This window comes from Fringilla coelebs, assembly GCF_963513975.1.
Source record: "Fringilla coelebs genome assembly, chromosome: 3".
Lineage (NCBI taxonomy): Eukaryota > Metazoa > Chordata > Aves > Passeriformes > Fringillidae > Fringilla > Fringilla coelebs.
The window spans coordinates 102,435,521-102,556,180 of NC_140030.1; the positions used below are offsets into that span (position 1 = coordinate 102,435,521).

Sequence of the window (120,660 nt, forward strand, 5' to 3'; positions counted from 1 at the left end):
GCCAGCTGTGGGCACTTTGATAGTGAAGTGGATTAAACCCTTGATAATCTGTGAGTGATGGGTATTGTGAAGGTGTCTAAAAGGACTGGCTCACAGAGAAAAGGCTTCCTACACTCAGCCAGGACCATTAGTGGCATACGGTTTGCTGGCTGTAGTAAGTACATGAATATGTCAACCAAACAAAATGCTGCATGATCATTATGCTGCCCTTAATCAACTGGAAGGCACCTTCCTGAATGCCACAGAGAAATGCACCAGCTGCTCTTGAATAGGCTTTCTTCCCTCCAAATATGACCATAACCAACAGGACATCTGAGACCAGATTGTTTTCCAACACCTCATCCATCTCCTGCTCTGACTCATGAGGTTGCACCCAGCATCAGTGCACTGAAAAGGACAAATCTTATTCCATAGCCAGTAGTTCCAACACAGTTGATCCTTCTGCCCAGCACATCCTGCCCAGACAATGAGAGAAGAAATACTATTTTTTGTCTCCAGAATAAAGACGCTGTTTCAATCACCCTTCTCTCCCATGCCTTTTATACTCTGAGTGATGGCAATGTCACAGGTCAATATCCTTATCTACTTTGTATGCCTTCATTCCATTTCTCCAAGTCAGCCCCTCAGAAACAGCCAGCAGGAGCCATACCAGCCCCCAGCATGTGGGGATAAGGGATTCAGTGTTCATCCCCTGAAAAAGAATGTTTAACAAAAGTGTAGCTTTGACTGTCAGAGACCGTGCAGCAACCAGGCTCAAGGTCCTTGACCATTATCTTTCTAACATTTCCAGACAGGGAGCCTGACTGAAATCACTGACTGGAACAGGCTGTGACTTTTCACTTCATGATGGAATATCATCCATGTGAGAGTGAATTTCTTAGCTTGCTTGAAAAATTCATTGGGAATTCGTTTGTACCAAACCAGCCATTGCTATTTGCCTCACACAAGGACCGCACTTCCCGAGTTTCTCTTTTATGGAGAAATTATCAAGCAGCTTCAGGAATGGAGGGAGATTCAGACAAAGGGTAAATTCCCTGCTGGACCAGGCTAAAACCCCACAATTTTCAATGCACCTGGAGTCTGAAACCATGTTGGCCATAGACAGGAAGGACCAGAACTCCACACTACTCTTCTTAGGAGCTCATATCACATCCTGAAGTCACTGGAACGGGTAGCTTGTACTGCCTGAGTCAACACTTTGATACCAGTCATGGCATAACTCTATAGCAATCTCTTGATATAAAAGCTTTGGTTGTGGATTAAGCCCAGCTGGACATTAAGCCACTCTCACACAGCTGCTCTCTCAACCCCCTTCTCTTCCCCCCTCCCCACCTCACTGGAATGGGAAGGAGAATCAAAGTAAACCTCATAGGTTAGAGAGCTAGAGGACAGTTTAATAGGTCGGAACAGTTTAATAATGGAAAATAAAGTACAATTCAGTAATTATGGCAAATAATAATGATAATTAAAAGGAAAAAAGCAAGTGATGTGCAACACAATTGCTCCCCACCTGCTGACAGATGCCAGACCCTCCCCTTCCTGAATCCAGATCGTCCCCTCTTCCAAGTAACTCCCCCCACTTTATATACTGGGAATAATGTTCCATGGTGTGGAATATCCCTTTGGTCAGTTCAGGTCACCTGTCCCAGCTATGTTCCCTCTCAGGTTTTTCGGGTACCTCCTCACTGACAGGATGTGAGAAAAGGAAAAAAATCCTTGCCTTAGGATGAAGACGACTTAGCAAAACCCAAAACATCAGTGTGCTATCAACACCACTCTTATTCCAAATCCAAAACACAGCACTGCAACAGCTACTGAGAAAAAATTAACTCTGTCCTAGCTGAAACCATTGCACAAAGTACCCAGAAAGACACAAGGAGTTGGCAGGCTGATCATTGCCTTGCTTTGTCCCGTGTCAGGTGCTCCTTGGTTTGTAAGTGCCATGTGCAAAGGGGACATTCAGAGAGCATATCCCAGACCTGTCCTCCCAGCCCTGGAAACTTGTGCATTCCTCTTGCTGAACATGAGGATGGCATCACCTGTAACACGAGCCCAAAAACATCCAACAGCACAGCACTGTCCTAATTCAGCCGAAACACATCCTGATGGCAGGATGAAAGCAAATCTCTCTGGGGATTATTTCAGAGATGCTGAACCCCAGCCCACCACTGTAGAATGATGAGATGCTGTTCCCCTCCCAGGCCCCCCCTGTATGAACTCATCTGTATTAGAGGAGATTACAATAACCAGCTGCCTCCGCTGGTGTTTTGAAGCTAAGCGCTTGTAAATGCTTGAAGATATTTGTATTAAAGATAGGCTAAGCAAAAGCTGGTATGAGAAGTAAAGCTTATAATGTGCAGAAAGACTCGGGGGTAGCTTTCAAGTTTTTCATTGGGCATTAAATCATACGTTTTCTTTTGAATAATAATGTAAAACCATAAAACTTTGTTACTGAGAGGCACCATAAAGAGTATTTTGCACTGAAATCAAAATAGTTTCTTTTAAAAGTACTCAAGCTCTCTTCAAGCTACCAAGTCCTTAGTCAGATATTTAACCTCAAATCTGAATTTGAACTACTGCCATTTGTCTTAAAATTTAAAGCATCAGCATAATAATGAACCACAAGTATATTCATTTCAAGTACTGCCGAATACAAGTTGAAAGCCAATTGTTAAACAAGCAGCTACTCTCCCAATCACAACAAAAAGAGAGTGCCATAACACAAGGTGAAAATAAGCAGAAAGCAAACAGAACACACCATTGATTGAGTCCTTCATTATCTAGGATAGCTTTTAATGGAGGAACCTGCCTGTGTGTCACTGCTCTTATCTCTCCAAAGGCAGTATGCACACACTGTAAAAATCAGTCTCTTCATTTTCTGCTTGAAAAGATCATTGTGAAAAAAAGGTGTCAGGGACTGTAGGTCATGCTGATTTATTGGCAATTAAACCTGCAGGATTTCTGCACTCTTTTCAAAACAAAGTATCTCTGGGTAATTCAGCCTGGCACATTACACAGTGGGCTAGATACTAAAAGGCATGAATCTTTTTGTTTGTGCACAACAAAAACAATTGACTTGGTCTTATTTAGGAAATTGCTACTATTTTCTGTCAGGTATTTGTATTACCCATAAAGAGAGGGAGGTAAGTTACCTCTCAACAATGCATGATTCTTTCCAATAATGAAGATGCTGATTTTATTCCTCATCTTTTGTTGAGGACAGCAAGTCTACAGACAAACTTCTCCTGCTTAAGAGTAAATAGATGACAGTGCTAAATATAGGATGTCTTGCTAAGGTAGACCACATTTACTTTGCTCCATGATTGATTTGTCCATTCTTCAATAAGTTCTTCTGCACAAGCTTCAAATGAGACTGCATCTTGTCTGGTCTCCTTGTGTGCATTTTTCAGCTGTATTATTTAGAAGATTAAAACAAACAAAAAAATAAGTCAAGTTATACAGCTAAACTGGAAAAAAATTTCACTACTCTGTTTTTGCAAAACCATCTCATGCAGGTTTAGGCTTACATCATTTGCTGAGCTAGCACAAACTATACCACAAAAACAAGTACAATTAGGATTGATACTCCCAAAGTGTTTCCCAGAGTAGAAATATTCTCAGATTCTTTCTGATAAAGGTAACTACTTAGCTCTGCAAACATTTTTGAAGATTTGATATTGAAAACTTCTAATATTTTGGTGGGAATTCAATACATTTAATTCAGTTCTTGGACATACAACATACTGCAACCAACACTGCAAATTTTTCCAATCAGTGATTGAATGGTTAAGAAATCATCTAAATATTAGTATTTACAGGTAACATTCCCCCTACAGCTTCCTTTATAGTTTACCTGTGTTATATATATAGAGTTAATTCATGCTATTTATATATATATGTGTATATAAAATATTGTAAACATCCAACTCATGTCTTTGACCACCCTGGCTGGGAGCAGAGTCCTATTTCTATTCAATAAGTTGCCGGACAAGGTTAAAAATAACATTAAGTCCATTAGCTTAAGAATGAAGGCTTCCTGGACCATGAGCATGACTTCCCAGGAATGCCTGAGCCTTTCACGGACCTGCACCCGGAGCAGATTGCATCTACCATCTTGAATACTGGCATGAGTTACACGTAAAAGAAGGCTACCCAGAGGAAATTCAGACAGCCATCCAGACACCTGGACTGGCTTTTGTATCCATATGGTCCCAGTTATACATGTGAAAGAAGGCCATTCTGGAGAAGCTCAGACAGCCTTTTGGACACCTGGACTGGCTTTTTGTATCTATATGGTCCCAGTTCTACATGTGAAGGGACACAAAAGGACATTCTGTCATTTCTGCCTCAGGCAGAATACACGGGATATAAACTGGCCGTATGAGACAGTCGGGGTGAACCACCGGGGAGACGCTGGCACTCTGTCAGTCGGATCCAGGTTCCCCCAGCGCCAAATTCCAGAATTGACGCTGTCTTGGCTGTGGTAGGTTTTTCGAAATTATATTTTCTTATTGATCTAATAAATCTTTGTTAATTTTTTTATAATTTGGCTGCAGATTTGATCATTTATAACACCTGCTTGTCTGAGGTCTGGATTTACACTGGTGAGGTGTTCATAGAAAGGTGGGTCTTGGCAGATGTTAACAGACCCTCAGTCCTAGGAAGAGCTACTAAGGGGAAAAGGAAAAGGAAAAAGCTGAGGGCATATTCAGTCCCTAAAACGAGTGACTGTGGACCTGCCTGTATATAGCTACAACAAGAACATGAACCTCAGCACTGACTCCCATTCAGGACATAGAGTTGAAAGAGAGCAAACGTGGCAGGCAGCAGGAAGAAGAAGAAATGCTGTGAACCACAAACTGCACAATGTCCCTTATGGCTTTGCCTAGGGCCAGGGAGAGAGATCAAATGCTAAACTAGGCTGGTGGTAGGAGACAGCAAAGCAGGAGCCAGATAGAAACTGCAAGCAGAAAGTTACGGTGTGGGAGCTGAATCGGCAGACACACCAACCTGGAGTCACAGGAAGTCCCTTTGAAGTTATTTCTTCAAACAGGACTGTCAATGCAAATCAGAGGTGCCACTTGCAACAAGAATTCCTAGAAGAAGCAGGTGTCCAACCAGTGCTGGGCCAGCACTTCTCTCACAGAAGAAAGAAAAGCTAACCAGAGCTGCGAACAGCAGCCTGGTTTGTTCCCATGGAAGAGACAATGCTGCTCCCGCATGGATTAACCTGTTAACTCGTCTGCCAGCTTTTTACAGGGTGATACACCAGGTGTAGGTCACCAGGATCAAAGGGCTTGTGATTCCATGAGGAGAAGTGCTGAGACACTGTGAAGCCTGGTTGACTGTTCACACGTGTGGCAGAAATCCTAGCACAGTAGCAGGGGCTCGCTGGCTCTTGGAGCACACACCCATGGCATTGCACCTCCAGCACTGCCCTCTGCTTTGCAGCAGTTCCCTTCTTGCCCTTCCCTGCTCTCCACACTCCTGGGTGCAGCCTGGGAGCACTGAACATGCACTGAGCTCTAGATGACAGCTTGGGTGAGGAGGTGCTTTCATGGTGCTGGGTGGCACAGGTCAGCTAATGCATCCCTGCTGTGCCCTCTCCGCTCAGGAGAAAGAAATTGCAACTGCCAGGTTGGTGTTATCTTCCCAGTGGGCTGGTCCTCCACATGACAGGTTTGGATGGCTGTGCTCCGTGAAGGCTCAGAGAGCCTTCTCCCAGGATGCCCTTCTCCATCCATCTTGCATTGAAATAAGAGTGGAAATCTGAGGATATTGACCCTGACATAGGAGAGGTGTAAGGCCCGACTTTCTGCCCACAGCAGAAAACAACCCAAACAACAAACACGCTTCATGTTTTTTTAAGTTTTTGGGTTTTTTTTAAGTTTTTCCTGCATTCAACCACCTGTGGTGATGGCAAATCACCCAGAACCATGGCTGTGCCCTGAAGGTGAGAGGACAGCCAGCCTCTGGTAGAAACCAGGCAGGAGGCAGGAAGGAGGGCTGCAGTGATGACAGCTGCCTTGGCAAAGCAGGCACGGCTGTCCTTCAGTGGGCAGGACATTCAAGGACAGCCTGGAGCTGGGCCAGGAGGCACCAGCAGCCTCTGTGAGTCTGTCTTGGCTCAAAGCAGGAGGTGACAAGGGCAGGGTGGAGGACACCTCCTGCCACCTCCTCAGCACCTGCCTTGGCCTCTGCAGCCCATCTTCCCCACACCTCCTCCTTCGGGGGGGCTGCAGGAGGTGCTACAGACATCCTGGGGAACTGTGCAGAGACCCACATGGAGCACCATGACTAATGTCTGTCCCACCTATTTCCAAGGTCTGTGCTGGAAAATAGCACCATGTCCTTGTCATAATTATTGGATGAGTTTTGCTTTGTGTGGTTGCTGCTCCCCTGTAGGTTTCCCTCCGTAGCTCTGAGTGGAAAACTAAGAGGGTGCAAGAGGGAGACCAAGGTGGCGTGTGGGCTCAGACTGCCAGCAGCCACCTCCATCCTGGGACAGGGGACACTGCAGGAAAAAATGAGTTAATGCCTTCAGGCTGAAATATGGGAGCAAGCAGCTTTCAGTTTCTTGGAGGTGATCTAATGCACAGCAGGACGACACTGTGGCCTTGGCTCTGTCCAATGCCCTTCATCCCCTGCTCCCTCCTGCTCTCACTAATCACATGCAGAATTCAGCAGGGAAAATGATTCCTGGTGAGGACGCAGGGATCAAATGTGGTGCAGACACTGAGCAGAGTCAAACACACCTCCCTTGATCATCTGCCTGCTGCCTGGGCACTAACTGAGGCATCCAGACGCTTACTGAGGTTGCCAGTCAGAAAATCAGTACAGGCAGGGACAAACATCAGGAGAGGTGTGAGTGTAGCCCTGATGACCCAGAAATTCTCTGCACCCCACTAGGCCAGGCCAGCTACAGTTCCTCTAACCCTGCACAGACAGGCTGTTGCAGCACTGCAACTGTCCATGCATGGCTGGGAGGCTTAGCTCTGCCTGCTGAGCCTTACAGGGATGAGTAGGACATGAGGCAGAGAGTTTCAGCTTCTCTAAGAGACTGGACTTTCTTTTGTCCCCTGTCTCAGACACACTGCTGCAGCCACCAGGCTGCCAAAGAGTGATGGTGACTGTGGTTGGACCTGGAGATGAGGGGGAGATACAGAAGGTGCTCCAGAAAATCTCAAATCTTGGTTACTGTCTTTACTGAGGAAAAACTGGTAGATTTGGAAAAACGTAGTGTGGTTTAAAGCCAAAAAGACCTAGCATGGGTATGCTGAGGAATGGAGAGGATTGAGAAAGATAAAGGTGTCAGTGTTTTTCAGGAGGTGTAGAAAGACTTTATTTTATTTGAAGTGTTGTGCTCCAAGTTGGTTCCAATGAAATGCCAGTTCAAAAGCCAAGTTTCATTTCTGTTTCTTTGAGGGGGTGTCGACTTCAGGGCACTTACAGCTTTTAACTTTTTAATTCTTGTTTGGTTTTGTGGTGTTTTTTCCCACTAAATTCTAAAGGGGGAGAGAGTGTGCGCTCCTACCGAACTCAGATTGCCTTTTTAAGGGGTAAGTGGAAAGAACCTGCGAGCAGACCCACTTTAACGGCCAGGGTGTAAATGCAATCAAAGGTTGAGAACAGACACCACCTTTGGTGGCCCAAACTCGACCTTCCACATAATAAACTGAAGCTAGGAGGGATCCTGCAGTCAAACGTCTCTCTTTCAGGTTGCCGCCTAGCAGGGCAAAAGTCAGAGCAGCACACCCTGATCCCAACGGGCCAACAGTGCTGTGCTAGGCTCTGCTCCTGCCTCTGCCAAGGCAGCTGAGGGGTGCAAGGCACACAGGGCACGCTGATGTGCACCTTCAGAGGGACAGGAATTCAGGCAAAAGAGCCTCTTACGGGCAAAGCGTTGCTGGTACCAGCAGTGCTAGCTCTATTTTTTATGATTTGGGAATGGAGGATGCTTTCAGCAATACATAATTAATACAAGTGCACTTCTGTTGTCTGCCGAGAGGGTAGGAAGGCCCTGGCTACCTTTGAAGCTGTGAAAGGAAAAAGAAAAGGACAAAAGAATCATAATGCAATCAATCAGTGGAAATTAGGTAGGAGCTAAATGAAAGTTGCTGAGAATAATTTATTCTGATCAGAACTCTGCGGCTGGGCTCTGTTTCTGAAGCTGGCCACCCTTCATGGTGCAGTAGAAAGAGCCTCCCTGTCACTGGATTCGATCCTCTGCCCTTGGGAGAATATTCCGCCTGCTATAACCCTGAGCCTGATATACCCTTACACTTAAAAAACCCAAGAGGTTGCTGTCTGAAACTGTTTCAAATAAAAAAAAGAAACAACCCACCCAGTGGTTCCTCCTAAGGTGGAGTGGAGGAATTTCCTTGAAACGCATTCCCATGCTTCCTCAGAAATAAAATTACCACGAGGCAAGTTTCAGCTGTATCCTTCAGAAGGTGAGGAAACCTTGGGAAAGTGATTAAACCTTTTTTTTTTTTTTTTTTTTTGTAGTGGAATATCAGCTCTGAAACAAGTCAAGGAACTTCCCAGGGTCCTTCCTCTTTATGATGTAAAACTGCAAGTGCGTGCAGCCCGGGCAGCAAACAGCAGAGCTCCTGCCCCGGAAAGCTGAAAGCACCAGCGGACGGCAACGCGCTGCAGGGCAGGGCAAGCACAGCGGCGGCTGCTTCATTTTTGGCAAAATGATAATAGAAAAAAAAAAAAAAGATAAAAAAAAAGGTAGATATATGTATAAATAAAGAAGGTGAGGAAAGGGAAGTGAAACTAAAAGGAGGGTTTCTGCACTTCTATTTTGAAATGTTCAAAATTTAGAAAGTGTGGCATTTCTGAGGGGAAAGGGGAACTTTTCAGAGGCGGGACGCGGAGCCCCGGGACGCGGAGCCCCTCAGCCCTCACGGCCCCGGCGGCGGCGGCGGCGGTACCAGAGGCGGTGCCGGCGGCGGGGGAGGGCGGGAGCGAGGGAAGGCGGCCGGGAAGGAGGCGGTGGCGGCGGCGGCGGCGGGGCCGTGCTTGCTCGCGGTTGCCATGGGGAGCGGGAGGGCGGTGCCGCCGCCGCTGCGCAGGGAGCAGCTGCTCCCTGACACATCCCCCCGCTGCCATATTGTGTCCGCCGCCGGCCGCGCGGCTTCATGACCGCGGTGAGTGCGCCCGCGCCCGCCGCCCCCGCGGCCCCACGCCTGCCCGGGCTGCCCCCGCGCCTCCCTCGGGTTTAGCTCTCGGCTTTTCCCTGGGTTTGGGGGGTGAGTTTTTTTTGTTTCCGACGCTCCGCGAGGGTTTCGTGGGGGAAGGGGGAAAGCGCGGGGAGTGTGGCGGCGGGTCCCGCTGGTGCCGGGGGAGGAGGGGGGGTGGCGGTGTGGCCGGTGTCCCCTCATTCCCCGCGTGGGGACAAGGCGCGGAGGCGGCGCTTCCCCTCCGGCCGCTCCTGGTGGCGGTGCGTGGGAATAGGGGGGTCCCCGCGCACCCCCGCCCCGCGGGGCCGTGCACCCGCAGCTCCTCCTCCCGGCGCGGCCCCGCGGAGCTTCCGCCCGCCCGCCCGCCCGCGGGGTTTACGCGGGTGACCCCCCCTCCTGCACCGATCCCCCGGCGGGGCGAGCCCGCGCTCCTTGCGCGCTTCCAGCTGCGGCGATGGGAAACACGGCCGGCACCTGGGAGCGCGGCCCCGACGTGCCCCTCGCCGCCGGGTCACCCCCGTCAGACTCAGGCGCTTCCTTCGGTGAAATAAAGACGCTTTCGGCCTCGTTCCGCCGCGCCCCGTTGTCCCCGGAGCGGCGGGAAGCCCCCAGGGATGTGCAGAGCGTCCGTGGCTTGCAGAGCCGGGGGCGGTGTGGGAGGCGCGCTCCGGGGTTCCCGCGTTTTGGGGTAAAATCCAGGAAACTGCTGGCGGAGTGGTCGAGGTCAGGCTGGCATCTGCACGTGGCCCTTCGTAGTGTTACATCTTTTTCGGGATTTTTTGGTGAAGTTGGGCGATGAGTTGGTGGCGGCAGCGGAGCAGCGTCCCACTGCCTTCCTGCCTTACTCCTGCTTGGACGCACCGGCGTGCTCATGCTCAGGTTCTGTGGGAGCGGAAACTGGCTTTTGTTGGTGAGGGTTTGGACTATGACAAGGCCCAGACAAAGAGTAAAAGAAACAAAGAAACAAAATAAACCTTGAAGAGGACCCGATAAACTCTTGTTCCCGCCGAGGTGCCTGTCTGTGGATGGATGCTGTGTTCTGAATGTGGAGTTAAACGTGCTGAATTATGGTAGACTTAAATGCTGAGAAAGCAATTTGATTAGCTTTGTGCCTAATCTATGAAATCAAGGTAACTTTATATATAATTTACCATGTGTATATATGCACACAGACACTCTCCAGATCTTGTTATTGGTGGGCTTACATTTAGGCAAATTTAGTAATAGGTGGGTTGTGATATATTGACATATGAATCATTTAACTTCAGTTGTGTTTCTTGGATTGGGCTCTTTTTTCCCCTCCTTAAAGTCTGGTGTGATGCTTCATCTGTGCAAGAAAAATTCAGCTGGCATAATCTTATGTCAGGAAACTTGAAGTAGTTTGAAGGTTGCTGGTTTTTTTTTTCCTTGGCAGGTGTCTACTCACATTTCCCAAGCTCTGCAGAAGGTAGTTGGACACGAGTCTGAACTGAAAGCTCTGTAGTAGCAATTAGTGCAGCCCAGGGCCGGAGCTGATGAACTTAGCCGGGTGCCAGGGTGTGTTATCTCTGAGCTCAGCCGTGCTGCTGCAGCAGATCAGCTGCTGCTGGGGGCCCACTTGTGTCCAGCTGTGCCACTTAACTTTTGTAGAAATAGAGAGGCCGTGGTGATTCTCACTTCAGGTGTTTGAGTTGCCTGAAATACGTGTAGGACTTTTCTGTGCTTTTAGTATTTTTTGTTTGTTATCAGATGTGCCCATGAGCTGAGCAGTGCTGCTGTGCACGGTGTCTACACTTGCAGACTGTGGTGGAGATGCTGTGTTGGCTGCCCTGCAGGCCCTGAAGAGAGCTGGAGGCACTGGCCCTTTATCGATCCAGGCATGTGGCCCTGAATGCTCTCAGGGACCTTGCTGGAATAAAACTTGTTTGATGTCTTTGTTGGGAGTGTCTAGACTGGAGGATGAAGTTGTGACCTGCTTTGGGTACTGCTGCTGGGGCTGTGCTGAAGGACCTCAGGGATTTTTCATCCCAGAAGTAAGATATATTTTTATCTAAAAGGGGCATCAGTTTAGGAGTGTGCTGCCTCAACAGCTTCAGCTCCTACAGAATTTCTGCCTTTCAGTGTCCTCTAGAGAGCTTGGTATTGAAGGCACCAGCATTGCCAGCAGCTCTCTGTGTCAGGATGTGCCAGTCCAGTAAGTAATGGAGCAGATAGAGGTGTGTGTAATGGTCCTACTGAAGGAGAAGTACTGCCTGGCAAGTGAGTGGAGTGCCTTGAAAACAAGACAGAAGCTTAGGGACATGTCAGGTGGATTTTTTGCCATCTTTATTAACCACAGGCTCTGTTCCACTCAGTGCAATAGACTTGAAAACCTGACACGTTGAGCAAAAGCAAACTCTCCTGGTGAATGAGATAGTTGGGCATCTGAAGATGCTCTACATGGGTATGGTTCAAAGTGGTGAGAAAGCCATGCAGTTCGTGTGCAGAGCTGTTGGTTCCCATAACAGCAGCAGAAGTTTTCATGTTGGTTTCACTGGGGTTCTAATTCCACCTTCCTGCTCTGTCATCTCTCCCTGCCTGCTCATTGTTGGGGTTAAAAGGAGCTGGTATTTACGAGAGGAAGTACCCCAGGCTCTCCGAAGACTTTTTCCATGTGCAGGTTTGTGATACCTTATCAGGAAGAGCTGCACAGAGGGATTGTGGCCAGCGAGGTGGCAGAAAGGACGGGCGTTGGGAGGAGTGATAGTGTGCTCACAGCCACTGCTGCCATGCATCTCTTGATGCTGTTCCCTGCTCTGGGATAGTCTTACTGCACTGCTGTGGTGCAAAACAATCTGTGTGAAACACAGCTTTCCTTGCCTGGATGGATGGAAATGGATGGAAAGCAGCCTCTACTCCCCATAAGTAAATGGCTGTCAGCAGTCTCGATGAATGCTTACAACCTTTTAGCAAGAGGTGCAGCTTCTGGATTATTCCCTTTGGCTCCTTGAGCATTTGCCATTCCTCCCCTCCTGGTAAACGAGTGCATTTTGTGTAAGCTCATCTGCAGGATGAGCTACAGACATCCTACATGTGTAGGGTGTCACTGCACTGATGGTAACTTTTCCTGAGGGAAGCGGATGGAGGCAGCCAGTGCCTCATCCCGGTGTGCGTGTGCTGCTGTTCCACCAGCAGCACATGCTGGTGTGCTGGGTGAAACGGTGTTGGGCAACTTCCTGCAGCTCGGGGTGACTCACGTGGAGCCCAGCTCTGCTCTTGACAAGTGCTTGCTTGCAAACCCTGTCCACATGGGGAGGCTCCCTGTGACTGCATCTGGGGTGTCTCTTCCCTGATCCAGTGGCTGCCTTGTCTTGCAGAGAGGACACAGGAGACCCCTGGGATGCTGCTTCACTTTTTTCCTGGCTCGATCTTTATGTGTGATAGGTGTGTGTTTGTTCCCTGTCACATTGCACCTGCTGATTTGGTGATGGTGAGCTCTCTGTCTCATCCTCACCACGCTGCGTAAAGGCACGCAGCGATGTTCCATGGTGCTTCCAAAATACAATTTAGGTCAGCAAGAAGAGACAGCTCTCAGTGCTTGGGTAGTAAATTACATGGAATGGAAGAAGTACTGCCTGATGCCAGCCAGCATCTTTATGAGCCCCGGTACTCTGCCTGCTCCCAGTAAAACATAATGGCTGTGGGAGCATGAGGGTTGGGTCACTCCAGGCTGGGAGGGTGCTGTTGAGTGCTCAGTGCTGGCCTGTATGGTCAGCAGCTGGGAAACATGGCAGCTGTGTTCGGGGCAGGAATACCCATTTTATTGAGTGGTCACTCAGGGGCACCAGGACCATTTTAAGAGAAGCCTGTAATTTGTTCCGATAGGAATACTTATACTGAAAGTCAATGATGTGGATTTTGACTTTTTTTTTTGCTGAGTGCATTGAAAATTATGTTCAGGCTGGACTTAGTGCTCCCTACTGTTTCCTCAAGGGTTGGAGAATGTTAGGGACTCCATTAAATTGACCACTCCAGGCATCATCACCCACCCCTACTCTTCTGCACACTCAGTCTTTGTGTCTTCTCTCAGGTTATTTTCAGTGCATTCCTATCTTGCAGTTTGTCACTACTTTTAGTTTCCAAGTTTAAGTGTAGTCCTACGCTTGCTTTCTTTTCAGCAGTGTCACTGGGTTTTGTTGTGCTTAGATTTGGGGCAAGTACATGGTTGCCTAAAAGCTGAGTACTGGATATGAAGAGAGCTCAGCACCTGGAGAAGTTTCATGAAGTAGAGCTGAAGGAGTGGGAACTGGGAAGCTTCCTGCTAAGCAGCATCACTCCATTATCCCTTGTCCTCTGGTGTGCAAAGATTGTCCCCAGACCAGTTATCAGCCAGTTAGGTTTGGTTTAAGGATGTAGAGTAGTCAGAAGTAGGAGGGGTTTTTTGTTTGCTTTCTTCTTTGTTTAAACAGAAAGCCAAATTCCACACTGGTGGGATAAAATTAAAAGCAAGTTGGCCAGGGAGGTCAGCACAGTGAACTGGGCTCTGGAGGAAATCTTGCATTTTAGGAGCAGGAGCTGGGAAGCAGCAAGTGGAGACAGCTTTGCAGTCACCAAGCTGTGCTGGTAATGTGGTTTTGTGATACTGCTCCACTGGTGCTTTCCAGTTAAATCTTGCAGAAGGGTCAATTGGGGTGAAGCTTCAGGTTGTTGGTTTTCCACTGGAAATCGGGAGTTTTAGTACTTTAAAGGCAGAAAAGCTGTGTGGAAAAGATAGCTTCATGTTTTCTAGCGTTGGTAAATTGGTACTGACACCAGCTAAAATGTAGCTATGTTCACTTCTGTTTCAAGAGGATGGTAGAGAAATACACAGAAAGGTTACCCTGGAAAGGGAATTAGGATCAGAATTATTTTGCAAGTCATTTGCTCAAATGGCTCACTTGTGAACATATCAGTGGTTTACTTTTTTTTTTTTTTGCATTTTAGTCCACTTAGCAAGCACAATATTGAATTTGAGGAGAACGACCCATGAGCATCTCTTGAAAAGCTATTGGCTGTAAAGCATTTTTCTTGAAAGCACTTATTTCCTTCCCCTTTTTGTGTCTCACCAAAGGTTTTTCTTAAAAGTTAAATTTCACTGATTGTTTGGGTTTCTTTTTTTTAATATTATTTTCATGCCCCAGTTTGTTAGACTGTCATTATGTGCATGTTTTAAATCTGAGGCATTGGGAGCCAGGTCCAACAGTGACTGCAGCCTTTGGAAGAGCTTTACATTTGCAAAGTCTCTGAAGGCAGCAGTGGAATAAATGTCCTAGAGGCTCTGGGTCATGTACAGGGTCTGGATTGAGGTCAGGGCAAGTCTGAGCTCACATATCATTTTCCTTTCAGATATTTGTTTCAAACACAAAGCACTCATGTGTGTGCATATGTATGTATTTAATAAAAAAAAAATGCAAACTTTTATGAAAAATGTTAGATGAAATCTTCCTCTTGCTCCCTGCCCTTTCCTGGGCTGTGATAAGGGTTTGTTTAATCCCTTGCCTATTGCAGGATTTCTTAACTTTTCTTAATATTGGACCTTTGAATTGGTTTCTGTTACTTTTTTTCCCCACCCTGCCTTTAATTATATTACAGGGTGTGGGAGAACATTGATACTAGAGACTTGGAAATATTTCTGCAAATCCCTGGAAAACCTCTCTTCCCCTTTGAGCCCACCAATGCCAAGGTTCAAAGGACACCCCTGAGCTTATGGCTTGTCCAGTTCTTTGGTTGATTTGTTTTATTTTCAGGCTGGATTTGAGAAGGTGATAAGTGCCTTTTTAATGTTTTTTAAACCCATTCTTTTTCATTTTCCTCAGCTTTGCAAGCCAGGAGGAGCGGGAAGGGCCCTGCCTGCTGCAGGTGCTGCCCCTGAGAGCATCTCTGCCTGTCTTTTGTCACCCAGGGGTTCATCTCTTCCACAGACACTGGGTCCCAGCTTGCAGAAATCTGTGGCTGAGAGGTGGTTTTATCCTCAGAAGACTGTAATGCCTTTAGTTGTCTTGGATACGTGACATCATATAGTGTTATAATCAAATACAGGCCTTTCTCAGGGCTGGGGGAAGGTCTCAGCTGACCTCCAGCAGGGCTGGGAGGTGTGCAGGGCATGGGCAGCCCCAGACAAGCGAGATGAGTGGAGAGAAAGGTTGAATTAGTAGGGGGCAAAGTGGTTTGGTGTCATCCTTTTAATGCTCCTGGTCAGGCAGATGGGTGCTTTTTATTGATGGGTTTGCATTAGTCATGCCAGGGGGTTTTTGTTTGTTTGTTGGGGTTAGTTTGTTTGTTTGTGTTATTGGGTTTTTTGTTGTTCTTTCCTCCAACATGCAAAGAGATGTAGCTGTGCTATGTGCCTGATGACTTGGAAGTTTATCCTCAGTTTGGGTAGGTGAGCAGTGCCAGTCATTTATTTGTCTAAATCTTGGGCTGTTTTGACAACACATATTGATGTATTTGAGTCAGGACAAGCCCTTACGCTTCTTGTAGATGCAAGGGAATATGAAAAATCAATAGAGGAGTTTGCTATTGGTGTAGTTGTTTGCATGCAAAAGCAGGTACCAATTGTCTTAAATACTCTCACAGAGCCTGTTTGTGTCAGGACAGAAGTTGTGTGTAAAGCACAACTGCCTGGCTCTGTAACTAAAGGTGCACACACTGGGCTTGCTTTGCAAAGAGTGGGTGCAGAGCTGCTGTCATTAAGTGTGATGTGGCTGAAAATCTTTTTTTCTGGACTAAAATTATGTTCCCCTCCTCAGACTTGGGCAATCCATGGTAAGATTTTATTTTGTTTTTATTTTTAAACCTGGAGGGAAATCACTGTGCTGTTGGCAGGCTCCAGGCTTTCCCACTATTAGCAGAGGTGACCTAGTTGCTTGGCTGGTCCTGCAGAAACAAAAAGGTGCATTTAGTTGTGGAGAAGGTTGTCCTAACCTGGGGCACTGATGCTGTGCAGGTGCCAAAAGGACACCTTTCATCTGATGCCACTGTAAAGAAGGATCAAGCAGCAGGAGCAGCTCTGTTTTCATGCTAACTTGCTGTGGACAGGGCTGTGGCACCTTCTGACAAAAAGGCTGAATTCTTTCTTGCCAGTTCAGTGAGTCCAAGCGTGGTGGCCACAGAAATGATACCTGTAGTACACTTACACCTGCAGTGCTGCTGAGTTTGGAGGAGGTCACCTTTGGTGGGATGGTGGCATCTGGCACAGCTTTGTCCTTTTGGCCTCGATTCTGCTGGAGCTGAGACTTCTTCCAAGAAGGGCTGCTGCAAAGTAAATGTGCTTCCCTGCTTTCCTGAGGATCTGCTCAAGTGGACTTCCAGTTTCATTAAATGGTTGGCCTTTATTAAAGCAGCTTTGTCTTCATTAAATGCTCACACATCAAAGCATTTGCTCCTGTGGCAGAACATAGCAGTGCTGAAGGTCTTCCATCAAAATTCACTCATAGCTGGGGGTCTTTGTGGGAGCATGCAAACCTGGTTTAAGCCAGGTGTGCTCTGCTAGGCTGAGGACCTTTCAGTGCTCATAACCTTCCCCAAACTTAGCTCTCCAATGACTTTAAGAGAAAGCTGCAAAAAATATTACCTTGTCTTGAGGTGTGGGGTCTCCTCTGATCTGTTTGTGCTTCTCTGGACTGCTGCCTTGATCAGCCCCTTCACACCTGGGCTCTGCTGCTTGGGTTGTGAATGCTCTGGAAGAACAGGTCTTCACTGGGCTGTGGGTGCTGGACTGGCATGGATTAGCAAGGAGGTCTGCTCCTGGCTTTTATGAGATGCCAAAAGTCAGACTGCTGGAGGAAGGTTGCGTCTCTCACCTCTTTTCTGATGCATCCTAACTTTTATTTAAGCAGCCTCAGTTGACTTGGCAGCCTTTTAATCTTCTTACTCTGAAATCATAGTCCTCTGTCTGTAATTACCAATGCAAGATGATGTGCACCTCCATTGTGAGGAGCATTTGAGGGGGTAAATGACCTTTCTTTTGAAGGTACCAAGTAGGATTTGGATGCATGAGGCTCTGCTTCCAGCTGGAAGTGTCAATACCAGTGGAGAGCAGCATGCTGTTCCACTCTGTACTCATTGGTAGGGTAAAGCACATGGGCAGAGCACAAACTCTTCCATGTTTTTCAGAGGTGTGCTTAAATCATATTAATTTTGCATTTGCCTGGCTGGAGGTTGCCTTCTTGGCTCTGCTTACAGGGCTGGGGCTGTCCCCATGGGAATTATCAAAACATCTGCACTGGAGAGCTGCTGCTGTGCTCTTTCCTTCTCACACTTTGCTCTCCTTGTTCTTACTGTGGTTTTTCTGCTGGGTCATTCCTGAGCACAAAACCCTACCAGCTTAAAGCAGAGATGGCTTTGGTGAATTCCACGACCCTTATGTAAAACAGTAAACCCCAAATATTGGAAGTGGTAATCTTGAAAATGGCATCTTGGAAGCTGTGTTCTCACAGTTGTGTCTGCTTATAGGCAATCAGAACACACATTGAGGAAAAAATTGTGGATTTTGGATGTCCTTAAGGGTCTGTGTGAAGGAAGAGGGTTTATGGAGAGCACACAAGCTGTGTGCCTTCAGATATGCTCCAGTGGAACTGGTGTTGCTCCTGTGATTTTATTTTTTCTTATTTATTAGTTGATAATAGTCTAATGTGGCCTTTATACCTTTCTAGAAAAAATAAATTAATTTCTGATATGTTCCTGTAGAAGGTGTGTGAGGTGGTGAACTAGGAAAAGGTAATTAATGAGATGTGGATTTTTGTAATGCATCTAAGAAATGTGACACTAACCTATATTATTTACTTTTAATAATATTTATAACTTTATAATATTTAATAATATTATTTATTTATGTTACCTGCAAATAATTTTTATTTTCATGTAGGGCATTAGATATGCTAATGATTCTCTTCTGTAATATGGTAGCATGCAAACAAATAGTGTATTGACACCACAAAGTCTTCCTGATTATAAGTGCCAGCTTAATAATTTGTTCTATTTTTTCCCTTATATGACTGAGTGTGCTCAGGCCATTTTTGTGTTGAAAACAGACTTCACTGCCCCCTTTCCCCTAAGAAAAGAATACAGTGACCTCAGACTTGCATGTGTGTATCAGCCTGTGCATGTTCTTGATCTGCCATGCTGACAGAAGAGTTGTAAAGGGAGATTTCGTGCAACATGAACCGGGAGCTAAAATTACCAAAACACGGCTGAGAGGTGTAAGCTCCTGTGTAGCTGCCTAAAGAGGTGCTCAACCAGGGGGCAAAGTTAATCATTAGAAAGAGAACAGAGCAGCTCACGTTGCAGCAGAGTTGGGGTTTGTCACACTGTATGAATTTTATCACTAGCTCTTTGTTTGGTTTTGGTTTTTTTTCCTAATTTAAGAAAGGATTGAAGAAGTGACATGAGCATATGTATATATGGCTGTATTTAAAGGCAGCCATCGCTGACTGCCAATATGAATCTGCTCTGGTGCCTTGGGGGAGAAGTAAATCATAGCAAGAGCAAAGCTATTTTTGACCAGCTATTTGAGCAGCTCACTTTGCTTTAATTTTTTTTCTTTTTTTAATACTAACTGAGCTGGTAGCTAATCATACCCATCCCTGCACTTAATAGAAATAAGAAACAGAAGGTAAAAAATTTTTGGATGTTTCCAGCACTGCTAGTGGTAAGCATAAGTTCAGGTGCTGTTGTCACCACAGCTTTGCAATAGCTGGTGCAAGAGCGTATGAGCAGATGAAGAGAGGAACAAAAATTGCTGATGGGAAACATGGTGTGTTTCCTGGGGGAGGCACAAATTCACCTTGTGACTGCCTGGCACCAGGCAGGGGCTGGCAGGGCTGGGGAGCATAACATGGATTATCCTGTTGCCTTTCTGTGTCACTCCTCCATTACATCTATCGCTCCCCTTCTCCAAAGTAAGGAGGCTGGGCAGTGTTCTGCTGGGGACACGGTGAGGCTGCCAGGCTAGAGCTGGCTGGGTCAGGGGGTGGCACAACCAGGCAGTGGACCCTTGGTAGGAGGAGATGCAAGTGCAAGGAGGCAAGTGTTTACTGCAAACTGGTGTAAGAAAACCTGCAGTAACTGTGTAGAGCTGTCTGGTGTGATATGGAAACTGTCCTCATCTTGAGCTCTGGCACTGGGAGCTGGAGCATGAAACCAGAATGATAGTGCTTACACTGACAGGGAACTGGAATGGGATTTGGGTTCTTTGGTTGTTTTGATGGATCTTTTTACAGTTAATACGAACCTCAGCTTTGCTCTGTGCTATTTACAACTATGAGCTGCATCCATAGTTGGAGTGTCTTATGTCTGTAGGGTACATGTGTGTGTACAGGTACACCCCCTACATCTGTACAGTGCTCACATCAGGAGGAAAAAAGCAGCTGTTCCCATAACACAGTTTGCTAGAAGGCCCCTTTTGAAACTTGACAAGCAAGGTGGTGTCTGTTGGTGTAATGCCTTTAAAGCATGGGTAGCCTCTTAGACCTTGCATTGAGTGGCAGTGTTTTATAGATAATAATGTTATGATTAGGGTTTTAGTGTTTTGGTCTTTTGGGATTTTTTTATCTAAGCGGTGAGCCATTGTTCCTGCAGGTCTGAGCTGCCACCCCAGTGTTTGGTCCCTTCCTGTTGAGAACTGGTCCCAGCACTCTCTGCACTGCAGGGTAGCCCAGATTAGGGCAGTAAGCCCTTGCAGGAGGGCAAAAAGATCTTGTGGACCCAGGCAGCTCTGTGCGACACAGGTGATGAACAGATAGGCTAGCCAGATCTTCCCCTGGTAGAAACAGGCAGCAGCACTTGGGAATGACTGTGACTTGTAGGGGTTATAAAAATTTCATTTGTATTGAGACCACAAATAGACTTTATGCTGATTTAAGTTTTGCAATTCCTTTTTCACTCTTTGGACACCAAAGGCAAACACTTCTAAACAGGGTCAATTTACAATATAATGAGTAACTTAAGAGCTAGTGTGAGATCTGAATGGATTAGATCCTACCTGTTAAGGTTTTCTCCAGGTTTCGGGTGTTGGCATGAGAATAGCTATTATTTCTGTGTCTGAATTGGTGTTTATAGATAGATACAGCAGTTTCCAAGTGCTACCCATAAGCTCTGCTTATAAACCAAGGGGAGTTTATGCTCATGAGTTTACTGGGAGGTGCCTGTTAGACCCTGGCTCTCACCAGTGGCTTCAGTGTTCGTGCACAGCATGGGGACGGTGCAGCCCCGTGCTTGGGTTTGGTGGGCTCCTGCTGAACGTGACTGTGGTAGTTTGCAATGATTTCTGACCATCTCCTTTGTTGCAGACCAGTCAAGCTAAATGGGTCCAGTCACTGGGATGACGCCAGATAAGAAAGCTGAAACGCCGGGAGCAGAAAAAGCCGCGGGACTACGGCAGTGCCATGGGATGGGCAGCCTGCCCGACACGGGCCACGCTGGCAAGCCCAAGGCCACTGTGGTGGACAGAGATTCAGCAGATGATGAGCTCACAAATTTGAACTGGCTGCATGAAAGTACTAACCTGCTAACAAACTTCAGCCTGGGCAGCGAGGGCCTTCCCATCGTTAGCCCCTTGTATGACATCGAGGGTGACAGCGTGCCATCCTTCTCACCATCCTGCTACCAGAACCCTGAGAAAAAATCCTCTACTTCCAAACCCCCTTACTCTTTCAGCCTTCTCATTTACATGGCGATTGAGCAGTCCCCCAACAAGAGCTTGCCAGTCAAAGAAATCTACAGCTGGATCCTGGAGCGCTTCCCCTACTTCGCCACAGCCCCCACTGGCTGGAAGAACTCTGTCCGACACAACCTCTCCTTGAACAAGTGTTTCCGAAAGGTGGAGAAAAGCCATGGCAAGGTGAGACCTGGCAGGAGGGAGGCGGAGCAGGTTGGAAATTCAGGGAGAAATGGAGAAGGTTCTGTTGTTCTTAAGCATGTTTTGTTTGGGTCGTTTTCACCCCACCATGTCGTCTTAAGACTTTATTTGCAGATGGAAGTGGTTTGGAAATGCTGCTTCTGTGAAATCACAGGATGACAAAAGTCACTGGGTTTTATTATTTATTGTTCACCTAGGTACATCCAGCTGTGGTGCAACCTTCTGAAATCTGGCACACATGCAATTGCAAAGGACTTTTGTTTCCATTTACTTACAATTTTGTTAACCTGCAATAACCAGCCTGAAATTTCAGATAACTCTCTGAGGATTTCTTCTTGATGAAGCCTCTTGAAAGTAGTGCTTTCTCTATTTTCCAGTGTTGAAATTCTGGGGTATGTTCCTCCTTCCTTGCTTTTCCAGCATGGCAATAGCTACAGTTGCACTGGCAAGCAGAGGAGATTATGGGATGTCAGCCAGCTTCCCTGCTTGGATAGCAGGGATGTTGCCCCTCTGGGTGCAGATGCGGTCCCCTGCAAGGTGCCCTTGCTCATGGGCACACTGGATATTCGTGGTGGAGTGTTCCTCAGAGCAACAGCTTTCTCAAATATTAAATTGACTCTTCCACTTGTGATCTCCTGTTACACTTAGCACAGCTTTAGCTTTCCAATAACCATATTAATTCCTGCATTTAATGGACTGTAATGCTTTAACATCTGTCATAAGAGAAGATGTGCATCTCTCTGTGGTGCACACACACTTCTTAAAGTGAAGGATGCTCTTTTCTGTACAAGTTCTTTCTTCTGATTTATATGATTTTACTAGTGACTTTTTTCCTCCCTCTCTCATTCCCCATCTTGTTCCTCAAAGTGCTGGCTGTGACTTAAATAAACTAACAAACCACATACTGAAAGTCAACAAACAAGTCCTGTGCTTGGAGGTCAGACTCAGTGGTAGAAGGCTTGTTATCAGAAATGCCTACAATGCTTGGAGTGCTTCTCACTGTAGAGAGGGGTCCTGCAGCTGAGTGGCCATTGGGGAGGACTGCCTTGTATTGATAGTGCTGAACACCACTGCTTCTCAATATTCCTGCTTCTGCACTAAATTGTTAGGGTGTTGTCACAGGCAGCAGCTTTGCTCTGAAAAAAAAAAAAAGGCTGTTTATTGCAGTGTGGCAAGTCCATTAGCTACTTCATTGCTGAATCCTGCTGAGTGTTAGGATGGGCTCTTAACGTGGCTCTAGGTGCTGTGATGTGGTAACTGAGATGCTCAAGTGACCCTGTGTAGAGGACCTGAGCAGGAGCCACTCACTGCTTTAGGTGCCAGAAGTGTTGTTAAAGGCCTGGGTGGCTCTGTCCAAGGATGGTGGCTGGAGTTTCAGAAAAATTAGGGCAGGAAAGGGAAATCTAAACTGGTATGAGTTCCTTCTGTCTGTGGACTGCCCTTAAATGCTCTGATGTTTTCCAGCCTCATGGATTAGGAGTTACCAGTCAGACTTGTTGTCTTGGCATCTGGGTGGCAGGAGCTTGACACTGCCTGGTCTCCTGCTTACCCTGGCATCTCCATGGGTACTGCTGGGCTCAGAGGATGGCTTGCTGCTCGATGTGACATCTCTAGTAGGAAGAGCAAAATGCAGAATATCTCCCACTGCTGGCAGCAAGGTGATGCTGATGTGCTCTGTCAGTGGTTTCCCAGGGCTCCAGAAACTGCACAGCTCTGTAATTCTAAAGAACAGAAACTGTGCTTACCAAAAAGTACCACCCCAAAAAAGCCCCTCCTGAAACTTTGCTGAAGCTTCCTCATTTCCAACAAAAATCAGTTCAGTCTTTATCCTCTGCCCCCCTAGAAAAGGACCAGATGAGGGTACTGCTCCAAATTCTTCTTGCAAAATAAGTCTGTGGCACACAGCAGCATGCCTGGACCCTGTCGGAGTTGATCTGGCAGGTGATGGAAATGCTTCAGACCCCTTTGGATGAGCTCCTCAGGTGTCACTTCTTGGAGCAAGCAGCAGCTGCTCACAAGCTCATTTTGCTGATCCTGTTGCATGTAACCATGTGCTAGCCATGCCTCTGGGTACTTCCCTGAAAGGGCAAGATAATTTTGTAATTTTTTTCTTTTTTTTTTTCTTTGTTGATGGCATTTTGTACGCCAAAGGGAGCATGCAATCAGCTTTCTTCTATGCCAAATGCCTGTAGAAGCAGAAAAGTCCATGGCATGTTGTATCAGAGGAGCCTGGTTTATTTGCTAACATCAGGGTATGAAGGGTTTTACAGCATTTCAAATGAGTCTGAGCTCTTGTGTTGGAAGAGTCTAAGATGTCTGACAGTAGGGGATGGATGGTCTGTGCCCCTGCATGCCAGGACAGGCTCTGCTCTCTGAAACCTCCCTGGCTATTGCTGCTGGCTGTCAGCTGTGCAATAATCTCTCTGAGGTCAGGCAGCAAAAGAAGGAAGAGTCCATCCTCATCTTTGCCATAATACTGATATTTTTTTTGGATTGGAAGTGCATGTTGAAGGAAAGCTGATTTTTCCCTACTTTCCCCCCTGAGCTGGCACTGCAGGGCAGTTTCAGGGCTCTTGCACTGGCCTCATTTTGGCTGGTGCAGACCTGGAAGAGTTGCTGCAGGAGCATGCTTACTGTGTCCTGATAGTTCTGGGCATTGTCCACAAGACCCTGCTGGAGCAGATCTGAGCAGAACGTCCAAGGGACAAAGAGGTGACCCTTCAGCACCAACTCCCTTTTTCTGCAGAGCTCCTTCCAGACTGTGCCCCATCATGTTGCAGCTGTAGCTCTGGATGGTTGTAGCTGTGGCTGATTTTTCTGTGTGTATATTTGCATCAGCCAGTGAAGTACCTGCAGGCTGCTCTGGATGGTTGTAGCTGTGGCTGATTTTTCTGTGTGTATATTTGCATCAGCCAGTGAAGTACCTGCAGGCTGCAGGGGTTCGGGGGTCTAGGACAGCATCCAACAGAGACTGGGGGAAGACTGTCCTTGCTTGGACCACTGGAAAAATTTATATGTTGTGGTTTTCTTTTAATGAGTGGTGCTGAAGGGAAAGTAAGTGCCTAGAGATGCCTCATGAGCCAGCATTGCAGTCAAGAGGAGGAACTTCTTGTGCCATGGGATCAGGATGTATGGGCATCATCACCCTGCTAAAACCATTGCCTGTTCTGTGTGCACATAGCACACTGCTGCTGTACCTAAGTGGTGTGTCAAGGTGACAGACCCACAAGCTGAAACACCTTTTCTTTTAGAGCTGCAGTAGAGAACATGCATGCAGTCAGCCAGGCAGATGAAATTCCCAGTGGTAATGGTGGTGGTTAACATCAAGGGGGTGATGCTGGAGCAGTCCCAGGGACACCTGCTTGCCTTCCAGTGTTCCTGCTGTGGCCCTGGTGCCCCTGAAGATGTGGAGGTGTGCTTGTGAGTCAGTGATCCTCAGAAGATACAGCTAAAGCTCCTTGCATCTTAAGCACTGTCGTGCTGCCTTGGGCTTGGGGAGAGAGGCGCCTACGCTGTGACGTTGCTTTTTTTGAGGGAGCAGCATCTGATCTACAGCACAGGAGGACCTCAAGTGAGAAGGGATTTGGGGCTGAAGCCGTGCTCTTTGTTTAGACTTGTTTTTATGGTTATGGCATTGGGAGTTATTAATTGATGCTGAGGAGAAAAGGTGTGAGGAGGCAGGATCAGCATCCACATCAAACATTAATTTGGCAGGCCCCTGCTTGCATGGATGTGGCCCTGCCACTGTTTTCTCTAGAGGCTGGGGGTTACAAGGCTTGAATATCTTCAACAAATGTCCTTTTATTGGTAAATATCTGGTTTGGGTGTTTGTGGTAAGTTATTTTTTTTGTCAAGAGATGGTGATAAACAATGTGTAGCTTTTCAAGTATTTGGGCAAAGAGCGGGGCAGGTGCCATCCATAAGCCTGTGAAGATAGAAGAAAGATGCCTTTTCTGTGGTAAACCTTTTGGTGGATGTATTTTATAGCTCCTTGCACACAGACAGTATTTTCCAGTGGTTCACCTTGCTCAGGTGGATGCAGCTGGGGAAGACTGTCTGTCCCTGATGGAGCCAGGACTGCTCCCAGGTGTGGAGCTGATGGACAGCTCTCTGCAGACCAGGGACATGTGCCTGCAGAGAGCCTGAGCCACCAGCACCAGCTGAGCTGCTCTGCTTTGGTTGCTCCTCAGACTGGTGGGGGACTGTGGTGGGGTGGTGGTAAAGGATAAGGCTGGATCATGGGAAGCATTTTGTTTCCAGCCCACATTTCTATAATCCAGCCCTGAAATGCTAGGGGCTGGAAACTTAATGTCTTTACAGAACATCTCCTATACTTCAAAATGCAGGAATTCTTTTCTTTCCTTTATTTTTGCCTGGATAAAATCCTGCAAGTCAAATTAGAAACATTAGAAAGATGCAGAAAAGGTGGTAGACCAAAAACTAATCTCAGAATTATATGATTACCCCTGTTTTGAGTTGCAGAATAAGAAGAGCCTGGTGGCCTCTTTTCACTGACTCTGGAGGGATTTTTCTCTAGGTCTTAAGTACAAGTTACACCTACATTTCATTCCAACACTTGCCTCGCTGTTGAAGCGAAATACTAACCTCCAAAGGCAGTTTAGCATTTTAGAGTGTCCTGAATTAGACCTTGCTAGGAGAAGTGGCACAGTCTGTTCTGGCTTGTTTTAAAGATGGATATTGGTTCTGTGGCATTTCCAGCTCCAGCTGTGGCAGGCTGTCCCCTGACACGTGACACTTGATTTCAGACCTGAGCTGGACTTCTGCCCCTGTCTTTGCTAAGCAGAGGGTGCAAGCAAAGCACAGTTGCAGCTCCATCATCTCTTCAGCTCAATGTCTACTTTTAGCATCTCCAAAGGTGGGTGGGAGTGTGGTTTCACATTACACATGACCCAAAGAAGAAGTCACCCTGTTTACTGCCTGTTGCATTGGATCTGTCAGTATCTGGATGGCTTCAGGGTGTGCCCAGGTTCAGCTTGCTGTTGCAATACCCACCCAAAATCCTTCTGTTATGTTGTCAGGGCAGCAAACTGGAGGAGTACCTTGCTGGGAAGATCAAAGAGGGAAACTAACCCCAGCAGCTGAACTGAACGAGGCATGAAGCAAAAGTGCTCACCTAAAGTAGCAGATAAGGTAGCAGATAAACAATGTAGAGAAGTGGCTTGCTGCTCAGGGGACTTCCTGCTGCTCCCTGGGGACAGCAGCCTCCAAACTGTGAAAGGGAGGGGGGGAAAAAAAGCCAGCTGGGCATGGTTGGGGTACTGGGGAAAGGGGTCTGGGAGAAGTAAAGGATCAGGCTGTAAGTCTGTCAGTGAGATGATGGATAGAGCCAGCTGGGAGGGTGCCTCCTTTTAGTACCTAGGTGGTTAAATCATCCTGCCAGCCACCATGGCTGTTTATTAATTTAAAATAAGCTTATTGATAAGTATCTTACAGGCTGTGCTCAGCTTTAGCATGAAAAGGTAAGTATAAGGAAGATTCAGGTTAAAAAAAAACCAACTTGGAGAGATGCAGCAGCACAGAGATCTTTGTTAAAGGCAGTGGCTTTAGCTGCAATTGCATCTGCATCCTTTCTCAGCTGGGGCTCTCCCTGGCTTGATTTTTCTCTCATAGCAAGGTATTTCCTCTTCTCAGAAAACTCCTGTGACTTACATAGAACCACAGACTTACATGCTTTGTAAGTCCTCTTTAGTCTGGGGTAAATCATGGGGCGTCCATCCATAAATTGGAATTATTGCCCCCCGATATTCTGGCAGGAGGGGGCCGGCTGGCCACTGTGGGCTCACAGGAGCTTCTCCATGAAGTTCGGGTTCCTGCTCTGATACTTAAGCCCCCAAAAATCCTTTAGAAGGATCCTATGTTCAGGTGTACAGCTGCCCCATCCTTCAGCCGTGCGCATTTCCATTTCTGTAGCATCTGTTTTCCCAAAAAATCTGGTGCTGCTACGTGCAGAGCTTTTAGCTGATCTGTCAGGTGATTATAGAATTTCTGCTATAGAATTAGAGAGTTTCTGGTATAGAATAGAACTATTTAATTAAGCTGCAAGAACTAGCAGGCTCAAAAAAAAAAGATCCTTTATTTAGTAAATTTGTGAAGAAAGCTTTGAGACAAGCAAGAGGTGCTTTATCTTCCTTAAGTTTCAATATAGCAAATTTAATATCGAGAATGACTAGCATAGGGGTGCTTACATTGTGTATCAAAAATACATTCATGAGGCTTTCAGATTCTGAGAAAGTGGGAATAATCCATTTTGTAGCTGGACATTGAGCAAAATCCTTTTCCAGGGTGGTGTAAAGTTTATGTGTCTGTATCTAAACCAAGGGGAAGTTGCTTTGGTTTCTTACCTAGAAACCTGTTAAAGAAAAGATTTCTGATCAGTTTACTGGTGCCTGGACAGGTCCCTAAACTCACAGCTGTGTTTATTGAGTCTTAAAACAAGGCTTGCAGCATTTGGGGGACAAATGGGAATGGGGCTTCAGAGAAGGGGTTTTTGGAGATGCTATCATGACCTGCAAGATGGGTGCTTCCATAGTGTATAATGAGAATCTCAGGGCCATTTTCTCAATTTTGGGACCATCCAGGATGGAACTGCCTGTGGGTGTTGTGTGTCAGCTGTGCAGTGGTGTGTGCCTGCATGCAGTCATTGCACCGTGCTGCAGCTTGGGCATATTAAATCAGAAAGGACTGTACCAGCCTGGTCCTGGATTTTCTAATTTGCTGTGTTTCTTCATTGCAGGTGAATGGAAAAGGGTCCTTGTGGTGTGTTGACCCAAAATACAAACCTAATCTTGTCCAAGCACTGAAAAAGCAGCCTTTTTCCTCAGCACTTGCATTTTATACTCCGCCGGCATCGCCACCCAGGTAGGTGGAGTTCTCATCTGAGCAGGACACGCTGCCCCAGGTGGCACAGGGTGTTGAAGTGCTGTTCTCTGCTGCCAGCCGAGAGCAGAATTTGAGTGGGCCTTAGGTGGGACCAGCTGGGTGAGGTGGGGAGATGCAGTGAGCCCTGGCGTCCCAGACAGCACATCTGGGTTGTGGTTAAGTCTCTTATTTACTGTGGGAGAGTTTAAAAGAAGAAGGTCAGGGGTGTGCTGGCTGCAGGCAGTCCTGGGAACTGGAGCAAAATCCTCTTTGAAGCACAGTCCATCAAGACTCCTGTTGTGGAGGCGGTGGGTATCTTCTCCTGTAAGTCACTTGTCTGGACATAAAATATATCTCTTCTGTGCTTTTGTGGAAAACAATCAACTTTTCCACAGTCTGAAGGGCTGAGATGCTGCCCTGAGAGAGTTGTTTTTCTCTCTTGTTTAAAAGCATTTTGCAGCAGGGATGGAAAAGACACTGTTTGCCATAAACAGTTTGAGGTGGGGCATGCAAGGCTTCTGAAACCAGGACTTCCTTACCAACACAGTTTAAGACTGGGCACTAGATTTTGGAGAATTTGAAGTCAAACTCATGTAGAGTTTGACTCAGAGTTCCTGAGCAGAGGAAGAGGAGCAGCAGCTGGGTCAGCCTGTGGAGGCAGGAGGACGGAACGCAGCGCAGCACGTTGGGTGAGCTCAGCTCTGAGGAAGGCATGTGGCTGGTTTGTCAAGTCCAGGAAAGAATTTGGGTGAGATAAGAGTCATTAAGGTGTTTGTACATTGCCCTATGCCTTAACCTTACTGCAAGGAGTTTCCTTAACAAGCAGGAGGAACTGGGATTCCTGGAGCAGGATGTAAGACTGATAGCACGGAGCAGACGTTTCTCAGGGTCTAACAGGACACTGACCCTGGGAGCTGGCACCCCTGTGCAAGCCTTAGGGGCTCAGGATTTTTGTGTGACATGGGCTTGTCCAGTGGGGTTTGTAACCCACAAGATAGAACCAGTTGTCTCCGGTCTCTCTTCCACCCAGGGCCATCCTGGGCTGGAAGAAGGCAGGCAGAAATACCCTGTTTTCCAGCTTTCTCTTGGAATTGGGAGCACTACTAAAATAACCCTGAAACACTGAAGTATTAAGAAATAGATTAGAAACAAGGAGATGACTGGTGGTATTGCTGGGGTTTATGGGAATAAAGATTATTGAAATGTCTGTAGTTGGGCTCTAGAGGATAATGCTTTTACAGGCTGTAATGTCTCTGTGTAAGGATATGGACCTCTGGTTTTGGGTACAACTCAAGAGAAGGTTTGGTCCTTGAAAGCTTTAATGCTCTGTCTGTGTTAGTACAGCCAGACTTTAAAATGTAGACTGTAATACAGATGGGAAGTTGTCTGTCCTGCCAGAGGTGCAGAGGATTAACAGACTCAGCCTAGGGCAGGGTGTACAGAGCCTTGACCAGTTAAACTTTTAAAATCTCCAGGATTTCCAAGATCAGTGCAGCAAAAGTTGTGTTAAGTTTGGTTTACTTAGTTTGGATAAATGCAACATACCAAAATTAGGTGTGAGGAAGGAGACATTTCATCTGCATGCTTAAGTACTTGGAAGAGGATGACTTTATTCTGAAGCTGTTTTTGGTAACTTTTTTTTTTTCCCTTTACTGAAGAACTAGTCACACTTGCCAACAATTACAAGGAAATCCTGGATCTAATGAAGCCACATGGCAAAATTCCCACTGACTTCAACACGGGAAGGGCTTTGCAGTGCTTGTATTTATGAGTGCAAGAAAATAAGAAACAACATATTAAGATACCAAACTGCTCCCTGATGAAAGCTGGTTTATTTTCCTTCAATAATAAAAAACATTTATGTGACTTTCCATCACACCCAGAAAAACAGATTTATTTTTTCCCCTTCCATGCTTAGATTTGATTTAAATTTTGGCCTAATTTTGGGGAAGGGCCCCCAAGGATCTGATTTGTTGTAGAGAGGGAGGAAGCCCAGAGGTTCAGCTGGAGAGAGGCTGAAATACTGTCCAAATTTATCTTCAGAGTGATCCTAAAATTCATCTGTGGCAGTCTCTGAATTTTCCAGTGGGAAGACTGGAATTCATAATTATTTTACAATGTGTTTGTGGGGAGTCTGCCTATCATTCAGCATGATTTTAAAATAAAATTTAGACTGTTGCTTTGAGCAGAAGCTTTCCAAAACTGTAATCTGTGTCTAGTGACACTGAAATTTGTGTTATCATAGATGATTGGCATGCCTGATGCATTTTATTTCTGCACAGCTTGTTCAACAAGTCCTTGTGAAGCCCCTGGCTGCATTCTGGTTCTAGTGCTACACGAGTGACAGCCCTGGGGACAGCCACAGTCCTCATCTTGCTCATACCTTATGCATGGCTTGTCTTAATCAATACCAGGCATTAATTTTCTTTGGGGGAGCTCTGTGTGGACATGATTTTTGAAGGGTCTGAGCTTAGATGAAAGGCTGATGTTGTTTAGCATCTCTTTGTACAATGGGTCTGAAGGCTGCAAAGCCAGCCATTTTGGGTCAGACCATTGCTTTCCTTTACTTTTATATTTTTTTTCCCCCACCCATTTTTGGATCTGTTCCCTTTGCACTCTGTGCCTGCTACAAGAAAAGATACCAGACAGTGAACCCTATTTTTGCATATTTTTCCCATTCAGCTGAGGTTTCTCTTGCATGTTGGGCTTGAAAATTCTGTCATCACCCTTCAGATTGTTCTAGCAGCACTATAAAAGATGCACATTGCTACATTTCATGCAATTTTAATAGTGTGTACTATTTTTGTTGTAGTTACTTCTAACTGCTCACTTATATATTTATAATAAACTGAATAATTAGGGCTTGTTGTGTAGCAGAAAAAAACCCCCACATGTGAAAGCTTTAACTTGCCCTTTATTTTGTAAGGGATTTAAGGGTACTTTGGGGCAAAGCTGGTCTGATGGTGAAAAGCCACCCTGGATAGCATCAACTTTAAAATCAGCAGTTGTCTTGATTTGGTTTTTAATTTAGTATTACTTTTGTTTTTGTTAATTGCCCACCACTGTTTGGAAAAGCAAATTATCACGACTGGTCCTTACCTGTCCTCTGAGCATCCCTGTATGAACTAATGTTTTGTTCACATGTAGGTTTTATGTATAAAAAATCCATATCTTTGTTTAAAATCCCGCCTTTAGGCAGGTATAGAAAATCTGTAGAAGTCAGTGACTGTTGCCAACAGTATTTTTAATTTGTGTGTGTATTTGGAGGTGTTTTCCACATGCTGGTGATGACTTAAAATAGGGCTACACAAACTACGAACCAGTGCTGAGCTATCTACTGAGGGCAGCAGAAATCACTTGCCTTCCTGTGGTGAAGAGGGCTGGTTTTGTGTTTAGCCTTCTGTGATCATCATATTGTGTCTGCTATACTTTGTACAAATCATTTGCCTGATCAGGACTTGGCTTTGAGCTGTTGAATTTCTTTATCAGCAGGTCGTCGTCTCCTCACTACCTGGCTTCAGTCCTTCAGCAGAATCACAGTCGAGCTCTCAAAGGTAAACTTGGAATTTCCTTTCACTCTCCTCCCCTGGTTTTGGTCACAGGCATGGACTGCAGCCCAGCTGATATTGTCCCTGTCCCTGCTCTGAAGGGTTTGCTAGATAGCAAAAGAACCCAGATGTAGTGCAATGCATGTGTGTTTTATTAGCTACTCGTGTGTTAATTTTAAATCCATGAGGTGAAGTTCACGGTGTAATTGGGGCCATCAGTTCTGACAGCAAAATATTCAGCACATGTATCACTCCCAAGTATGACCTACTTAATGAATAGTTCACTAGAAAATGAATCTGAAGAACTGAGAACCAAAGGTAGCAAATGTTTGTGTATAAAACCTGTGGTACCAAGAGGGAGCTAGAAAGTGTGCTGGGGCTTGCAGCATTTCTTTTGAAGAAGCCAGTTGTGCACAGCTCTTGCACCTCGCTAATAAAGCTTAATTAGGCTTGTCCTAGACAAAAATAATAATAATTTCGGGTTTTAAGTGCTGAAAAGTGAACAGTACTCATTTTTTAAAGGGTTGAGTCTAATAAAATGTGTTTCAGAAGAGTGTTACAGCTCTTTCAGCAGGATAGTGAAAGGCACTGCCCAGGTGGGACCTGAGCAGACACCCAACTCCCTGATTTGCTGGCTCAGTAGGCTTAGAAATGAGAAGGTTGCTTTTAGTTTTTGGCCACAAAACAAAAGCTTTGGTTAGGCAGCAATGCCAAGGTTTTTTGAGACCAAGCAGCTGCCTGGCCCACAGGTGATGATGGCCATGCACCCCAGAGGTGGCATCTAGGTGGCAAGGAACCATCCCTTGGCTGGCTGGCTGCTGCAGGGCTGCTGGATCTGCGGTTCTCAGGGCTTGTTGGAGAGCACAAGAAATCCCGCTCCTCCTAAGGATTTTCCTGATGTGTCCTGTGACAGGTTTGGAGGTTGCCAGTCTGATGTTGCCTCTTCCATTTAGCTACACCAGAGGTGCTAAAATAATGACAGGTGTCTGGTTATCATAGTTTCTGCTTGTGGCTTGTGGCCTGTTCAGCACTTCTCTGGCATTAGAGGCAAGCCATTCATGTTCCTGGAGTCCCACAGGGCAGCTCTTGTGCAGATGAACAGAATTCCTTGTAATAAGGTGCTTCCTCAGCCATTCTGCTGGAGAAGTGTAAATTTCAGTGGGAAATACTGCATTGTTGAGAAGAGCAATCACAAATGAAGCCAAAGCACATTATCAGTGACACAGAGCACTGCTAAGAAGCCACTGCATAAGTGTCTCTCCTCATTCTTTGGGAGTGTTAAGGTGCAGAAATACTCTTTGGAGGTAGTAATCCTGCATTGCATTAATGCCTCTGATTGCTTGTCATTTTAATAAGGTGGTGCTTATATACTGACATCAGATGATCAAATAAAATGTCTGGGACAGCAAGTAAGGAATGGAAATATTTCACTTCCTGATTACACTAGTGGAGCAAAGTAATTGTTCATGCTTTATTTTTCTACTTTTTTTTGTCGGTTGAGTGCATATAACCTATGAATTCAGGGGCTCTGTTTCTGCCAAAGACAGCCAAAGCAGAAGGAAAAAAAAAATTGTATGAGTGCAGTGGGGTAGAGCCTGAAGTATGCTGGATTTGAAATGAAAGGCATGGAAAACAAGGGGGAAAAATGTATATGTTTTATAACCTTTGTTGGAAACAGTAGCTCAGTCCCCTTCCCATGTTGGTACAACATTCCCAAGATGTCATGTTCTTCAAATTTCTCCTTGACCAGGGGTGAAGTTAGGGAGAATTATCAAGATAAGGAAACCTCGCTGACAACTGCAGTCCCCCTCCCAGTACTACCCTCCCGTTAAATTCAGTAATACAGTTAATGCCTGTAACGTGGGGAAGAAAGCAAAAGCTATCAGAAATGACACTGCTGATGTTTTGCTTTAACAGTTCCCCCCACAGTTCCAGTTCAGCAGAACTGAGAGCCTGTTCTGCTTGCTGCTGGTCCCTTCCAGCCCTGTTCTCCACTCACTGCTCATGCATATGTACATACCTACCTACACCTCAGATGTGATCTTCAGCTCTCAGACACCCAGGCTCTTGTGAGAGCTCACTGTCTCTGTGCTCCTGTTTTGCCTGGTTAGTCCCCCATACCTGTTACTGTTCTGTATGAGGAGTGTTCATCCTCCATTGCAGAAGTGAGCCAAAGAATGGATTGGATTTCCCCTTCTTTAAAGGGCACAAGCGTGTCCTGAAATGAGTGGGAAAGGCGTGCTTGTTTCTTTTCTTGTTTCTTTTCCCTTTCACCTTGTTCTGGTTAGAAATGTCACTCTCTGCCCTCTTACCCTCAAGGTGCCTTTCAGAAATGTAAGCAATCTACTCTGCAAAGGATGGCATTTTGCAGCAGTGCTTCTCACTGCAGCTGACAGTGCCACAATTCACCTCAACCTTTCCTACATGCCCATTTATTATTTAGATCTCCCTGCTTTCTAGATTGAGCAGTTCAGTGGCCTTTCCCCCCATGCAGTCTCAATTTCTTCCATTTGACTTATTAGTGTGGAAAATTCTGCTGGAGGAGGGAGGTGTGCTGAATTAGTGCTGCATTAATGGGCCCTGCACATTCACACAGCCAGGGTATGGAGCTGCTGAGGTGCTTTGCTGTGCCATGGGTCTAATCTTTCTCTCCCAACTGGTACAAACAAAAGGCACTTGTTAAGTATAGCAACAGCATTGTCACATGAAAGTCTAATTGTGTCACTGATTCTTGGCTTCAGTGAGTGCAACGTGAGAGCTCAGCCTTTGAATGTCATAGTTAAGGTATGAGGCTGATCTGGAACAGTATTGAGCTGTACAAGGGTCATGCTTTGTCTGAGTTTGTACATTCCCCCCACCCTTGCTCTTTGGTGTAGGCCAGTACAGGCAAATAGAATACATTTATAAATATATATATTTTTCTTGTCAGGCTTACCTGAGTTCTAACATTTTGCTGCTTCTGCTTCACAGAATCTGATATTGATGCTGCTACTGCAATGATGCTGTTAAATACTTCCATTCAGCAAGGGATGCTGGACTGTAAGCATAAGCCATTTTACTCTTTTTTTTCTTCTCTACTCACTAACTAAATGCTTTCTCTATAAAATTTCAGGAAACAAGTATGGTCTAGTTTCCAAACAGTAAGAGTAGTCAAGAAGCAATTCTGGCTTAATTATTCTTTCAGCTAGCATTGCAAGAGTTTTATTAGAAGCAGCCTTTTTTTTCTTTTCCCCATTAATTTTGATTTTTTTCTGCAAAGTTCTATCCCTGCCCTCTCTGTGCTAGATAGTAAGAAGAGTTTCTTGGCTACTTTGATGCCGTGTGAAGGCTGACCTAGAACAGAGGCTAGATGGAGTTAAAGAATAAAGTATTTATTAGAAAGCCTCAATGGATACACCTTAGGCTACCCCCCGAGATGAACCCAAAATGGTCACAAAAATGGCCAACTGGTCACGGGGTCTTACACTTTTAAAAGTTTTGGTCCATTAGCATATTGGAGTTAATTGTCTAATTACAGCTTTAGCTTATGAAGTCCCATCCTTCTTGTTTTTCTCTCTTCAGTCCAGAGTTGTTTATGCTCTTGGGCCTGAAATTTGGATCATTTGTCCTTGGTTCCCGGCTAGAGAGGGAATTGTTTTGTCTAAATACTTTGTGAAGAGAGCTTACTATCCCCTAATATGAGGCTCAGAGCTACATACTAAAGCCACAGAGAATGTGAAAAGTATAAAAGCTAAGATCAGAGGTATCATTTCCCCCTCTGCTCCTCTAGCTCTTAGCTGAGATTAGGTGGTGACTGTTGTCCTCTGTGGGTGACAGTAAACGGGCACGTTGTGACTTTTAAGTTCTGGAATTCAGTTTCCCCTGCTGCCAGCCAGGCACAGCGTGCTCATGGTGCAGGTGATCTCGCTGGGGCATTTGCCTTCTGACACATCTCGTTTCTCCCAGGTGAGAAACCTCAGCCTCTGAAGACACCCAAGAAGAGGAGCTACGGCAGCGCCTTCGATCCCCCCAGCTCCATGAACCTGCCCGAGAGCGATTCCGCGGCCGCCAACATCGACCCGAGCGAGGACCACAACTACAGCGCCAGCTCCATGGGCTCCGTGGGCTCCCAGCGCTGCGCCTCCCGCTCCAGCGTGTCCTCCCTGTCCTCCCTGGACGAGGTCTACGAGTTCATCTCCAAGGCCAGCCACGAGGGCAGCGACGGCAGCGAGGGCTTCCACAGCGAGGTGGACACGGACGGCGACTACGAGGACGATCCCCTCGGGGACAGTGGCTATGCATCCCAGCCCTGTGGAGATGGCTCCAAGGAGAGCCAGCCCAGCCAGAAAGTATTCGAGGAGCTGTGCCAGGAGATCGACGAGGAGCTGAAGGAAGCAGCGGGGTCTCTGCTCCACCTTGCTGGCATCCAAACGTGCTTGAGTTCCTTAATAAGTACTGCAAAGACCCACTGTCACAAGCAGAGGAAAAAATAATATGTTTGTCAGTGTTGAATATATACATATATTTTTTTTAATTGTGGCAATACTCTTCTACTTTTGCCCTTCACAAGGGAGATCAAAGCCATAAGAGGACTCACTGCTTTTTTTTTTTTAATTTTTGGTGCAAACTATAATTTAGCCATTTATTTTTAAATCACCACCTAAAAAGAAAATATTTAATCTTCTCAAATTAGAAGATATGCATGACTTGTGAAAACCCAAAAGCATACTTCTTAATGATCACTTCTTAATTTTTTTTCTTTTCAATAGTTGACTTTATTTTTTTTCAGAGATGTGTTTGTTCAGATGCACACTGTGGATCATATTTACATCTCTGCTGGCCCCATCTGCAGAGGTGAATTTTGTTCTGTCTAAGGGCTCTGACTTCCATGTAAAGGATTCAAATTCATTTTGCAATAAGAGAATCTCTTTATAGTTCCTAGACATCTTTCAGCCAAAAAATGGGTTTTTTTATGGTATGTTGAACTTTATCCCTATTTTTCTTTTAAAATCAGTGGTGATTACTTACATCTTCCTGTAGATTATGCCTTTTTTAAAATTTTATTTTCTGTTCAAAAATGGGTAAGCAGTTCTGTTGGAGTGGGTTTTAACAGTACTGTACATACAAGGATGCCTTAAGTATGTTGCAGAATTGTATACAGCTATCCAAGGTCATCTTTCCTGTTGCTGAAAGGTAGCATGATGTGCCATAAATGTTCTCACCAACGTGAAGCTACTGCTTCCACCAGGTGTTGGGCAAGCTGGGTGAAAATTAGGAGCAGAGCCACTTAGGAAACCAATGTCCACTGTTGAAAACAGTGCTGGATTCAGCCAAAAGTTAACCTTTCCCTAAGGGAGTATTTTCCTGGCTATTTGAATGCCTTTCTCAGATTAGTGTGGGTTTTTTTGCCCCTTTTTTCTTTCTTTTTTTTTTCTTATTTGTCAGTCTCTTCATGAATCCTGTCCTAAGCTATCTACTTCCAATGCAAACACAGCCATGCTGCTGAAGGTCTGTTGCTCTGAGGGCCCATTCCAGTGCCTCTTGAAGACAACGGTGGTGCTCCTGCTGACTCAATGGCTGTTGGATCAAGCCTGAAATATTTGAGGTTCTTGGTGTTTTGGAATTTAAAGCACAAACACTAGGAGAGAAAAAAAAGGTTTTTGCGGGTTTTTTTTGGTTTTGTTTTGGTTTTTTTTTTTTTCTTTTTCCAATTCAGTTTTAAGAATGATTTGTTTTATTTCTTGAAAGGGAAGGAAAATACTCTGCTTCATTCCTGTTAGCCTACACCTGTGACAGGGCAATGTGTGTGCAGACATGTGTGTGTTCTGGCTATCACAAGTGCTGCATTAGCCAATTAGATCTGATATTGGATGTAATACTGATGGGTAGTAGGGGTAAAACTCACCATTTAAAGGAAAATTAAGTACCAATAGCAGTGGTTCTGAGGATTTCAGGAGCTGAAGATGTGAATGCTTGGTGGAACTGCTTCTTCTTGCTTGTGGGTTGCTTTTGAACTCTCATGGAAAACTGCGAAGGGTAGAGCTTGTGTCAGTGTGAAAAGGAGGATTCAGATAGACAGGAATACTGTGAGCAGCCTGAGGTTTTGCTCAGTGCCATGATTTCAGTTTCCCACTGTTGAAGAGGGGTGCTGCTGCCTGGCTCCTGCTGAAGTGGTTGCAGCTTTCTGTAGCTTCCAGTGAAAGCTGGACCAAGGTCCAGATATTCCAGAAGCTGTATTCATAATCAGCTCCATGTTTTGATTTGGTTCTGAATTATTTTTTGCCTCAGATAAACTTGGAGGATGTTAGTACTTATTGGGAGTGTGGCTGTGCTGCTGTTAACCCTGAAGTTGGCGACAATGACTTCAGCATATCTGAAGGATTGGGATGCTGGATTTAATCACCATATGCAATGACCAGTGAGAACCAGTTTCTGATCAGCAGTTAGCAGCAGAAGCTGCATCCCATCCATTCTTACAGCTGGGAGAACTGGAATGGTAGAAGGGGGGAGCAGTGGCAGCCTTTCCCTGGGACACAGAGCAGTGCAGTGGGGCCTTCCTGCCCTTCGTGCTTTGCTGTCTTCCCTCTCAGCTTCCAGAGGGGAAGGCAGATGAGCTGTGCCCCTGCCCTGTCCCACACGTTGTCCCAGGCCTCTGCCCACGTGTTTGGCAGCTTAGTTGTGGATCACCTCTCTTGGCAGTGGGAGAAGAGCTGCCCTTCCTTTCTTTTACATATCTGTTGGGTTTGGGTTTGTTTGCCACCTCAGTTAAAGACCCTTGTGTATATAGTATAAATGGAGTATAATTAAAAGTTATTTTGATTGTTGGGCTTTGGGTTTTTTTAGTGACATAAGTAAAATGTTGATGCCAATGGTTGACTTGGATACATTTTGGCAAGAAAAGTATTAATGAACCACATTCAGTTCTTTAAATGCGGTGAAGAAGTGTATGAGACCTGTGTTCATGGGAGGTTGCTCTGTTCAGGGTAAATCTGATGTGATTACTGTACAAACCTGTTCTGGCTTTTCAGATTCCAATCCTAAATTACTGATCTGCAGAAGTCACGTCAAAATTTTTTAAATCCAACTGCAGAATGGAAGTTGTGTGGTTTGCAACTTTTCAACAATCTGAAAAGTACAAGCTTTAATTAAAGCAAAGTATACTCATACACGTTAATAATGGTGTGGTCAAAATATTTATTGAAAAGAAAAGGTAAAATATTTTAAATGTTGCACCTGCTATTTTATCTTAAAGCACATTCTTCACACCTAACTGCCAGTGCCATTATCAAGTCAGTTTTATAAATGTACATTTCTTCAAACTAAAAAATGCATAATTAAAAGTATTATGTTACTGCCATATAGTGATATAAAACATTTTATAATTGCCAATTCATTGTAACTATTATTTATTTAAAAGTGAATTGTAAGAATGCTTTCTGATCAAATGAACCAGAGTTGTTTTAAAACCATTCCCGTTAGCTTGTTTCTAATGTAGCATAAGCAGTGTCCTTGGGTTTGTTTAGAATAATTTTGCCAGTAGGTGACCAATTCTAACCCTTTTTCCTCTGGTTTAGTCCTTTACCCGTTTTAAAGACAATTTACAAAAGTTTAGTTTTTGTATGCTAATCTCTGTTAATTAAAATGTTTATAAATTTTATTTTTACCAAAGAGATGCAATTCATTATGACAAAATATTGCAGAATAAACTTTGTTTTATAACATTTGTGACTTTTCTGCCCACATTTTTCATTCAGATGATCAAAGGGGCTTTTCTAAAATAAACAGCATTGCAAACAGAAAGGCTGTGTTCTCTCTTTGTCTGCAGACCCTGCCTTTGGTCTCAGATGGTGCTGGACATTCCACCTTCCCATTTAAACTTCTTCCACGAGACTGGACTAGTGCAAAAAGCCCAATGTGTGATTCACTGTGGGTTGGTTAAGATGTTTGCATGCATCTGCAAGTCATCTCTGAAATACCTATCAGTCCATAGCAGGACTTGCTTGCAGCCACATTCATCCATAGCTGGCCCCTTATGTTTGAAGAGCATCTCATTAAGGTTTCACCCTTTAACCTGGAACGTAAGGAATGTTTAGACATCTTGGAAATTGCTGAAAACACTACTGCCTAACTTCTGCCCTCCTGTGCAATGCACTTGTTTAAGCAGAAATAGCTTGAATCTTTTGCTGATGAAACATCTGTGATTATTTGCTGTTCTGTGCCTGTATTGCTGTGGCCAAGTTGCTTGGATGAGACTCAAAGATCAACAGCCTAGTACAGGACAGGTAATTTAAAAAATGAGTCCCTGGATAAAGCAGCATAGGTCTTGCTTGTTTGTTTTTTTTTTTCCAGTGTTTACTTTCTCTAGATAATGATTTATGATGTCTGTTGGTTCTTTATACAGAAGGCCTTATGGAAAGCACACAGGTGGGAAACACCCCTCTCACTAGCAGAAATAATATTCCCCATCCCATTTTATACCTCAGCTTACTGCTTCTGGGCCAGCTTTTCTCTCAAATGCACACACATGGTGTGTGCCCTTCCACTGCCCGAGAGGAAAGTTTCCAGCAGAGGAGGAAAACGGGACGTGACATGATGTTTATCTCGATTAAAAGCAGACATTGGTCCATCTCTTGTATTTTTATTTGTTTAACCCACTGGTATTGCTGAGTTAAGCTTGCTCTCTAGGATCTGATGCCAATACAACCTTCTCAGTACTTCAGGTGATAACCATAGATGATAACAGAGACTTGTTTTACTGCTGTATCTAACAAAATTTAAATCACGCATTACAAAGTATATGTGCGCTATTAATATAGTTGATTTAGGGTTCATTTTAATAGACTAATAAGAGAACAACTGCACTAATTAGTTTGGACAAAATCACAGCCATGTATCATATGTTAATGATACCTTTCTAATTGTTATTTCACTGTGTTATTCTGAGAACCTTGAGCTTGTTAAATTTCCCAGGAGTGCTTTCCTCTGTTATGACTTTGTTGGAAATTATCCTCTGTATGGAGCCACAACTCTCAAAATAAAGCATTAACTGCAGCAATTATGCACTTACACCAGCTGTATTTGAAGGACAGTTGTTGAAGAAATACCTAATAGATTAGATATACTTGGAAAAAATTGGTTGTCTAAATTTAACACAGATTATAGTTATTCTTTGACATGTGTTGAGGTTACTGGTAGCTGTAAATATTCTTATTTTGAGTAGTCTGAGTGAATACCTGTAGCTTAGAGGTAATTACATAGTAGTCCAGCAGTGCTGTGGCTGTGAACTTTCCCAGCATATTTAGCCATAAAAATCTTCCCTGTTTTTACCCATGAGGGTGGTCCTTGCATCTGCAAAGGTGAAGCAATATCACCTCTGCTTGAATTTTCAGTCTTCAGAACTGGAGTCTTTGGTTGGTGTTTTTTTCTCCCCTTTCCTCCAGAAGGCTCCCCTGAAAGCTGCCTGCTCTTACTGTTGTAAACTCCTTAGAGCTGACATAAAATTACCACCTACCCTCTGCCAGGGTTCGTTTAAACAGCTCTTCGTTAAACAGCGGCTGTTTATTTTTGTATTGCATCAGGACAAAAGCAATCATTTCCCTCCTTAGACTCTTGACTTGTTAAACAAACCAGAATTATTTGTTTTCCCTTTGGAAGACATGATCTTCGTTCCTCTTAACCACTTTTTTGTACCTCAGTTCCAGACTGAAGTCAGCCTGCTGACATGTGCATGAGAAGAAGAGTGAAAACCACTCTTCTAGAGTGCTTTTTTCTGAAACCTGCCCTTAAAATCTCCCTGCTTTTGCAGCACTCTTGCTTGCATGGCCTTCACCTGCTCACATGCAGTTGACTAATCCTATTATCAGCTAGTATGTCCCTATCTTTGTTCTCCTCCATCACTGCCAAATGGTGAGGCCCCAGTCAGCAGGAAATTTGGTAGTTCATGACCCGCAAGTTGATTTAATGAGATCTGTCATGATCTTTATGTTCCCTCCTGGTGACATTCCTGCTCACCAGGAACAACTTTTTGGCACAGCCTGTCCAAAATAAAGAAAGAAGGACCTGTCTGGGCTCTTTCAATGTTCAGAGAGGGACATCCAGTGTCCTAAATCTAGGTATGTCTACCTGAGTGTTGCTTTTATGCTGGTTTCCATAATCTCCATTTCTTTGAAATCTTGACTCCAGGCCCTAATGGACAGTGTACTAGGTTGGACTGAATATCCAATTTCTGTATCCATTCCAGAGGTGCTGGTAGCAGTTCAGAATCTGGGTATTTTCATACTTAGATGGGTCCTATCAGACTAACCTCAGATGCTCTGATGTGCTTATGTGCTTTAGAGTTGCCAGGCAGATGTTCAGAAAAATCTCTGTAGGTGCCTGTACCAACCTTAAGACAGTATTGCTTTGAAAAACAGATTTTGTGACTCAAGGGCTTTTTAAAGTTATTTAATTAACTCGGTATCTTGATTCCTTACTAAAATCCAGTAGGTTCCCAGTTGTTACAAGTGCTAAAATTAGCTCAGCAAACGGAATTTTTGGTTATTTTCAGTAAGGGTACATTTTATTCTCTGTCACTGGCTTTGGAGGTTTCCATGCTCTGAACACAGTCAGGCCTCCACAAATAGCAGGCATTTTGCTTTTCTTCTGGCTCTGAGTAATTTAAAAGATGAAAACTCCACCTGTTGAGTTTGGCTGTGATGTGCTAGCCGACACGTCCCGCTGTTCTGCGCAGGCTCTTCCTGGGGTCAGGTGAGGTGTGGGCAGAGCTGAGCCATTCCAAAAGAGAAGATGTTTCCTTAAATCTCTGGGCATTAACTCGAGTGCAATCGTGTTGGCTGCTGCCTTAAAATATGATGTCACCTTGCCCCAATCACAGCCCATTTTCTGGGAGCGTGATGTGAGCTCCCCAGAGAAGCATCCTCTGAGTGACAGCAGCATCCCGTGCGGCCGTTGCTAAGCGACAAGATTCGGCTTTCAGCAGGATCTAATTTTAAAGTATTTAACCCTAGATCTGTCAAGGTTCATTATTTCCAGTGTGCTGGTTAATCCCTACTTGTTGATGCCCAACTTCACAAATGTGCTGCTCCTCGTAGTGGTGCTGTTTTATTTGTCACAGATAATGTCTCAGAACAAGGAGAAGCAAAAACGCCCCGGGTAGAGCTCGATACCAAATTTCATTTTAGCTCTGATCTATACACAGAAATATGGGACACAATTAGAGGTGAAAATCCTGCATTGCTGTTCTGGGAATCTTCCTTTCTTTGCTGGCTTGTGCAAGTGGCTCACCCCTGCTTTCCTTCTAAGGAATGCTGGATTTCAAGTGAATGAGTGCTGGTGGCAACAGCAATTAAGCTTCAATTTTTAGTAATATTATGTGTCCTCTTGTTTCTTGCTGTATTTCATCTAGGTTAAGAAGCTCGTCATCTTACCTAAAGGCATTTGAAAAAAAGGATGTAATTTTGAAATTTGAGGGGGTTTTAATACAGAAAACTTTAGTTCTTTTAAATCATTACAGATAATGATGAAGATAATTACAGATAATTCTACAGAGAATTTTTGTTGGTGTTTTTTGTGGGGGTTGTTTGGTGTGGCTTTTTTTAAATAGTTATCTGCATTTTACTTCTTTCTAAAATGTAGAGGCCTGGAATGCTATCAGGTATTTTTCAAAAAAAAAAAAAGAAAAATTTCTGACCAGCTGTGTCACTCTTTGATTAATTACTACACATACCTCTAAGTCCACTCAAGTCCACTGCTACCTTCTTAATGTGGTATCTCATTCAGCTGAGATAATGCTGCTGTAACTGGTCAGCATCATAACAACAACAAAAGAAAAAACACTGAGAACTGCACAAGCCCTTCCTTCCCCCAAATGCAGTAAAATTCAAAAAAAATAGATTATTCATATTTTAAATGCTAATATAGCTAATCTCAGCCACATAATCCCAGCTAGGCTTCTTCCTCCTCCTGTTGTTAGGGTTTGAAACTGACACCACCTTGCTCCTTGTGCTGTATCTCCTTCCCAGTGCACACTAATGCACAAAAACAGACCTGTCGCTGCCAAGGCACTTTTTTCAGCAGTTGATTTGATCAGGATACTCTCCTGCTGCCTTTTAATCCTCCCTTCCACTGCTCCAAGTTCCCATTCCCATCTCTGGGCTCATGCTGCCCAAAAACCTTTTTGTGGCTTTCTCCCCCTGTGTGCTGTGTTGTGCCTTCTCCCTGTGCTGTCAGTGAAGAGCCCTGCCCCACATCTCCTCCATCCCCCTCTTCTTTTGCATCCTGGTCATTACACATCAAAGACCTGCCTTTAGCTCATTCCAAAAGTCCAAATTATTCCCAGAGGCACCACAGTCCTTTAAAAAATAATCATAAAAAGTTCCTGATCAAACTGTTCCCTAAATTCCTGGTAGACCTCCGAGCTCTCTCCTTTCTCTGCTCATGTGTCTGTCTCTGGAGAGAAGACAAAGCCACGACATCTTTGCTGTGGTAACAGCTCCAGGACTGTGGAAGTTCCTTGCATGGGTAAGTCAGGACTTCTTCCCAAGGCTTCCAGATCTGTATCACAACTGGGGTACACGAGACAGCATCCACTTCTCACTCCATAATCTTCACAATGTTCCTCCTCCATTATTTCTTTCTCTATGAAATCAGCAATTTCTCTCCTGGGATTTAATGTATATTGCTTTTATTTTTCTTTCACCAGCAAACGTGCAAGACTCTGGAATTTCAGTGTGGGCAGTTCTAGCCAGGCTGAGGTTTCTCAGCTATGGCCCCTGCAATTGTGAAGAAAAGCAAGAAATGAGGCTGCAGAAGATGTACAGACCTTCAACAAAAGATGGCAAAGCTAGGGAAGAGGTTTCACTTCCCTGGAGAGGGGGAATTCCACATTCAAAACCCAAACTCCTTGAGCTGTTACTAAGTTCTGCTGGTTTCTGGAGCGAGTATCAGTGAGGATTTGCTGTGGAGGGACAGTAGTTCCTGCTGTTGCACGCAGGGCTGGTATGTGTTGTACCCACGTGGAATGTGAGATGCAAAGTTCAGCTCTGACTTATCACAGGCAGCTGCCTGCTCAGTTTTTCCATCTTCTCGTCCTCAGCAATTTCTTTCTGTACAAAGGCACCGCTCCCCTGGCCATGCACACACCCTATAGATGACTCAAGCTATTTAACCTATGGGCTGGGAAGGGACGTGAGAGAGAGAGAGAGACTTGTTCTCATTTCTATTTTTAAATGCTATGGAAACACTGAAATCACGATGATGAATAGTAATTAAACTGGTCTGTGAGGCGCACTCTCTGTACATACATATACTTTTTTAAATTTTTTTTTTTATTTTTACTACTTGCCTTTTTTTATCAATCAGGTTTTGACGAGGTGAAAGGTTATTCTTAATGAGCAGTCTGTTACAGTCACCATGAGAAATAACGAGCGTGCATTGTGAGCACACATCCTGCTGTTCAGACTTGCCGTTGCTACGATAACAGAAACAAAACACCAGTTTCGGGTGCTCGCAGCTTCCGAGGATGTGGTTTATTTGCTACTTGTGATAGTCTGATGACTGAAGATGGATCCCTTCCAATCATTTTTGAATTTTTCCTGTCTCTTAGAAACCCTTTTGTTGTGAGTACTTTTGAGGACACAAGTGATGACAATGAAGTTTATTTTCCCAAAGCACAGAAAACATCCTGGATAAGCTGAAATATGTTCTTTGTTTATTTCTTTACCTGCACCTATTCCCGGGGTCTGTGAGTAAAAGTTCTGACAAATAAGACAGAGGGGAAGACACGGTTTGAGCAGGGAGGAGAAATGAGCCTGAAAATAGGATGGTTTTGAAACAATCACTGTAAATCTTAAATAAATTAGTTGTCTTGAGACAGCACCTAGAATTCAACACCCATTGTAGCAGCTGCTGAGCACAGACACAAGGGAAGGACAGCCTCTGTTACACTGTCTATCCTTTGCTATCTGTTCTCCCCGTGGGAACAAAAATGCCATGAGTGTTGGGAGGGATTCCTTTGCTCCACACGTCACCTCTGAGCGTGCATTAAACCCTGCTGCCACAACCTGTATTTATTCCCGTGGGTGTGGCACAGAAGGCTGTATTTTGGGGGTCCTGTCCCACACTGCTTGGCATTCCACCCCCATGAGCTCTCTCCCTCCAAACTTCTGCCAAGAGGAGCAGTCCCCTGCAATTACTGAGTCAGTGCTGTGGGAGCCTCAGGACACCACGCTGCGGTGACACGTCCCTGGGCTGTAGTGCTGGGACAGCCCTGCTCTCCAGGGAGAGGTGAGAATTAAGGATGTGCTTGAGAGGAAACAGAACAAGGAAGACATTTTTTGCACAGCTGACTTTTGGGGAAATGGCACTTGCAGCTGCCACAGCAAATCAAGTGGATGAATTGGAGAATTTCCTGCGTGAAGGGAAAAAAAGCCTCAACCAACAAACCAGCTAACTTTTGTCACCTGTGTTTTCAGGGAAATTTGCTGAAGCTGTTTGCCAAGAGCCACCGTGAGATGACTGATAAATTTCTATGTTGTATGTTCCTGACTCTGGGATCTGTGAGAAACTGGGCAAGAGACAGTACCACTTTAAAACACGAGAGGCTGGCCTGATTCTTATATACACTGCAGTAGGGCTGCTCTGGTGAGCCTAAAAATCCTGCAGCCAGCTCTCAGCCTTGAAGCTTTCATTTTCTCCTTTCACTCGATCCAAGCAACTGGCATTGCCTCCTATGATAAATGCCCTACATGAAGTACACTTGGGTCTCGAAACTCTGGGCGGATGCAGGTGAATAAATTCTGTGCTCTTCCACTCCGAGCGCTCTCTGCCCAGTCAGGAGCACTGCTGCTGTCAGTGGGGAAGCAATTCATTCTGCCACAACTAGGCACTGTAATTCTCTGAGCTCCTCTCCCAGCTTTCAGCTGTGAAACCCCTCTGCCAGCATTCACTGCACCAGAGACAGGGGAAAACTGCATCACAAAAGCATCTCTGGAGGCAGCACAACCTCGGGAGTACTTGCAAAGTGCGTTCAAAGTATTGCAGTGTAACATTTCAATGAAAGACACAGCCTAGAAAATGCAAACTTAAAAGTACAGGTTGGAGTCAACTGTAAAGGCTTTAAATAATTTTCCTATACAAAATTTACTCCACTGACATATAAGGATATACCATGGATGGCATGCTGCTCTTAACCCTGATCTGTTTGCAGCAGTTGCAAACCCCATTTGCTTTGCTAGAAAACTTCTGTAGGGGATGCAAAATGGAGTGGAAAGAGAAGTGTATCTGCTCTAACAGTTCAAAACTAGAGCTTCCTTATTTCTTATTCCAGGATTGCTGTTTAAGCTCTTCTAGTCAAGCAGAACAGCAGCAAGATGATTTGGATGAATGATGACAGTGTGTGTTTTGCCTATCTCCCCTTTTACACTTCCTAAAAATGCACAGTGCTGTTGTTGGCAATAGGGATCAGCAACATGTCCTCCAAAACGAAGACTTCCTGTGGAGACACAAACATGTTTACTAATCTGGCCCCCATGTCATATTTAGGGCTTGCCAACTTCACTACTGTGATAAGCAAAAGAACAGCACACACCATCAAAGCCTCAAGACTAAGGGAAAAAATTAGCTTCCATTACGGGCACCCTCTATTCACTCCTTCTTAAGGGGAACAAAGACAAAAGGAGGTAAAAAAACCAATGATTTATCACCTCTAGCACTACCCACTACTGAGGAACAGCTATGAAGACACCGTGCTGAAATCAAGTGGAAAAAAATGATACCATGGAAACGGAACAAAAATAATAATTTGCTGCTACACTCCGTCCTAGACCAGGAAGCCCTTAACCTGCAAATCACCAGATGCTCAGCATATACTGGGGAAGTCTCATCACATTTTTGCCTTATTACTCTTTTCCTTACCCATCTGTTTCCAGTCATGCTCAGAAACAAAATTCTGCATTGCCTGAGTACCTGGCAGTACCAAATACACCTTTTATGATGTTCTCAGTTTCTGCTTGAAGTGTGCTGATGGTGTATACGCGTTTAAATGTTTGGCCAGTCTGAGGATAAAGAAGCAAATACGAGGCAAGTGGCAGAGCCTCAGCAGTCTTGAAAGGATGGCTGAATGCTGGAGAAGCTCAGAGGTGGCTCTGAAACAGAGACCAACACGCTGGAGAGAAGGGAGCAGAGAAGGGCCCCTCCAGGACAGCACTGGGTGCAGAAAGCCAGAATCACAAAATCACAGAGTTGTTAGAGTTGGAAGGGATGTCAGGAGAGAGCATCCATTCCACCCCCTCTGCCAGGGCAGGGTCACCTGGAGCAGGTGACACTGGAGCGTGTCCAGGTGGGGCTGAATGTCCCCAGGGAGGGAGACTCCTCATCCTCCCTGGGCAGCTGTGCCACTGCTCTGCCACCCCCAGTGTAAAGAAATTCCTCCTCGTGCTGAGGTGGAACTTGTTGTGTTTCAGTGTCTGTAAACTCCTCGTCCTGTCACTGGGCACCCCTGAAAAGAGCCTGGCACCATCCCCTTGGCACCTGGAATATTTACATGCATCGATGAGATCCCCTCTCAGTGATGCCCCAGACTGTGGAATTCGAGTTTCTGCACAGAGAGGGCATCCCACAGCCCTTGCTCCCCTTCTGGGATATAAGGGATACGCTCAGTATCTCCCTGTGAAAAATGCGTATTTTATGATTGGCTTTTCGCAAATATTAAAGAGAATATTATATGTGTTGTGTTAGAAAGTTAGGCTGTATTAATTTTTTTAATAGCGTGTTAAATATAGCTTTAAGTTATAGCATAATGTTAAAATAGAAACTATGCTGTGTAAGATACTTTTTAAAGAAAGGACTCACAGCGAGATAGCCACAGGACACCTAAATCTTTCAGTGAAAGAGAATTTATTGCCCCATTATCAGAAGAAATGAACTTCTTCCTGCCTCGCTCAGCCCTGAAGATGCCATTGAGATTAAGAGGAATAAGCTGACACTGACCAGAGAGAATCCTTTGTTTGAATGGAATTTATGCATCATGTACGAAGTGTATGAATATGCAACAGGCTGTTGTTTTAAGGGTTAATCCTCTGTTACTGTGTGTCCTTTTTCGGGCTCTTGTTGCCAAGAAAAAAGGACCAGCACGTCCGTAACTCTTTGTTTCTATTGTCTCATATTGTCCTAATCCAAATTGTCCAAGTTATTATTACTCCAATGATATTGCTATTTTTATAACTATTTTATTACCATTAAACATTTAAAATTTTAAAAACAAGCGGCTGGCGTTTGTCACATCCGGCACTGAGAGCTGGAGCCTGTGGGGAGGGCCGGCCCGGGCCCGGCCTCGCACGGGGCGCTGAGGGCAATGTCGGGCCCGCCTTTTGTTCCGCCGCGGCCGCCATGGGCCCGCCAGCACCCGCGGCCGCCTCAGCGTCTGTGCGAGTCCCGGGGCTCCCCCTGCCGACAGCGCTGCCCGCCCGGGGAGCCGCGGCACCGGCGGGGGCACGGTGCCAGGCAGGGATGGCGCCGGAGCACCGCTCCCCGCCCCTCCCCCATCGCGATTGTCGCGACATGAACCCCCAGCCCGGCTCGCGGGCGAAGCTTTTTGGGCGGGGCGGGGCCCCGTAGCCCGCAGCCGTTGCCGGGGCAACGGTGCGAGCGCCTCGCAGTTGTCACGTGATCAGACACGCCCCACAGCCACGCCCCCCTCCCGCCGCCATCTTGGAAGTTGCGTCAAGATGGCGGCGCCGGCGGCTTAAAGCTCCGCCCCCGCCGCTTCGCGCACTGCGCGGTTACGTCACCACGTTCCCGCCGTCCTGAACCCGGAAGTGCGTCTTGCCATTCGCGGGCGTGCGGGGCCGGCGGGAGCGCCCGAGCCCGGCCGAGCGCAGCCGAGCCCGGCCGAACCGAGCCGAGCGCAGCCGAGCCGGCGGGGCGGAGATGGCGGCGGCGGCGGAGCTGCAGGGGAAGTACCAGAAGCTGGCCCAGGAGTACTCCAAGGTACCGGGCACCAGCTCCCGTCCCCGCGGGGCCCGCAGCCCCGGCGCCGCTCGGGGCTGCAGCGCTGCTTTCCGCGGTAGCGCGGAGTGCCGGCGGTGAGGCGGGGGGCGCGGGTTTGCAGGTGCCGGGGAGCGCGGCAGAGTGGCCTCGTGTGCAGGACGTCCCGGCGTGCCCACAGCGGGCTCGGCCGTGCCGGGCGAGTGACACTGGCTGTGCTCTCCCTCGCTCCCCGCTCCCCGGTGGGTGCGGGCCCTGGTTTTGCCCGCTGGGCGGTGAACATTTGCCCCGGTGTCGGTCCTGCTCCCACCCGTGTGAGCTCCCCGGTGCGGGAGCTCGGTGCTGGCAGTGTCTTGGAAGCGAGCAGGACACTTGCTTCCACGTTTGCCTCCTGTGTGTCCCCCTTCTTCTGCCCTAGGTGACTTTGGATCCTGTTTCTGGTGCTCCTTGGCACAGGGTTTGCAGAGATGTGTAGCCCGTAGTGGAGAATGCCTTTCCTTTCCAGGGTGCCTGAGATGACTTGTGAAATAGTGGAGCCTTGCTTAGCACAGAGCCCTTCATTCTTTCTTCCTCACTGAAAGGAAGAGGAGACTCTTGGTCTTGAGTGGCAGAGTCCTTCAACAGCCTTGGGGAAGAAAGGCAGAGCTTTATGTGCAGCCCCACATCAGCGAGTGGCACAAGGCACTTGTCTGTGTTTGACACATCTGCCAGCTTACGGAACCATGTCTCTAAATACTCTTCTCCTTGGAACTGTTACAAAAACACGATGTGTAGCATGTAAATAGTTTACAGGTAGATAGCCTTTTAATGCTGCCACAAAATAGTTTTAAGAACGTTTAATTTGCTTTGCAGCTTTGTAGGTCACAGAATTCACATGCGTTGCTTTGTACAGAGATTCTGTTATTCCTTGGAGATCAGTAGTGGCTGAGGATGAGATAATGGAGGGATTTTGGTACTTGATTCCTGAATGAGCTTTGGGAATGTGAACTTCTGACTCTAGCTTCCAAAGTTCCTGCTGCTGGATCCTTTCTTTTAGTATCGTGGTGCCCAGAAGCTTTCTTTGAGTTTCACCATGCACTTCTCAGCCTGTACCATTTCTCTTTTGCTGGAACTATTTTTTTCATCTCGTCCCATTTCTCATGCAGTGCAGCTCATTGTGGGACCTCCCTTTGCAGAGCCTTCTTCTCTTTGTTGTTGGCTGCTTTTGTGTGCAGGTGGAAACGAAGAGTAGCCCTGGAGTAGCCTGCTCACTTGTAGGTGCTCTGAAAGCCAAGGAGAGAGGTGGACAGGAGTCTCACAGACTCAGGCAGTGCTGGGGGAAGTCCCTGCCAAAGGATTGCTTGTCCTCTTGGTTCACAGACCAGTCCAGAAGAAGGATGAGGAGAAGAAGATACTCTGAAGGTACACGAGTTGCAGCTGCTGGCTGTCTCCTGAAGGAATATTCAAAGCAGCTTTGTGGCAGCCTGTGTGGGTCCCACTTCAGCTGGGGTCTGTGTGTGCAGCAGGACTGAGCTGCTTCGTTCTCTGCTCCTGATGTGTTCCTGCAGTAGTAGCTGTGGCACAGAGTGGAAAACTCCTGCGCTGCTCTTTCTTGCTAGGGAAACCCTGTGTGTGGAAGTTTTTCTGTGGTGCACTGGGAGGTTTTTTTGTCTTGCCTTTGTGATGCCTGAGCAGCACAGTGGGAATACTGCAGGGGAAGCAGCTGTGCTTAGCAGTGACTTCTGACCTTTCAAATACACTGTCATCACACTGAAACAGTGAGCCACTGCTGTTTTACACTGAAACTTGCCTTTTATGCACCTGCCAGATACCTGCACAAACCCTTTTAATTTATATCTGCAACAGCTGGACTCACACATGTCAAATGAATGCAAACTGCCTTTGAAGAAACCAGGATTCAAGCAATTTTCAAGGAATGGGAAGATGGAACTGGCATTATCCTCATTGCTGCAGGGTAGAGGTACTCTGTGGAGTGACTGGGAAACAGATTCCTTGAGTATCACTTTTCACTGCAGTGATTTTAGCTCAGATTATGGGTACTGTATAAGTAAGGCTTATAGAGAGCTTTTCCTTGTATGCTTTTTATGCCTTTTTGTGTCGGTCTGTTCTCTCTGGATCATCTGCTGCCCCTGGTAAGAAGTAATTTTGCAGTAAACTCATTTTCAATTGATACAGGTGTTGAGTTTGAGTCCTGCTTGTGTTCCAGAACTGGTTAGAAACAGTTTTGGGAAGAAGAGGGGAGAGATAGAAATAGCCCTGAATATGACCAAGAACTTCATTAGTCAAGGAAGAGGTTGCAACTTTTCCATATTTGTTCCTAGTTCTTCAAATCTTAACCACATTTAAGTAACTGGTCTCCAAGGGCATTTATTGAGTAAGAATTCTGTTCTATTTGACCAAAATGTTCAGATGGTAAAGTTACTTCTTGTTCTTTGGCAAGCCAGGATATGAATTGGATGCCTTTTAAACCTGATACCACTGCTATCTACCTGAAGAGAATACTTGAAAAAGCATTCACACCTGGCACTCTCCTGAGAGAATGTGATGCTTTCTGAACTTTCTCATGGATTGCTTTTGTTCATTCTGCTGCCCTTGCATAGTTACTGGCATCTCTTTGTTTTTCAGCTTCGTGCTCAGAACCAAGTCCTGAAAAAAGGAGTTGTAGATGAGCAAGCAAACTCTGCCTCACTGAAGGTAATCTCTAAACACTGCTCGTGTCAGGTGTACTAAGCTGTGACAAAATAAGTGTATAGGGGTACTTTTTAGTAAAAAGTAATGTCAGTAAAAGAATGAAGAGGGAACTTGATTTTAGTAAAAGAATTTCTGTTTTGCAGCTAGCCTGTTCTCTCTAAGTGCTGAGTTTGTAAAAGGGGAAGGTTGATTCTTGATAATTATAGAATTAAACAGCTACTTGGGTATGATCTGTGACCAGCTCAAGGAAGTGAGATACATTTTTTTAGTTTAGAAGTGATACTTTGTCTGTTCAGTGTTTCAAAAGTGTAGCAATTTTCTAAGTCGTTCTTGTTTTTAACGTGTAAAAATAAATGTGAAGATTTTAATTTTAATTTTTTTTTTTTTGTCATTCAGGAACAACTGAAGATGAAGGATCAGTCCCTGAGGAAACTGCAACAAGAAATGGACAGCTTGACCTTTCGAAATCAGCAACTTGCCAAGCGGGTGGAGCTACTTCAAGATGAACTTGCATTAAGTGAGGCTCGGGGCAAAAAGAACAAGGTATGTGCTGAAGGCAAAAAAAAACTTGCTTAGCAATTGTCTGCTCCTCACCTGTCAAAGCCTTATCCTGAGTTTTAGCAGTAGGTGTTTTGTGGCAAGGGTTGAGCTGAATGTTCTTGTCAGAACTTGTGTTATTTTACCTGATGTTAGTGAAAATACCAATAAAACAGGTATTGAGATATATATATATATATAATGCATGCTGTGTAGTTCTCTACTCTTCTAGTCTGTCAGCTGACTGATGCTGAATTGCTGTCTTCTTTTATGGATATTTATTAAGTGTTCAAAAAACTGGGAAATATTTTGGAGCTCTGTGATTGGTCAGCTGCTATGCAGAAAGCTGATCACTCCTCATTTCCCATCCCCACCCTTTTGCTTTCTAACTTTGATGTTGGTAGTTAACTCTTCAGCCTATGATCATAGCTTTTCTATGTGAGTCTTGCCAAATGCTTTGAAATATAAATTTTTATCTTGTATTCTTGATGTTATTTCAAAATGGCAGAATGATGAACACTGTGATCTTTTTCTGCCAGAATACTTGCTGATTAAACCTTGTGGTATCATATTCTAAGACCAGCTGTGCCTTCTGTAGGTAGCATCACAATTCCAGGGGTGGTATGCTTGGATTTCAGTAATTCTCAAGCATCTCTTGCTACTTTCCACATGAAGAAACCCCTCTTAATTACTGCTGTCTTTTCTTTTTGGTACTGTCTTTTCTCAATGTGCTGTACTTATGAAGACTGGCTTTAAATAAATCATTCAATTGATTAGTAATATGATCATCTTCCTTACTCTTCCCATAAACTCTTGCCCATTTTTCTGCTGTCCAATTCCTTGACAAGCACAGTGCTTCTGATTACATTATTCATGCACCACAATAGATTGTTCTGTCCAATGCAGTTTGACCCTTCTGTTCTTTTATTTCCAACTATGTAAGTTACTGTTTTGCTAGCTGTGTTTCCAAATTTTCAAGGACATCAGCCTGTCTTAGTAGCTTTGAAAACAATTGCCAGTGAGTTTCTTTCCTGTTAAAATGCACAGCTTTAGTTCCCTGATCTGTGTTAGAGTGCAATCCTTTTAGAAGGAGCAGAACATGTGCCCATATCTCAGGTGGAGTTCACAGGCTGGCATCAAATACAGAGGTGACTTATCTTCCCTACATATCCCTAGTTCTTGAGGTTTGGTGTTGAGTTTAAATGCATAGTCTCCCCTGTGTTTGGTGATAATACCTTTCTTCAGCAGTGTGGTGTGTGGGATTCACTGGTGCTCCGAGTCTTTTGGATTAATTGAGTGGAAAATGAGGAACCAGGCAGAGGGGGATATGTGTGGTTGATGGCCAGGGAAGACCCTGTGCTTCCATGGCACCTTATGCTGAGAGCAGCCTGCCTTACACCTGGCCCCTTGCTGGGCACAGATGTGCCTTACACACAGCTAGCTGAGCCTGGCTATGGAGGTTTTTGGATTCCTGACTGCATGGGCTCATGCAGGATTCCAGTGAATTCAGCTGGGCTGCTGCCCATCCAAGTGATTGATTCCCCATGAGTGTGAATGGCACCCGTGTGTGGAGGCTTTCCCCAGGCAGTGCTGTACCACTGCAGGGTCACAGGGCTGTGAAGGAAAGGAAAGTGTGCTGCCTTGAGGCTGCTGCTGAGTGCAATATTCACACCTTTGGATGTATCAGTCAGGGTCAGCAGGAATTCTGCTGGTGTGCCCCTTCCGGGAGTTACCTGTGGGAGCTGTGCTCACAGCCCTGGGACTTGGAGATAATGAGTGCATTTTGACTCTTTTAGAAAAGTGTAGAATCCTCATCTCAGCTGAGTCAAGAACAGAAAAGTGTCTTCAATGAAGATCTTCAGAAGAAAATAGAAGAAAATGAACGACTGCATATACTTGTGAGTGAAAGTTTGTTTTGCCTTTATTGTTGGCTCAGAGAACTGGTGTTGCAACCAAAGATACGGAAAGTAAAGTGCTGTCTGATGGGTTTAGAATCTTAGTTGTATGCAAAGCAGTAGATTAGATCAGATTGTTTATAAAGCTGTTCACTAGGCAAATAAAGTATTTTGACTTTGGATTCTTAAAACAGTGTGTGGAATCACATAATATGTGTTTTCTCATTTAGATTTTTAACTTTTGGTTAACAGTTGACAGCTGCCCTACTGAAAATAGCCTGGTACTGATAGGAAATTTCTTATTAGTTCATTAACTGTTTCAGAATTGCTTTAAAGTTTAAAATATTTTCTGCAAGTTGCCTTAATTAGGAGCTACTTCACCAAAGTGGAATGCATTTCACTTTAGAAACTTGAGAAACTTTTTGGCTCAAGTTCAGTTTTTCGTGTGCCTGCTATTAATCAGCAATATATTTAAAGAATGATTACTGCTACAAAACTTTCCTGAATCTTTTCTCTGTAGATAAAATAAAATTTCTATTTTTCTAAGAACTGGTAATTGCTGTTAACCTGATCTGCCTAATGAAATTGGAGAACTTAAAGGACTGGATTCAATAGTAAAATGAAGCTTTTTAAAAGAGCTTTTCTTTTCTCTTCTTCCTGTAGTTCTTTGAAGCAGATGAGCAGCACAAACGTTTAGAAGCAGAGCTAAGGAGCAGACTGGAGGTTTTGGAAACAGATGCTGCCCAGCACCAAGCTGTGGTGGACAGCTTAACAAAGAAATACACAGAGACCATAGAAAAGCTGCAGAGTGATAAAGCCAAACTAGAAGTAAGGAGTTTTTCCTCTTGCTTGCACATTTGAAAAGTTTTGAAATGCAATGTCTTGCTGTGTCAGCACTTACATTGTGAGATTATCTTCTTGCATAAAGATCAAGTCTCAGACACTAGAAAGAGAAGCCAAGGACTGTAGGCTTCGAACTGAAGAATGGTAAGTGGCTTTATTTCATTGATGTAAAGAAATAATTGCTGTGAAACATTAACTGGATTGTTTTTTAAGAATAATACCATTTTAAAAAGGGATTTAATTGGAAGACTTAGATAAAACTCAATTTGTATTATCATGAGGACAAATGTGAGCAGTGCAGGTCAAACCCCCTTCCATTTGCTGTGTATGGAACCAGACAATTCCACCAGACAATTTCTGCTTTCAGTAAGCTTTTTCAATACCAGTAATGTTGATGAAAGTTTGAAGAATTTATTTATAATGCAAGGCCATAGGAAGTAAAATTTTGTATGAAACAAAAATATGTTTTTAAAAACTGCTTCTAAGAACAAAGTTTAAGTAACATATGCTGAGAGAACTGACTGAAAAGAGTTTCAAAAATCCCCCTTCACTGCAAAAGCTTCTTGAAAAATTGTTTTTGCTTCAGGTGCAGTGTTCTCAGCTAGAATATTTGAAAGTTTTTATCAGAGAATTATATTGTTAGTTTTGGAATACTTTCATTGTCTTGAAGCCAAGTTGTAGAAGTTGAGGATTGTGGCCCAAGTCAAATTAGGGTGCATTTCTCTGAAGTTCATTAAGCTGCATTTTTTTAGAAGTTACATGTGCAATATAGATCTTTAATGTAATGAATAAGATGTATAGTAAATGATCAGATGCAGAGTTCCTTCTTTCACATGGTTACCCTCAAGTGTGTATTTTAATTTTGTTGATAGATGTGAAGATAGTTGAATCCAGTAACTCCACTGATACAAGTCAGGGTTTCACTAAAAATGACTTGCAAAAGAGGAGGAAAGCTGTGTTTGGCTGCTGTTTCCTTTTTTGAGGTGTTTGAAAAACTGTAGTTTTAATCCGCTGCTTGTCAGTTTGGGCTTTGTCTATCATGTTCTATGGTGACTGGGTAGTTGATCTCATTGTAACAAGTTATCCCTACTATTTTAATTTATACTGTATTAAATTTTTTAAAGTAATAAAGCCTGACCCTTCATTTCAAACACTGAAATCACTGTCTGTTAAACACATGGCAGGATGTGTCCCGAGAATACTGCCCTTCTGTTTGCCCTGCTTTGTCAGGGGAAGGGATCCATTTGCCTCTGACACCCACACTTTGCTCAGAAAAGCCAGAGGATATGGGACTTGACAGCCTGCATGCTTTGAAAATTAAAGGGCAGAATGTAAGGCAAAACATGTCAAACTGCTTGTTTGTCATTCTTGTAAGTTTGAAAAGGAAATATCAGTACATTTGCAGTTTGTCTTGGAATTAATTTTCTATCATGCTCAGTGCTACTGCAGTACCTGCTGTACAGTTTCTATGCAATTATGGAGCTGCTCTCAAAGAAAAATATTTGTTAATGTGCATGAGCTACCTATTGGCCAGTTTCTTCATATCTTCCTTGTCTGTTTTGGATTATTTTGCTTTGTTAGAGTTGCTAAGTTTCTGTGTATCAAATAGTGTAAGAAAGGAAAAAAACCCTGTCACTTTGACACCTTCCCCCAGCCTCCACTATACGTGCAGGAGTTCTAGATGTCAAATGGGAAGCAAAACAGTGAAGAATTTGGGGGCCTAAGTTGGGTAAGGTGTGGAATTGGTCTGAATCAATAATGGAGTGTTCTTTGTAGATATATGTATATAATGCTGGAATAGATTACTGTTCATCTCAGCAATCCATTCTCATTATATTAGTAATCTTAATTACTTAGGTTCACATGTACATGCACATTCAAATGCAAGTGAAGAAAATTTAGAGAAAAATCACTTGAGAATGCATCAGGAACATAATTGTCAAGTCTTTTCAGAACAGGCAGTATCATAGTAGTGTTTAAATATGGTGTTGAAAAGCCTTTGAGGTATCTCAAATAGTGATGTGACATAGTTAATTGAATTATGGACAACTCATTACCTGCTTATTGGAATGCTGCATTGGATGCATAGTAACTAATTTGGAGTAACTAACTTACCTTCCCATCCAAATTCTAGTAGAAAAAAATGCCTTCAAATAGCTTATGTAGTAGTTGCACTATTGGAAAAGAAGGTGAATTTTAATTCTGAAGTAAATGGAGCTCCTCAGGAATTTAGGATTTTCAAGTTTATGGTAACTTTCACTGCTTTTGTTAGGGATTAGGATTCAATGCTGTGTTAAATATGAGATAAAGGAGGACAAATGACTCCCACTGTATTATTTCTAGAAGGAGACAGCTGTATACTCAAGGGATGCCTATAGTGAGATATGGTGTTGGTGATACAGATAAAATTTTAAAGGTTTACAATGTGTGTGTGTGTGTGGTTTTTCGTTTGTCTCTTTGTTATTTAGCCAGCAACAGCTAAAGAATCTTCAAGCAGCTTTGGGCAGTAGACTGGAAGAATCTCTATGCATAATTAATGAAAAAGTACCTTTTAATGACACAAGTACGTATTGCCTTGGTCTGGGTATCTTGTTTGATTTTTTTTTTTTGGGGTATCCATCTGGAGGGAGTACTCCTTATGAATTAAAATGTATGAGCTGTAAGAAATGTTGGGCATCTGAACAGACACTTGGAGGTGACTGTAGTAAGTATTCCTGATACTTGTCATGGTCTTCTTCAGTAATTCTAAAATTCCAAATTTTTATATGTATAATGAAAATTGAAACTTTTGAATGCTTTTGAGTGATTAGCCACTTGTCTTGTTTAGTGTTGACAGAATACTGTAAATGATGAAGGAACACTGTCAATTTAATGGCTGCTCCATAAAGATTGGGTACTCATCTCAAAGAGTGTTATTTTTGGCAGGGTGTATTCCAGAGGTGTGCAGTAAGTTAAGGTGGGGGAAAACTGGTGGCTGCAGAGATACTGCATCAATAACGGTCTGCACTTTTTACTTGTGGGGAGTTTGTCAGGGTGTCTCATTGATCAGAAAACACACAGAGTAGTTCTTACCTGAAGCCTGTCTTAACTTGTTTATCCCTTCATGGGGAAAAAAGCCCTTTGGACCTGGGGACTTTTACCTGAAGCAATGTTTTTCTGCTTCCCTTCCAACTGCTGCTAGATCAGTTGAAGTGCAGAGGATCCCCTTGAGTTAGGAGTGCTCAGCCTTTGCATGGCTTTGGTACAAGCATGGGTTAGTACGTGCTGGTGTGCACTGTGTGCTTTCCTAAACTGCTGAACACAAGGCTGGGCAGGCACTGCCTGGACTCTTCCGGACCCTTCAAGACCAGGAGGACCCGGAATAGTGAAAAAGCTGAAAGTAGTGAAGAAGGAGCAGAGAAGTGAAAACAGGCTTTTGAACTTCTTGTATATTTCATTGGTGGCTTTTTGCATTTTTAATTCAGTTTAAAACCTGCTGACAATGTTTTCAGTAGCCTTAGGTTCTCTAAAAGCTGATCTGGCAGGTGCTGCAGGGGTGAGTGTGCCAAGCTCTCCACTGGTTTGGCAATGCAGTGGGTCTTGGCTTAGGAACACCAGATCATCATCTCTTCAGGAAGTGTTGACTCCATACAGCGTACCATACTGAGGTGTTGGTGCCTGGAGTTGGTATCCTTTTCACTTCTCTCACTTTGCCTGGCATCTGCTGCCTATTTCTACTTCTCTGGCTTCCTTAGCTTGCATTTTTTAGGTGTTTATCATTGCAGCAAGAACTTTGCTAAAGTAATCTATCTGCTCACTCAGCTGCCATAGCATAATGCCTTTGCTTGTGTAGTAGAAAACGCTGCAAATGGAGAACATCTCTTTAGTGATAGATCAGTGGAAGTCAGGAGGTGTTTGTTTGCTGTGGATTCCAGCTGTCTTTCTATAGACCCTGTAGTTGGCTTCAAGTGTAACTAGCAGCTAATTTCAGTAACAATCAAATGACTGCTAAGCATGATTTACAGAGCAGGAAAAGTTTCTTGAAGATTTTAGTTAGAAGTAGGATTCAATAATTTTGGACAGGATTCAATAATTTTTGGGCAAATTTATTTTCCTCTAAGTGTAACTACCTCTTCCCACGTCTTAATAGCCAAATGTGAATGACACAAAAGGAATAAAAAACTGCAAATTTCCTTTGTGAGCAAATTTTTAACTAAGCTGGTTTTTGTTCAACTGAACTGAGAATGGATGTGATCCCTTTTAAATCTCTAAGACTTTGCAAGCTGTTCTCTAGGTACAAATAGCCCTCTGCCCCTCTAATTGTGGCTGCTTGTAACTGAATAATCATTCTAGTTACTTTGTGACTAGAGAAGAATGCTGAAATACATATACAGTACATCTTAGTCTAAATTATCAACATATTAAATGTATACAGGAGCTTTAAAAAACATGGAAACCAATCAAAAATATATTAGGCTTACTTGGCCCCTCCTTGGCATGTAATTGAAATTTGAAGATAATCTTGAATTCTTTAAGTGTGTTTTCTTTTGAAAGATTTTTTCACTCTTGTTTGTGATGAATATTGTTCTTTGGGCAAGAGGAGTCTGCTCTTATTTTTCAAATTCAGGGTCTTCAGATGATTAAATTTGACTTATAATCTGAGGCAAGTATTAAACTGCTTTCCTTTCCACTTAATCACAGAAACCCTTAAGTGAGGATATTTAGGCCTGCTGTATTGGAGTCAATTGTTTGTATCTCTTTAGTTAATATTGCTTACATAACCTGCAATATCCCTGCAATGAATTTTCTTTTATTAATCAGTATTTACCAAAAAATATCTCTCCCCCACAATTTAACAAGTGCATCTAACTCAATTTTTGTCCTGTAGGATCTGCTCGATACAATGCTCTGAATGTACCATTGCACAACAGAAGGAATCAGGTAAGTGCTTCTTGTACTTTCACGTGACTCAGCATCTGTGTAGAAAGTTGTGCAGAGGTAAAACCAGTCATTTTGGTACCTCAAATGGCAGGAGATAGCCTGTCTTACTACTGTCATGTTATTCTGAGAGCATTTCTGCCCACAGAGCCTCTGCACTTTTCAAGAGCTTGTGTATATTGTTGTTACATCAAGGAGTCTTATTAAAGTTATATAAAATATTCTTTTGTTGTGTCAACCTTCAGTAAGCTAGAAGGTGGAACATTTCATTTTTAAAGCTGATTAAAACTACAATAGTTCAGAGGTCTTTTGTTGGAAAAAGGTGGGTTTGTTATCCTGAATTCCTTTTCCCTCAAACTGAGCTTCTTCGGTCACATCACTTGAGCTTTAGGGAATGTATGCATTTGTAAACTGCACACTGGTGTGTGCACTAAAATGCTGTGTTAGGTAACATTACTTGTCACCAGTCACAGCCCTTTCAAGGAATAAACCATGTCACTTTGAGATCTCTGCATGGTTCATTTACATTGTGTGGATACTTCTTGCCAAAGCACCTCTTGCAGCAGTATAACTCTTATATATTGTAACGTTTTTAGAAAACAGTTTCTGTTCACTGCTGTAATTTAATGAGATTCCTTGTCAATGTTGTTTATTCAGTATTCAAAAATGAGCTTTGGTTTTCCCTGAGTGGCTGAATATTTTAAGGGTTTTTACAATAGCAAATCAGAAACCTTTATGCGGTCAAAATTTTCCTGTGTTGTTACCTCTGAGGATGGACTCTACAGCACTGTGGGGTTTTTCTGTTTCTTTGTGTGTCTCAAGTCTTCAGCTTAGTGCTTTCAGATGCTACTGCAGGAAGATCTAAAATAGTTGCTTTCTCCATTCTTCAGAAGTGCCTATAAAGAGACCTTTTTCCCAATAATGTCTGCTGTGAGAACAGGTGACTTGCTGTTTAGTTTTGTGTTGGAAATAACCTTAAATTTCAGGTTGTTGCTGCTGAGTTCCAAGAAAAATCTGAATAACTGCATGTAAACTCTCTCCTTTTGCTATTTGCTGCCAGCACTATGTCAGGCAGCCTCATGCTTTAAGATCTGCAGTCTTGAAAATACTCTAGGGCAGATTTTTATGACTGGCTTTGCCAGTGGAGGCAAAATGTTGGTGTATTAGCACAGGCTGTGGTGTAAAGGACAGGAAAACAGCAATGTGTGTGTTTCCCTTCCTTGCATGGCTAATTAACATACACAAGCTGAGTATAATGACTGCTTTAATTACTTGCCACCATCCCAGATCCATAATCAAGACTGACCTGATTTAAGAGTCCATTGAAGCATTAAGAGTACATCTCTGAAGGATAAGTTATTCTTGGCTGAAATGTCACTATAGCATTATTTTCTTCCCATAAATCCCAACAGGGAATAGTTTTCTTCTCTCTTGAATTTATGTTCCATTCTGGATTAATTTCTTTGATACCTTCCTACTGTGCTAAAGCCACAGAACAGCCTTACTCATGAGCAGCAGCTCAGCTCTGTCCAGGAAAATAAGAATTGAGTGTTCTTGGTTAGAGAAGCAGACACCTTTAATTCTGGGAGCAAACATCATTGCTTTTTTACTAATTAAATTGAGGTTTCCTTGCAACCTGGTGTTGAGCTGTTGTCAGCAATTAGTCTGTTGTTTGGAAATTTCAGACATGGTTTCTGTAATTGTGCTGACCTCTCAGTGTTTATGTGGCTTGCAAGTTTGAAAAATGCAGCAGAGGCAAACCATGACCAGTTGTGTGAAATAAAAAGATACTTAGTTGTCAGAAAACAATGTGCCCTTCTATAGTTTAGGAATAAAAATTAAGTTAAAAAATAATTGCTGCTGTGTATTTTAGGCTGAAATAACAATAAGAAAGAAATTGCTGATAATGATTTTTTGTATCCAAATAGGGTTTTTTCTCATATTTAAATAGATCCATGTCAAACACAATAATTTTGTAACTTCCTTTACAGCTGAAGCTGCGAGACCTTGCTGGCCAGGCCCTGGCTTTTGTCCAAGAACTTGTAACAGCTCTCCTGAACTTCCACACATACACTGAGCAGAAGATACAGATCTTCCCCATTGATTCTGCAACAGACACAATATCACCCTTGAATCAGAAGGTAAAGTTTACACACTTCAGCTACAAAAATATTCAATTAATTAGACTTCAGTGAGTGATTGATCTTTGTCAGGGAAAATTGCACCACCTTTACTGGAATGCTGTGAGTGTGTTCCTGAGAGCCAGCCCCTCCTGCATGAGACATCTTTTCTGCTCCATGAATTCTCTGAATGTGGATGAGGTGTAGCTGCAGAGAACAGAGAATCCTTTTCCCCTGTGCCTCTGCTAGAAGAGAAATATGATAATCAAATCAAAGCTTTGCTTTTTTAATTGCTAAATTGAAGTGCATCTGTTGAAAGTTCAGCTGACTTGTTTTAAAATAATTATGCACAAATATTGCACTGTTGAATAGAGCTTGTTTTAGTTAATGCACTGGGGCATATGAAATGTTGAGATAGAATCTGGTCTTGTGTTTAAAGTGGTTAGCTGTAATATTAAATAAAGGATAAAAGGTAAACTTATGTGAGGGAGAGAACTTGGACTCTGTTCCCTTGTCAAAAACAACTTTATAATCTGATTTTGGGCTGCTTGTGTGAAGATGTTTCCTGTAAATGTTCTGAAGCTTCAAGTTTGTAAAGCATGTTGAAATTAATATGAGAAATCTGACTCATCTCTTTTGACACAATTCCATAGAAAGATTTTTCTGAGAATCATTCAGAGCTGTTGAGCTGCATGTTTTGACTTTGTTTTCCTATGCTGTGAACTAGAGAAAATAACTGTGCGCAAGGATTTCTGTGGGGATGCACACATGTATGCTTTGGAACAAATTGCATTTAGATCAGAGTTGGCTTCATAGTTTAAAGTATCTGGGAGTATTTAAGTTTCAGGAAGTGATTCAGTCTCTTAATTTCATTTTATAGTTGCCAGGGCTCAGATTTAGGCTACTGAGGTGAATTGTGGTTTGCATTGATCAAGTGGCTGCAGTGCATGTGGTGTCAATGTTAACTACCACAAAACTTTCCTGTTCTTTGGAAAACCTTCTATAACCTCTTTTCAGGTAACAAATGTGTTTATGAAGGTGGTTATCCACTAGAGAAATCCCTTTGTTTGCCTTCTCAGTTGTTTCAACTGTTTTAGTCAAGAACACCCTTCTGCAGAGATTCAGCATAGTTTGAGAACATTTTCTTGCTCCTGCCACCAAATGCACTCAGAATGGCATGTCCTTCCTGTGAAAGTGATGTGGTTTAGTAATCTTTAAGATTTTTTGGGGCAGGAATGGTGTCTTTTTTGTTGTTTTTTATGTGACCCAGTGTGGTGACTGCATTCTCAGATACTACTGCAGTTTGCACTAAAGCAATAAAATCAGATTTCCTGGACATCTCTTCTCACAGGTTTTTTTCCCCTGACTTCCTAGTTAACACTTCTTTATTGTTCTTCATCACAGCTGAAACAGGCAACTTAATCAGAACCATAATTTCATTTTCCTTTTCTTATAATTGAGTCTGATTCAGTAGTTCAGGCTTTGTTTTCATAATTATGTCTCTTGTAGTCTGCCCCATTGTGTATTCATGGCCTAATTCCCTCAATGCATGCTACTTCTCAGGGCTTTTGCTGTGACTTTCCAGTACTGAAGCATCTTTTATTGCTCACTGAAGCTGTAGTTGCTTCTGTATGTTTGATTAATTTATCTATTTGCTTGGCAAGTGTTCTCAGTGTGATTTTTTTTTTTTTCTTTTTAATTTTATTTTTAGCTACTCCACCAAGTTGGTCAAAAACGTCCCCTTAATATGGTAGAGAAGATGAAACAAGTGTCAGGTAGTGGCTTAGCAGACTTGCACTGATTTATTTTTCCCCAACTCCAGGTCTTGTCTGGTGCTTTCAAGCTATTTTCCCCACCAAACATTCAAAGTAGATGTGGACAATTCCCTGCCAGGTTCAAGTATTCCTTTTCTCTTTAAGGGTCGGATTGCTGGGTTCTGCTGGGTCTACAGCATCATGCTGGATAATTCAAGTCCTCTCTCTTGCAACACAAGCCAGGAGCATTCTGCATGTGTTATTTCTTCCTCCTTAGATTTAGGAATTTTCCCTAATTCCACCCAGGTTTGTGCATGCATGGATCAGAGCTTAGCCTCTCACTCTTCTTGTTAACACTGTTATCACACTGTAATAATACGAGGAACAATTAAAAATCTCTTGTACTCTCTTTGCCTGGGATCTTTAGCTGCTCTTGTGGTGTAAATAATCAAAGGTGAAGGTATCTTTCTGTGGGGTAAAATAAAAGCCAGGATTGCTTTTGACTACTTGTATTAATTTGTGGAAGAAGCTTTTTGTGGTATTGAGGTACCAAAATGGAAAGCTGATGGTGTTGTTACATTTGATTGTGTGTAAGAGTACACCTTATGTTCTCAGGTCTGCTTTTTTGAAGGCAAAATTAACTGTAGGATTTAATTAAGCAATTTTTAGCAAAGTCAGGCAGGTCCATGAGGCCGAAGTCATAGTTTTAGAAATAAGAATTCTCCTGTGATCAGTTAGAGCTCCATGCTTTGCATTAGCGTAAGCATGCTTTGACTCGTGTTGAAAACTGGGCTGGACACAGATGAAAAGACAAGAAAAGACACATCTTTTGCTCTCAGTTTGACTTGGGTTTAGTTCTTCAGTATTTGCACAGCACAGCTTTGCAGATGTTTGTGCTGATGGACAAGGCTGGGAGGCAAACTACTTTTGGGAAGAAGGTGGGGTAGTTTATTCTGTGGCTAAATGGTGCATGGATCTAGCCTTAATTGGATGGAGTTGAGGAAGAAATGCAGGAATGTTTAAAACTAAAAAGCAAGGGTTTGGTGTGCTGTGCATGGCAGTTGAAATGAGACTGGATGCCCTGGCAAAGCCTTAGGTGTGGTTTTGCCTGGACTTCCAGTGCTTCTCAGTTTCCCTCAAGGTGTGTTTTTGACTGTAGAAGAGGTTGCTGTTCATCACTGGACTGTTGTATCTCATTAGTGACATCTCGGGCATCGTGAAGGGGGACAGGGGCTTGGCCAAAACGTCCTGTTCAGTTGTTACCTTGGCAGAGTTGAGCTGTCAGCAAGCACCATTTTAAAACCTCTGTGTCCTCAGTTCTCACAGTATCTCCATGAAAATGCTTCCTACGTTCGCCCTCTGGAGGAAGGAATGCTGCACTTGTTTGAGAGCATCACGGAGGATACTGTGACAGTCCTGGTAAGATTTCCTCCCTTTAGTTCCCACAAAGATTTTTTACAGAGCAAAAGCACTTACCTGTTGTTTTTTCCTTTCAGGAAACAACTGTGAAATTGAAGGCCTTCTCAGAACATTTAGCTTCCTACTTAGGCTTTTTAAGAAAGATTCTTCCTTATCAGTTAAAAAGGTACCTTTCATTTGACAGATCAAATTTAAAGGCACTGTGTCAGACATGCAGCACCATCAGCACCTACAACTCAAATATTAAGTCAAACCTTAAAATACTCTGGCCTCTGCTGTCTTAAAAGGCTGAATTCTTTCTTGTTTTGTTTTGTTTTTTCTTGTTTTTTTGGGTTTTTTTTTTGTTTGTTTTTTTTTTTTTTTGCATGTTGTTTTCTAAACCTTGAGATTAGGCACAGCTTTTTTGGGGCATGAGGACTAAAACCATGTTTAAAGCCCTCCACACACACCCTCCCTCACAGACGAGACTTTATAAATAATGAAGCTTTTATGAATGTTTCTTAGTGTTATTTTATAGCATTGATACTATTCAGGTGTGATACACTGTAACTGTTAATGCCTTGAGCTTCTCTGAGGGTTATTTCTCAATCAGTAAATGTAGCAATGTAGTAAAACTTGGCTAGGTCTACATCCCTTCTGCTGGGAAAATCTTTGTTCCAGAGTTGATTGAAGGGAGATGAATTATAGGTGCAAAGAGCTGCTTTAAGAGAGGGCTTGGACTAAGGAAGGAAAAAAAAGCCTTGATTTATGCCTCCTTTATACCTGTTCTCATGCTCCTTAGGAAGCAAAAGAGAATTTATGTAGTAGAGGCAAAAGTCTTCAAACTTAAATTGCTGCAATCAGTTCCTTGCTGTGAGAGTAAATCATTTTTGGCTTGTGACAGAAACACCTGGGAGTGGCCATGCACACTGTAATTTCATGTGTTGCTAAGTTCCTCTGCTGTGTTAGCCTTTCTAAAATCAATTCCTGGTCTGCTGTTGCTTTGGTCTGGGGAGGTAGAGAACACCTATGTGCTCTAAAACTCGTGAGCTTGTTATTTTTAAGACAATTGCTTGCTTTTAAAAAAATAATTCATATATTCCTAGTTTGGAAGAAGAGTGTGAGTCTTCTCTTTGCACAGCTGCTTTAAGAGCTAGAAATATGGAGCTGCACAGAGACATGAAAAGGTTGACTGCAGTCTTTGAGAAGCTCCACACATATGTCAGTCTTCTGGCCTTACCAAGTAAGTGTCACTTCTAGCTTGGCTAGTTTTCTGTGGGTTTTTATAGGATGATTGACAGTGTGCCTTTTGTCACCTCTTAATTATCAAATGGTTAATAAACTGTTTTCTTACTAATCATCACTTCCAGCCCCTCGTTTTCGTAAGGTTATAACAGCTATCATGTTAATAAGTAATAAAATGAAATTAATAAAATGAGGTGAAGCCTTTGTGTGTATGTGTGTGGGGAAGCTATCTCCAAATGCATCCTGTAAATAGCAGTAGGAAATCATTATTTTATAGCTTCAGGTTATGTCAGTCTTCACCCTTTAGAAAGGCCCACATTGTCTTTCCTACAGATGTGAGCATGTCTTTCTGTATGTGTGGTTTTTAAGACCAACACAATTGATATTTATGAAATCTGAATAAAAACTAGGGGAGTTGAAAGAGACTAAACTAGGGACTAAAACTAGGGACTTCACCTGCCTGCTCTGCCAGAATTGGAGATATGTATATTTGATATTGAAGGGGAAATTTAAGTAAATTAATCTATTGTTACTCATACTCCGTGCAAATGGTTCTAGTAGGTGGAAACTGAATTATTTTCAAATCTTAACTTTTTTCATTCATGCTCAAATCTTAGTTTTGTGGTTTCCTTCTTATGTGTTACTTTTAGGTACAAGACCAGAAGGACTCCTTAGGACAAATTACAACTTTGTGTTTACAAACATTGCTGCAAGTCTTCATGGATTCCATGACATTTTAAAAGGTGAGAGTTGGGAATGTTGTCTTGTTTCAGCTTTGCTGCTTTCTTGTTTAGCACAGCACACATGCACTCTCTAACAGTGCTGGATGTATTGCATGTGATAAATCTGGTTTGTTTTACCTTGACAAGCTAAGAGACTAAACGTCCTGACCACTTGTTTTAGACATTCATGCATGGTTTTCATTCCTCCATTCTCTTACCTTTGTTCCTCAGAGCAGCTGAATTATTTAATTGTGGCTCTCTAGATTTTCCTGAGCAGCATCACTTTGCTTTCTGAGCTTCATTGTTCTCCTGAAACTAGCACACAGAATGGAATTCTGTGAAATGTACATATTTTCCCTTGCTTATGTAGCATTGACCTAGCACCTGCCTTCACAGTGGAATTCTTCCTTCCTATTTTTAGGGTGATGACTATTTTTAACATGCATATATAACCAAAGGTTACAAGCAAGTCTGAGTTTGAAACTTGGCTTCTTCTGGAAAATGGTTTACCTTGCTTTTATCAGAACAACATGGATATGTTATGTTTTCAGTGAAGGGGTATTTGGTTAAAACTCACAATTTTGAATCTGATGTTCCTGCATGTCCTAGAATTTCAGTACCATGTATCTGATTCTGGGGAGAAAATAATCCATAGAGATGAACTGGATTTTTACTATTCAGCTGTTTAAACATTAAGCTTTCATAATTTTAAGTGAAATTGGGATTTTTTTCCTAATAGCAAGAGTAGTGTGTCCCCATTTTGCAGAGTTCTTGTTTTAAAGAAAAAAAGAAGATATTAAAGGTTGTACCTTACACGAAATGAGACCCTAAACCATGAGTTTTGTAGCATAGATAAGTTTAAAATACTTTCTACCTCTTAATCTGGTCACTGTAATGTAAAGTCAATCCAATTTATAATTTAAAGGAAATACAAAAAATAGAAGTAGTGAAGAAAACTGTCAGTAGAATTCATTAGCTATCAACAGAAATGTTCTTAATATCTCACACTCCCATACTTGAGAATATTTAATTTCTCTCTTCTTTTTAATCCCAACTGATTTTGAACTTTTTAAGATTACTTCAGATTGCAGTTTGTGGTGGTGATGAGTTGGGATTTCTCTATTCTGTAGCAATAGTACTCTGTTTAAAATAGGTGTACATTATTCACTTGTCAGACAATTACTTCTTTTTTTTTTTTAAATTAGGCCACGTTGAGAATGTTCTTACATGATAAATACTTGATTCTTTTTAAATTTTGGTGTTCTTGAAATTGATATATTTAGGCTAAGTTGCCTTTGTGAGTGACTGTCAGAAAGTTTTTTATTCTTAATTTGGCATAAATGTGCTTTTCATTTTCCAGATATTTCCAAGCACTATAGTCAGAAAGCTGCTTTAGAACAGGAAGTTCCAACTGCCACACAGAAACTCATAACTACAAATGATTGCATTTTATCCTCTGTTGCTGCTTTAACAAATGGAGCGGGCAAGGTAATGGATATTTTTGTTTCAAACAACGCCTTAACTTGTGCAGATTTTTAAGAAACAAAAATAAACTTAGCTGAATGATTTAGAAAATCTCTGTGTGCCTCTGATATTAATAATCTGTCGTGTCATGTTGATTCTTGAGTTATTTTCAGGCTATGAGTTAAAAACAACTGTGTGATGAAAGTAGATCCCGTGAAGAGGGTGCTTTGTGTTAGGGAGGTGTAAGTTACATGGAAGAGCCTGCAGCTTGTTTCAAAGTCTTGTTAGGGAGTCCAGCTTCACTAAATACTTTTCAAAGACTAATTGCTCCATTGACTCCTGGTTAATTCAAAGAGCCACTTCTCTTGATGTGTTTAGATGGCCTCGTTCTTCAGCAACAACTTGGATCACTTCAGCGCCTCGTTGAGCTATGGCCCTAAGGGAGGGGCAGAGTTCATCAGCCCTCTCTCAGCTGAGTGCATGCTGCAGTACAAGAAGAAGGCAGCTGCTTATGTCAAGTCCTTGAAGAAGGTTTGTTCAGACAGCGTGCTCGCACAGAGGGAGCACAGTTCTGTTGAGGGTTATGCCAAGCAGAACACAAACTAAGGATTTGCAGGGTTTGGAATGGAAGAGATTGTCTGAATGACAGGTTTTGGCTGAGGAAGTGGAACCCCTCAGTGCAATAATGCTACTGAAACCTTTAGAGAGTGTAGTTGCCCTCACAACTGAGGGTATGTGCCACTTTGCCATTACCCATTTCCACTAATTATTTCTGTGCCAAGACTCCAAGGAGAAGAGGGTGGCTGCTTATGTGAATTTCCTCCTGTATTCACCAGGAATATGGAGTGAATGAAACCATATTCTTACACTTGCACTCACTGGAAGACATAGGGGGGAAAAAAAATGGAGGTACCCTGGAGAAAATGTGCTGAACCAAAGGATTAAGTTCAGTCAGATCTCCCTGTTGCCTCCATTAAAATGAACAATTAAGTGATGTGCTTAGCAGTTGTTACTAAATCACTTTACTGCAGTATTTATAAAGAGGACCTTAGGATGGCCTTTGATCCTTAATTAACACTCAGAGTTTTCTGAGCACTTTTTAACTGTACCTTTTGGGGCAGTATTTCTTGAGAGCTCAAACCATTTTTTCCCACTGCCATTAAGCACTTGGAACATGGGGTTTTTTCCCTTTACTGAAATAAGGAAAGAAGTAAGAATATAAAAGCAGAATACATGTTCTGACCTAGTCTGTAACATGTTTTGAGAGGGGTTTTTTGATTCTTCTGCAGCCTTGTGCAGATTCAGTGCCTTATGAAGAGGCTTTAGCCAATCGCCGAGTTCTCCTGAGTTCTACAGAAAGCAGGGAAGGTCTTGCACAACAGGTATTGTACTAACATGTAAGGCAGTGCATTTTGTAAAGGTAAACTTGGATCAAAGTCTCCAATTTATGTCTGTGGTCATTTGTAGGTGTATATGAATGTGCTGAACCTTAAAATTAGACTGTAGATGTCTTGTGGAGTTTTGAAAGTAAAACCCTTGTCAGGCTGGGTTATCTGCAGAATGTACATGTAGGTAGATACAGGAGCCAGGATTATGCCATTGATACCTTCATTTGGAAATACAAGAAGTCAGGTAATCTTTAATTAAAATAAATGCAAAATAAAGACAGGAATAAGGCATGCTGAAGGATTAATTTTTAATGGTGTGTACTGATTTGAGTCCTCTTTTGGACTATGCAGGAATTATTTGCACTGGTTAAGAGCACAGATTTTTTTTTTTTTTTCCCCAGTTAGAGTAATAGATTAGAGTTTCTTTCTTCCAGTATGCATATATATATTATTTTTTTTTCTGGAAGGTCAAGCAGGGTGGGTAACATGGTATTTAAAAGGCCTACACAGTTTGTCCATTTCTTTGTATGAATAAGAATAAATAATTAATACTACACTTCTTTATTAGCTTGTATACTCAGCCTGTGCTTGACTCACTGTTATTGGACTGTTACAGAAATACATACTTTGGGGATTTTTTTTTTTTAAGTTACCAATATTCTAAGTGTATTAGTAGTAGTGAAATGAATTTCAGCAGAAATGTGCAGTGATTTGATGTGTTTTATTCCATAGTTGCTTTCTTACCTGGACAAAGTGGGTAGTTCTGTCTGTGTGAGGTGGGACAGCTGGGAGGAAACAGTTTGTTTTTCTAGCATAGAAAAAGGTAGTGATAGTGCCAGGTGCACATCTTTCAAGTTTTTATAGAAGTCTTCCCTGCTTTGGTTTTTCACCTGCTACAATGTTGCCAGTTTTATGAGCTATGCATGTTTCAAACTAATTAAATGATGTCATTTTTGACAAAGAACCACAGCTAAGTGCACAGCTCAGAACAGTGGTTGTTTACCTGCTGCACTTTGTTAGCTCACTTATGGTTTAAAATAATACTGTCCTCAAACATTTCCTGTGTGTGGGTTTTTTCCTCCTGGGTTCAATAACCTGGACTGTAAACTTTCCTTCCTAAAGGTCCAGCAGAGTTTGGAGAAAATTGCAAAACTTGAACAAGAAAAAGAGCACTGGATGTTGGAGGCTCAGCTAGCTAAAATTAAGCTAGAGAAAGAAAACCAAAAACTGAAGAACTCTCTTAGTGGACATTTAACTGAAACTATCCAGGAGCGTTCAGTTCTGCCAAATATAGCAGAACAAAAGAAGGAAACCACAGAAAAGAGTCTGAGGGAACCTATTAAGAGCACCAGTCTGGTAAGTGACCTTTCCCTTCAATAGAGAAAAATCCACTTTCTTTAGTAGCAGTGCTGTTTGATCAGTGGAACACTAAAAATGAAAGCCTTTTGACTGTATTGAAAAGCATTCACTCTTGGGGTCCTTGTATTTGCAAAGCTGCTTGCAAATTCTTTCTGCAGAATTGGACACTTCTTGGATTTTGAGACTTTGTTTGCTGTCTTTAGTATTGTGAAGATATTTTTGTAGTTCTGTCCATGTGTAACTGAGGGGGAAATAATAGGTGCTTAACCTCCTGATTTGTCTGTAGTTAGGGAACTTTGCAAGTGGTGTGTATCTCGGGTTGGGCCTGTGTTTCCAATACTTTTATTCATCTCTAGGAATGTTAAAGCAAATGGAAGTAGGTGTAGGTAATGTTTATCAAAGATTTACTGGGGTCAATTTGGGCTTAGCAATTGCTTTTGGATGTAGCATGCATTCTTTCCTTGCTCTTCTTGTGCTGGTAAATGGCTTTTTCCTGTTTACTAGCATATTTAAAATGAATTGGCCTTTCCCCTGAATTCCACTTCTGAAGTGGCATAGTGGTATTAACAGGAATGTCATCTGTAAGAAATAATAGATCCACTCAGCATTCAATAGAATTCTGTTTTTTTTTCTTTTTTTTCTTGTCCTCCCTGCTTTCCTGCTCCAAGATAAAAGTAACCAGTGGATTGTTTTGAAAGCCCCAGTTCTGAAGTACACTGGCATCTTAAGTTTTTGATCCTCTATTTGATTCCTTAGGAGTTTGATGAGAGTGTTACTCATGTGTCAACATATTGTATGAATGTTCCTCATAAACATGACTCTGTAGTCCTGTTGAGATCAAGGGGAAAAAAGCCCCTTCGATTCTCTGGGAAGATATCCTTTCATGAAACCAGGTATTGGCTTACGCTGCTCCTGTAGAGTTCTGTCAGTGCTTACTAGTCAGAGGGGAAAGGGAGGAATTTGGAAGGTATTCAAGAAATCCAGGTTGACTTTCCTTCCTCTTAAACATGACAAGTAATGTTTCAGTGTGCTAACGTGGCTCTGAATTAGTTTCATATGATCAAGCAGTTGCATAACCATAGGAGCCCAGCTGCATCTTGTTGCTTCTATTGCCTTTTCCCTGTGTACCTCCTAAGACAAGAGCTATATTTTTGAGAGTTGGTGTCAGGTTTAATTCTGTTCAAGGCACTCATGTAACCATTCTTGTTTATGTTACAGGTGGAAGTACTTAAATTTCATTTCAGTTTGAATGGTTGCAAGATTGTTTAAATTCAAAGTCCTTCTATGACTGAAACCAAAATGTAGCTGTGGTATCTATTTTTTTGCAGTTTCTCATTAAGTGTATTTTCTTCCTTGTTCTAGATTGGAATGTTGACTGTAACTACTGATAATGAAAAGGTAATCTGTTTTAAACATTAGTAAAGTCCATCTGTTAAACACTTCAATTCTGATTCTGCTAAACTTATTCCACTGGTCTAATTACCAAGAATACTCCTGTATAATGGCAGTGGTCAAATTTCTGAAATCCATGTGTTCTTTAATTTTCTTCTGTTAGTGGACTCTTATTTGGCCCTTGTAAGCCTTTTGGAGCAGTGTGAACTGCAGTCAGGGTCTGCTCTCTGTAATTTGAGGAAGGCACTGGTCATTGTGGGAAGCTATAAAATCAGAGGGTTTTGGGAGAGCTGCAAAAGGCAGGCCTCAGAGATAGCAGAACTGTGATTGGAGCTAAGCAGTAGCCCTAAGATAGGTCAGCAGAAAAATTATGTAAGAAGTAGAAAAGTAAGGACAAATAGAACAGTGGTCTGTGTATTAATGCTTGTCTAGAATAACTCCCTAAGCTGCAGAAAAGTCTATCTAGTGAGGTGTTAGGAAGTTCTAAGCTTAATAATTGGAGCCCTGTGCATTGTAGCTTAAGGCTTACAAGCAGGTATTGTATTCAAGATAAGCAAGCATTGTTTAACCAAGGGTACCTGTGCTTATAGTGGTTGGATAGAACTACTGTCAATATGCTTTTGCTTTGTGTGATTGGTGAAAAACTTATAAAGTAAATTGTTAGTCTGCTGCCTGGGATGTGAGCTCCTGGCATCTTCCCATTGTCATAACCATGTCATCAGGCTGATGCTGGAAAATCAAACAGCTCAAGGCACGTTCCCCAGCAGTCAAGTCCCGTTTGTGATGTGTACATAGCTCCTGGCTGGAGATTGTCTGGCTGTGCCTCAGGAGCCCAAACTGTATCCCAAGCCTCCATTCTTAACCCGGGAGGAAGGGCTCAAGCTGCCTAAAAAGCCCGGGCTGCAGTGCCTGGGCTACAAAGTGCAGGTCACCCTGAAACAAGCCCTGAACCAGCCCTCAGAATAAATGTTACCTCTTCATTTAGCCCTGCTATAATGTAACACTAGCTCCAGCAGGAACTCCTGAGAGTAAGGTTCACTACTTTCCCTTTACTGGTATCACAGGGAAGTGATGTGTAGGTTAGTTCACTCCTCCTTCTGAAAGTGGGATGAAAAAGGATAGAGGGCTAGATAATAAATAACTCATATAAATCCTTAAAGGCTTCTGCACAGTGCTGAACTTGAAGGTGATGTCAAATCATGTGAAAGCTGACTCCAGTGGGTTCGTCTGTAAACTACTGATTTGTTGGGTTTTTTATTTTTATTTTCTTTTTTAATTTCAAATGTCTAAAGAAACTTCCGGAATGTGCAACATTAGTAATGGTTTTGACTTTTGTACGCTTCTGAAATACAGTTATGTGAAGGAATTCTTCCTTGTTTGGAAGAGACAGTAAGTTTTCATGTAGATGAAAGCTGTTAACTTCTGGATTTTCATCTTCATCAGACACTTGATATATTAAAGCAAGTTAAATTCTTACCTTTTCAGTCAGCTCTTTGTCTTGTAAGGAAATCTGACATTAAGAGTCCCCATAAAATGACAAATAGCAGTGTGGCTTGCTGTAAATCTTCTGTTGTGTTTGGGGAATTTGATACTTTTTGATAGAGCAGCCAGGGCTCAGAAGGAAAGAAGAAAAAAGTCTGTATAGAGGCAATGTTGTGATTCGGTTATTCAGTCTACTAAACATAAATGTTGTCTGCTTAAACTTTTCTTTGCCAGGCTCCAGATGTTGAGTCTCGTGAAGACCTGATAAAAACTCACTACATGGCCAGGATAGCAGAGCTGACCTCTCACCTGCAGCTTGCTGACAGCAAATCAGTGCACTTCCATGCTGAGGTGAGCATGCAGGCAAGGACAGTAAATCTCTTTTTGAACTTCCCACAGGCAAGTGCTATCATAGTGAATTTCAATATATGGAGCATAAATGCTTTATAAAAATCTGTTCCTGGAATATTTTTCATTGTGGTCTGGCATGCATAAAAACAGATACTGTAAAAGAGCTTTTTATGCTTAATAAATCCTTTGGTAGCCTTGTCTTGGCTGCATTAAGAAGTATAATGTGTGTCATGTATAGGTTTGTTCACATAAGCTGAAGCAGCTGGCTTTAGTTACCAAGGAAGTTTTGACTTAATTTTATAGTGATGCTGATGTCATTCAAAAATATTTGAGTGTATTATGAAGTGATAGAAACAGCTCTCCTGAGAAAATTGGCTCTTAGGCATAAGTTATACTGCAAGAATGAACAAGGTGATTCATTGTATCTATGGTTTCCTCTTCACTTCAAGTCATGAGGGAACTTTTCTTGAAAGTATCTGTTTTGATTTGTGTAATAAATGATGTGGAATACACTAAAGCTCCAGGTTAACAGAGCAAATCCTCTTAAATATTTTTTTTAATGGAAGATGTCATAGTATTGGAGGAACCATCTTTTCTGTGATATTTTGAGCCTTGTATGAAGTGAGTTTTTTGTATTGCTTTTTATTTATGAGAAGTTTTGTAGCAGTTACATGAAAAATACAATATTTAGAGGATTGCCAATATGGCAGCTTTGTTAAATGAAACATTTCATGTTAACTATTCCATTACCTCTGCATTTAAAAATGTGCACAAACTCTGAGTTTCTTGGAATCCAAGTGTCACAGACTGAAAAGTCCAAAGCAAGCACTTAAGGATGCCACCAGGGAATACTGTGGAAGTGACTTTTGTCCCTTGTACCCTCCCTGTCCTGTTCCTGGTAGTGTCGAGCACTTGCCAAAAGACTTTCTCTGGCAGAGAAGTCCAAGGAATCGCTCACGGAAGAGTTGAAGCTCGCCAGTCAAAACATCACCAGATTACAGGCAAGTAAATTGTTCTGTAATGTAATAGATGCATTTTGTAACCATGTGTAAGGGGAAGTTGGAGCAGAAAAATGACAACCATCTAGCCTGGCCATGCCATTACTAGGTCCTGTGTTGTGGAATATAAAAACTCCAGTGGTATGTGGAGAAGAGCCTTGAATAATACACTTTAAATCCCAGGTATAAAGTTGAAGGAGAGCATGCTTCCAAGAGAAGGTTATATTGGCCAAACCTGTATGTTTTAGCCCATTTGATGTCAAGGATTTTCATGAAAATGAGAGAGTTGTAATGCATGCCAAAAGGGGTGGTGGTTTGACTGATTCCAGATGAAATAAGGAATTCTTAATCCTTTCTTGCACCTGGGTCTGAAAGTTTTAAAAAGTGCCAGGTTGATTTCTTTTTTTTAATATAGATACCTTAATATTAAGCAAAGATCATTTTGGGGTAATCTTTAAGAAACTGTTGTTAACAAAAATCAACTCTTACGCCATCCTGTGAATGTCCTGTCCCGTTGTCCTTCTCCTCCACACAGCTGAGAAAGAAGCCAGTAGTACCATAAAGTATAAGTAAACACACAATTCATAAACTTCTTAGTGTTTTCTTTACACTTAGTTCTTATCATTATTGCTCATCTGTCTGTGATGGTGAGTACCAAAATTGCTCCATACAGGCTGTGAATATAATGTTAGAAGCTTTGAGCTGTTGTACCATGAACAATCTTTTTTAAACACTTTTTTGATTTCTTCCTTTAAGAAATTCCATAATAGATGTTGAACTCAGCATGAGATGTTAATTTCCAACTGCATTTTAAACTTCCTAGGAAAAGATAGCAGGCACACCCCATTTGTATATTTAGTAGCCTGCAGAGTACTGAATAATAGACTTGTTGAAGTTGGAAAGGTCCTCTGGAGGTCATTTGTCCCCTTCTTTGGTCAGAGCAGAAAGTTCAGATCAAGCTGTGAAACTGGGTATTTCCTATACAGCCATGCTGGTCTTCTGTCACAGTCACTCCATGTCTTAGGCATTGGGTTGTTCCTTCTTCTGTCCTTGATCATTCAGCTTTCCCGGGCCCCTGTAACTTCCAGGGCAGTTTTACCTGGGACCTTTCCAAGCAGACCTTGAAAGAAGCCAGAATCTATTCCTATTGAGTCTAGGGTTGCTGTAATTCTACTATTCACCTTGCTTCTCTCAGGATCCTGAATGCCACTAACTCATGGTGGCTGCAGCCAAGGCTGCCATTGGCTTTCACATCCCTGACCAGCTTTTCCTTATTTGTGAGTAACAGGTCCAGCAGGGAGCATCTCTTGGTCCCACTGATCACTGGGATCAAGAAGTTCTATTCAAGAAGTCTATTCAACACTCAAGACAAGTCCTCAGTTGCTTGTGTTCCACCTTGCTGCCCTTCTAGGACATGTCAGAGTAGTTAAAATCCCTAATGAGGATCAGGGTCTGTCAGTGGGAGATTTTTACCTGCTTGCAGCAGATGCCTGTCATATCACCCTGTTGTTCTCCTACTGATGAGATTTATTAGTCTTCAAGACACTTCTTCACACAGAGCAGGATTTCTTCCCTTCTGTCCTTCCTAAAGTGTGTTTACCCCTTCATTGCTGTGTTTTAGTCATGCACACTATCTCTCGTGTCTCTGTAATCCCAGAGAGAGCTAAGCTCTCTCTAGCTGCATGTGGAGTGGTGCCTCCTTCAGCTTTGGATGCCTTGTGTGTTCTTGTGCAGGCCATGCTTTAACCCCAAACCATTACTTGTTTCCTGGCTGGAAGCAGTGGTGGAAAACTTAGCTGTTACTCTTTTTTGTAAGCCATAAAAGTGGGGGAAACATCTCAAGGCAACAACACAAAAATAAAGGGAAGAAACCATGCATGGGACTTCAGGTAAAAGAAAAGTAGCTGCTGACTTCCTTTCATAAAACAGGTTGTTTTTTTTTTTAGCTGAATTGCACACACTCAGCATCAAAAGTGGAGCTGACTAAGTGGAGGTGGAAGTGTGCTGCTTTGTCAGGTATCACTAATACTGAGCCAGGGCCTCTGGTTGTTTAATTTTTCCCTTAGGATGAACTGATGACGACAAAGAGGAGCTACGAGGACCAGTTAAGCATGATGAGTGACCACCTGTGCAGCATGAATGAAACCCTGACTAAGCAAAGGGAAGAGATTGATACCCTAAAGATGGCCAGTAAGGTGAGCTGGCAGTGCTGGCACAGGGCCTGGCTGCAGCTGGGGCTGGGAGGGTTACATTTGGTGTTCCTGCAGCACTGCCCTTGGACAAACCAGCTCACAAGCTGTAATTCTTACTCTCAGCCAGTTGGAAAGAAAACTCCAAACTTGTTCCTTCAGGTTTCAGTGAAGAAAAAAATTCTTGCTAAACACACATGTGGGAAAGAGCAAGCTCTTCATGTCACTGCTTCATGTTAGGTTCTCAAAGTGTACCCTCTGATGGCAGATCACACCATTTTTTTGTTTTAATGTGGTGAAAATGGAGCTGTTTGTAAACCCAGCTGTTGAGGCTGGGTGGTGGTGATGAAGTTCTGGGTAGAAGTGTCCCTTCTGTGCTCCTTTTGGTTGCAGCATACTCTGTCCTTGGCAGCTGGGCTCTTTCTCTGATTTGTTTCTATATTCTAGCTCATCTGTCCCTTGTGTAGGAATGAAAAAGTTGCCACTTGTATTCTTCTGTGAGCTTGAAATGCACACTAAAATTCTTTACCAGGCAAGAAGTCTACCCACTTGTCAGAAAGAGATTTTTTTACTTACCTAATGATGAAAAATACAGAAGTCTGCTTTTTGAGCAGTCAGTGATTAAACCATGGTATATCCTTTTCTGATGCTTCTAGGAAGGAGCAGATGTTGTGAAGGCCTTTGCCCTTCTCTTGTCTGACTGTGAAACAAATAAATTATCATTATTCTCCTTATTTCTGGGATGCATGGAAGCAGGTATCACTAAAGGATTAAAAAAGTAAAAGTAATAAATTAATTCCATGTTCTGATTAAAGATCCCTTGATGGTGATTTTTATATTTTAGAGTAAACTCTTCCCCCTGCTTTTCTTCAGATTTCTCAGTGTTTTAACTTGTATTCTTTAAAATTACTTTGTGGTGTATAACCCATTGTGTTTCCAGAAGGAAGCTCTTGGATGCATACTGATCATGGCACTTAATGTTTTTATAAAATGTTTTCTGGAATTTCTCACTTGCAATACTTGTAAGACTTGAATTGGTACTCTGTCTGTGAGGACCTCAGAACCTCACAACAGCAGCCACACAGGTTTTCAGATGTTACCAAATGTAGAAGGGGATTCAGTTGGAATCCAAATGATGCAGTTAAAGCCCTTATCACTTGGAGGGAGTTGTTGGTTAGATTCAAAACAAATGTTATCTTCAGGAAATAGGAAGACTGAGAATTGCCAGCAAGTAACTATTGCACAAAATTTTATTTTAAGCTCCACATTTCCTTTGTGGAATTACTGAAGGCCAAATGTGAGTTGGCTAGCTGTGGAGCAAAGTCTGTTCTGAACTAGGAATAATCTGTACAACCTGAATTAAAATAAAATTCATTTTGGAAAAAGCCCCCAGTATGGTGGAGGATTGGTTTTTAATTTGATACAATTATTTTATAAGAAGTTATTTGGAGTAGCACATGAAGGGGGATTATGATTTCACTTGCCTTAACTGCCCTTACAATATTAGTGGTATTGATACAATTGAATGTCTTGGGATGTCCCTCAAATGTCTTTCACAGGTTTCAGTTGTAGTAAGGCACTGCTGTGCTTATTTGAGATATCTGGTACTTGCCTCTCTTGTGCTTCTAGAAACAGAGGAATTTTCAGAGCAAATGGTTACAATCTGCCAAACTTAGAAGTCTGTGGAGTGTTTATTTTCAGTCTGACTGTGCCTTGTTTGCTATAGGCATAAATTATTAGACATCAGATTTTGTATGTTACCTGTCTAGATTTCCTTGCCTGAATGATAATGTTCTCTTTGCTTCTTTCTTGTTGCAGGGAAATTCTAAAAAGAACAAAAATCGATAGTTGACAGCTGAGTCTTTGGAAGCTGCTGCTGCACAGGATGCAGATAGTGACCATTCATTATCCAGTTCCTGTTTGTTCCAGGAAGCTGAGGCTGGTTTTGGGTCTAGTAAAAACTGAATTGGTGCTGTAAATGGCTTGAAAATGTTTAGAACTTGTAACAGATAAAACAGAACTTCATGTTGGCTCTAAACCAGGAAATACTCACTCTGTGGATAATTTATATAGTAATTACCTTCAGTTTTTACTGTGCACTTTTTAAAACCAGGTTTTGATTTCATGTAACAACTTCAGATTTTGTATATTTTCAAATATGTTTCTGCATTAACAAATTTGGATTGGTGCAGTAGGTGTCTGTTTTTGAGTTCTGCATTTAATGGTCAGCACATGTACATTCCATTACTTGTTAATAACAGTTTAAAAATGAGTTTGGAGACTTTTTTTGGCCATGCGAGCTGTGCAGTTACTGTAAATGTATTACTCCTGTTCTCAGCCCTCTAAAATTTATTGGAATTGTGGCTTGAAATGATTTTTACAAATTCACCAAGTAAATGGGATCATTGTTAGAGTGCAACAGTGGAAACCTTTCCTGCTTGTATTTGGCACTTTGGATTTTGAGGTGAAGAGCACAAATGGCTGAATTGGGTTACTTCAGTGAAATTGCTTTAAGGCATTTCTCTAACATTTTGTTTACACATGTATGTATATATATATATTGGTTGAAATAGCTGTTTAAGGCTAGAGGAAACTGTGATTGTCATTTGCCCCAAAAGAGTGAAACAATGTGTGTAGAATAGATCAGCTTACTGTGCTCTCTTGCAGTAAAGAAGAACATGAAATATGTAGGAGATTTAAGCACTGAACTTGCAAAAGGTCTTCATGGAATTGAGTTGTGATGGATCCACTGGGGGGATGCACATGGCTTTTCTTGTGTTTTCAGAAGTTTGTGAACTTTAGGCCTCTCCTAAGTTGTTTTTTTTTAAATTTTTTTCCCAAGTGAAGTTTAATATCACAAATTTTCACAGCATTGATTTGTTGTTGGGGGTGGGGTTTGTTGGTTTCGGGTTGGGTTTTTGTTTGGTTATTTCTTTTTGCTTTGTTTCTTTTTTTTGTTTGTTTGTTTGTTTTTTTGGTTTTTTTTTGGTGGTTTTTTTTTTTTTTTGTTTTGTTTTTTGGGGTTTTTTTTGTTTCTGTTTTTTAAATCAGATGCTGTGCTGCTCCACACTTTTTACACCAGTCTTCTGTTCCATAATTTCATTATGGCACTTATTTGTCCCACGGGGGTTTACTCTGATATCAGATGTGCTGAAATGTATTATCAGTATGTAATAATAAAATCAACCACATGAAACCAGCTGGACTTTTTCCTTCCTTCTGGCTGTGCCCAGGCTGCAGAGTGTGACATTGTGGTGCTGGTGGGATACTTACACAGTCTAGGTGCTCTCAGTGCTCCTCTTTGTTCTGATAGTTTTTCCTTTCAGAAATGCAAAATAGAAGTGGTTGTGAGGGGAGAGGAGATGGGGAGAGCCTGCAGGGTTTCTTATTGATGTTGAATTAAGAACCATGTGCTGGTGCTAATGAGGGTGGGGAAATGTTGGCTTTCTCTCCAGCCGTTTTATGGAAGCAGATACAGCTTCAGCTGTTTCATTTAGGGCTGGCAAGCTAATTGCTTTCTTCCAATTCTTTTGAAGCTGCCTTTTCTGAGAACTTTCATTTTGCACTGAAGGTGCTAATCCAGTTATTTTAATTCTCTGAATCAAATGACTGAACTGACACTACTTTTACTGATATTACTTTTCATAGATTGCTGCCTTTAGAAAAAAATTTTGCTTAGGCCATTTCTTTACATGTCTGAATAAAAATAGTGTGTTTTTAGAATTTGCATTAAAAAATCAAATGCATGATCAGTGTGCACCCCAATATCCAAGCTGGAATCCAGTGTACAGGCATTTAGGTACAATTCCAATGTACATCAGTTTATTGGCATTTTTTCTTTGCAGTGTTGTTTGGGAATGTGTGTGGGTGTGCCCCTCACCAAGCAATAACCATGCTAAAGAAGAGACAATTCTGATCACTTAAGCTGCCTTCAGTTTTTCAAGGAAATGTTTTGAGTAAGTTCTAGACAACTGTAAACTATCAATACCCAAAAGTAAAATCTGGCAAAAGAAATTTAAATCAGTGTTTTGGATACTGCTGTAGTAGTGTTGTAAGGGGCCACAGGATATTACATTGAACTCAGTGGCATTGGAAACCGGATCAAGTGGAAATCCCAACTCCTTGTGCTTATTATCTGCTCACCAGGTGATGCTGAATCTTCCTCGATGTCTCAAATGCTGTTAAATGCCAAAATGCCTGCTGCACAAGGCTTTGCTATCAAAAAGCTGAAGACCTGTTTCAACATTGCAGCCAAAAATTCATCTTTGAGGCAAAGTTTTCCAGAAAAATGATTTTGAACTACTTTGTTTGCAATGGTATATGCAGAGTATCATGGGATGTGCAAAATCTGGGCAAGGAGATTTTACTAATGGAATTAATCTTCAGAAATGTACAGGTGGTTAATTGGGGAAACCAGTGACAAAGTGTTGTAAAGTGTAAAAACCTCCAGCACAATACCAGGGGTAAAGAAAAGCCTGAGTGTCAGTTATCTTTTTTAAGGACAAGTTTTAAAGCATTTTTTGAGTGCTTAATTAATTTCTCCATAATGCTGAATGCCGCATGAATATTCCCTCATTCTGAGGCTTAAGTGGCTAATTCAGAAAAATCACTATATTAATGGTTTAAATTGGATTTTCAAAAAAATCTTTGAGCTTTGTTTTAAAGCTATATTAACATGTTCAAGGCTTTCAAAATGTTCAACTGTCCTAGATTTCTGAAAGCACATCCCCAGCAATTATTCTGTGTGTTCAAAATAAATATTTGCTGTAATCAGGCATTAGTTTAACTTCAAGATTGCCCTCTTAAGAACCACTGCTTCATCATTTTGAAACTGCCCAAGAAGCACCAAATCCATTGTCTATTTTAAAAGGTTTTAAGCTCCTGGAGGTCAGAGGCTTCCCTGCCTGAAAGCTTAACTTCTAAAACAGGAATCTTAGGCTGGTGTCATAAGCTGTGCTAGGGTGCTGCCTCTCTTTGCTGTTTGAACAATGATTATTTTGAATTGCTACATCTCTGATTTAAACAGCAATCAGCTAAAGTGTTGGTTCAAGGTTGGTTCTGTTTGCCATGTCTCTTGTTAATCCCTTCAGCTTCATTCTGAACCAGTTCAGCATTTCATGGCATGATGAATGTGCCAGATCTTCTCGATGCATGTAAATATCCAGGCTAGAACAGTTTGTTTTCCTACCTTTGGCCATTTATATGGTTATTTTCCCTTTTTCCCAAGCCAGATTAATTTCTAATTTGTATTTATAATCCTGCTGCTCCACCTGCCCTCCTTTCCCTTGCTGGCAGATGAAGTTTTGGTGTGAAGGACTTTGGCCCAGCATGTTTCCTGGGTGCTGACTTCACTGCTCAACAGTGCTTCCTATGCTCCAAAAACCAGATCTGCTCTGACCTGCCAGGCATCACTTGTGAACAGGAAAGGAAATAAACTTTGTATCCACATACTGCCTATCTGGACAAGGGAAAAGTTATTTACTGGCTTGGCTGAGCAGTGGCAAGGCTGTGGGGTTTTTTTAATAGTGTAAATCCTATGATATATTAAACTTTGGAGAACCATCTGGCCCTGTAAATTGGGCAAACCTGTTGTTTAATACAGTCTGTATGTAAGGTAATTTGAGAGCACTATCTTAGCAACAGTAGGGTCATAATAAAAACAAAGCTTAGTACAGTAAAAAATTGTAATTGCTGCCAGAGGTCTGATTACTTCCTCCCACGAAGGCTGGATGCTGCTCTAAGAGTGCTTGTTGTGTCTTACTCTGCCTTTTCTGCCTCTGTCACTACCTGCACTATTGCACGTTTGTTTAGAGAGGGCATTTTTGCCCAAATTCCTGAATATTTCTTTTAATGACAGAGTTAAAAACTTCCTTTAAGTGCAGTTGTGCCTGCAGCTCTGCCAGCTTGGTTCCAGAGGGGGTCAGAGAAGAGTGTTGGGGACCTTTGTAAGGCAGGGCTGGAGCTGTGAGCTGCAGCACATGGAAACTGGCCTGGGGCAGCTCTCATTGTCTGCCCTGCTGTGTGTGCAGGCAGCTTTAGACATGTCAGTGCTCATTCAGAATCACCCAGCTCCTTGCAGAGCCAACTCGCTGCAATGCTGAGCTGCAAAAAACCCCAAGTGTGTGATTCTCCTTGGGTTTAATTGGCAGGGCAAGACACCCCTCTAACAGCCCTTAAAGAATTCTGGTTTTAAACCTCTTCCATGGAAACTGCAGCGAGAGCAGTAGAAAGCACAATTTATCTGTTTTAGCACTGATTCACCCTGTGAATCCAAAACTTTCTAAGCTGATGAGGTCTTAACTAATGAAGAAGCCTTTGAACCCCAGGCCTGGTGTCAAAACTGTAGTTACAGTCTCCCCTAAACAGCACAGCTTTGTCCTGAGAAGGGTTAAACCCACAAAGCTGAAGAGTCCAGGTCATTTCCAGTTATTTTAGGCACTAGGGATTCTTTCATGAATTTTCTTGGCATCTAGTCAATGGTGGCATGTAGCTGGCTGCAGGCTCTGTGTGTATCAAGTCCTTTGCTCCTGAAATGAGTGTGAGAACACCTTACACTGCCACACACCCCCCTTTCTGCCCCCTCACCCTTGCCTACTCTCCCTTTAGGCTTCAAATTTCTTTTGGATTTAAAAGCCTTCAGTTTGGGCTTGGATAGTGAATGCAGAGCTCTGTATCCCAAAAAGATTATTTCAATGAAGTTATGAGGTTGAAAAGGTCCAAACTGAGAATTCCAGTGCACTTTGATTAACTGCAGCCCTTGGCACAGGGAACAGCTGTAATCCTGGAACTGGTGCTGCTCCTCTTCTGTGCTTAGTGACTTTCAAATTGTCTGTAGCATGTGCAGGTTGGACAGAAAAGATGAACCTGGAGAGGGGACAATCAACTTGACCAAAAGTTTCTTTTGAAATCTGCAAAGTCTGGTTTATTTTTAGTCCAAACAAGCAGGCAAGAACAAGTTTCTCTTAGATTATTGTTCCAGCCCATGAGGTCAGGAACATTCAAAGCCAATTTCTCACAAAAAGGACATCAATATGCTAAATTTTTATAACCAGTTCATATGTATTAACTATACATCATTTAAATAGTGAATGTACTAAACTTGTAAGTTTTTAATACCAATTGTATTCAGTGAAAGATGGATTCATTTAACCTGAGGAGAATTTGACTTTTCAAAACAAAATACATCTTTTTAAGATTAACTTTTGCAGAAATTTCTTGCTAAAATAAAAGCAAAGCAGTGGAGGAAAAAGTTAAAGTAAGTCTAGAAACAAGTGTTTTTCTGTCTCTATTTACAAATATTTGGTTCTAGCCAGATATGAACTGACAGGTTTCACTTTTGATAAAACAGTCCTAGACAGTAAACATTTTATAAACAGGCAATACACTGCAAATCATGCTAAGATCAATTTAAATATAGTCAGCAATGTAAACTGATTTTGTTGGTGTTGTAAAATGTTGAATGAGTTTTATAACTGCCTCTAGCAACATATAATTCTGTATCTTTATGTGAAAGGCTCTTCAAATTGTATTTACAGTAAAAATAACTTTTATTAGTTGTAATTTGTTCTGCATATATTCTTCATCAAAGTAAAATTATTTTAAGGAGCTTTAAATTTCTGTATCAGGGTTTTTTTCCTCTGATGCTTGAGTTTATATTGCACTGAATTATTTTGGAAGAGAAAATGATAGCAGAATTTACTGGAGAAGAACAGTCTTATCTTGAAAATGTATGCACTTGCCTCAACAAGGGAAAATCTGATCTATTTTTAGATGTGCAGGCTTTGATAAGGAGATATGAGACATTATTACCCTTCCCACTTGAAAACCATTAGGAAGAGCCAATGTGGAAGCTAAACAGGGAAAAAGGTTTCATTGAATGTTGTGCAGGAGTACATGAGAGTTTGAAGGACTCATTTTGGAGTACGTAGAAAATATTAGGAATTATTTCAAGTTTTCTGGAATTTTGGCAAAACAGGAGGTATTGATCCACTGGTTCCCTCTGCCAAGAGCTTGAGTGGTGTGTCCTGGGAGAGGGCAGAAGACTGAATTGTTTATGGAAAATACAGTTTTTATGGAAATACAATTTTGACAGCAGCCCTGGATTTCAAGGGCAGCAGACTTAGAGGGATGAAATTCCTGAGGGAAGAGGTTGGGATGAGGTTCTGGCACTTCCAGGGCTGCCCTGCTGGGATGAGGGAGGCAGGTGGAGCTGCCTAACCCTGTCCTCAGCCTGGAGACCTCAGTCTGGCAGTGCTCAGAAAAGGCCTTCAAGGAGAGAAGAATGTAATAATTCACTGGCTTGAAAGTTAATGCAGTGCTAAATTAATGGTGAAAAAATTCCATGCTAAATTTGGCACTGGATTAAAAAAAAAAATTAAGAAAGCAAATGCAGAACTTTTTAAACCATGAATGGCCGATGTTCATCCTACTGCAATTTGTGTAGTGGTGTTAAGCTTACAGGAGAATTTATTTGTAGGGAAAATTGTACTGAACACTTCTATTGCAGATGCAGACAGAGCCTGAATAGTACTCCCCATGCATAAAGCAAAGAGGTAGAACTGCTTCATTTTCACAGAAAACATAAGAAAACTTTACAGAGGAGATAAATGGGACAAAAGAAATGAGTTTGCAGAAGGAGGCCCTTCCTTATTAAAATACAAGGGAAGTTTCAACCACTGGAAAGCAGTGGAGTTGAAATGGATGTATAATGCTTCACAAAGAATTTTGGATGGATTACACCAGAAACTGAAGCTTGCTGTTTTAAGTGAGCTGTCCCTACTACTTGAAAACCTTTCAGATGGGCAATTTGGGTGTCTGCAGTCCCTGGCAGCTCCACTCCATGTCCCTGGGAATGTTCTGGATGGTTTTATAGGTGGTTTCCCCCTCTTCATCCTCCTCATTCCATCCGTGTGTGCTCTGCCTTTCGGGAGCAGTCTTTTGCACCTCTGCTAGGTGCACGCAGAGGGGAATGGATGCGAAGGACATTTACGGTACCACAACCGCACAATCCTGTTGGTTATTCAGACATTCCCCGAACCTCGGAGGATCTCCAAGCCCCGGAGGAGCTTTGCCCGCGCCGGCTGCCCGGGGATGCCCTGCCTTTCCCGGGGGATGCTCCGGCGGGATGCGCCGGGCGGGGCCTGTCCTGGCCGCCGCCCCCGGCCCGGCCGCGGCCGCTGCTGCGCTCCCGGCGGCGGGCGGGCCCCGGCGGCGCCGCGGCGGGACCGGAGCGGGCGGGGAGCGGGTAAGGAGCGGGCAGGGACCGGCTCTGCCCCGGGGCAGCTGGGCCAGAGCAGCGGGGCACGGGGGGACTCCGTCCGAAGTGGAATTTTCCCGGTAGTTGAGGCGCAGCCACGAAGTTCTGCCTTGGAACGGGCCGGCGGATGGGGCTCTTTGTTTTGGTGTAAGAACATGATGCATTTAACAAAAATATTTGGCTCCTTTCTCTTTTTTTTTCTTTTAAATTTCTTTTTCTTTCCCCATCTTCCTTTCCTTTCCTTTCCTTTCCTTTCCTTTCCTTTCCTTTCCTTTCCTTTCCTTTCCTTTCCTTTCCTTTCCTTTCCTTTCCTTTCCTTTCCTTTCCTTTCCTTTCCTTTCCTTTCCTTTCCTTTCCTTTCCTTTCCTTTCCTTTCCTTTCCTTTCCTTTCCTTTCCTTTCCTCTCCTCTCCTCTCCTCTCCTCTTTCCTCTTTCCTCTTTCCTCTTTCCTCTTTCCTCTTTCCTCTTTCCTCTTTCCTCTTTCCTCTTTCCTCTTTCCTCTTTCCTCTTTCCTCTTTCCTCTTTCCTCTTTCCTCTTTCCTCTTTCCTCTTTCCTCTTTCCTTTCCCCTCTTCCTTTGCTCTTCTTTTCAAGTAGAAGTGGTGAAAAGGGCACGGTTTTGCCCAGGGGTTTGAAATCACGGCGGAAATCGGGAGGGTTTGGGTGCCGGGCATCCTACGGGATCGCATTCCCATGACTTCTGCCTTGTTAGGGAGGAGACTGGGGCAGGCGAGGAGTGTTTTTCTTTAATGCTCGAAGCGAATTGAATTCCTGGAGCCTTTCTCATATTTTCTTAGTGGTTCGGCCGATGATGTTAGAGTATGCACGTAGGGTCTGGTGATGTTAGAAGTATGCACGGTGTTTGAAAGCGTGGCTGCAGAAATCTCTCCCATAGATCCAGCCGGGGCGCAGGGCTTTGGGAAAAGCCCCGGAGCGGGTGCAGAGGATGTGCTGCACAAGGCTGGGATGTTTGAACTGCGCTGACTCCGGGGATGGAGCTTCAAGGATAGTGTAAACGAGAAAAAAAAAAAAAGTAGAAAATATCCCCTTTCTGGCTTTAGGTAAGCGCTCACGGAAGGGGGGCTTTGCAGTAAGGGTTTTTTTTTTTAAGGTGTAACTGTTCTGATATTTGTGGGAAACAAGTGTGCCGAGAAAACTGCTGACTGAGCTGTTCTCCGGACCCGAGCGAAAATTACACAATTCTATTTCTTCCCCGGTGTTTTTGCTGCGAGGTGGAGAAACCCTGACTGATTTCTCTGCAAACAGGACTTAGCTATTTTTTTTTTGGGAGAGTGGTAATGACTGACTGGGGAGGAGGGAACAGAAGTTTTGGAGCCTGAGGCTTTTAAACATGAACTGTTCATTTTGGTGTTAACTAGCTTTGCCCTGTCTGGGGACTGAGACTCTTCTGTAGCTGTGAAAGAAGAAAAAGCAGGAGCTGAAGAGAACACTTTATGTTGTCTGATTTGTGCAATGGGAGAAAACGGCGTGAGGAAAGATTAGCTGCCTCCTTGCCTCTGTGTGTGAGAGGAGAACTGAGCACTGTGCTCTGTAACCAGCTGGGGCTGAGCTTAAGAGTAATTTGTTTCAACAGGCCAGAGATTGTATTTACCTGATGCTGGAGTTGTAAATTACACCCCTGGGAAAACCTGCCCCAAGGCAGGTATCAGGTCCTTGCTTCATGGTCGGCTTTGATTGTTTTCCTTCTCCCTCATGAATATGCAGTAAGTGGTATTTTCTAGCACTTCAAAAGTTATTGGGGTTTGTAAATGTAGTGGCCCAGCTTGTTGATGATCTCTGAATAGCAGGTTAATGTCGGTTTGTGAGTTAATCTGTGTGTGGACATGAACTCCAGCATGAAAACAGAGATGCACTATCCTGGGCAGTGCTTGGGTTTGTTCTGGGTAAACAAGATCCCTCTAGTCCATTACTCCTTCTCTTCTGGTTTTGGTTGGTATAAATACAAGCTGACATCTTCTGCTTCAGCAAAGCAGGCTGCCCACGTGTCTGTCTTTAAAGGCTTTTGGAGAGGAACCCAAACGAGGCTATTTTTGGTGGCTGTGTTACGAATTACACTTTCTGACATGACTGTCACCAGTTGCTATTAACAGTACTTGTATCCACATAAACAAGGATTTAACCAGTACAGCTCCCCTTAGTGCTGGTATTCCTTAAAGCAGGGAGAAGGGGAGTATCCCAGAGATCAGGTGAGAGCTGTTCTGTCAGAAAATGTTCCTGACAGCTGTCAGACAGTACTGTTCATGTCTAGAAGACCTCTACAAATCTTATGTCATGGGTTATACTCCAGGGAGGTATTGCCATGTGTTTGTTGGGCATTAAAATATGCGGCAGTTTTAAGGGCAGATATAAAAACTGACTCAGAACCAAAACTAAAGTAAAAAAAAAAAAAAAAAGGACTATTATGCTGTTCAGTGATTTCCTAAATACAGGATTTCTGTCAGCTTCCCTACCTTTTATTACTCACTCTGAGATTAGTGGCAAAGAGTTTTGAAGCGTTCTTCTGTGCTGTGTATTCTTTGTGGCATTTCATCCCTCCCTTCCCTTGGACACTGCAAACATCAGCAGAGGACCAGACTTAAACTTCTTTCTGTCCACAGCCAGCTTAATATTTTGATATGTGATCTGTGTGCCAAAGTACTCAGGCTTTTTTTTTTTTTTTTAATCCAGGGAGCTGCTTAATCCTAAAAAAAAAAAAATTAAATAAATAAGAGAGCTCTTGTTATTACAGAAGTGGGACAGCCACCCATAACTGCATTTCTGCTGCTTCTTACTCCATTATAAATCTCTGTCTCTGCCCAGGGGAGGGGAGAGGGAGAGGTTTGGGATGTTAAAGTACTTGCCAGAGCCCTGTGCAGAGCTGCTGTGACCAGAGCACTTCTGTGGGATGTGCGTGCTTTCCTAATAATAAGATGTTTCCTAAACACAGTTAAAAAAATTGCTTCAGTAGATTCCATTAACTTAGTGACCTCCAGAAGTACTGCAAATAAAAATAGATTTATTTTCCTGTCTCTTCTAGGCCAGAGCATTTTTAAAAATTATTGTTAAAAGAACCCAACAAACCTTCTGTACAGTGAAATGGCAGCTGGTGTCAGTAAAGAGTTTCCATGAATCCCTACTGTCCTTTGGCTCTCCCAAATGTGCCTATGGAGTGTCAGCTGTGCCATGGCTGTGCTGGGGCTGAAGAGGAGTGTGGTTCAGAGGATGAAGCAGGACTAGCCTAGGGAGCTAAATGGGAGTGGGCACTGTGGGAGCTGTGTTGTACACATGACAGGAACACAGCAGAGTGAATTAAATATTATTTACTAATCTTGTCTATGCAGATAATGGGAAAAAATTAAGTGCAACAGCACAGATCAAAAACCAACCTCCAGCTAAAAAACTTTTTAAGGGTCACAGGTTTGCAGTGAGCCCTTTCTAACATTAAAAAAAAACAAAGAAGTTTTCACAATACACTGCTCTGTGTAACTGTTTTGCTTTGAGAAGATGCAATCATGTCTTGCATCACACTTTGCAGTCACCTCTTGCACACAAGTGACGTGTCTCAGAAGACTCTGTGGTATTCAGAAAAGAAGAAAATAAAAACTCTGAGTAGTTCATATTGGTTTTATCAGGCTTTTTGTTATTTCTCCTAGGAAAAACAAGCTTTTTTCTGTTAAAGATGTTCACTAAAACATAGAGAACCATTTTGTGGTTCTCAGGATTTAATCCAGTTCTAATTTGAGCTAGTAAAGCTGTTCCTAAAGTCTTCCTGAGGGTTTTCCTGGCCATCCCATTAGCCAGCAAACGGGGCATGGGCAAGGATCCCCCTGTGCTGCCTCCTCTGTTCCCAGCCTGGAGCCCAAAGATGCCCAGAACCACGGGCCACTGCACCTGTGTTAGTGACACCTGGGGCAGCCTGTCACCTCCTGAGCTGGGGAATCTGCCCAGAAAACAGGAAAATGCTGGGATGGAACTCTGCTGGGTGTCACCTGCAGGAACTGAGTGAGAACTTGGAACTGATGTACTCAAGAAAGATGCTCAGACTCGTGCTGAGTACTGCTGTTTGCTATTCTTACAGATATGCCAGAGACAAATGTGGTTTTTATCACTTTGGTTATGTTAAAAGGAAAAACAAACAGGTTCTAAGTGTACCTGGGGCTCTTCTTTATGTACCAGAATTATGCAGTTTGTGGTGTGATCTAAGATGTTATTTCATCTCCCTGGAACAAAACAGTTACATGTAGCTGTGGCTTGGGAAAACTGGTTTTTATGTTAGAAAGTGCTTGTTGCAAGCCTGTGAGCCTTGGATGTTCCGTAGCTGGAGGCTGATTTTTGCCTGACTCCTCTCTCCACGCTGCTGCATTCACTGGTTGGTGTGTCCTGTAAGGTGTCTGGATGGGCTGGGTCACAGCAGGTAGTGCAGGACCTGCTGAAAGAAACCTTACAGCTCCCCTCAGGTGAGAGAGGTGGCCTGTGGGGCAAGAGGACCTCTGCTGCTTTTTGCAGCTTCAGGTCTGCATTCCAGTGTCTTTCCTGATGGGAAAGATACACTGGCTATCTATTTTAGTTTCTAATTTTTTAAAATATATTTTTAAAAATTATTATTTTTCATTTATTCTATTTAGTTTATGTTATCTCATCCTGAAAGTTATGTTCCTGATAACAAACTCTGCAAAAAACTCCTTGAGAGGAATGAGGGTGCAGATCCCAGGTGGCTGTGCGGCCGTGATTTGTAAAAACCTCTTAATCTCTTTAGGAAATACCCTTGGTTTGTCTCCATAAAATCCTACAGACACTTCCAGTAAATGTCTCTAGGCTTTTCTGCCTCGATTCCTGCTCCCCACTAAGAAAACAGGGAAGGACAAAGCTGCTGTGACTCACCCGTGGTGATGTGACTGCCGGAGCGGGGTGAGGGAGGGTGTGGGAATCACGGCTCATGTGCATGGGAAGAGTGGCTGAAGCTGATGGAGTTACACACAGGACCAGTCATGCATGAGGTTTTGTTGTCTTTTCGAGGCAGCTTTGGAATGACTTCACATCTGAGTGTTAGGGAAGGACTCCCAGAATGGATCTGCACATGAAAAGGAGTTTTTTTTACAGTGCCAAACAGCTGAGGTTTGAGTGATTATCCATGGCAGAGATGGGAATTTTTGAGTAGCTGCGCTAAATTTTCACATCCAGTGTAAGATCCTCTGTCACTGATATGTTTTATGAAAAATCCTTTCCTTAGTGAGGGAGAAGCTGAGAGGCCTCAGGAACAAAGTGTAAGCAATGATTATCTGCTGCTGTGGAATGCAGCAGGTGGATCTGGGATTGGTCTCATGTGGTTGTTTCTAATTAATGGCCAATCACAGTCCAGCTGTCTCAGACTGTCTCGGTCAGCCTGAGCCTTTGTTATTCACTCCTTTTCTATTCTTAGCCAGCCTTCTGATGAAATCCTTCCTTCTATTCTTTTAGTATAGTTTTTAATATAACATATATCATAAAATAATAAATCAAGCCTTCTGAACATGGAGTCAACTTTCTCGTCTCTTCCCTCACCCTGAGACCCCTGTGATCACTGTCACAATCCTCACCATCCAACATCCTCCTCTTGTCAGCAAGGAGAGCTCCTTCTCTGGGGAGGATCCACTTCAGGCACAGCTGAGCAGAGGTTACCAGAGATGTGACTCTGGCTGCTTTTCTTCCATTCTCCATTTGGGAGCATCCCATAGGTTTTCCCTCTGCTGTGAATCTCGTATCAGCTCACAGCCTTTTAAAGCATGAAGAGGCAGAGCAGTTGGAATTTCCTGAGGCCTCCATCCTGCAATGCCTGTGGGATCCCTCCCTGGCTGCATCCCAGATGCCCTCCTGGTGTGCAGTGCTGTGACCTCGTGGTGGGGAGTCCCCCACACCCCAAACCCTGTGACATCATCCTCACTAGAGAGTGTTCTCGCCTCTGACCAACCTTTTCTCTGTCAAAGAAAGCGAGTGTTTTCTCTGCTTGGGAATTGTGATGGGTTGTGTTGATATCCTTAAAAATGTCGATTTTTTCAAGCTGGTGCCTTCAGGCAGGAACGAGCAGCAGTGAGAGTTGTTTGCAAGGGCTGGGCCTGCCTTTGCTCTGGGGATGTGCTCGCTGTCAAAAGCTGAAAGCTTTAATTCCTCCAGCTCTTGGGGCCAAGAGTAAGGAATTCCAAATTAAACAGATTAGCTGCAAGCCCTGAACTTCTCCCAGCTGTGCCTATGCCCCAGAGAGTGAGCAATGTAAATAAAAGGTCACACTGCACTTTGAAGTCGGTGTATTTTTGACTATTACACCAGTTCCTTATTTTCTAAAATGAGTAATGCAGTGGGAGGCTTAATTCATATCCCAAATACAAGAAAATTCCTATTTCCCATCAGCTGTGGCTTTTGTTTATGTTTATTTCAGATGTATAGACTGGATACATTTTTTTATGAGTATCTTAGATAGAAAAAGCAGAGTTAAATAGAAGTGCACCCACATGTAGTATCAAAGTAAAATTGGAAGCAAACCATCATAAATCAAGCAGTATTTTATGTAGAAGTTGTGCTTCAACTTTTTTTTTTTTTTTTGCAGAGTTAAGTAATAACCAAAACAGTGACACAAAGAATATGGCTGTAAAACACAGAGATAAATCTGCCATGTTTCACTTGGATATCACAAGGGCTCAGAAACATTTAGGGGTTTTTTTATATACCATATGTGCTTTATGGCTTAAACTGCAGAGAATTTGTACCTCCCTGAGAGACTCTTGCACTCAGTGGCAAAATGCTTGAAGAATTGTCTGGGTATTTGTAGAAAGAACAGCAACAACCCATGGTGTGGTGGTGGGGCAGCTTCAGCACAGCGTGCACAGGATGCAGAGCTTGGCATTAAATTTCTACATGGCCTGTATGCAACAGACAACCTTGCTCCTGGAAATAAAACTGACTTGTAGTAGTGGAGGGGGTCCGTAGTTTTTCTGGAGGGGTGGAAATAAAAACGGCCAGGCACTGTCCACAAACAGAGCAGCTCCTGAGAACTCATCTTATTTGGAAGGGATTCTTTAACTCTTTTGTCACACTGTATGTAGATGAATCTGGGGGGTTTTTTTTGAGCTTGGAGCAAGTGATGAGGCTGGTGTTTACCCAGCTGAGCCAGTGGCACACATAAGTTTTGTGCTTGGGTGTTACAAAGGGAATTTGTTTACAGGATGTGTAGCTTAACAGTTCTGGAGCTGCAATGGCCTCTGGAGCTAGAGAGGCAGTAAGGGATGTATTTATAAAATGATGCTTTTCAGTGTGTTGGGAGTGTGAGCACTGTCTATTAAACACTGCATTTTCTTGCCTTATGCTTTGCAGAAGGGAGGTGTTTCCCTGGTGCTCCTCTTTAGCTGACCCCATGCTCCTCAATATTTTAAGAGACCCTTTGTGTTTGAACATTAGGGGATGTGCTGGAGGGTTTTAACTGCTGCCAAATTTTAGGGGAGACACCTGAGAGTGAGAAGTGCAGGGGAGCCAGCTGTGCACTGTGAAAGAGGTGACAGGAGGCCGTGCTGTCACAGCGTGGTGGGGACATTGCTGATGGCACCTCAGCAGCCTCAGCTCGCTGAGGACCCAGGTGCATCTGGGCTCAAAGTGCCAAAGCCTTGGGATGCACCTCAGAGAGGGCAGGGAGTTATTATTAGTGCTCAGTGGAGGGAGAGGCAACAACATCCCCCAGCAAGGCATGGAAGTTGAGCTGTGTTTTTGCTGCAGATTTGATCTGGGATTTCTGGAGCCACAAAGGAGCCAGTGATAGCCACAGCCTATGAAATCTCTCAACAATAGGATGGGATTTCTCTTCTTTCCATCCTCAAGGTATTAAAATGAAGAAATTAAGCTGCAATGACTGCTCGTTAAATGCTGAGGGAGTGTGTTAATTGATAAATGGGAAGATTGTTTTCAGGCAGAAGAGGATGAATTGAAATGAATTGCAACTTTTGGGTTCACTGGAATTAATGCACCTAGGATCAACTGTTATTTCAGCCAGCTTTTTTTTTTGTACTGGCAGTTTCAATATTCTAAAAATGGTATTTCCTGCCTCCTATCTGAACAAGATACCACACGTGCTTGTAATTTAAATGTCACAGGCCACATAACATGTGTGATCAATGCTTTCTTGTATCATTTTCCTTTTACCCAAAGCATTTGGGTTACATTTATGTGGGTTCCATGGGGACCTTTGCTCTTTGGAGGCAAAACACATCTATCCTGAAGCCTGAATTTTAGTTTGATTTCAAGGAAAAATGTCCCAGTTCATAGGAAGGAATTCGGAGCACGGTTTAGGACAAAATAGAAATTGAAAGCATTACTTTATTTCTTTGTGCAGATGTAAAAGGATCAGAGAACAAGTGATGTAAAGCAGCATAAGACTGATTTTTTTTTTTTTAATACTAAATGAATGGTGTTATCCTTAACACACAAGAGCTTGTATTTCCTTGTATTAGCATGACATTATCCAATCAGCTTGTAAAAATCCATTTGGGCTTTTTTCCTCCATTCCTAGTAGTCATTTTTGGGGATCAGTGAGCAACAGTAGGGGAACCACTATCTATTTCAACACTTGTTGCATGTGTGTTTTTATTATCATCAGCATCTTTTTTTCTTTTAAAAAAGTCCCATGGAACTGCAACAGCAACAAGAAAGCTGCAGCCTCTGACAGGTACAGCAAGGGCATTGTGACTGCAGAGGAAAGTGGTTTTTTCTACTTTTTTCCATCTGGGAAAGTGTTTTTCTTCATTGACACTTACTGACTGAAGTTAAATGCTTGGCAGGTGGAGTTCAAACATCTTTTTGTTTTGTAATGGGAAAAAAACCCCCCTGCCAAATAATCTGCAACATCACATTTTAAAAAGGGAATAGTAACAGACCTCGGGGGAAAAAACCCCCAAACATCTGGGAATAATAAAGGACACTGAAAAATTCCATTTCTAACAAGAAAGGGAAACAGTCTGCAAATGTGCCTTTTATTGTAAACACCCAATTTTCTGATTTCTTTTCCATTGGTGCATCTCAGTGTTGTGTGATTTGCCCCTTGAGCATGGCTGTGGTCACACTGGAGGGTTGTGGCAGCATCCCCAGAGCCCCTCTGCAGAAAAAGGCTTCTCTTCCATCCACATTGTGTTTTTTTCTCTCTCTCTGGCCATCCCTTATCTCCTGTAAATGCCAGAGGAGTTTTTAATGGCAGCCTTCGAGGCTGTTTCCTTATGTTCTCTTGTCTACCAGGCTGCCCCAGTGTCCCAGCTGTTCCAGGAAAAAGCCACACCCCGAGCCAGCATCACATTAGCTGCTCTTAACAAATGAGACTTTGAAAAAAGGGCTGAAAACTTTGAAACTTCAGCTCTAGAAATAATTAATGCTGAAAGAGCCGTGGTGGCAACCAGAGGGAGAGGAGGAGAAGGGTGTGACATGGGAGGAAAAAATGATGACCAAGTCAGAGAGCAAATAGCTGTGATTTTTCTTTCCATTGCTGCGCTTTATGATGGAGTGATTGTGTGGGTGAGGGACACACTGGCAGCTGTGTGTGTCTGAGCTATCACAGTAATTTGTACTTGTTTGCTCCTTTTCTCTCTCTCTCTTTCTGTAAGTGGTGATTAGCGTGCTTATGAAATAACTAGCATAGTGCAAATATTTTTCTGAACAAAAAGGTTGAGAGTTCAAAAACTAATGAAGGACCAGAGCCCCCCTCTGTTGAGAGCTCTCTGTTGGTCAGCCTGAGATTAAGCAGATTGTGCCACAGTTTATGGCACTTTCTTACTGGCTACACACTGCCCCAGAAATAATGGAGTAATGATGAAAATAAAGACTTGCAGCACAAGTTTCACTTGGATGAACTGCAGCATGTCTAGAAGTGAACTGTTCTCTACGTCTTACAGAAAAAGAATGGCTTTTATGGTTATGTGATTCTGTAGTGCTGTGCCATTAAACAGCCTGACTGTGGCTCTCTGTGCATGAAGGGCAATAGCTCCAAGTCATCATTAGCTGACCCTAATTAACAGAGTAATGTACATGCAGGTGGTTTTTGTCCATGTGAACTCCGCCTTCCTTGTGCTTTCAGGCAAACGTGGATGTGTTCTGACAGAACAAGAGTAACTTTCTATCAAATGAGCCATGTTTATATGTGGCCCCCTGCTGTTTCATTGTACTCCATTCCTCCCCAGGCTTTGGCAATTTTTTGCTTGCTCCCTCATCAGGCAGGAGCAGTGGGGAGGAAAAACTCAGGGCACAACATGCCCTGCATAAGGATGCAACGAGCATTTAGATTTCAGCGCACAATTTAGAACCACGAAGGCAAGATTAATGATTTACTGGTTGCAGTCCTGCTCAGAGGATGTCCAGCTGAGCTCTTTTACCAAAGACACTTTGTTTGATGAAGTGTAGTTTATTAATTGGTCTGAAGACCTGTCCTTTTTCCAGGCCACCAGCCAATTCAGCGCTTGGCAGATGTGAGTGCTGTTACTTGGCCTTGACTTGTGTTTCATCAGCATTTTGTCTGCGGTGCAGGCTTGCAGTCTACTCCTCAGCAGGAATGTACTGCTCATCCTTAGGGCTAATTTCTTGTTTAAAAGTTTAATGCATTTCCAATGCTTCTTTACAACATGTCCAGTCTCCAAGAGTGTAAGTCTGGGTCGAAGGAACTGATGTAAATAAAGGGATTCCTGCCCAGGTCTGGCAGGCATCCAGGTTTTTGTCCTGATGACAGCAGCATGTGTACCTTTGCCATCAGCACTGAGTTGTTACAGCTTTTTGTCAAAAAAATAATCCCTTCTCTGCCTCCTGATTCTATTTTTGGAAACAGCCACACCATTCTTAGTAAAATGCTGGGAAGGAGGGGAAACCTTATCCGGAGCAGATGCCCGGTATGGAAAAATCTCTGTCCATATCTGAAATGATGCATAAGCTGTATAGTATTATGTTGTATATAATGAAGCTGAAAGTATTATTCAGGCAGTCCTGTACTGCTGTGGGGCATTCTGCTCTCTCTGATTGAGAGTCTCTGTACATCAGATGCTCTGAACAGCTTGTAGAGAAGCTTAGAACTCCCTTCAATCCCCAGCCTAGGAGAGCACTGGGGATTCACAGGCAGTTTATCAGTTTCTACACAGCTATCTCAGATTATACATGTAAAACAAAATACACTGGATTTGTGAACTGCTTGCAAATTTGAGCTTTGTGTGATTGGAATTTAATTTGAATCATGTTTGTTGTTTCTTCATAGGCTTGCGGGTGATGCTTTGTGCAAGTGCCTCAAGTTTTTCCTACAAGATGTGTTCCCCAAATCCAGCAAACTGGGTCACCTTTGATGATGAGCCTCTCTTCCAGTCACCTCAGAAATTGGTTGACAATCAGAGTAGCTCCAAACCAAATGGCCTTAAGCTCAACCTGTGCAGTGTTCATGAGTCTTCAAGCAGGTCATCCTCTACAGGCAGCACTCCGCTCTCATCTCCTGTGGTTGATTTCTACCTGAGTCCTGGACCCCCCAGCAACTCTCCACTTACTACACCTACCAGAGAGTACCCAGGAAAGCCCTGCATTTCAAAGTCTGGGATTCACATGCTTTACCCCATCCCTGAATGGCCATCAAATGTTAACCCTTCTCCATCCCCCGGGATGTGCTCATCCCTGGCCTCGCAGAAACCGAGCAGCCTTCCTTTGAGCCCCTCACCTAATGACCATCCAGGTAAGACTTTGGTCTCCAAATCAGCAGATGAAGGAAGCCCTAACCCACCAGGAAACTGTGAGGAGCTGGCTCCAGGACACTTCCCGTACTTCCACAGTGACTGTGCTTTTTCCAGTCCTTTTTGGAAGGAAGGGTGCTCCCTCACCATGTCACCAGCTAATGCTAGCATGCACAGGAAGGACAAAGTGCTTGACAGGAGTGGGGGTCATCCTGGAGACAAAGAAACATGTCATGATCAGAAAAGCCTTAACCAGGGCTCCTTCAGTTACATCTGTGAGAGGCTTGAACACCTGCAAGCTGAGAGCTGTGAGGCCGTGGAAAACCCACCCATCTCCAGCACCCCTGCGTGGCACAAGCTCTCCCCCACCATCCCACGCAGCCTTTTCAGGAGCCAGAAATCAGATGGGTGGCCATTCATGCTGAGGATTCCCGAGAAGAAGAACATGATGTCATCTCGGCAGTGGGGCCCCATTTACCTGAGCGTCCTGGCTGGAGGGGTGTTGCAGATGTATTATGAGAAGGGCCTGGAGAAACCTTTCAAGGAGTTCCAGCTGCAGCCGCAGTGCAAGCTGTCCGAACCCAAACTGGAGAGCTACAATGTCTCAGGAAAAATCCACACTGTGAAGATCGAGTGCGTGTCTTACACGGAGAAGAGGAGGTACCACCCCAAAGTAGAGGTGATCCATGAGCCAGAGGTGGAGCAGATGTTGAAGCTGGGCACCACCGATTATAACGACTTCACCGATTTCCTCATGACGGTCGAGGAGGAGCTCATGAAGCTTCCTACTGTTTCCAGACAAAAGAGGAATTATGAAGAGCAAGAAATGACTCTGGAAATAGTGGATAACTTTTGGGGGAAAGTCACTAAGGCAGAAGGAAAACTGGTAGAAAGTGCGGTCATCACACACATTTACTGCCTGTGCTTTGTGAACGGCGGTGCCGAGTGTTTTCTAACCCTGAACGACCTGGAGCTCCAGAAGAGGGATGAGCGTTACTTTGACAAGGAGCAGGACAAGAAGTGGATCGAGATTCTCGACTGCCATTTCCATAACTGTGTCAAAGCACAGGAATTTGAGCAGTCACGGATTATTAAGTTCACGCCCCCGGACGCCTGCAGGCTGGAGCTGATGCGTTTCAGGACACGCTACAATGGGCAAGACCTTCCCTTTTCTGTGAAGGCTGCCGTGGTGGTTCAGGGGGCATACATTGAACTTCAGGCTTTCATAAACATGGCCTCAACTGCTCAGATCCCCACACGTTTACCCTCTGTGAAATACTGTGAAAACGTCATGATACGCTTTCCTGTTCCCACACAGTGGATCAAAGCACTTTGGACCATGAACCTCCAGAGGCAGAAGTCCCTAAAAGCCAAAATGAATAGGAGAGCATGCCTTGGGGCTTTGCACGAGGTTGAATCTGATCCCGTAATCCAAGTCTCGGTTGGAACAGCAAAATACGAGAGTGCCTACAGGGCCGTGGTGTGGAAGATTGACAGGCTTCCAGATAAAAATTCAAGTAAATAACTTGTGCTATGGGCTTGGGTGTGTGTCTTCACTGGGCTTATGCTTGTGTGCCTCCATCAGCTGTTGTGGTTTGGGTTTTTATCTGTGGGATGCTGTGGGTAGAAGCCAGAATAATCTTTTAGAAAAAAGAGAACACAGACTTAACAATTTCTTTAAACCATGTTTTCATAATTTATTTGATGGAGGCAGGTGTACTGTCAGTCATTTCAAGTGGGTGGTATCATGGGAGCAGAGCTGATCATTCAGAGTAAACCTCAAGTCTGTAGTAGTAAGGCTGAGGGAAGGGTTTATGCTTCCTGTGACCAGCTGGGCAATGGGTGGGATGGGAAGCAGAAGCTGGTAAAATGATTTACTAACCAAATAGCACACAGCTAATAGAAAAGGTGGGAGTGTCACTGCTCGGTCTTGGATTTCTAGCATCATTTAAGAAATGGTGGGTATGATGCAGAACTAGAAGGTGCTGTGGTTAAATTTGCTGTAGGAAGTGCTGTGCTTTTGCAAAGGCTGGTTTCTGTTACCTCTTTCATGGGTTTGTGCATTGAGATTGTATATTCATGGCAATAACTGCACCAACAAAAAATGCCTCCCAATTTATTCCAATTTCTTTCTGATGGTGGTACCTCACTGAAAACCTGCGGCAGTACAAAGAGCTACGTTTTTAATTGCACACATGGAAGTAGTTAATTTAATTTAGAGGTGAAAATATGACTTTTTAAAGAGGAAAAAATAGAAATATTTGGGTTTACAATTCTAATTTTTGGTCATATTATCAGTACCTTTCGAAAGACATATACTACATTTCTAAATGCATAAAAATTCTTGAGGAATATGGTGTCCTGCTTCAAGTTCTGCAGAGCGAAGGCATTTGATCCTTTGCTTGATCCTTTGCATTATGTGCATCTAAGGCTTTGGGGATCTGTGTAAGACAAGGGCACCTGTTAAAGCATTTAATGTAAAATACCTGTAAAATCTGTACTTTTGAAAAAGGGGTAAGTGTATGTTACTAACATATGGATTGTTCTAGTCTTGTATTATCCTGTCTGGGCTAACTGTCTCTTTAAAATGTCCAGAAAAGATTTTACCTTCTTAAGTCCCCCAGTTTCAGGCATTCTGCTAAGCCAGGACTAATGGTGGGGGAAGAGCAATGACAGAGAGAGGGAAGTGAAGAGCATGGGCTGGGGAGGCTGAAAAATGGACAGGGAGGGCAGAGGAGTGGTGGAAAGATGTAGGAAAATGAGAAGGCAGAAGAAGATTCTTTGGGTCTTCAAAATCCCTGTGCTGTGCTCCAGGTTTCAGAGATTTGCAACATGTTGCTATGACCTGTGTTTTCCCAAGGCTTACAGGACTGTTTGGGTAGCTTTTAGTATTCTTTGCTATTTAATGTAGGTTTGCTTCTATAAAATCAAGTCAGCAGTTTAGGCAATTTTAAAGAAGATTCTAAGTCTTATGAATTTCCTGCAGTTCTCTCACCTGAAGATTTGATGTGCACAATTAACTTCAGATTTAAGTTATTTGAAAGGAAGAACTGGGGTTTTTTTAAGGCATTCCACAGCTCTACATTATTTTCCACCAGTAGCTTAAACTTTTGACAGCTGAATAATTCCTTGAGCTGAGATCTGCAGAATCATTTGTCTCTGTGAAATGTTCGTGCGTTTGAAAAAAAAACATTTTGGTAGTAATACTGCCCAGTCAAATTTTAAACCTCTATATCAAGTGCTCTGTGCACAGTTAAGAGTTTAAAAATAGAGTTGTCCCAAGGCTTGCCAAGAGTCTGGAGACAGTCAAACTAATAGAAATATGTAAACTTTCATAATGTGTTTACTGCAGGCGGAAAAATATGCTGAGGACTTTGCTTTCAAAAAGCCTTTGTCCAAGGCTTCTTAAAAGAAAAAAAAAAAGAAAGGAAAATGAAAGGTTGCTTACAGTTATATTGTGGCTCCATTTATAGATGTTGAAATATGTTAATATCCACTGGATTCTACTGAAGTGTTTCTTGGAAAAGTGATGGCCAAGTGAAGTCAGTAGGAGCTGCAAGAAACAGCAGACTTTTAAAAGCTGCCTGTGCCTATTCAGATATTGTATTTGGAGTCAGAATTTTAGTATTATTTTTAAAAAAGGAAAAAAAAGGAAAAAAAAGGAAAAAAGCTTTGAAGGGCTGATCCAATGAAATTTCTGCAAATTGAGTCTATGTTTGTGAAACTGGGGCTTAGTGTGAGGAAATGCAGAACATGTTATGATTTTAGCACAGTACTGGGGCCAGACTTTGCAGTGGAGAAGCTGTGTCAGCTGCTTCCCAGGGAGTTCCCAGGGAGCAAGGGAGAGACTAAACTGCAGAGCACTGTGCTTTAATCACTTGCTGTGCAAATTTGAGCCCTGTGGTTTTTCCTGCTGGGACAAATCCTCCATCCTTGAGCTGCTGTGCAAAGCAACGGCTCTTCAGCTGCTTATTTCTTATTTCATTCTGCATCATGGAGCCACTGAGGAAGCAGGTACTAAATAAGACAGCAGATTGGAGCTTGAGGAGGTTGTGGCTGCTGGCAGCCTTGTTACAGCTTCTGTGCATGGACTCTGCTGTGGGAGGTGATGTGGCTCCCAGGAACCACCAGCTGCTTTTCTATCTTCTAAACTGCCCAGCTGGGAACTCAAAGCCATTGTTTTGACAGGTGGGCTCCATCCTTGCCCAGCCACCTCCTTCTGGCACCGGCACCACAGTGAGCTGGTGCTTGGTGGTGGTACTGTCCCACTCCTCTATTCCCTATGCACTTCTCCCAGCAGGTTGGAGAAATGTACCCATTTGGACATAGCTGCAGGAGTTACTAACTTCTAACAACCCTAATGTCTGTAAATCTGCCCTTAGTAATTGTTTATGTTTTCATGTTCAAAGTAAGAGTTTTAGAACTGGACCTATTTTGGTAAAACTAGAGTTGTTACATAACTAAGATAACCAGTACATTATTTTGGCTTAAATTGCTTTGCTTCATGAGCCTTTCTCAGATCAAGGTTGCTGGAATGCTACTTACACAGGTGAAAAAGGGCCAAACTGTGTTAATAAGTGCAAAGTGGGATTGTTAATGGCTTTTGAAATGCTGTATGGATTCTAAATGATATTTGGAATCTAGTTTCATAGTTCTACTGATCTTTTGTTTGTTTGTTTTGGCTTTTTCATTGGTATTCCACGGTGACAGAGAGCAAGAGTTTGGAGTACTTTTAGGAAACAAGAGCCAGGTTTTCAGATTAGGGCAGACTAAAATCTCTCAATTCACAAAGTCTTAACAAGTTGCATAGACAAATAAAAGGCAGGGTTTCTGTCTCATAAATTAGATAGCAAAGGCTCAGTAATCTCCCCAAATTCTTCTGGTTGCTTCTTAGGAGTGGTTTGATTTCATCAGTCCAGGTGGTCATGTGTTGACAGCGCCTGATGGGCCACATTTTGGATAGCTGGGCTTGAATATGTCAGGGCTCTGAATATGCCACCTTAGCACACTGTGCCTGCTCCAACCCACCTGTCTTTCTACAGCACCACCTTTTCTCTCCTTCTGGCCAACACCTGGCTTTCTCAGCATTACAGTTTCTTTTGCAAAAGAATCTACACACAGCCTCTCTCTTATTCTAACTTCAGTGTGACACAAGGCCTGGGAAGCAGTGGTTTCATGGAGCAGAGATGAAAAGAACTTCTCAGTTTTAGGTGAAAACTGGGGGGATGTTCAGAGTCTTCCAAAATGCTGGTCAGTCACTTTGTCATCTGGCAGCCGATGGGAAGAAGTTGCTCTACACTCCTAGCACAGCCCAGCAGCGGCAGAACTTCTCCACAAGTGAAGGGGTGAGTACTTCCCTTTGACATTGGTGTTGGTGCAAGAGACAGATGGGCTGGGGGAACCCTGTGTTTTAGGAATAGGCAAAAAGGTCCAATGGAATCTGCTCCAGAGGACCCAAAGCATTGTCCTTATCCAAATCTCAAACCCGTTGTCTCTGCCTTTGCAGGCTACCATCTAAGGAAAAGGAAGCACCCCAGAATTCACTGCATCCCAACACCAAGACCCACCTCATGGCTGTCAGTCAGCTGGAATATAAACCCAGAGGTTTCTTTGGATGGTCCTGGATCACAGCTATGCCATATCTAGCAGGGAAACCTTCTGCAACAGAGGTATGGCTCATCTGTGCCTGGACTCAAGCGGACATCTGTTATCCAACATTTACCATCCAATATCTGCCCAGGAAAATTCCAAGCAGTGATTTTTTCTGGATTCCATTTCTCAGAAGACAAAATAATTTTCTAGACTTTCTAATTTCCACTGCTATTTGTTTCTTCATAAGCCTCCCCTCCAAAAACCCAAAGAAAATTCTGAATTTGATCTCCAAAAGCCCTTAGATGTATGCTGGTTGCCTTCTACCACAAATTAACTACAAGCAGCAAACCATTTTTCCTCAGATTAAGCACAGCCCCAGAGGGCTTGGCCTTTTCCCTGGCCAGGACATGCCATGGCATCTTGGTGCTGCAATTCCTGCTGTCCTCCCCAGGATGTTTCACTCATGGCCGGCACTGTGCAGTCTGTGCAGCCCAACCCAGGAAACAGCACAAATAGCAGGGCAAGTAAGTGTGTTGCCAAGCTGCATCCTGGCACCAGCATGGGAAAGGGGAGCAGGTCCTGGGAGCCAAAAGGAGCACAGTTCAGGTGGGATGACATCTTGCAGCACATCTTGTGTGGCTCTGGAACAGGATGTTCCTTGTGGTGTCCTGTTGGTGGGATGATGGCGGAGTCAAGGATGAGCGGTCCACATCAACAGAGGCTCATTCCACCATGTCCAGGCAGTCTGGAAGAGGAACTGAGGACCAAGAGAGTGTTAGTGCAGCAGAAATGGCCTTGGAAACAGCAAGAGGTGACCAGCAGCAGATCAAGGCTCATATCACAGAGGTGCAGAGATCTGCCTGTCCCTCGGTACACGAGTGATGAACACCATCTCCTCCTCACGCTTGTTCTGTGCTCCAGTTTCATTCCCAAGACATTGGCAGGTGGCTGTAATCCTTATTTCTGACTTTGTTCCCTCCTCTATTTCCATAATAAACTCCCTGATGTTGCAGTTGCACTTGTCTCTGTGTTTTGTGTTATTGTCCTGAGACTTCAGCCACGTGCTGCATGCCCCTGGCATGGCACTCCTTGCAAACTGGGGATCTTTGTGCTCCAGTGCCTTGCAGGACCCTCTCCTGAGGTGTGCCCAGAGGTCTGTGTAATGTTACAGGGAAAACCTGCAGCACAGACAGGCACCCAGCCCAAGGCTCCTAGGAGCAATGGAGATGCAGCTTTTTTATTTATTTTTGCCTTACAAAATGCCTGTGAGCCTGTGGACGTGGAATATTAGCATTATTTTCCCCAGGGGATGGATAAAGCTCAGTTAATGTTAACTCCGTCTTCAGTATTTCCTTCATTCTGTTATGGAATTGATTCCTGTCACTGGGGGAAGTCAGTGCATAAAGAATGGGACATTTTTCCCTGAACTTCGAGATTCCATTCAGTGTAATGGATGAAAACCAAATATACACTGCCAGGCTTGCCTTTGACAAAATACAGGCAATCCTTTTTCTTCTTCTTTTTAAATTTTTTTTTCCCTGCCTGCAGCCAAAGCATAGTTAGTTGTCTATGCTGATGATTAAAATCCTGGAGAGAGGAGAAATGCAGAATTGCTACGTTTTGCCCTGAAGAATTTGGAGAGGATTCTTTTCATTATATTAAATTGTATTATCCTGCTTTCACACACACAGTCATTCTGCTGGCTCCAGTTGCTTTGGGAAGCAGGCTTTCACCCTGTGTTCCTGTGTGCCAGGAGAAGTGCTTGCCCTTATCATTGCCACATGCAAGAAATGCTGGAGCAAGTGATCCTTAGGATCATCCCTGGGATGATTAAAGTAATTCAGAATATGCTGCACAAATCCTTAATGACTCTGCTTTATAACATCACAGTTATTTTAGCAGCACTTTTTTTCCTTTTTTTTTTTTTTTTTTTTTTTAAATGGGATATGTTCTTTTCCAAAGCAGACAGGGACTCCAGGTAGCCTTTATCCTGGCAGGTGGGATGTATCTTGTTTGAGCAGCACTCTGAGCTGCACCTTTATCTTCCTGCTGTGGACATAGTGTAATAAATGATGGTACACTAGATAGCTGTAGTACTTGAAATAAGCACTGCAGTAAAATTTCTACAGCACAGAGCTCTGGAAAGGGGGTTATTGGCCACAGGGCAGCATCTCTGCCTTGACTACACTGGGACCTTCCAGTTTTTATTTTTCTGTCAGAGTAAGAAATGCATTTTTAAGGGAAAACTGAAATTCCATCAAATAGTTTGAATTTAGCAACAAAGCCCTACATTTGTAATATCCTCTCAATGAGAAGCTGAAAGGATCTGGTAAATCTTGTGTAAATCAATTTGTAAGATTGCAATGACTGTGACAAGTGTAATGAAGCAGACGGGAAATGAACAAGGGGCCACCTTATGCCCAAACAGCAAAAGATTATAGATAGAATAACCTTGTATCAAACAACAGCTCCGTGTTTATAAAAGGTAAAGCTGTGCTCTCTTGCTAGGAGACAAACCTAAACAAAGAAAAGATAATTCACTAATGGTGTGGTGGTTTTCTTTTTCTTTCCCAAGGTTTGGATCATCCACACAGCCTGTCTTACAAACTGGAACTGGGATCAGACCAGGAGATACCATCTGACTGGTACCCATTTGCTACTGTCCAGTTTGTTGTTCATGACACCTGTGCCTCAGGAACAGAAGTGAAGTCCCTGGGCATAGAAAGTGACCTTCAGCCCCAAAAACACGTGGTTCAGAAAGCTTTTTACAATTGTCAGGTATTCTCAGAGCTATGCTTTCCATGTTTTCCTCCTCTTCTCCCTCCCTGCTCCCCCATACAGTATTTGAAAAGCAAATATGCTTTGTATTCAAAACACATCTTGCGTGTACTTTTGATAATGACTTTGAGCAAAAGAATCATTAAATAATAATTCCTTGTCTGATCAAAGATGAGACTGAAAAATAGAACTGTGAATGCAGGTTTGTTTTTTTTTTTTCCCTCATTTGAGCTATTTTTGGGAGTAGTGGTTTTGAAATCTGTTGGGTCTGGAAATATTTTGATTTTGTGTCAAAGCTTTTTTTCGTGCTCTTGCTGCAGTTCACACTTTCCACGTCCAATTATTTGCTAACTCTACCTGCTGTTTTTTGTTTTCTACCTGCAGGTTGAAATTGAAAAGAAGTGGATTAGTCTTGATGGAGAAGACCCAGATAAGGCTGGCAACTGCCTAATGCAATGAAAGAGGACAGGAGGCACTGTCACAGGATATTAGTAGGAATCAATTTCCATAGGAAATTCTATTGTTAGAAGAAGTGCAGTGACCTAGTTTAGGGTAAACACGGTCATTGAATTTTATTTTAGTGCTTATGGGTTTGAGTCTGCAAATCAGTACTCATTGGACTGGCCTGCATTCAAGTAAACTTCCTGTCATGGGAGTCCTGGTATGAGTAAGGTCTCCTTGTCAGAGCAGCAGGATGTGAGCACTTCACTGACTGATTCTAATGAATTGTTTTCCTGTTGTATGTCTGTGACTGGGGAATGATCTCATACTCCCTGTTGATACCTAATGGCACTACTCAAAAGGTTCATGTCACTTGGACATGTAATATTTGGTAATAAAAATTTCCAGAGTGCTTATGATCTATCAGCACCTGTGTAAGGTCCAGAAGGACCAATTACAGTTTTTAGTGCTGTTTGAAAACTAAAGTCCCTCATGCTTTGGCTCCCCTTGATGTATGTGAGTAGAACAAGTCCAAAAATATTCCCAACAAGAGCCTTAATTAATGAGTGGGAAATTGGGTGATTTCATTGGGAAAAAGGGTTCTCTGCAATAATACTCTTTATTCTTCTGTGGCTGCAACTGTTCCCTCCTCAGCACTTTTTAGGTTCACTCAAAGTAATCTCTTGGGCAAAAAACCCATATGGCAGATGTGATTGAAGCTTCTGTGCCAGCATTAGACAGTTCCTGTTCACTGCTGCAGCAAGGGAGATAAGATGTGGATTCTCAGTGAGCGTAAATCAGTCCAGGCTCATTTCATCTGGTGAGGCTTGGAGAATTTGCACCAGAGGAGGTTTCCCCCCACAAGCTGGAGAAAAGACTGGTTGCTGCTCTGTGTCTCCTTTAGGATGCAAGTTCCAGATGTTGGTATGGAAACTGCAGGAGCTGTGGCTTTGAATAACTTTTAAGACATGCATGGAAAGGGAGATGTTTTCATACTCCTGGCTCTAAAGGCATTTTCCATGGGGAAGTAATGCAGGAATGGACTGTCACAAGAGACATGAAGCTGTGATGCTTCATCAGGCAGCCTGAGCTACTAATCACTAATGTCAATGTGTTAATTGTGTTTTCAACAAACAATTGGCCTTTAGGGAAAGGTTCTAATACTTTCCTTCAACCATTATCCCTTTTGCCATTTTCTGCAGGCTGTAATTCCATGCCTGAAACAATATGATAAATTTAAAAAATGCTCATGATACCCTTTTTTTCTTTTTGGGCTGCAGTTTTCTTAAAATTAGCCTTACTTCAAACTAAAATTAGTGGAGAACAAAAACATAGGAATGCACTGCCTCACTTTATATTTTGTATAGCTTGTAACTGTTTATATGAACATTGTGTAAAAATACAGATAAATGGTATTCCCCAAAAGTAGAAATATGTGGGATATACACAGAGAAAATTACCAGTCTGAGGAAACAGAAGACCATAATATGAACCTAGTTCATCACAATAAACTTTTCCCCCCATCCAGAAGCTGAGAATGAAATGGGTAATAGATTCTATAGTAAGTCCTGAGGGCAGGTTTTTTATGGGTATTGCATTGCCAAAGCCCCAGATAGACTATCATGGTATTTGGGCTTCTCTATATATCCCTTTTTATTAGCAGATTATATTGTTATAAATCTAAGCAAGCGTTGGACTATAGTAGTGATCCAAATATGTCTCAGCTGTTGCCTCCTCTGTCTGTGTTTTGACTTGAGCAGCCATTAGCACCTTCAAGTCATGTTTGATGTGTTTTATTAATATTTAATTTTGGTTTATATTCTGCTCAGCTGAACTAAGGGGTACAGCGTTGCCACCAGGGCAAAGTGTTTATACTTGGCGACATGGCAAACTCTGCAGTTTGCTGAAGTCCATGGTTGTACTACAGCTACAATATTTATTAACCTCCTTGCTCAGTGAGGTAGAGGAAGCAAAAAATGCATTGCAATTACCTGCAGTTACCTTTGTCTGGGGCTGACTTGTTTTGATTGGCATTAAACAGCTAATTCAGTAAACCTATTAACAGTGGTTGCTCTCCAGAGCCTGTCTCACCCAGCTGGCCCCTACTTTTCTGTTTTTAAGAACAAGGAACCTGAATATCTCCATTCCATCTCTCTTTCATCTTAGGATCTCCATTCACAGCACTCACCTCCTGGGCATTGGGTACCTGGTGGTGTTACAGGTCCTGCAGAAGCTGTGGCTGCTGCTGTGCTCTCAGGTGTCTGCTGTGTCTCAGGATGTGTTTAAGGAGCCTGTGTAGTGTTGACCCTTCAAGATACAAGCTACTGTTTGCAGTGAGTGGCTTAAATAATGAATGACCACCTTACAAGTCACCATTCCTGCTAGAGAGTTGTATTAACTCTAGTCGTATAAAGGTGTTATGGTGCAAATGATCATTCAGACTTACTGAACTCAATAAGATAAAAAGGTCAAGCTACAGCTTTGTCTGTGTTGCAAACCCCTGGATTTTCATTTGAGACTTGCAAGACTCGTGATTAACTTTAATCAGAAAAGGATCAGGATAACAGGGAATTAACTCCACAGAAATACTGCTACACTGAAAGTTACTCTGTTTAATACATGGCTTTCAGTTTAAACTTGACAATTAGTGCAGCCTAAGATTGAATAATTGCCCTGTTCAGTCTCACACTGATGTTCATATGCCTTGATGTCAGAATATTTAAAAATAGGCTGCAGTTTAATGAAAGAAAATTTGGGTTGTCTGACTTTTTTCCCTGCCATCAAATTCTGACTTCCTATTATATTGCAACATGCCAAACCAGAAATAACCAGGCTTCTCCTTTCTTCTGTGTTGGCTTGAGCATAACTTACTGACCAAATATTCTTAACTTTAAGACTCATTGCTAACATTTTCCATGAATGTTAGCTGCAGTCTTCTTAAAATTAGCCTTACTACTGGTAGTATCAGCAGCTGACACTGAGTAAACATACGGGCTCTGAATTCTTTAGAAATCTCAGCTACAAGTAGTCTAACTGTAATTTTGGGAAGGGCTGTGGAGATGAGGAGCAGTTGCTATAAGCTGTTGTGAGGCATAAGCAGTGTCCAGCTAGCAGAAGGACTGGAGCTTTAAATAACCCATGAGGTATTGGCATCCTGTGAGGAACCAGGTTTCACACGTGTCTGATGTCTGCTTCCCGCAGAGAGCGCCTGCAGCCACTGAAATGCTTCCAACTGCCTGGGTCACTTAAGATGCTGACATTTCACTAACATTTATTTCAGGGCAGTGTTTAGATGTTATCTGTGTTACCTTGACAAAGAACCAGCAGGGTTTGGGAGATTTTGTATTTAAAACAGAAATCAATAGAACAACTATTTTTATAGTGCGTTTGCCTTACTTACAAAGTGTTGTATTTGCTGAAACCAACAAACTTTATCTTTGCATTCATCTTTCTCATACTAATTGTATTACTCCAGGTAAATGGTATTTGATGTAATTTTGGATTCAAACACCCATTGAAGTGATTGGAAGTCTTTTAACTGATAAAATGGGATCTGCATCAAAGTCTCTAAGAATACAAGAGAGGCAAAAAAAAAAAAAGAAGAAGAAAGGACTAGTGTAATGGTCTGTAGATAATTTTTTATGTCAGTAAGTAAGAAACCTGCAATGCCTGCTTATTCCAACCAGAAGAGAGCACAAAGGGTAAGAAAAGAGGTGTTACTGGATGCCACAGCTAGAGATTGGGAACAATGGTTCTGTTGCTCCTGGGTAGAAGCTCTCAAGAAATGAGGATGATGATGCACTCCATTGAGCTTGATACCAAGCCACTGTCATCCTTATGCTCCTTGCTTTGTTTTCCTCCAGATTCTGTATTAATTGTCCAAAAGCATTTTACATCTGAGCACATGTTTCCACATGTTACTTTTGGTTGTGTTTATTTTGCCTGGCAGACTTCTTTGCTGTGGTATTGGTGTCCATACTTGTATTTTGCATTTATTTGTCTTTTTGTTACTTAACACAGTAACTAACTGCTGCAGTTAGTAATTCTTAGCAATAATTTTGATAACTCTGAAGCAGTGCTGTTACTCCTAATGGAAACTATAATTTTATTTGGGTCTTTTGTCAGTATAAGTGCAAAGAGATCATGCTGATAATCTTGTAATAACATTTTGTAGATTGCATATTGATTAAAAAAATAAAGTTGTATTTCAAACTAGCAGTTTCTTGTCGCCTTACTAGAAATGTATCAAGCTAGTTTTGCAATTACTGTAATTAACTGGTTGATCTTGATCATCAGGTATTGCAGCTCATAAGAAAGAGCAGTTCTAGTCTCTGAGTGGGGAATATCACTCAGATAAAGCTGGTAGCAGAAAGCTCAGTGATGCACTATATTAATCACAAAATGGTTTGGGACGGAAGGGGCCTTGAAGATCCTCCAGTTCCAATCCCCCTACCATGCATAGGGACAATTTTCCCTACACCAGGCTGTGCAATGTCCCAGCCAACCATGAACACTTCCAGAGGTGGAGCATCCACAGCTTCTCTGGGCAACCTGCGCCGGTGCCTCACCACCCTCCCAGTAAAGAATTTCTTCCTTACATCTAATCCATACCTGCCCTCTTTCAATTTAAAACATTCTTCCTTGTCCTAGCACTAATTGCTCTTGTCACAGCTTTTTGTAACCCCCTTTAGGTGCTGTAAGGTCTCCCTAGAACCTTTTTCTTCTCCAGGGGGAACAGCTCTCTCAGCCTGTCCTCACAGGAGAGCTGCTCCAGCCCTCTGAGCACCTCTGTGGCCACACTCTGAACTCGCTCCAGCAGCTCTGCGTCCGTCTCGTGTTGGGGCTCCCAGAGCTGGACGCAACACTCTGGGGGGTTCTTAGAATGATTTATGGCAGACCCTTTTCTGCTTTATTTCCTTGCAATACTAACCCAAAGAATACCGTGGTTTTTCCTGTTGAGTGCTCCCTCTGGTCTCTCTGGGGCATTTGAATATAATCTAGTGACAACTGTTTAAGACTTTCACAAATTTCAAAGTCTGTTCTGTTACTAGGGAAACAGTGAGACCTCTGTGGGGAAATATGGGAATGAGGCAAGAGGTTTATGAGGCAGCATTCAAAGAATGGGCTTAAAGAATAAAATAACCGTGCCGCTTGTCCTGTGCTGCAGTGTCTGTAGCAAAGCAATCAGCTATTCTGGGAACCACAGAGAAATTGAGTTAACATCCATTTTCACTTCAGTGCTGTGCTATCCTTCAGTGAGCACCTGCAAATGGAAAGCAGGTATCTAGCAAAAGTATGGTTCCCTTAAAGAGCTTAAACATTGTGCAGTGTTTAAAAGTATCAGCAAACAACGTGATTCAGGGACATGAAAAAAATGAGATGGGAAATTGCTAGAATATAAGTAAAAACATGAAAATATTTATTTTGGGACACCTTCCTAGTATTTTCAATACCTTCTTTGTGCTGTTTTATAGGTCTATTCTTTCCTTAGCAAAAACAACCAGTAATTTTTTACAAGAACAAGCATAACATGTTGTAAGTGGTGCTCCCTGCTGAAGCCTCACTAATAAAAAGAAAAGAAAAGCATTGGCTCAACATTCTACTTTGCCATCCCAAATCCCCATGTGATTAGGTATTTCTGGTTGTGAGTGGGTACAATCTAGTATTACTTTGCACTGAGTTGGCCTTTTTGCTTTAATTGAGAATAACTCACTTCCATTCCCAGCAATAAAAGTCCAAGGGGCAAACGTCGGAAGTAGGGATGTGCTGGGAGTAGAAGAGATGCGTGAGGAGTGACCAGCAGCGGGGGTAAGAGAGAGGAAGCAGGGAGTGAGCTGGGAGCGGGCAGGAGAGGGCAGCAAGCAGAGAGTGTTTGCACAGAGTTGTCTCTAAGGAGAACTGATGCCTCTCCAAGTCAAGTTGAAAAGTTTACCAAGGAAAGGGACTGAAACAGAAAAGTGCGGGGGAACCCATGCAGAGAAGCGCCTTCAAGGGAAGGTATTGAGAACAAAGTTGGGAACGGCTGCGGGTGGCTCGCTGGGGAAAGGAAGCGAATGGTCTCCTGGGGTGGGGAGGAGGAGCTGAAGCAGCTGGAGAAGGAGCAGGGGAACACGGGCAGAGCCACCGCAGGCACCGCAGGTGGCTGTGAGACTGATGGGGGGCACAGGGAAGGCTGCCCACCCGAGCAGGGCAGGGCCAGGCCAGGCAGGGGTCTGCTGGTTTTTGGCTTCCTTTTTCTACCTCTGTCGAGGTCGCGATTGAAGGCTCTTGAGACGATAGTTCGTGTTCAGACTCAGACACATCAGTGTTACAGTCTCACAGCAGTGAGTTCTGCAGTCCTTCATTAGCAAGGCACAAAATGCTTAACTCTCTCTTGCTACAAAGTGTTTTAAGGCTAAACTATCCAATTAAGAAATGACGCCTAAATTATTTTCACTTTTAACCCAATAACTAATCCCTCGAACTCAGCACTGTGGACTTTTCTGTCCAATTACAAAATACCAGCCAAACCTGTGAAGAAGAAGGAAGAAGAAGGTAAAAGAAGAACAACCTGTCTCTGCCCTAAAACCTCCATCTTTCTTCATATTTATTACTATATTCTAAAACCCCAAACTCTAAGTTTTCCACCCTGTGATATTACACACTTCTAACCAACTACACACCCATAATCCCAGTGCTATCAATCAATTTTGGAAGCTTGTTCCATGGCCTCAGGTCAAATGCAGTGCTCTCCTGGGAGTCAGAGCCTGTCTGTACAGAAACCTAAAATTCTCAGTATCCAGAACTCCAAGAGGGGCCCTGCTTTCATACAGTGCATCCTGCAATTGTGCACCAAGCAGAACTTGCCGGGCCTGGAGCATCCCCTGTTTCACACCTGCACCACTCAGCAGTGGTGACCTGTCCTCAGGACAATCTCGCTCATGCCATGGAAATGACAAGGACAATGCTGTAAGGAATGCAATGAAAATATCAAACAAACCCAGCAGTAAAGAAGGGAGGATTTAAAGTAAGAATTTAGGCATTAGCCTGGTGATATCCAGAGGTGAGCTACCACGGTAACCTTCTTGGACTTGCCGTCTGAGAAGGGACCTTCATGTGTCATCTGTAGCATGGAGCAGATGTCACTGTCTAAATGGAAGTAATGACACCAGGATTTAGATGAGACTTCATCTGAAATGGAGGGAACCAACCACTGCCTGAACAGAAACAGGGAAAGGCTGGTTTAGCCCCCTCCATGTAAATCCATTACTGAATATCTTTGATGCTAATTATGTGATTATAATGTCAAAATGAGAGTGCAGAAAATCTGCTCTGGGTAGGTCTACTCAAAAGTGGAGCTGAAAAAAAACCCACCAAAAATGGAAAGGTGTGTACAGCTGTGTATTAGGACACAGGAGCTCCTCCCTGTTTTCTCAGAAAAAGAAGCTCAGGAATATGACCTTTAGCAAATACTGGGGTCCTCATATAAATGCTTCCCACAGCTAGTATGACAATGAAGGTTACTCTCCACACATCTGAGTTATTCCTTAGCAGAGTTAAATTGGTATTAATGAGGCAGTAAGAAGGACAGCCTGGCTACTTAGCTGTGCTTCAGCCTGTCTCTCAAAGTCACTTGCTGTGTGATTTTAGTGGTTGCTTGGTGCTGCAAATTCCACTGCTGGTGCAAAGGCCTGATGCAGTCACTCAGCTGTATTCCTTTTGAAATTACCAAATGCAAAGTTAGGCAGAGCAAACTAGCCTTGACCAAGACATGCTGCTCTCCTCTTACTTAACTTCACACTAAAACTGCTGGACTTCTGCAATCATCTGCTCAACAATGAACTTCCAGCAGCCAATTCAAATAAGGAGAACTGATGTTTCTGGCGTTTATTCTCCCACTGCACCCTGCCTCTGTGTGGTGCTGCACCCCCCAGAAGTTAATCCCTCCCCTGGAGCACGGAGCAGATGAGTGGCAATTACAGACAGGTGAGATTTCATCCACTGATGAAGAAGGGTAAAACCAGATGGCAGGCAAAGGACTTAAAGAGCCATGAAGGCACAGACAATGGACAAAAGAGGAGGGAGCTGGACTGTGGCTTTTCTTAGGATGCAGGTCAGGAGGTTGGGGTCTCTCTGGGAAAAAATACACATCTGTATATCATTCCCAGGGAAAGAAAGCAGATAGCAAAGGAGAGGCTATCAGCACAGGGGCTGAGCACTGAGCCTGACACCAGCAGGAGTGTGATAGAAAAGAACAAGTACAGTGAAATGACCCCTCCCCACCCCAGGTGGCTGCTGTTTCCCTTTGAGGCTTTCTGTCCACAAAAGGCATATGTATCAGGGTGAGTATTCAGGAGAGGAAAGGCTTGTTTCATCCTTAATTTGGCTTACTGATACTACACAAGTGTTTGGGCTTATTGAGGAGCTGAGATATACAGTACTATTCAGTATATTCAATCCATCAGACTGCCATTTTTATATAGCAGTTTGTACAGGTCAGAGCCCTTCATAAACCACCCAATGTCCTGAAAATTTGTCATTACATTGAATTAAGGGAGAGCTCTTTGTATAGTTCTGATAAAATGGCTTAAATCAGGTAAAAAAAAGGGAGGCTCTTGAAGAAGAAGGAGTCATGATAAATGAAAAAGGAAGAAATCACAGGTCCCAGTATTATCTGTCTCAGAACTCCGAGGGAGATGATGAAGCTTGTAACAAAATCACGCTGTTAATAAAATTGATTATGAGACTGGAGTGCCATATATCTATGAGTCAACAGCTGAAAACAAAGGGAACACATTAGAGGATATCTTTAAAATGAAATTACACCTCTGCTCATGTCATGTTATCTCCATGAGGACTGCCAGGATTCTGCAACCAGTTCCTGCTAAGAATGATTGCCTTTACTTGGAAAGAAAAGGCAAGATGGTGTTTGTATAATATGCCTTGAGAAAGAATTTTGCAGCCCTGCAGTTGTGTGGCTGTTCCTCTCCAGCAGCAATGCTGGATTTAAACAGGAGAGGGCATTCATGACCAAGCATCTGAGTGTGCTGAGGGTTCTCCGTTTCTTAGAGGGAAGACATTTGAAAATGGAAACTTTTTTTTTAATGATTAATAAAGGCTTATCATCCAAAAATAAATCTTCTCTAGACATCATGTACCAAAAGGAGTATAAATAATTACAAATTAAAACCTGTCTAGTAAACGAATGTTTGAGGTGCCCTTAAGCAGCACTATCCCAAAGGCAGACAAAACCCCTGAAAAATCAGGAGGGTTTGAACAGCATGCTAATATTTTCTTTTCTAAAACTCTGGTGAGCTCTTAAAGAGACTACAATGGGGACAGCTGGACTGAAAGCTGAACCAAGACTGATGAAACCCCAATGCTGTTTCTGCATGCCATCTGTGAGCTTGGGCAAGATATTTGGTGGGTCTGTGCCTCAGTTTCTTCTCTTAAAAGTGGGATTAAATGTTAAAAAATTCCATAAGCATGAAAATGACAACACTGTTGGCAGGACATGGATAGCAGGTTAAGCTCACCACATCAAAGCTAGCCAGTCTGTATGAGTAATGCTAGTCACAGATATTTTATATTTTCCCCCTTGTTCAGAAATGACTGAATTTTTTCTGTGCATACCAGGCTTTCTCATGCTGTTCAGCTGAGAGCGCTTGGATGAAGAGACACCTTCCCTAGGAATTTGTAGAAGAAATTATATAAGGTGTGTTGCTAGGCCACAGATGAAAACAGAAGTGTCTTGGTGAGCAGGAAGTGCCCTCTGCAACCTCCCTGTGCAGCTTGGAAAGATGTATTCCCATTCCTACTTTATCCCCAGTGATATCTGTGTACTATGAGTAGGTTTATCTGCTGTCCCAGCATGAAGGGAGCTGACATGACCTGGTGACAGGCCAGGTCAATTATTCACAATGCAGAGGGTATCATTTACCACAGATGGGGATGCCCACAGTGCTTTGTGGGAATGCAAATGCAGACACATGCTGTCCACCTCAAGTGCAGGTAAGGATAATTTGCTTTGGTCTGCAAATTTTCCTGTGGACGTAGGCAAAGTCCTCTGACCACCATCTGAGACAGCTGAGCAGTCCTTTGGTACCAAACTCCCCAGCTCTCCTTCTTGTTCAAGTTAGGTGTACAAACTGCTCTGATTCTAAGGCACTTTGTAAACCCCAAGATAAACAGAGGGAGGTAGAAAACAGGGAGCTCATTTGTGAATCTTCTCCCTGCCCTTGCACCTTTCTAGAAGCCCTGTACAGGGTGCTGGCAGGGTGATGGCTCTGGGCCAGGTCTGGCTGCCTGATGAGGAGGTGGCAGCCAGCTGCAGGATCCCCATCTGCGACCTTCAGGGCCCAGCAAGAACCTCAAGGCTGCAGCTCCTTCCTGCTATCTCTGCTAACATGACAGGAAAAAAGTCAGCAGAAGAATAAGGACACTTTTGGTATGCACTGGCCCAGGCAGTTTCAAATGAGCACTGTGCTTTAGGAAAAAATATGGTTTATTATTTAAGTTATTCTGTAAGCAAAGCAACATGGCTTGCCTTTTCCTCACAATGATGGAGGGCATACAGAACAGCTGAATATGCAACTGCTGTTTAATTCAAGACTTAAGCAGTGTCATTAAACATATTTTCTTGCAGAGAAAAATTACTTCAATAGCAAATTGCATTTGTCTCACTTGTGAAAACACAGCTTATTAAGGGTGTTGCTTCTTCTATTTTGTAGGTGTTAGTCTGGCTATTTAATTAAGGGTCTGACAGTATTTTCATTAAAATATTTTCATTTTTCAGGATGTGTAAGCCTTAAAAATTAAAGCTTAATGGGTGAGTCTCCTTTTCACAAGCCAAACAGCACTATAACGACATAGCTACCTAAAAAATGAAAAACAAAGGAAAATGAAACGAAAAAGAGATTATATTTCTAGATCCATGGAAGCCTCAGGGCAACACTGACTGAAGGTGCATAAAAACCTAAATATATATTCTCCTGCACATATGACATTAATGAACATTTTTCCAGATTAGTAACTGCTAAATTAGTAGATCTCTGCATTAACATATGAACAGATTGCTGCAAATGTAAGCAATAATTGAGTAGTTGTACCAGATTGCTGCTGCTTAACTGCAACGCTTAGCTTCAGCTTTCCCCGTTCAGGAGGTAATCACGACTTCAGGGTTTATTAGAGCAAAAACGACACGCGTTTGCAGCCAGCTCTCCTGGGTGCATTCCCACCCCAGGGAACACCTGCGGCTCTCCAGGTAAACCCTGTGCTCGCAGGGTGATGCTCCAGACTGCACCTTGGAGCCCAGACCGCACAGTGGCGACTCGCCCTGAGTTTTAGCGTCTGCCTTTAGCACGATGTGCCCCAAAGCCGGCGGGTTTGGGGTGTGTGAGGGGGACGGGAGCCCTGAGGGCCGGTGGGTTTGGGGTGTGTGAGGGGACGGGAGCCCTGAGGGCCGGTGGGGTTTGGGTTGCGACGGGGACGGGAGCCCTGAGGGCCGGCGGAATTTGGGGTCTTTGGAGCGTAGGAGCCCTGGGGGCCGGCGGGTTTGCGGTGTGTGGGGCGCAGGAGCCCTGAGGGCCGGCGGGGTTTTGGGGTGTGTGGGGCGCAGGAGCCCTGAGGGCCGGCGGGGTTCCGGCGGGGTTTTGGGGTGTGTGAGGGGACGGGAGCCCTGAGGGCCGAGGGGATTTGGGGTCTTTGGGGCGCAGGAGCCGTGAGGGCCGGCGGGGTTTTGGGGTGTGTGGGGCGCAGGAGCCGTGAGGGCCGGCGGGGTTTTGGGGTGTGTGGGGCGCAGGAGCCCGGAGGGCCGGCGGGCCTGGGGCAGGGCCCGGGCGGGGCCGGCCGCGTCCTCCTGGCAACGGCGCCTTAAAGGCGGGCGGGGGCTGAGGCGGTGGCTGCCGCTGCCATGGCTCACGGCAGCCCCGTGGTGAGTGGCTAGTGCTAGGCTAGGCCGAGCTGGACTAGGCTCGGCTAGGTTTGGCTCGGCTAGGCTAGCGGGGTCTGGCCGCTTCTCCTTGCGGGACACCGGGGATAGGGATGAGCATGAGGAAGTCGCCTCCCGGCCTGTCCAGGAGCCGCTGCCCCTTCGCTGCCGCGGGAAGCCCCAAGGATGATGTCGAAAGCTTTTTTTTTTTTTTTTTTTTTTTAACTTTTAAATTTTTTTTCTGTTGAAAATGTCCGTTTGTGGGCAAAAGCGTTGTGGCAGGGGTTGGCCCTGGTTAGCGGCGGGGTGCGAGGGACGCTGGGCAGGCCGGCGGTGCCAGGGTGGGCGGCGGAGGCCTTTATGCCGCGATGGGGTTTGGCTCCTGCTGCCTCCCCCTTCCTGGGGCTCCCTCAAAGGATGGGAATCCTTTGGGGAGGGAGCCTTGGAAGCTTTGCTGGAATAGGATGTGGATGAGCCCCTCCTGCCACCCCGCTGCACACGAGTGGAACCGGAGTTGGACAGTTCCCGCTATGGATGGCCTGGTTCTGGCGAAGGAGTGTAAAGGGATTAAGCTGGAGTACAATAGCGTCTGTGCTGTAACCATTTTTCTCTAATTTGCAAGCATGTGGTGTTTGAATTTTACAGTTGCTGTGTGCCGTTTTTATATAGCACAATAAATATTTGTACTCACTGTAGCTTGGCAATCCTGGGGAGAGGAATAGGCCCGTTGAAAGATTTACATTTAGATTCTCTTCTGGATTAGCAGTGAAGGCAGAGCATTTGACATATGGGCTGATCAGCAGCTTTTA

At 43.3% G+C, this 120,660-nt stretch overlaps 3 protein-coding genes across 4 annotated transcripts; all 3 read left to right on the forward strand.

Annotated features, from left to right (window-relative positions):
• Positions 1-8,851: 8,851 nt before the first annotated feature.
• Positions 8,852-39,236, forward strand: FOXN2 (forkhead box N2). Its single transcript, XM_084202153.1, is given in 7 exon segments — positions 8,852-9,155; positions 20,474-21,024; positions 27,797-27,921; positions 31,411-31,475; positions 34,440-34,508; positions 35,415-35,853; positions 35,855-39,236. Coding segments are annotated over 6 exon segments (1,269 nt in total). The 5' UTR covers positions 8,852-9,155; positions 20,474-20,487; the 3' UTR covers positions 35,889-39,236.
• A 10,055-nt stretch (positions 39,237-49,291) lies between these two features.
• PPP1R21 (protein phosphatase 1 regulatory subunit 21) lies at positions 49,292-81,216 on the forward strand. 2 transcript variants are annotated; one of them, XM_084201977.1, is made up of 22 exons: positions 49,292-49,433; positions 52,056-52,124; positions 52,518-52,664; positions 54,455-54,556; positions 55,217-55,381; positions 55,482-55,540; positions 57,865-57,959; positions 60,264-60,316; positions 62,305-62,454; positions 65,505-65,606; positions 65,684-65,772; positions 66,692-66,828; positions 67,481-67,573; positions 68,913-69,040; positions 69,395-69,547; positions 70,306-70,398; positions 71,527-71,760; positions 73,126-73,161; positions 74,872-74,988; positions 75,891-75,989; positions 78,053-78,181; positions 79,994-81,216. In XM_084201977.1, the coding sequence occupies exons 1-22, from the start codon at positions 49,374-49,376 to the stop codon at positions 80,021-80,023; spliced, it is 2,340 nt and encodes a 779-aa protein (XP_084058103.1). In that variant the 5' UTR covers positions 49,292-49,373; the 3' UTR covers positions 80,024-81,216. The 2 variants fall into 2 exon arrangements, with proteins under 2 accessions (XP_084058103.1, XP_084058102.1); XM_084201976.1 differs by lacking the exons at positions 75,891-75,989; positions 78,053-78,181; positions 79,994-81,216 and having other exon boundaries at positions 73,092-73,161.
• Positions 81,217-87,358: 6,142 nt separating this feature from the next.
• STON1 (stonin 1) lies at positions 87,359-112,051 on the forward strand. Its single transcript, XM_084201971.1, has 4 exons — positions 87,359-87,419; positions 98,673-100,649; positions 107,300-107,502; positions 107,887-112,051. Exons 2-4 carry the CDS (start codon positions 98,684-98,686, stop codon positions 107,959-107,961), a joined length of 2,244 nt encoding a protein of 747 aa, XP_084058097.1. The 5' UTR covers positions 87,359-87,419; positions 98,673-98,683; the 3' UTR covers positions 107,962-112,051.
• Positions 112,052-120,660: the final 8,609 nt, after the last annotated feature.

Coding starts and splice junctions, on each gene's coding strand:
- PPP1R21 (XM_084201977.1), top strand. CDS start 49,374: ATGGCGGCGGCGGCGGAGCTGCAGGGGAAGTACCAGAAGCTGGCCCAG. Junction 55,541..57,864: donor AGGCTTCGAACTGAAGAATG/GTAAGTGGCTTT, acceptor TTTGTTATTTAG/CCAGCAACAGCTAAAGAATC. Junction 65,607..65,683: donor AGGATACTGTGACAGTCCTG/GTAAGATTTCCT, acceptor TTTTCCTTTCAG/GAAACAACTGTGAAATTGAA.
- STON1 (XM_084201971.1), top strand. CDS start 98,684: ATGCTTTGTGCAAGTGCCTCAAGTTTTTCCTACAAGATGTGTTCCCCA. Junction 100,650..107,299: donor GCTTCCAGATAAAAATTCAA/GTAAATAACTTG, acceptor TTCTTTCCCAAG/GTTTGGATCATCCACACAGC. Junction 107,503..107,886: donor AAGCTTTTTACAATTGTCAG/GTATTCTCAGAG, acceptor TTCTACCTGCAG/GTTGAAATTGAAAAGAAGTG.